A 143,313-nucleotide genomic window follows, 5' to 3' on the forward strand; every position below is an offset into this window, starting at 1 on the left:
CGAACCCGGGCCGCCAGCAGCAGAGCGCGTGCACTCAACCGCTAAGCCACAAGGCCGACCCACCTCTTGTAAATTTGGATAAGCTACTGGCTCTGGCTATCAGTACTGTACCAGTGCCTCCTGATTTGCCTGTCTCTCTGCCCTACTCCAAGCAGTGAAAGTAGTGATTTCATTTCCCAGATTACTTCTTTTGTTGCATTAAAAAAAAAAACTCTGAATAAATATCTGGTGTTTGTTCAAAATAGTCAAAGCCAACTTCAGTAATGAAATCACGGTTATTTTGTCACCATTTTAAGAGACAGTAAATAAGAGTTAAAAACAATGACATTTAAATCAAAAAACATTTGTAATTTGTGCACTTTTCCTTCATAAAATCAGTTATATTTATAAAACAAGTAAATCTATTTTAATCGTTGAGCTATTTGATTTCTAAAAATGAAACATCTTTAGAAAGAGGAAATTATTTCAATAAAAGAAACATAAAAATTCACATAAACTATAAAGACTGGGCTTCCTCTAGTATGACACTTTGCAAATAATCATTATTATAACAATGGCAGGTAATAATTATCTAGCGGTGGTTAGGTGCCAGGTACTGTTCCAAGTGCTTTATATATATATTTAATCCCGAATATTAATGAGCCGTTTTAAGTGGCCTGCAGTCAATCTAAAATAACTACCATTATGAAGGAACTGGCGCTAGTCAGTTCCCTTTTTAGTAATGACATACTGGGGCAGAAATCAAGTACTGAAAAAATAAGAGTATGCGTCAAATACTAAGTTTTTAAGTGTCGCGATCCAAATTACACGATAATCTAAATTTAATTCTATAAAACTTCAAGTCCAAACTACAAATATGTGGGGGTTTTGGGGGCATTTAACCATCTCTAATTTGTATCAGTCTTTTTTTTTAGTTTTACGTACTCTACCTTTAACTATTCATACACCCGCACCACACATAAAAAAGCGCAGGGCGTGAGAGAGAAAAGAATGCGTATTGATGGCAAAAAGTAAGAATTCTAAAAGAGGGGAAAGGAAAAATGTATGTCGATGTTTTCAAAGTACCAATCCAAGTTCCCAAAAGGCTGTTTTACAGCTCCAACGGAACCCCCAAGTTCCCTCAGCACCCGAACGTTGCAAGAATTTTAAAAGCACCAGCAAAGCACTGAGCACAGTGCCCGGCACTACGCGCCTGCACACACACTACTCTCTGCAGGCCTCGCTCGGAAGAGGAATAAGAAGCGACGAGAATTTAGACGAAAAACAAACAAAACCGGTTTCTGGAAAGAGGCCACCATGCCCCGGGCGGGCGAACGCTCCACATCGAGAATTCGGCGCTTGCTTTCTGCGGGAAGCGTAACCTCAGCCACGCCTTGAGCCTGAGGAGGGCGCTTCTGCTCCCGCCCGCCGCACGCACGCCTTACCGGAGCGCCGCGCCCCGCAGCCCGCACGCCCACAGCTCGCTAACGGTTGGCCGAGGCGTCCGAAGGCTCATCGCACGCCTCACCTAGCCGCCGCCCCGCCCCGACCTGACCAGTGTCGGAAATGGCGCACCGGAAGGCGGCGCGCCGGAAGTGGCGTCACCGGGAGCGACGCCTTCTCATCCCGCCAGCCGGGGACGTCCGGTTTAACTTCTACGGTAGTGAGGGAGGTGTTGGAATTCTCGGGCGGCGCGGACAGAGAGCTGCCTCGTGTGGTTTCGGGAGGCGCCACGGCTTGCGCTGGCTGCCGGTCACCTCTCCAGGGGCGGGCGGGTCCCTAGGGTGCCTGCCCGCCTGGGTTATAGTCAGGCCCGGGGCAAGCCGGCCACGTTTGTTTCCCTGACCCCCTCGGGCAGTGTAGGGAGCTTAGCGGCGCCCCCCGGGAGGCGGAAGCCGAACCCCTCGGAGCTCCCGGAGGACCGGAGTTGCCAGGTCGCAGATCCATTGCACAGGGTAGTCAGCCCTCCATGGGGGCGCGCCGCGGTCTCTGCCCGTCAGTACCCCACCACTACTCTCTTTAGCAGCCCCACGTTCTTGTGCTTGTTTCCTTCTCCTTATCACCAACCCTTGCCCAGGTAAGAGGCCCGCCCACAAGGGACATTTTGCTACACGTGAAGCTTTTTAAAATGTCAGATTTATTAAGGTACAATTTAAATACAGTAAAGTACAACTGGATGAGATGTGACAAATGCATACAGTCTTGGAACCATCACCATAGTCTATTTTTATCACCCCCCAAAAGTTTCATCAGGCCCCTTTGCAGCCAGTCTCCTTCCCCCAGGCACACACAAGGTAATGATAAGTTACCTGCTGGATGCAGGGAGTTCTCAAGTCCAGTAACTAGAACTCAGTCCAGGTACAACAAAATCATTTAATCCACCAAACACAAAATACACTGGGAAAAAGGACTATAATAAAGTAATTCTCAGTATGTAGCATGCCAGTTTGTGTCCCTGTTTTAAACCGTCTATTTCACAACTGCTGTGCCTTGCACTTTCTTGGTTGAATCCAACATCCATGGAATTTTAGCGGCCATCATCCTTTAAAGGATTAAGTCTCAAACAAGGCTACTTATACTGGAGGAGTTATTTTTGCATTAACATACTCCTTGGGCCGTATCAGATCTACTAAAACTTCCAAGGTTCTTGTAAAAGGTTCCCTAGGCTAAAGAAACACTGCCCTGTAACAATGCTAGTCATAAAACCCACACAACTTTGAGTACATTAAGCTGCTGAAAAGTGTTAGTTTTTGCTAACAAACATGACAGAATAATGAAATACATAACGATTTGTTCTACTCTCCTCTGTTCATTTCTTGACCTCAAATTAGAATACCAAAATAAGTTTGGCAAATGAATCCCCCAAAATACCTCATCACCTACTGTATTTGGAATACTTTTAATTATTATGTCTAACATATTTATATCAGGCTGCTCTAGACTGAAAAAAATAAACACATTTACATTCCAGGGTAGCTTTAGCTGTGAATTCCCTAGGATACTTGCAACAGTCGTTGTCTAAATGAAGGCACTGTCCTGTGATGTTTAAAATTCAAATAACTTTTATTTAAATTGAAAACAATTCTTAAAACTGCATTTAGAGTCACAACCCTTTTGTTATAAAAATCACAAGGAGTATTTCTAGGTAAGGCAGAAGTCTTTCTAGGTTAACAAGACCAGATTTGACTTTGGACTTTATTCTTTAAAAAATTGTAGAGAATGGAGAAAAAAATAGGTTATATACAGAAAACATTATCTACATATGTACTCAGAGGTACAAATTTGGTGACAGAAGACACTTAAGTACATGGTGGCATCTCAGAAGCAGTTCTCCAAGAGCTTAGTTTTATTTTCTTATCTTTTAAGAATGCCTAAGATGCATCTTCATCTTCAATCTTGGGAGCCAAGTAGTACTTTAAATGTCCCATATCAGCAATTTTATACTCTACAACTGAAAGAAGACAAAAACATAGTTCATTAATGAGAAGTACCACATATACTACCTACAAAACAAGATTCAACAAATTTATCTTACCAAGGGGTACATCTGCAGACATACTGAGTGTTACTGTAGGAGAGAGTGGAGTGGCTTTTGTGAAGAAGTTCAGGTACCTCAGTGCAAAAGTTAGCTGAACTGGCTCATTCATTTCTATGGTAACCTAAGGGAGAAAACAAGATTCATCATATTGAAAAATGTCAAGCAAGTTGCAACCCATTAGTTTATGATATATATTTAAAAACAAATTTAGAGAGCTTCTTTTTATGGAAATATTTTCTAATAAATAAATCAACTAATAAATGAAAAAGGAATTAAATATATTAATATATTACAACTCTGCAAACCCTAATGACTTAATGAATGTAGACAATGCTTATTATAGCTGCTAAAATCACAAAAAGATATCCAGATACTTCATGCCTTCTACTGGAGGTATATACCACTGTCTATCAAGTGTTCTTGCTCTCCCACCCCCAAACAAACAGAACACCCTGAATATCATCAAGCCTCTAAAGCTATGGCTACCAGTTTATAGGAAATACGAGGTAGAGGAACATATTAATTGACACAAGGGTACAATCGGCAAAATCCAGACTCTGGCAAACTCGATGACAAATGACCTAGTTTCTTCAACAAATAAAACTGTAATAGACAAGGGAAAAAAGAAATTGGAGAGAACCAATGGGATGAAGAAAATTTAAGGGGCATACCAACCAACTGCAATGTACGGACCTTATTAAAATTTTGATTCAAACTGTTCTGAAATAACTAAGGAAATAGGAACACTGATAAATTCCTTAATATTGAATAATTTCCTTAGATGTGTAAAGTTTAATGTTTATACTTGACATAATATTAAAATATTTATGGAAGAACTAATATTTGAGATTTAAAAACGAAGTTGGCAGGGGAGTGAAATGTAATTTAGGAGACAAAAGTCACAATTAGCCTCTGGGCTTTTGTTATTAATATTTTTTTAAAACATCTTTATTTAAATGGAGTTTTACCTTCATTTAAACTGAGGGTTGGGGGCCGACCCCGTGGCTTAGCGGTTAAGTGCGCGTGCTCCGCTACTGGCGGCCTGGGTTCGGATCCCGGGCGCGCACGGATGCACCACTTGTCCGGCCATGCTGAGGCGGCATCCCACATACAGCAACTAGAAGGATGTGCAACTATGACATACAACTATCTACTGGGGCTTTGGGGAGAAAAAGGGAAAAAAAGGAGAATTGGCAATGGATGTTAGCTCAGGGCCGGTCTTCCTCAGCAAAAAGAGGAGGATTGGCATAGATGTTAGCTCAGGGCTGATTTTCCTCACAAAAAAATAAATAAATAAATAAAATAAACTGAGGGTTGACTACTCATGCAAGGGACAAGAAAATAATATCTAATATTTACTATAAACTTACAATATGCCAGATGCTGTGTTAAGCACTTTGAATGTTACCATATTTAATCCTGATAATCCTGTGAGGATAGGACCTTTAATTGTCCTTGATTTACAGAGAGTTAACTGATGTTCATAGGCTGGCAAGTATAAGTTTTATTTTAGTACAGTTACCAAATACTAGTTTATAAATACTCCAAGGATCTAAAAAAAGGACTTGATTACAGGAAAAGTCTAATTTAAGGATATTTAGGAATTAGCGTGTGCTTTATTTTTTTGGTTAAATGAGGGTTCTCTAGGCCCCCTTTTGGGCCTACCACAAAGAAAGTTAGTATGAGGATTACATACCCCATAACAGCTAGATTATTACCCTGAACAAGATCCTTCTGGTGAACGGCTGTCCTATGCTCAATTATTTGCTAAAAGCAGAGTAAATACCTCCAGAAAGCTAAAGGTTAGAGACACCTAGTTTCCCAATCCTGTCCATAGAGTATGTGTGGGTTTGACACACGAACCCATTGTTCTGTGGTTTATAAAGAAAGCACTGACTTTGCATTCCCTTCTCACAAATTATAAATTAAACGGCACTTATAAATCACCTGCAGATTTCAACACTATCTTTTAGTTCTCACAAATTAGTTACTCAGAAATGCAGTTGTCTATTTTTCTTTAGAGTTTTCTTTAATTTTAGCAATTACACCTTGTTCTAGACTGAATGTTTGTGTCCTCCCCCCAAATTCATGTTAACATAGAATCTCCAGTGTCACGGTATTTAGAGATGAGACCTTTGGGAGGTACTTAGGGTCATGAGGGTGGAGCCCTTACAAATGGGATTAGTACCCTTATAAAAGAGACCCCAGAGAGCTCCCTTGCCCCTTCCACCAGTGAGAAGGCTGCCATCTGTGGACCAAGAAGCAGGTCCTCATCAGACATAGAATCTGCCAGCTTCCCAGCCTCCAGGACTGTGAGAAATAAATTTCCATTGTTTATAAGCCACCAGTCTATGGTATTTTGTCATAGCAGCACAGACTAAGACATAACCTAATGTTAAGCCGTGTTACAATTCTCTTCCAAGTATTTTCTGTTTACTTAAAAACTACTTACAGCTTCCTCCTCTTTATCAACATTACTTGTTTGTGACAACTTAATATTTCCATTTCCAAGTTCTCCACTTGCAGAAAATTTCACTCCATCTTTTGCACAGGAAATTACAACAGCATCTCCAATATGACTGAGATCTCGGCATATACGTGCAAATTCGCCAGAAGGCATCTTCACTACACAGCTATACTCTTGTTCCTATAGAACAAAAAAAAGTTGCTGGAAATTAAAGATTTGTCACCCTCACTTTCTGAAGAATCAGCATCTAAACAAGAACTCAGGGGGCCAGCCCAGTGGCTGAGTGATTCAAGTTCCGCACGCTCGGCTTCAGCAGCCCAGTTTTGTGGGTTCGGATTCGGAGCATGGACCTATACCACTTGTCAGCCATGCTGTGGCAGGTGACCCACATATAAAAAATGGAGAAAGAATGGCACAGATGTTAGCTCAGGGCTAATCTTCCTCAAGCAAAAAAAAGAGGAGGATTGGCAGCGGATGTTAGCTCAGGGTGAGTCTTCCTCAGCAAAAAACTCAAAAACAAACAAACCAAGAACTCAGAATTTAAGATTTTCTGATTTTGAAAAATATCACTCATTGTGCAATTCCCTAACACAATCTAACCACTCAAAAAATAAATGCAGATATAAATACATATGTTATAAGAAAACAAATAAGAAGTTAAACCTTTGACACTAAATGCACTGTCCAGGGAACTAGAGCCTCCCTGTAATAACCCTCCAGGGCTAAATCAAGAGGACATTAGAGAACGGCATACAAACTGCAAACAATGATGGTGCAAGCAGGCCTACCTGCCTCCCAAAACAAAACAAGAGAATATGATATTAGATATTTTATTTATTTTTTTGTGAGGAAGATCATCCGTGAGCTAACATCTATCACCAATCCTCCTCTTTTTTGCTGAGGAAGATTGGCCCTGGTCTAACATCCATGCCCATCTTCCTCTACTTTATACGGGATGCTGCCACAGCATGGCTTGACAAGCGGTGCGTCAGTGCGTGCCTGGGATCCGAACCCTGGGCTGCCGCGGCGGAGCACTCGCACTTAACTGCTATGCCACCGAGCCGGCCCACTGATATTAGGTATTTTAAACATCCCAACACCTCTTCTCTCCTTTGACATTGATAAACCTAGTCTTAACAAAAACCAAGCATTCTAAGGGGAAAAAAACATGCATGGAGGTTAATGCAAATATGCACACTTGGCAGCAACGAATTCAACAAATGATCCATTTTAGAGTACTGTAGTATAATAAAATGACAAATGTGTCAGTCTAAATACTAAAACCCCACTTTGGAACATGCATCAGCAGATATATAGAAAAAGTTCTATTAGGAAGTAGGCTTTAAAATTATTATATTAACATGTGTAACTATCATGGCTATGTACAGTACACTCAATCAGAAACTTTGAGGGGCTGGCCCCGTGGCCTAGTGGTTAAGTTTGGCATGCTCCACTTCAGTGGCTGGGGTTTGTGGGTTCAGATCCCGGGCATGGAGCTACACCACTGTCAGCCATGCTGTGGCGGCAACCCACATACAAAATAGAGGAAGATCAGCACAGATGTTAGCTCAGCTACCATCTTCCTCAAGCCAAAAAAAAAAAGAAGAAGACTGGAAGATTGGAAACAGATGTTACCTGAGGGCAAATCTTCCTCAGGAAGAAAAAAAAACAAACAAAAAAACTTCGATACTCACTGGAATCCCAAGTTGTTCAACATCTAAATCCATCAACTTCATTTCATAGTCTGAAACCTTTTCTTGATCTACCAAAAGAAAGCAAATGTTGAAGAAAAGCATGTAAGTTTATAACTATAATGTAAATTTTACAAGCATCATAAACATCATCTTAAATTTCTCACAGCTTTGAGAAATACTGACACATTTTAATTTTCTCTAGCATAACTCAGTAGAAGAGTATGACTTACTTGGAGCTTCAAATACTAGTGCCAAGGTGTCTGCATTATCTTCAGCCCTTAGGGTAATGATGTCTTCATTGCCAGCACATTTTAGTATTTTGGACATACTAGAACGCAGAAGACACAGGGTTTAAAATCGACACCATCTTCTCAAGATCATTAGATTTCTAAGCAATTAAAACAAGGAATTACCATTTTTACCCATTAGGCTGTCTGATGAATTCGAGAGTGAGGTAAATGTACTGCAGGAGGATGTAGAAACCGTTCCAGCCCTTTTGAAATGCAATTTGGCAGTATTTGCACTTAAACTAAAAAGCCCACACCGTACCACCAGCAGTTTCATTTCTGGATATAAATAAAAGAGCAATATTTTCTGAATTGCAAATCTCTTTTAGTGGGTGAAGTAAATTATTGGGCCGCGATGACCATTATAAACGATCTAATTAATACACCTATTAAAACACACTGCATGTAGCATGGGTAAATATTTCTCATAAGCTTTTTACAACTTAAATATGTGTATGTGCTAGACAGTGACCAAAAGTTGAAAGCCACTGCCCTGGAGAAATCTTTCCTCAAATCCAAGACCTTGGGTGCTCACTGCAACTTTGTAATAATAAGAGACCAGCAACAACCTATTGTCCCTAAGTAAGGAGACAGGCCTAGAGATCGTTATAAAGCGGTTAAAGTCAGCCGGGACCAAGGTTTCTCATCCAAGGCCCCCGGCACCCAATGACCAAAGAGCTCTGGAACAGTCTTTTCCTGGCACCGCAGAGAAGCCCGTCATTTTCCCGCCACCACCGCTTTGTGACTTTGGCGCGGAAAGAGCCGGTTCGCGCGGCCGCCAGCGCGGGCTTTCGGAACCGCGCGCTGCGCTGGGTCCCGCCCCCCAGCACAGCAGCCCAATGACAAAGCACAGATGGCCCACGCCGGCCAATGAGGACCCGGCTCGGAGGCGCTCCCGCCAAGAGCTGGGGTCGCGGGGAGCAGGACCGGCTCCCCGCCGCCCTGCGGCTCACCTGGTGAGGTTCACGCCCATGGCCAGGTTGCGGTCGCAGCGGTACGTGTCGAAGCCCTCCGAGCGCAGGGTGAGCTGCACCAAGGAGACGTGGGACGAGTCCATGCTCTGCAGGTTCACGCCGCTCGAGCTGATGTCCCAGCAGGCCTCGTTGATAAGGTCCTTAAGAGCCTCCAGCACCTTCTTCAGGATGGAGCCCTGGACCAGGCGCGCCTCGAACATGGTGGCGGAGTCGCAACGAAGCGGCTACAGTCAAAGGAAAGGAGGAAGGTGTAGCCGGCTTAGGCTTCACAGAATGAAAGCAAGCGAGCGCACGCAGCGGCAAAAGCCCGAGAGGGTGGAGAATCACACGCCTGCCCCGCCTGCGACCGTTTAACACCGCCGCGTCTGCGAACGCGCGCTCTCTGCCCCTGCGCCCCTTGCCGAGGCGTCACCACGCTGCCCGCCCACCGTCTGGGTGGAGAGACTCCGGGGCCAGTCGCGTGCCTCCTCCGCTCAAAGCCCGCCCACCCCGAACATCCATTGGAGGATGAGGGGGTGGAGGCGGGAACCCAGCGCCTCCCCGGGCCAAGAGGCGGGGTCAGGCAGGACTCCCCGCCTTTTTGTCCTGTTCCGGAGTCTGGACGCTGGACGAGTCCGGGCATAGTGAGGGCCAGGCCCGGGCCAGGAGTTGTTGAGCGTCAGCTTTATGGTGCCTCCTCAACCTCTGGCTTTGGGAATAAAGAGTTTCCAGTCACGCAAGTGAAAGTGAAACACAAATCCAGCCTACCGGGAGGAAAACCCGCCTGTAGCCTGAAGAGAACAGCTGCTTTAAATGTGCATTTTATTATTGCTATTATAGAAGTCACGCGCTCCTAAAAGTCCAACGATAAAGAGGTGTACAGTTATGATAAAGTTATGATAAAGTTAAGCCACATACCCCCCCAAGCTCATACCATGCAATCGGTGCTTTTATACTGCTTTCTAACCTTTTTTTCTGTACAAATACATATTTTTAAAAACAAAAATGGGTTCATCCTGTTAACACTTCTGCAATGTACTTAATAAAGTATGTTTTATGCCACGTTCATCTGTTTTGTATCAGTATCTTTTTAAAAGATGGCATAATATCCTATGTATGTAACCTAATTTACGGATTTCTTGTAATTACGAATACCTTTGGGCACTTAGGTGATTGTTCTGAGCTCAACTCCTTGAAGTAGTATTGCTGGGTTGAAGATCATACATATTAAATTTTGGTAAGTGTTACTAAATTGACAGCTAAAATATTGCAGTTTATGTTCCAGCCAAGACTGTGAGCATACTCATTTCCCCTTATTTTCCTAACTATAGATATTAGCAATCTCATTTTTAAATTTGTGCTCATTTGTGTGAAAATTTCAATTTGCATATTAAAAATTGTTACAGGTTGGACCTCTCATATATTTCTTGACTATTGCATGCTTATACTTTTTCTATTGAACTTTTTCCTATTGATTAAAAGGAGCACTTTATATATTATATTAATCATTTCCATATTATATATATCCCCTTGTTGTTTCTCTTTTGCTTTGATTACAGCATTTCCTTTTAGTTGCGGTTGATATCTTATCTTGGTCTGTAGAATTCTTTAGTTTTTCTACCATATATCTAGGATTTGGTTTTATTTATCCTGTTCAGGGAATTTTGTGTTCCTGAATAAGAAGATTCATGTATTTCATCATGTCTAGAATATTCTCAACCATTATGGCTTCAAATATTGCCTTTCCTCAGTCTTTCCCTCCCTCTGGCATTGCTATTAGATGTGTCTATTTCATTTAATTGAAGATACCTTCAATTGCTGTTGTTTGTTTTTTTGCTACTGAGTTGTATGAGTTCTTTATATGTTTTGGATATTAGCCCCTTATCAGATATATGATTTGCAATTATTTCCTCCCATTCAGTAGGTTGCCTTTTCATTTTGTTGATGATTTCCCATTTGTAAATTTTGATACTAGCACTTTCTTGCTGTATGTGTGATCAGTTATCCTTTTGCATACATCTATATATCAAAATATAACAGCTTCATCTTTTTGTGAGTATTTTCCTTTCTTAGGTCTTTTAGAGTCTCCATTCCTTTGCAAAACATGGAATGTGTTCATTTCTCCAGTGAGGAACATTCGCTTCACTAATAACAAAGGTATACTCTGCTACTCTGTTTCTGTGCTTTTTGCTTAGATAATGAAATTTTGGTTTAATGCTAAGTCAAAGTGTAGTAGATTTGAAGACATTTTAAATGGCAATTAAACTCCACCCATGTGGTACCCACAATGCACATGATCAATTGAAATGAGGGCATATGAATGGCTATGACCTGTGGTCAGAGAAGGCCTCTCCAAGGAGGTAGCATTTTACCAGAGAAGCTAGCTATTTGGAGAGTGGAAGAAAGAGTATTCTAGGCTGAAAGACTAGTATGTTTTAAAAGGACAGCATGCTTAGAAGGGGTTAAGATAGTAGTTTTAGATTTCAAAGATTTTGAGGGGATATGTTTAATTGAGATATAATTGGCATATAATAGAACTCAAAGATTGGTGTGTCTGGGGCCGGCCTGGTGGCGCAAGTGGTTAAGTGCGGGTGCTCCGCTGTGGCGGCCCAGGGTTCGTGGGCCCGGATCCCCGGTGCGCACCGTCGCACTGCTTGTCGAGCCATGCTGTGGCGGCGTCCCATATAAAGTGGAGGAAGATGGGCACGGATGTTTAGCCCAGGGCCAGTCTTCCTCTGCAAAAAAAGAGGAGGATTGGTGGGCTCGCCCGTGGCTTAGTGGTTAAGCGCACGTGCTCCATTACTGGCGGCCCCGGTCGATCCTGGGCACACACCTACGCACCGCTTCTCCGGCCATGCTGAGGCCGCGTCCCACATACAGCAACTAGAAGGATGTGCAACTACGACATACAACTATCTACTGGGGCTTTGGGGGAAAAAAGGAGGAAGATTGGCAATAGATGTTAGCTCAGAGCCAGTCTTCCTCAGCAAAAAGAGGAGGATTGGCATGGATGTTAGCTCAGGGCTGATCTTCCTCATAAAAAAAAAAAAAAAGGGGGGGGGCCGGCCCGGTGGCGCAAGCGGTTAAGTGCGCGCGCTCCGCTGCAGCGGCCCAGGGTTCGCTGGTTCGGATCCCGGGAGCGCACCGACACACTGCTTGGCAAGCCATGCTGTGGTGGCGTCCCATATAAAAGTGGAGGAAGATGGGCACAGATGTTAGCCCAGGGCCATCTTCCTCAGCAAAAAAAGAGGAGGAATGGCGGATGTTAGCACAGGGCTGATCTCCTCACAAAAAAAAAAAAAAAAAAAAAAGATTGGTGCGTCTGGAACACCATTGAACAATAGGAAGAGTGGTGCAAGATGAGGTTGCAAAGAGAGGCAGGGGTGAAGTCTCATAGGACTTTGCAAGCCCTCTAAATGCAAGGGAAAGTTATCCAAAGAAGGTCTTTGATGTGATCTAATTTGTTTTAAGAGATCACTTTAACATCTGGTAAAGGTACTATTCCAATCAGTGAGAGAAAGAATGAATTAGGTAATTATGATGAAACAGTTGGTAAAACTTCTAGGAAAGAATAAAGCTATAGATTCTTCCTAATAACTGTTCACTGAAATAAATTTCAGATAGATTAAAGAATTAAAATTCAAATAAATGTAAACCCAGTAAGAAATGGAAAAGTATTTTGGTAAATATTTATGACATCTTTCTGTGAACATCTAAACATAAAAAGAAAAACCTGTCAAACATAAAGAATGACATACATAAGTTTTAAAACTTTGGTATGCTTAAGAGAGCTGTGTTGGTTAGTACACTTTATTTTTTTTATAAATTCTAATCATTAGTTACTATTTTTTATTTATTTATTTTCCCCCCAAAGCCCCAGTAGATAGTTGTATGTCATAGTTGCACATCCTTCTAGTTGCTGTATGTGGGATGCGGCCTCACATGGCCGGAGAAGCGGTGCGTCGGTGCGCACCCGGGGTCCGAACCCGGGCCACCAGCATTGGAGTGCGAGCACTTAACCGCTAAGCCACGGGGCCAGCCCAGATAGTACACTTTAAATTTTCATGACAGAGAACCCAATTCAAACTGATGAAGAGAAAAGGAAAATTTATACATCTCAACAAAAGCCAGAGGTATCTGGCTTCCAGTGTCCAAGGCCCAGTCTTAGTAAATGTATGAAAAAATGGTTAGCCATATATTTGTGTGTGTGTGTGTGAGGAAGATCAGCCCTGAGCTAACATCCACGCCAATCCTCCCCTTTTTGCTGAGGAAGATTGGCCCTGGGCTAACATCCGTGCTCATCTTTCTCTACTTTATATGGGACGCTGCCACAGCATGGCCCGACAATCAGTGCGTCGGTGTGCGCCCGGGATCCGAACCCAGGCCACCAGCAGCGGAGTGCGTGCACTTAACGGCTACGCCACGGGGCTGGCCCTGGTTAGCTGTATTAATAGGCAAAGAAATATAAATTAAAGGGAGATAGAATTTTAACATACTGTATAATAAAAATTGTGTTAACACCCATTTATTAGGAAGGATTCAAAGAAGTGGGCGCTTTCATGCATTGAAGATGGGAGTACAAATTCGTGTGACTTTTCTAGTGGTAATTTGGAAATGTGTATGGAAAGCCTTAGAATTTTGTTTATTCTTTGACACAGAAGTTCAATCTCTAGACTTTTTTTCTAAAGAAGTAACCAGAGATACTCACTAAGATGAAGCATGTTTAAGAATGTTTCTTATAGAATTATTAACAATTCTCCTGAAATTGGAAATAACCTTGAGGTCTAAAAATATGGTCTTTGTAAGGTAAATTATGGTAAATCTGTAAGATGGAATACTATATAGCCTTTCAAATACTGTTCTCAAAGGGCACTTAATGATAAAGAGAAAAGTCATGTTATGAAACAGTATAAACAATAGTATTCCAATTTTCTAAAATTGTTATATCTGGGTGTAAGTGCACAGAAAATAGAAATAAAAGGCAAGAATATAAATATTAACAGTAATTATCTGTGGCTGATGATACCACAAATCATTTAAATATTTTTCATTATACTTTTCTGCATTTCCCACACTTTCTTCATCAAACATGTATTGATCAGAAAATGTTAATGAAGGTTGGGAGAGAAAAATGCTGTAAACGATTTTATACAATTTCTGGCAAATTTCTTTACAAGGTGATATCATGTATTAGAGTGATTCTCAATCCTGGTTGCACATTACACTCACCTGGGGAGCTTAACAACAACAACTAAAGCCTATTTCCTCTAGGCTCCATCTCCAGAGATTCTTATTTAGTTGGTCTAGGGTGGGCCCTCCATTAGTATGTTTTAGAAGCTCCCCAGGTAATTCCAGTGAATAATCAGGACTGAGTAGTACTGTCTCAGCACGTGTGATCAATAGATGCATATTTGTGCTTAAAGCCACCTGCGCCCCCATGTAGACTATTGGTTTGAAAAAGTAAGACCTATAGTTTATCAGAGAGGTGACTGACATTATAGTTTAGATGGACTGTCTAATAATCTAATAGGTCTATTAGTCTGAGAGAGTACAGATTTTGTATTTCTGAAGCTTTAAGAAGTTTGACAATTCTGCATAGCCCATTCTCGAGTCCATTTTGCATGTCATCTCATTAAACTGAATACGAAGTTTTAGCTGAGAACACTTGTCAAACTAAGAAGTAGAAAGGCAACATGAAGGGCAAGATAAAAAGCAGATAAAGCCTGTTTTTGTTTATTGACAATTTTTTTTTTTAAGGAAGATGGCCCTGAGCTAACATCTGTTGCCAATCTTCCTCCTTTTTTTTTCCCTCCCCAAAGCTCCAGTAGATGGTTGTATGTCATAGTTGTACATCCTTCTAGTTGCTCTATGTGGGATGCTGCCTCAGCATGGCTTGATGAGCGGTGCATAGGTCTGCACCCAGGATCCAAACTGTTGCCGCCGAAGTGGAGCGTGCGAACCTAACTGCTATGCCACCAGGCTGGCCCCTTGAGAGTTCTTTAAAGAATTTATTGTTTAAAGAATTGTTTACTGACAACTCTTCCCCTCAAAGAGAGGAAAAACACTATTCAGGGAACTAAAGAATTGTCACTTGTACCAATGCAGTTTTCAAATATCAAGAAGTGGGGAGATTTTTTTTTTTTTGTGCTGAGGAAGATTCGCCCTGAGCTAACATCTGTTGCCAATCTTTCTCTTTTTGCTTAAGGAAGATTTGCCCTAAGCTAACATCTGTGCCAATCTTCCTCTGTTTTGTATGTGGATCGCTGCCACAGCATGGCTGCCGAGGAGTGGCGCAGGTCCATGCCCGGGAACCGAACCCTGGCCACTGAAGCGGAGTGTGCCAAACGTAACCACTAGGCCATGGGGCCAGCCCCTGGGGAGGTGTTTTTATTATAGAATGATAATAATTATAGCAACAGCTGCCCACTTATACTGAGCTCACAGTCAGCCTGCACATTCTGAGGAACTAACAATCTCAAGCTAGTTACTTCTACTAACCAAATAACATCTGAAAACAATGGAACTGACCAATGAAAAGAAATCACTATACGCAAGACATGCCACAAGCCTGGAAGAAATGAACCTAGAGGAAAGAGCTAATACGAGGAATAGAAGAGAAAAATCAGGGATAGAGGAGGAGGTGTGAGGTGATGTAAAGGAACAAAATTCTTCTTTGGGCTGGAGGTGGGGGGAGATTTTTACTTTTAATTTCTTTCTACAATTGAGGGAGGCACTCTAAAGCTGACCTAAAGTCCTGTTAGCATGACTTCCAGAGGTCTGAGTACCTGATTTCTATTCTCTGTAACACTGACTTCAGGAATGGACTCGGTCTGAGCTCAGTTAGCCTGGGAGGGCTGAGTGTGATGGGTAAGAAGTTTGTTCAGGCCAAATTGGAGGGGGTTATCTACTCTAGAAATAATGCTGTACATTCTGAAACTCTGATCTAGGTACACTGCTTCTCCAGCCTCCTTTATAGTAGGCTGGGTTTGAAAGGGAACATCTGAGCTTCTGGAAGGACTGATGCGATGCTTACTCAGATGTGACCATTCACAATTATGTTCCCTAAAGGTGAGGATCTGGATACTAACACCTCCACCTGTCTCAGAGGATGACCTTGTGGCTCCCTCTGTGTTGATGTCCTTCTGTGTCCTTTAGATAATAGAGCTTGCTTAATTTACCCAAGAGTTGTTTGGTCTTTAGATCAAGAGGTGACCACAGAGATTAGTCAAAATGGTGGTCACACAGTCCTTGACAGATTAAAAGATTTTTAAAATTAACATCAGCATGTTATTTACTTTTATAAATAGCATTAAAAGATAAAATAAAAAACAAAAACAAAGCTTTCTCTAAATAAATTATGGTCTGAAGGGAGTGGTCTGTATCTCCAAAAAAACCCCGCAAGGATTTGTGCAATGTCGGTAATAGGAAACATAGCATTCCCTGAGTTCAGTGTTCCTCCACATCTTTTTTTACTGTCACTTTGAAGCACTGTTACAGGAACTTGGGAATATAGGACATACAGAAATCAAGAAAATATAATGTCCTTCTCAGAATTCTCACTCCTTTCCCAGAAACCCACAGCTCAGGTCAAAATTGCTAATAGGAAACTGCAAGTCCTATGTGTGCAAGTTTCTCTCCTTGTTAAATTACAATATGTTTAAGGGAAGGGACCTCGTTTTATACTTGTTTTACATCACTTACAAGGCAGCGAATAGGAACCGCTAAAGGTAATGCTTGAGCACACGGGTATTAATAATATATTTAGGAAGGCAGGCAGTATGTACAGTGGTTAGTGTGAACTGGTAACTGATTTGTGTTCTAATTGTTAGTGGGCACTTTCTAGCCGTGAGATCTTGGGTAAATCATTTTCCTTTAGGAGAAAATTTAAACCAATTTAATAATTAGGATGTGTCAAGTACATAAGGGATCCGGCTGTGAACAAAGCAGGCAGCGTGCCTGTCCGAAAAGGGTCTTTCAACAGTCCAGAAGACAGAAAAGAAATCTGAAAAACTGCGGAAGATCTTGTCTGTAAAATTAAAATCATATCCACTTCCAAACGTTGTGCGGATTAAACGAGCTAAATTAAAGCGATTACTTAGTTCAGTGCCTAGCACATAAATAACGTTCAACTAGTACTAGAGACAGCTTGGCAAAGCAACGCAGACTTAAGTTTGGCGGGGGGGGGGGGTGAGGCGGGGGGGGGTGGGCACTTCCTTATCACGTGATCCCCTCCTCTTACACAGGCGGGCTCCCCAAGCCTTTCCACTCAGGACCTAACAAGCGTCTACTTATATGTGTGAGGGAAGAGCCCTGGCTACGGTGGACGCGAAGCCGAGAGCAGCAAACACTAGGCGAGCCAGAGACTCGGAGTTACCGCGTCCGGCTCCCGGCAGCCCAAGACCCAGCGCCTGCCATCCCCGGGAAGGCCCGAGCTCCCATTGGCTAGTCTCCCTCGGAAACGCACGCCTTTCCCCGCCCCGTCACGCTGCTGTCCAATGCACGCCTCTCCGCTTCGCTCCGCCCCGCCCTCACTGCCCGCCTCCCTGGCAGATTCGCGCCATTGGTGCATCTCCGGGGCCGTGATGGCGGCGGTGCGCGTGCGCGCTCGCTCCGGGGCCCTCCTCCGGAGAGAAGCGGCCAGCGGGCCTGGGACGGGCCAGACTGACTGCGCCCCGCCACAGTAAAAGGGCGGTGGCGGCGCTGGGCGGGGCCGAGCTCCAGGGCTGGCAGCGGGGCTGCGGTGGGGCCTGCGAGCCGCTCAGGCGTGGCGGGGCCGGCCGAGCGGAGTCCGCGCGCGTCCCCGCTGAGCTGCCCGCTCCGGCGGCTGCGCTGCTCGCCCGCGGCGACGTCGCGCCGGTGTCTCCAGCATGACGGAGCTGAGGCAGAGGGCCGCCCGCGAGCCGGACGGTCCGCCCGAGGACAAGGTAGCGGCGGCGTCGGGGTGGGCGCGGCCGGGGCGGCGGCGGCTCCCGGAGATGCGCGGGGGGCGCGCGCAGAGGGGTCGTCTCGCCTTCTGACCCTTTGTCTCGGCAGACAGTGGCACCCGGGCTGGGCAGCGCGGAGGGTCCTCGGGTGCGGGGCCCCCGGGAAGCGCGCGTCAGGGGTCAGCAGGTAGGGGTCCCGGGGACACGGCTCTGGGTGCAGTTGGGGTTGGTATCTCTGGGGCGTAGGAAGGAGGGCGCGGGGGGTTGCTCACGGCCGCCTGCCTCGCAGTGCTGGTTGGGGGTCCCCTTCCAGTCCCCCACTTCCCTGAGGCTTTCTTCGGTGTGAGGACGTCGAGACCCCGTAAAGCCTTCTCTGGCAGGCGACTCTTTTGAGCCCAACTTAGGGTCTCCGCTCACCTCTAAAATGTTATTTTTTTGGTGGGGGCCATGGGAGACAAGGCCATTGGATTTGCCTCTTAGGCGATTTAAATCCCTTCGTGAAAGTTAGATCTGTTCGCTTTAAGCAGAGTAGTTTAAGTCACACAGTCAGCAGGTATTGGAAGGATACTCCCAATAGATGGGCTTCAAGTGTGGGCATTGATGGGGTAGAGGAGGAGGATAAAAAAGAGGCCATCTTGGCGGGGATGCAGCTTGTTGGGGGGTGAGGGATGAGGGGAGTAGATTCCTTTCCTTGACGTGAGAGGTTTGTGTGGGGGAGTTGAGGAAGGTGGAGAGTGGCTGTAGGGTTGGGACTTCGTGGTAGTATTTTGAGCCTCGAGTTAGCAGTGATCAGGAGCAGTGTATTTGGTAAATTGATCTGGCAGAGTGTGTAGAATGGACTGAGGGGGCCTGGACCAAAATGAGACTGGTTAACTCGGGGATTACCAAAGGCTGACCTGCAGATGTTTTCTTTGGTCCTCATGTTGCTTTAAAAACCAGAAGATTTCTCCTAACAGTCTCAATTTCTTACCTATCTTGGATAATTGGAAGATCTGCCATCATATTCCCACCTGATAACATTTGGCTGGAGCTGAGGAATAGCTGTTCCCACCAATCTCTGTTGCGGTACACCAGGCCCACAGCACCCACTTATGTAGCTTGCAGGTTTCGATAACTGGAGGAAAGGGACATTAGGGGAGACACCAGGAAGGAAGAAAGCACAAGATTTGGTGACAGGGTGTTAACAGAGCAGTTATACTAGGAGGAATGTTTTGGGTGGAAGATAATGGGGTTTTAAACAACCTTTTTGTTGTTGCTATTGGCAGTGGGATCATCCAAGAACTCTCCATATTGAGTTTTAGAATATATTTTGGAGAAAATTTAGGGCTTTGGTGCAAGTTTAGAAGTTGCTTGCAGAGCTAAGGTACTTTGAAATCTCTAGTCTTCCCGTTAAAGATCCTGGTGGGGCCTGCAAGAGCTCTGTCTCCACCCTACATACACTAGTTGGTGAATATTCAGGTGTTTGGAGGCTGTGGAGCTCTGTTTACGGGTGACAGATCAGACTTGATGTTAATGGGACTTTGTGGGCCTAGAAGGTGTTAGAAGAGGGAGAAAAAAGAAGGCATGATAACTAGTGGGCTATGTTTTTGAAGAGCTAACTATTAGTAATAAGTAGACATACTGGTCAAAATAAAACCACACAAACCCCATGGGATTATAGATGAAACAGAAAATTTCTACTCTTCCTACCCAACTCATTGCATCCATCTCCCAGAGAAAAAGTGCTAGTTGATTCTTCAATCCTTTCTCATCCCATGTTTTAGATAGGGAGGGCATGAGGAGCTGTCCAGCTAAAGGTGCCTTAATTTTTTACAGCTACACTTAAACTGCTTATACAGTGACAGACTGTCTGGGGTTGCGAAGTCCGCTAAGTGTGTGTTGCTCCCTAAAACATAGTAGCTACTGCATTCTGCTAAAAGCCTGATCTAGTCCGTTAGCACAGAACAAGGCAATCAGTCCGTCACCCCATCACTCAGTATTTCTGAGTTATCATGTATGGGATTTTTAATAATAAAGATACGTTTTAAGAACTGTGAAATGCTTTATTTGCCTTTGATGAGTGTATATAGTACAGCTTTTTAAAATCTTGATTTATTCTATTTCGTAGTTTGGAAAAACCTCCTTCCATGATTCTGACTTTGTGGATATTCTTGTGTTAGAACTTAAGAAAATTAGAAATAATAAAACATATCTTATTAGGGAAATGAATTGTGAAATGAGAACTTATTTCATAGTAGAAGAATTGAGAAAACAATATCAGCTCAATTCATTAAAAGAACTGGAACAAATTTGAAAGATTCTTTAAAATGTTACAGTTGCTTAACTGCTGTTGCAAAATTGTCTTGTAAATAAGCAGATAATCATTAGTTTCAAAATAATCTGGAGAATGTGTTTGTTATGAAGGTCAGAAGGTATTTTGTTATATTTAGCATCCTAGAATGGAATTTTCAAAGCCAGTTGCTAATAAAGGAAATGTTTTCCTCTGAGAACCGTGCTTATAATTTTAAAGTCCCAAAGCACAGTATTATTGCCAAACTAAGAAACGTGGAATTTAAGCTTTGGGAATGAACCTCTTCCTGCCCAACCATGTGTTTCCAATGGAGCTTAGGAAAGAAAAGGATGAAACATGGCCCAAGAGATTGGCATCTTAAAATTTATGATTGGGTTGGCATTTCAGGAGAGTTTGTCTTGGAGGTTAGAGTGAAGGTTTTGGGATTTTCTGCTGTACTTAGATGCTGGAGTGCTATTTAAATTAGACCTTTACTCATTTCAAGGCTTCTTTTCTAGATGGATAAAACCAGTATGGGGAGGGTCAGCCCCCTGGCTTGGCGGTTAAGTGCGTGCGCTCCGATACTGGCGGCCCGGGTTCAGAACCCCGGGCGCGCACCGACGCGCCGCTTCTCCGGCCATGCTGAGGCCGCGTCCCACGTACAGCAACTAGAAGGATGTGCAGCTATGACGTACAACTATCTACTGGGGCTTTGGGGGAAAAAAAATAAATAAATAAAAAATTAAAAAATAGTATGGGGAAGAAATAGTGACATCATTTAGAAAGGGGAGTTTAAATTTTAACTGAAGACAGTAGTTAAGAGCAGAGGCTGAAGAGTCAGCTAGATCCATCTTGAGCCTGGGTCTGCCACTTATCAGCTGTGTAATTTTGAGCTAATCACTTGTATAAAAGCCTGTTAGTCCATCTTTAAAATGGAGGTGATAAAATAGCATATACTTCAGAGAAGATTTATGTGGATTAAATGAGTATGCATGTTACTTAGGTAGGGCAGGAACTGTCTCATTGTAATGATGTGTTAGCTTTTGTCATTTCTGGTTGAAATATAGTTTTATAGGAAAAACTTTAGTATTCACCTTCCACTCTAGGAAGATGATTAAATCTTCAAGTTACAAGTGTTTAGAGTCATCTTTTCCTGTTCATCACCTTTTAAGGAAAGTGTTATGGGCAGGGCTTGGCCTTCTGGGACCTGTCTTTTCAGTTCATTTTCTTGCTGAATTTTTCAGTGGTAAGAATCACAGTCAAGCTTTAGCTGTAGAAGGAGCATTGCTGTGTGCAGCTATCTTCCCTTCATAGCACTAGTTGTAATATATTTTAGGACAGGGGTGAATAATTAAAAATGGTTTTCTGATAGACTTTTAAGAGTGAACTACTGAAAAAAAAATCTTATTTTAAGAGCTAGAACTACTTCAGATGTAGAAAAAATGCTTTATTTCTTTCAAAAAATTTTTTTTACATTGAGAAACACTTTGGGTATTGAAAAATCAGTAAACCATAACTATGGTTCTCAGACTTAAATAAGGAGAAAAGGCAAAAGATTGATTTGTCATATAATCCACCATTTTAAGTTTCTTCTTTAGGTTGATCAAACAGTATAATTTTATTTTAAAAACTCAATTACTTCCCAATTTATGACTACTTAAAATTAATTTTTTTAAAAAGCTAATTTTGTTTCAAATGTTTTGTGTTTGCACAAATTTGTGATATTCATTAGAAGAATTTATATCTTTTAAAAATGTTAAATTGCTCTCATCAGATGTTAGAACTAGAAGGCATCTTAGAGGTCATTATTTGGGGCAGCCTGGTGGTGTAGTGGTTGAGTTCGTGTGCTCCCCTTCGGCAGCCTGGGGTTCTCGGGTTCGGATCCCAGGTGTGGACCTACACAGTGCTCATCAAGCCATGCTATGGCAGGTGTCCCACATATCAAGTAGAGGAAGATGGGCACAGATGTTGGCCCAGGGCCCATCTTCCTCAGCAAAGAGAGGAGGATTGGCAACAGATATTAGCTCAGGGCTAATCTTCCTCACCAAAAAAAAAAAAAAAAAAAAAAAAAAAGAGGTTATTATTTTATACAAGAGTATACCATAGCCCAAAGAGTTTCTTACTCATTCAGGGTCACACAGCTGGTTAGATGCAGAATGGTTAATAGTATGAAGATTTTCTAATTCCTGTTTTTTCTCTCATGTTGCATAATGCTGCCTTCAAGGGTACAGAATTAATTTACAGACTTTACAAGCTCTGCATTGATTGACTTTAATAGAAAAAAATGCCCAAATATCACCTATTTTTCTTATGTGGCTACAAAAATCAGAAAAATAGCAAAATAAATCTTTCCAAATGTCAAATATATTAAAAAAGTAAATTCTCAGATAGTAAATGTGGAGATTCTGAGGAAAAAAATTTTTTTGGTAGAAAAAGTTGATTAGGGTCAGTTTTCCCAGTTATTGGGTGACTAGTGATTTATACATTTTAAGCCCATCCCTGGGAGCAGCCGCTTGAGTATCCTTGAAAGGAACTCCCAGCATGGTGCGGGCTCCTCACTCTGAGCTGCTTGTCAGGCCGCTTGGAATAAATGCTTTCCAGCTGATGACTCACTATCAGAACTGTTTGTTCTAGCAATAATCATTCATTCAATATTCATCACACCTTCTCCTTAGAACATTCACTGTTCCAGTGTCTGCTGTATACAGTCTCTGTTAGCTCTGAGAGAGGGCTGATATCTGTGTTCATGAGGAAAGTGTCCAGGATTTTATACCAATTTCGGCTCTAAATCCATTCTTTCTCTGCTGACTTAAGAAATCATATAGCTTTGAATGCATCTGGGAAACTTTTGAAATGAATCTTGTAACTAGTTTCACAGGGCAGATAATCATCCTTTAAACTGTTTGAAAAATTGTGAGCATCAACATTTCTGATTTGTGCATTCTCCCATGTTTTCTAGGATCCACATAGGTGGAGTATATTGAACCTGTTAATGGTCCAGTGGGCGTGCAGAGTAACTCTCCTGCACACAGCTTCTTAACCTCTTCCCTGTGCTGTGACAGCCTCCCCAGCCTTCCTGACTGGCGCTGGAGGCTGCCGGGGTGAGAAAGCACAGCCTTGCACAGACGCTGCCACTGGTTTGGAAAAGAGATCGAAGGACCCTGTCTTTTGACTATTAATTTTGCCAGGGTCTTGTTGGAGGAATCCTAATTTGTTCCTGCCATTGGGCAGAGTTCTTGCTTTCCAAGCTTTGTCACGTGATGGTCGCCTGGTTGGTGGTGCGGCACCAGCGAGGGCCAACCTGGGCCACATTAGGCAGCTCGCCCTGCCAGTCCCTGATCTTTGTTCTCATGCTGATTGCCTCAGCAGTCGGTATGGCATAGGGCCCACTTAGTTGAGTGACCTTTTAAAGAAAGTTAAACTTTATTATGTTATTTTGTCTGGGCAATGCGTGGTTCAGAATTTGAAAGGTGCAAAAGGTACACTGTGAACACCTCCTTCCCACCTCCCTAGTTCTCCTCAGAGGCAGCCCCTGGTGCCAGGTTGTGGTGCTTATGAGTACTTGCTGTCCATGGGGAAGGACCTGAGCTCTCCTTCCCAAATCAGATGTTCTTTTGATTTGTTGCCCTTTGGCAGCAGCTCCTTTGTGTTAGGGTCACCACAGGGGTTCCTTTGAAGACTTTGCTGCGTTTTTGAAAGCCCTTGAGACTTGGGATTTAGTGGCAACATTCTGCGCTCTTGGGTCTCTGACATCGAGAGGATGTCTGTCATTGGCCCTGGATCCCTCAGTGGGCGACTGTCAGAGCCTCGTCCCCACAGTCTGTGTCCTGCTAGTCCTGTGGCTTCGTGGCTTCGTGGTCTGCAGGACATTCCTAGGTGCATGTCCCTAGTCAACGCAAACTTACTTTGTCTTAGATCTGACTTTTCTCCTTCTGGACATTGACACTCCTTCTTCTGTCTCCTGTGCAAGTAGAATCAAGTCTCTGAGTTGCTCCTGCTTGACATCCATTGGTCCCTGTGTCTCTGTTCCCTCACCGAGTCCAGGTTACAGGTTCTAACCAGGTGTTACCTCAATTCCTTATCTGTTGCTTTTGCATATTTCACATAGTTGGGGAATTGATGCCTGCACTGTTGTAAACACTTCTAATTGAGCTTTCTCCCTTCAGAATTTGCTCTCAGCCCCTTCTAGTATCTGTCCTTTTTATCTTCTAACAGCTCTGAAACCACCTTATGACTTATGAACAGAAAAAAAAAACCCCAAACAATTCCAGCCCCTTTTTCATGTCTCTTGAATTTGGTCCTTTATAGCCTTCTCTTCTAACCAGCCCCTCCTCCTGCTTGGTGCCTCTGTGACATGGGTCTTGGCTCTTGCTATTTTCAACCCCTGAAATGTGCTCATTTTCTGTTACCCTTCTCCCCTCCTCTACCTATTTAAATCCTGTTTTCTCAAAATCCATTTTAGATCTTCCCCATCTCAATACTGTTTCATCAGGCATGGATTTATTGTAGAAATCACAGAAATGTGTACATATGAGAATGAAATCCATCTACAATCCCATTTCAGAGAAACAGCCATTGTTCAGATGCATAGCTTTCCCAGGTGTTTTGCTACACATGGCTGTAATAGTAGTTACCATGAGTGATCTGATAGCTTGTCTTCTTAAGCTGCCAGAAGCATTTTCCTGCATCATAAGGTTCTTTTTTTTTTATTTTTTGTTTATTGCAGTAACATTGGTTTATACCATTGTATAAATTTCAGGTGTACATCATTATACTTCTATTTCTGCATAGATTACATCATGTTCACCACCCAAATACTTTTTCCTGCATCGTAAGGTTCTTTACAGATAGTATTTCAAACTTTTTTTAATGAAAGAAACAGATGAAGGGGCTGGCCCCGTGGCATAGTGGTTAAGTGCGCGTGCTCCGCTGCTGGCGGCCCGGGTTTGGATCCCGGGCGCGCACCGATGCACTGCTTGTCAGGCCATGCTGTGGCGGTGTCCCACATAAAGTGGAGGAAGATGGGCACAGATGTTAGCCCAGGGCCAGTCTTCCTCAGCAAAAAAAGAGGAGGATTGGCAGATGTTAGCACAGGGCTGATCTTCCTCACAAAAAACAAAAAAAAAGAAACAGATGAAAATAAAAGGTATTCATTGTAGAAGCACCAAAAAGAAAAGAAATCACCTTAGTCCTGCCACTCAGAGATAACCACTCTTAACCACTGTTTTGGTGTGTATCCTTTCTTTTTATACACACTGCACATTCCTGCACTATGGGTATTATTGTTTTATAACTCATTTTTTACTTAAGAATATGTCTGAAACATTGTTCAGGTTTTTAAACATTTTAACCCAGTGTTTTTAATGGCTGTATGTCATTTCATTGTGTGGTTATATTGAACCAGGCCTTTAAGTTGTTTTAAACTTTTTGCTGTTGTAAGCAAGCTGCAGAAAATACCCTTGTTAAAAAAAAAAAACTTTCTCCATGTGCATGATATCCTTAGATAAGTTCTATGTTTAGAACTGCCTACTCAATCAGGGATGTATGTTATTTAAACTTTTGATACAAATAATATATTTTCTTCCCACAGTAAATTTGTAGCCACCATAACTGCATGAGTGTTTGACCTTGTGGTCTCTTCTACCCCCAAAGGAATACTGAGTACATGGTTACTTGTTTCTTGATATTTGGAGAGGCATTATAGCCTAGTGGTTACAAACAGACTCTGGAGTTGGAGTGTCTGGTTTATAGCTTGGTTCCATGAATAATTTGCTTCAATTTTCTCATCTAAACAGTGGGGCTTAGAATGGGGTAGTTCTGAGGCATTATCATGCCTTTTTTTTTTGTGAGGAAGATCAGCCCTGAGCTAACATCCATGCCAATCCTCCTCTTTTTGCTGAGGAAGACCGGCCCTGAGCTAACATCTATTGCCAATCCTCCTCCTTTTTTTCCACCCCCTTTCTCCCCAAAGCCCCAGTAGATAGTTGTACGTCATAGTTGCACATCCCTCTAGTTGCTGTATGTGGAACGCTGCCTCAGTGTGGCTGGACAAGCGGTGCGTCGGTGCGCGCCTGGGATCTGAACCCAGGCCTCCAGTAGCAGAGCGCGTGCACTTAACCGCTAAGCCTTGGGGCCGGTCCCTATCATGCCTTTCTTATATGAACTGTACCTTAGAGTAACCGAATAATTGATTAGGAGAAGTTTTTCTTTATAGAGTAAATAGAATAGGGGTGATAGAATCAGAATATTAACATTTTCAGCCCCCATTGGATTAACAGAACAAGGCAGTAACCATCAGTGCTGCTATCATCACAGAGACAACCGGATATTGTGTACCTTCTGATAGAAGTATACAACACTACTGATGGAGGAATCTTGTCCAAAAATGATACCTGAGCCTGATCAAGACTCTAGTTCTAAGTGCTAGTTTACAGGAAATTCGAGGGACAGAAGAACAGATTGAGAAACAGCACTGGACAAATGACCTGATTACTTTAGAAAATGAATGGCAAGGAGACATAGCCCCCACCCATAAAAATAAAGAGGGAAGAGACAGGAGCGATAGAGATAGATACGGAGAGTAAAACCTTCAGGTTAAAAGACTTAAGGCCTGTTAATGATTTCTGGACCTTAGTTGGATTCTGATTCAGTCAAACTGCTGTAAAGAGAAAAAGATTGAAATTATTGGGTAGATTTGAATATTGGATATGTAATATAAGAGAATTATTAATTTTTTTTAGGTGTGATAATGGTATAGTGATGTTTAAAAATCCTTGTTAAAAAAAGCACTAACTATAAAGGAAAGAATTGATAAATTGAGCTGCATTAAAATTAAGAACTTTTGTTTATTGAACTATTGAGAGAGTAAAAAGGAAGGCCACACACAATAAGATATTTATGAAAAATATATCTGACACAGGACTCATATCCAGAGTCTATAAAGAATTCCTACAAAATGAATATATAAAAAAGACAAGTCAATAGAAAAATGGGCATTTCAAATGGTCAATAAATATATGAAAATTTGCCCAACATCGTTAGTCATCAGGGAAGCGCAAATTAAAACCCACAGTAAGATGCCACTATATACCCACCAGAATGGCTAAAATTAAAAAGACTGAAAATACTAAGGGTTGGCAAGTATGTGGAGCAAATAGAACTTTCATATGCTGCTTGTGGGAGTATAAGTTGGTACAGTCACTTTGGAAAACTGTTTGGCAATATTTACTGAAGATAAATATACACAAACCTTATGATCTAGTAGTTGTACTTCTAAGCGATTACTCAATAGAAATCTCTACATATGTTCACTACAAGACAAGTTCTAGAATATCGAAAGCAGTGTTCTTTGTGGTAGCCCCAAACTGCAAACAACCCAAATTATGAATAATGCTTCTGTGAACATGAGGGTACAAATGTCTGTTGGAGTCTCTGCTTTCAATTATTTTGGGCATATACCCCTAAGTGGGATTGTTGGATCATATGATAATTCTATGTTTAGCTTTTTAGGGGAACCGCTATACTTACGTGTTCTTGTATTTTAGAAATTTCTTAGTTTTAATTTCTAATAATGGCAAGTATGGATAGATATAACCTACATAAACAACTATTGAGGTCCTCAGTAATTAAGAGTGTAAAGAGGTCCTGAGATTAAAAAAATTCAAGAACTGCTGCTTTAATGAACTGTATTACTCACCAAGGAAGAGAAGAGTTGAAGCAGTCATTGTTAATGGGTGTGGATGAGGTGAGTGATGAGTAGGGTGACACTTGTTTGCTCTCCAGTGTCCCAGTTTGGAGGACACATTATATGTTCACCCTAGTGATGGGGTCTATATCAGGTGGCTTGTCAGACTTGGTAACCTTGTCACCTTTGTTTTGGTGGTATTGTAGAGCTTCCTGAACTGGCAAGCTTTCCTCTTCCCATGGACCACGGTGGACCATGTTTTAGAATGAAAAACTGCAGAATGAAGCTTTGTTAATGTTCCTGATTGATACCTTAAAAATTTCTTTGTGTGGTCCTATAAGATATCAGGCCATTTTTTAAAAGAAAACTTCTCATCATATCTTCACCAAGCGTGTGTTGCCAACACGACTCTCAAAATACCAGTATCTTTGGAGGCCATACATCCTTTTTGAAATTCGACTAATGATTTGAAATTTGTGTAATGATTCTGATCTTCTCCCAGTGTTGTTTGAAATGTAACTCAAAAATTTCCCTATGCATTGTTTTGTTAAAAATGGTTATGGCTTTTTGAGACATAAATATACATTTTTTTCCTATATGAACATTGATTGAAAATGTCGTGTTGAGGATCCTGTGCGTTCTTTGAAGTTTGTGTATTAACAATCCATGTATATCTTCCCGGGAAAACGTTATCTGGGGAAAGTTTGCAGAGTGTGCTTGCTTGATTCAGTCTTCTCCTCTTCTGGCTTGCAGAACACATCGCTTCCTCCCAAGGCAGGCAGCACAAAGCCTCATCCAGTCCCTAGTCATCGTGTGCGGCTCAGAGTTCTGCATTGCAGTTTGATGTCCAGTAGTCTCCTCATTGGGTTTGGTGACCATGCACTAAAGGGTTATCTGTCATCCCTCTCCCTCCAAGTACAATTGTGGAAGAGGGACAGGATGAAGCGGGGCAGGGTAACCTAAATAAGCTGTCCCATTCAGACAAGGAAAGAATAGGGGAGATACACAGCAGTGTCTTGGCTCACCTCTCTCCTGACTGGGAATTTGACTGAGACCTCTAAGCATAGATGGGGCCTGTTGCCTGAAGGCTTCATTTTAGGTTGAATGGGTGGGGAACAGAACCCCCTAACTCTCATCTACCATCCCATATGTCAGATCTCAGTCCAGAGCTTCTCCAGGGTTTCAGAGGGCAGAGGGCTCCTACTTTTCCTGAAGTCTCCCTGAAGTATACACTCTTGGCTGCGTTTTATGTTTTATTTCATCTATTTTAGTTCTCAGTCTACTTTGTCATCCAGAAATTTGTTGAAATCTCATATCCACTGATGATCCTTGTTCTCTGTTATTTCTGTCTAAGACCATGGTTTCATTCTTTTTTTTTTTTTTAAAGACAATCTTTCTCTCTCTCTTTTTTTTTTAAATAATTTTATTTATTTATTTATTTTTTCCCCCAAAGCCCCAGTAGATAGCCGTATGTCATAGCTGGACATCCTTCTAGTTGCTGTATGTGGGACATGGCCTCAGCACGGCCAGAGAAGCTGTGCGTCGGTGCGCGCCCGGGATCCAAACCCGGGCCGCCAGCAGCGGAGTGTGCGCACCCAACCGCTAAGCCACGGAGCCGGCCCCCATGGTTTCATTCTTTACTGTACTCTTTGACATTTATTTCAGTGGGATATTGAGGTCAAAAGGCATTGGCTCTGTCTGCCTTCTTCAACAGGAAGTTTTGAGTTTTGAGAGACTGAGCTGATCTTACAACATTAGAAACAGGTAGTTGCAACACTTCTGTTGTGTTTTGTGTGTGTGGTGAAGTATAAACATGGTTCCTCTTGGTTGATGACACCTGTGAATTCTGGGCTTCTGCTCTTGACATTAAGAAGGGCAAGAGCTGACGACTGACCCTAGAAAGTGCCTGTGTTTGGTTGGAGTTGGCTGATGGAGCAGAGGAGACTGGAAAGGAGACCAGTGAAAGAGTCAGGAGAGTGTGGTTTGCGACCAAAGCCTGAAAGAACCAGTTTTTGAGAAGAAAGAAAAGGTCAGGTCAAGTACCACGGAGAAGTCAAGTAGAATGAGAAGTAGACATGGTTTTATCCTGGCCACATTATTTCCCACAATGGCCCCAAAATCATTTTAGGGAAGGTGATATCTCAGAAGGTGCTGGGACCTTAGTTTTTTTGAACCGTAAACCTTTGTACATACATTTGCCATTTTATGGATTTTGCTAAGCTCTTACGATATTTTTTAGCCTCTGTTACCTTATGAAATAACTAGCACTGTGTGTTTTGTAACCCATGTCTTTAAACATTACAGCAAAATCTCAGACTTTTATACCAAAAAGTAGTCCCTGCCCTGTTTAACTGCAAGTTAACTGAAAACCAAAAATGATAGTGGCTTAAATGAGATAAAATTATGTATATCTCCCTCACATAAAAGCAGTCTGGAGGCTGGCATTCCAGCAGCTTCACAGTGTCAAGGATTCAGTTTCCTTCTCTCTTGCTGTTCTACCATCCTGAGTGTGTGACTTCCACCTCTAGTACAGGATGGCTGCTGGAATTCCAGCCATCACATCCATATTTCAGAAAGCAGGAGGAAGGGAAGGAGAAAGAAGAGGATTGCCCCTTTCCTGTAAGGACACTTCCTAGAAACTGCTCTCACTATTTCTGCTTACATCCCATTGGCCAGAACTCTGTCACATGTCCTTGCCTGGCTGCAAGGGAAACTGGGAAATGTCCCTTCTAGGTGGCCATGTGATTGGCTAAGTTTCAGGGTTCCTGTTACAGTGGAAGAAAAGGAGAATCGATGTTGGGACAACCAGTGATCTCTGAGCACTTCCAAAGGCCTGAAGATGTGTATTACAAATTGGCAGGAGATCTACGAAGCAATGAAGAAGAAAAGCTGTGGGAAGAAGAGGGTGGAGAGTAGATGAGACCGGTTTTGGTGGCTGAGGGTCTCCTCCATTGGTGGCAGGGAGCTGAGTCACTGACAGCGAGGCAAAGAGAAAAGGGGGACTGTGTTGCAGGTTGGGGGATGGGAAGGAAGGGCCAGGAGTCAAGCACAGGCAGCTGCCTGCTCCTCAGTGGGGGAACTCGCAAGGCCTTGAGGATCTTTTGGTGTGTGGTACCTAGATCCACACACACATCCCAGGAGCTCCCAGGTACGTCCAGCACCACTTTTCTAAAAGTAGAGGAATAACCAGGCCCTCAGTTCCCTGTCCCTCATCATCTAATTTCTGTCTTTTGATGTATCTATAGGACAGAGCAGTAGTTGCTACCAACAATGATGATCTTGAATTCTTACGAAATTGTATGGAAATGACCTGTTGAAGATAGCCAGAAATGGTGCTGCTTTAACAAGATGACTATGGATAAAAGTTATCATCGCACATGCACCCACTTCCTGCCATTGCAACAGAAGTATATGTTCCCTGGATGTTGGAGCTTGCTAGATGTGGCACGGGTCCTGGCAGGGCTGGCATTGAGACCCAGGTGTCGTGCTGGCTGAAGAGCCTAATGAGGACACCATGGTTAGGCTCTTATTAGCACCATGTGGCAGTTCTCTTCGTAGAAACGAGTCAGTTATTAATACATGCAGTCTGCAAAATAATAATAGACAGTCTTCTAAATAAGAGGTCCTTGGTGGAAAAATAACTAAAGGGTAAGGTTTGGGAAATAGCCCCATTATGTTACATGTAGAAACAGGTCCCGGGATACTGCCAGCTAGCTGGAGTTCTGATTACCTCTGGCTCTTTTTTTCCATGGGTTTAACTCCAAAGGCATAAATCATAAGTCTTCTCTATTCCCTTCCACTGTAGGTTTATAGTGTCCCATCCTTTTTTTTTTTTTTAATTTTTATTTATTTATTTATTTTCCCCCCAGAGCCCCAGTAGATAGTTGTATGTCATAGCTGCACATCCTTCTAGTTGCTGTATGTGGGATGCTGCCTCAGGATGGCCGGACAAGCGGTGCGTCGGTGCGTGCCCGGGATCCGAACCCAGGCCGCCAGCAGCGGAGCGCGCGCACTTAACCGCTAAGGCCATGGAGCCGGCCCCTATAGTGTCCCATCCTGCTTTGAGTGTGAGGGTGCTCGTGGAAGCCCAGGGACCTCCTTCATTGCTGATCTTTGGCTACTTTGAATAGAGTCTCTCGCTACAGTCCAGTCTGTGCTGTGCTTGGGCTGGTATCTATCCCTGTAGATTTGGGAGAGTAAGAGCCACATGAGCTTTGTTTTCTCACAGGAATGTCAGCCAAACATCCAGTTTTCTCTTGAACAGTTGCCATTTCCGTCTCTTATGTGTTCCACAGAATTCTGAGAATTTTCAATTTGCACATAGTGGTCTGTTCAAAAGGTGCCACTGGAAAGTAACTATTTTGAGAACTTCTGACAAAAACCATTTCTTCCAGAGATATCAGCCTTTCCTAGGGCTGACAAGTGACATCTCATCGTTCTGGAGGATCTCGCTTGAGTCCTGGGAGCTGTGGGTAGACATCTCGTGTCCTAGATCTCAGGGAAGAATTGTTTCGATGATTGGGTTAGGTGTCCTAACATATGACTTACATTTCTCATTGGTCTTAGAATATCCAAAACACTAGAGTGAGCCACTATTTGAAGTTGAAGAAACAAAGACTTTTAGTGTCCAGAGGATCAAAAAGGGGAAGGGAAACCAGGATGGTTTGAGATTTTTCAGAGCCCTTCCTTTTCAGGGAAATTTGGCCCAGGACTTCCAGCCTTCATCGACTGCTAATCTCTCTTAGCTTAGATGAGTTCAGTGTAGGTAATGTGGTGTGGAAGCCGACCCTGGGTACTGGTTCTTTTGGTTGCTTTGAAGAATCTCGTATTGCCTCATGTAGTCATGTGTGTGACTCTAGGGCTTGCTCAAAATTGTGAGGTATTTAGCACTGCCTGAGGAGGGGTGGAGGATGGGGCTTGGTGGGGGTGGTGACGTTTGAGCTGGAGGAGCAGGAATGTGCCTGGAAGGATGGACAGAGATGAGACAGGGGTCCCGATGCGAAGGCCTTGAGGGCCATGCCAGAGAGTTTAGGGGGAAGCCAGAAAAGGTGCTGGCACAGAGGAGTGAGAGGCTTAGATATGTCCATTTTGTACTTTTCTAAATTATGGAAGCAATACTTGTTTGGTGAAAATGTGGAGGTGACAGGAATGTAAAAAAATTTAAATTACCTTTAATTTTATTACCCAGAATATAATTGCTGTTAACATTTTCATCATGTCCTGCTAATCTTTTTCTGTGGTTTTAAAATGGCTGCTTGGTATTCCTCCGTATCTTTGTTAAATAGATCATACAGAATCTTCTTTTTTTGGACATATAGGTTGTTTCCTCTTATAAATAATGCTGTGATGAATATCCTCGTATAAGTTGTGTTTCTCTAGATATTCACTTAGAGTATTTTTCTCAACAGGCTAGATCAGAGGAGATTTGAACCATTTAAAGTCTCTTAATACATATTTTCAAATTGCCTTTCAGAAAGGTGGTACTAGTTTACATTCCATGAATACTGTATGAGTGTACTGGTTTTCTCCAATCCTGGTCCACAGTGAATATTCTTTTCATCTTTTCATTCAATCTGATGTGAGAAAAATGGTTTTTCATGGCCATTTTATTTTTTATGTCATTGATTATTAGCGAGGTTAAATAAGTCTACAGGTTATTTGTATTTGGCAAATTGTCTTTTTTGCTGATTTTTTCTATTGGCATGTTTACATATTTCTTATTTGTAAGAGTTTTCTTTTTAATAGTTAAAGAAGTTGAAAGATCTAAACTGATATTGTTCTTAAAGGATTTTCAAAAACAATCATCCATTTTTCACAGACGTGCTGCTGTGGTAGCCTAGGGGGGATTTGGGGCAGGGGAGCTACTCAGCAGGGCTGTGATGTTATTACAAGACCTGACCATGCAGTGACCAGCTGACCACTTGTATATGTTTCTAGAGGTGGGCTTGCTGGATTATCAGAAGTATTGGCTCCTATTTTATAGAGATGAGCAAAAATTCAAGTTAGAATGAGAACCCAAGTAGGCTGAATCTGAGTTCCATGCTCTTTGCCATAGTCATTCTGCCTCCCTGGCATCCTGATCTCGCCGGTCATTTTTCTTCCATGGTTTGGGCAAAGATCCGCTAACACAGGAGGACCTGTGAGCGTCTCAGGGTCAGTTAGCCAACAGGGCCATGGGGGTGGGGGAGCCTTTGCCTCACTCTGCGCTGTCTTGGAGAGAGGAGGCCGTGACGGTGGCCACTGAGTTTCTTGGTGCCTGCAAGCTGGAACCAGGGGCATCTCGGCGCAGACCCCGCAGGCTGCAAGCAGGATGGGGGCTACACCCATGTGAGGCCTGTGTGGCAAGGAGCCCTTTTCCCCTGAGGCCCAGCTCAGCCCCAGCCTCCTATGTGGAACCTTCTTGACTCCTGCACCCTCTCTTCTCTAGGCTTCGGTGGAAATTGACTGTCCAAGTCCTGGTTAGCTGCTGTCTCCTTAGCAGGTGAAGTCTCTGGAGTTGGGCTCCTTGTCTTGGATTTCTGTAGCTCCCACGCGATTCAGTTAAGGCATGATGATCTATCATGGGGTTTCTGGCAGGGTGGCAAAACTGACTGTCCCAGGGAGCACAAAGTAGGCAGAGCTCAAAGGCACAGCTCTCCTGCTGACTTGATAATAAACTCCTGCTCGCTGTCAGTTGGCTGTTTGTAGCCCATAAGGTTGTCAGGAGGTTGAGTGATGCTAAGTCAGCTGTGAAGATTAGCAACTGGCCGGGCAGTGAGAACCAGGCCTCTGGTTTCAGGAGGAATTTGTTGAGCTTAGTGATTAATGTTGTGGAGCAAAAAGAAAATACTGGCATGTCAGTATATTTACTGTTAGTGTTGAAGTACCATGCTGACGTTAACATATATGCTTAGTGTCAATCTCAGTATTTTGTTAAAAAGTGTTTAGAATTTATGAAATGAAAAAGTAAGACTAAGTGGTTCAGATGTACGAAGTTTGAACACACTACAGAATATCAAGTAAAAACTTAAATTCATAAAATTTTAAATGCTAAACATAAAAATTACTCTTCCTATATTGGTAGTAGATAAAGTAAAATTTACATTTTATTCAAAATTAACATTTGCTAAAATGTACTAAATTAAAAATTAAAACTTACTAAAATTTAAAATGCAGTACTCTTTTAAAATATACATCAGTGGTGACATTGATTTAAGCATAGCATTTTTGTTTATTTTTCACCCTGTGCTGAAAAACTGACTCTGGGAGTAGGGAAATGATGAGACCACTGAACTGTAGCTCTTTTCCTCTTCATCTTTCATCTCCAAATGATCCCACCTCTTGTTTGATGACTTTGAGAATTTTTTTTGGCACAGACTGCAGCCTTCTAATTGCTAGGGTGCTGTGGTTTTGGTTCAAAGACAGCATTTCCTGTTTGTCTTGGTGTTCTTTAGTCTCGTCATTAGTTTGGAAATTCTTTGAATTGGCGTAAGAATTAGTCTTCAGGCAGAAGTTTTGCTTTGTTGGTTGATTTTCTTCCTCTTCCTGAGGATTATGGAGAGAAAGAAAAAGGCTTCTAAATGGGAATATGTAAATGTGGGTAAGTCTCAAGTGTAAATGGGGCGATGGGAGAAGCACGTCATTTAGAATGCATTGTACCACGCAGGCGCCATGTTTTAATGTTTTAGTTTTTCATCTGTAAAAGGTCACCAGTGCTGTGTCTCCCTCTTATTCCTGCCCCCACATAACAACCAGCATTTGTGTGATAATTTAGTTTGTACTGTATTTCTCTGCATTGCTTCAGGGCCTTTCAGGCTTTTTTGGACCTTGAGCCACAGGAATAAATACATTTTACACTATGTCCCAATACAAGCTTGCATGTATATATCACTTTGAAACAAAAGTTTCATGAAGCAGGACTTTTACCATCTGGGATAGATTCAGAAGTTTCTGTTCTGTTTTGATTCTTATTCTACTTTTTATGTAAACTTTTTATTGAAGTGTAACATACGTAAAGAAATATATCTCTATCATAATTATACAGTGGGATGATTTTTCATAAAGTAAGCACATCCCTGTAGCCAGCCCCCAGGTCAAACAAAACATTACCTGGGAAGCTCCCTCGTGATCTCTTCTAATCACTGCCTTCTCTCAGGATAGCCACTTGCCTGAGTTCTGGCACCATATTTTATTTTATTTTTTGCTAGTTGTGATCCACTGAATTGATTTTAAAACCCAGTAGGTCTCTGGGCCAGCCCTGTTGGCCTAGTGGTTAAGATCAGCATGCTTGGCTTCAGCGGACTGGGTTTGGTTCCCGGGCGTGGACCCACACCACTCATCTGTCAGTGGCCATACTGTTGCAGCAGCTCACATTAAAAAAAAAAAAAAAAAAAAAAAGGAAGATTGGCAACACATGTTAGCTCAGGGCAAATCTTCCTCAGCAAAAAAAAAAACCAGGCGCTTTCAACCCACAGTTTGAAAAACATTGCCTTATCTTATTCTGTCTCCCCAATACCCTTGAGATAGGAATTGTTTCTATTTTTTAGATGAAAAGGCTGAGGCCCAGTTGGTGATGTGATTTCTCCCAAGATCACACGGCTAGTACTTGCGCCACCTTCCCCATGCCTGTGAGGTCCTTTTCTCCCTGAGATGGAGTGACTTGCTGCTTTGGAAAGTCAGTTGCAGCCTTTTATGTTTTATGTCTAGTTTATCACTCCCTCTTGTGTTTACAGGATTGATATTCATTATTCATATAGCTTTAGTGAATTCCGCTGTTACCATTCTTAAGTACCGAGAATGTTTTTGTGAATATGAGTTGTGTACAGTTGCTCACTGCTTTGGAGGTTGTGTGGTTTGGAGGCTTTCATGGCAATCATCCTCTTTCTCCCCCGAGTAGGATGAACCTCTGCGGGGGCATGGAAGGCATGCAGGTGTGACAAATGACTTGGACTGGGTGTGCATCGCTCCCCACGCTCACCCCGCAAAGCGCTGTGCTGACTTGCATTTCCTTCCCTGCCTGTAGGCTTTGCCCGTGGATAGATTTCTTCCCGCCCCATGTCTCTCTCAGGCTGCAGAGTACCTGCAGGACCCAAGTGCTGAGCTGTCCTGCAATCAAGAGATTGTTGCTCCTAGCGAGGGCCTCTCCAAGTAAATGTTCTGAGAAAGCTGGGGCCAGTGTCCCACAGTCCACGCCCAGAAATCCTTGACTGGGCGCTGAGCCCGAGAACGCTCTTGGGCTGTGAACTGTTCACTGGCTCTGTCCATTCTTAGCTCAGGCCTAGTTCTAAGAGCCTTGGCCTGCTGAGTTCTCTACCCTCAATGGAATTCTCTGGGAGAGTCTGCTTGGAAACACCCTCAAGGTGGATATACACATAGCAAGTGGCCTGAGAGTGAGGGAAGATAAACTCTAGGAGTCAAACTCCAGCACTAAAGCACAGCGTCTGTGTTATTGGGGCAGACATCTTCCTCACTGCTTAGCTCGTGAGGCCTGAGCATGCAGAAGAGCAGTGGAAATTCAAGATGTTAACAACAGGACAATAGGCCCAAAATGGAGTTGCTTATGCTAAGCCCTGCGGCACCAAACTGATGCTTGATTACAGCGATGGCTCTCCCAGAATGAAATCTTAAACTAGTCAGCCAGGAGTCTCCTGATCAGCGCTAGTCAGGTAATCTGCCTGATAGACTCCTCTCATCCCCTAAAGGAAAATAGCCTTGCAGAAACCAATCTGCTTTTTTTTGCCTAGTGTAACTTCCTTGTTCCTGCTTTCTTCTGCCTATAAAAGTCTTTCATTTGGTACAATTCCTCTGAGCTCCTTTCTGTCTGCTAGATTGGATGCTGCCTGGTTCATGAATCATTGAATAAAACCAATAAGATCTTTAAAATTTACTCAGTTGAACTTTGTTTTATAACAAAAGAAACGTAGGATAATATCTTGTTAAAGTGTCCTTGTTGCAGAGGTGCATAGTAATCTTTGGGTAGAAGATTTGCTACCCCAAACGTTTAAAAGAAGCCATTTTTTATTGATGAAGCAGCTAAGTTTTGGTTATCTAGAAATTTCACTATGGATTAGCAGGTTTGTCGTTAATGCCAGATAACTGAGGTGTTTGAGTTTATTCGATTCAGCAAACCTCAACCCTCAGCTGAGACGGATTTGGGTAGAGACAACAACCAGCTTATTCAGCGTGAAGACTGAGTGGCCATAACTGTTGGATTTGTTATTGAGATGGTGAGTAATTTCTTTTTTGGTTGATGCATCTGTCTGTCTTTGCTTGGAGCAGAATCCAATTTGGCAGTGTAGGGGAGGAAGAGATTTCGTCTATCCACTCTAGGTCCTTCTGGCTGGGCTACAAATTAAATTGACATGAGACAGAATAACGGGAGAAAATCAAGCAGAGCTTTATAACATGTATACATGGGAGAGACCCAGGAAAACTGAGCAACTCGCCAGAATGGCTGAAGCTGCCGGTTTAAATATCATCTTCAGCTAAAGACAAAGGAGGATGTTGGGGGTAGTGGTTTGGGACTTCAAATGAGGGGAAGGGAATTCACCTGGAAATGGAAAAGCAAATGTTAGGTAGATAAGAATGGGCTTAGCAAGGACCCTCACAATCCGAGGCAGAGTTATCTATGGTGATGGCCTGTCCTGGGGACAGGGCTTTTATCTTAAATTCTTTTAGGCAGTTAGGGGGAAGCTCAAAGTTTCTCTCAGTCTTTTGTTCTATCAAGGCAAAGAGACACATTTTGGGGTGGCCAATTTTGATCCCCCACAGCAGGGAGCTCAGCTTCTGGAAGTCCAAGATGCAAGAGGCAGGTATTTCCTTTTTGCAAGAATGCTGGAGGAGAAAGCGGTCAGCAGCTGCTTGAAATTTTCTTCTCCTTCTACTATCTACCTCTATTTTCCTGGATGTTTGAAGGCTTGTCTTTATGACATTCTGAGGAAGAGTTTCACATTCCTTCCGCTTATGGAACCTGCAAATCCATGTAAACGTGGTGAGATGGGGACATTTTGTGCAAAGTGGCTGGCTATTGTGGTGTGATATTTATGCCTGCCATTTTAACCTACAGACTCAGAAGTGGAGAACTCCTTAACTTGTCTTAATTCCTTAGCTTGTCTTCTTCCCTCCCTTCCTCCCTTTGTGAAGAAGCATTCATTGAGGATCTTCTATACGCCAGTCATTGTTGTAGGCCAGGGACTATAGCAGTGAATAAAATCCCTTCCACGTGGAGTTTATGTTCCAGTGTGGGAGACAGACAAATGTGTAATAATTTCAGGTGGTAGTGATGTTACGAAGAAGAATAAAGCAGGTGTTTCTTAATATGAGGGTAGCATTTGAAGTGTTAGCGTGGGAAGGGGGCTTCCAGTTGGCAGTCCAGCTGGCTCAAAGGACAGATGTGTTTTGACTGCCTGAAACATTTCCCATTATTCAAGGGAAATAAGTGAAATGTGCACAGATATACACATTCTATAGGGCAGGATGGAATCATTTAGGGCTCTAAAAGGTTTCACTGTGTCTACTTATTCCATTATTCCTGGCAACACATTAGTTGCTGTCCGGAAATACAGCTCATTACCACTCTGGGTTTTCATAGCCACTCTGGTGCCTCCTGGGGGCTCCGCTCCCCCTCAGTCATTTTCACCTTTGGGAAGGGCTGAAAATGCAGCCTTTTAGTCATTAGTTGCATTTGAATAACTGTAGCTGTAGGCTGTCTTCCCCACACAAATGCTGGCACCCATTTTTCTAGGCCTTGTAGATAAAGGTTGATGAATTTGATTAAAATTCAGTGAGTTTTAAAAAACTCTCATTGGGCTTTCACCAGATTCAAGGCAAGGAGCTCTCAAGGTAAACGAAGATGAATAGGGTAGTCTTTACTTTTGACAAGCTTGAAATCGAAATTAGATTTTAGAAAATGCCCTCTTACCATAAATACAGAGCACAGCAAATGGTGGTGGTGGGGGAGGGTACCTGTGAAGTGCTGTGGGAACTTTATTGGAAGAGAGATAAAGTTGGTGAGCAGGATGGGGTATTAGTTGCCTGGGGCTGTTCTAACAAATTGTCACAAACTGGTGGCTTAAAACAACAGAAAATTACTCTCTCACAGTTTTGGAGGCAGGAAGGCTGAAGTCAAGGTGTTGGCAGGACTGCCCTCCTTTCAGAGGCTCTAGGGGAGAATCCGTGCCTCCCCTTGTTCCAGCTTCTGGTGGTTTGACATTCCGTGACTTGTGGCTGCGGGGTCTTGCTGCTGTCTTCACGTCTCTCTCTTCTGTCTTCGTGTTGCCTTCTCTGAGTGTCTGTGTCAGATCTCCCTCTGTCTAGCTCTTATAAGGATAAAGATAAATGTGATTACGATTATCCCAACTGGATAATCCAGAATAAACTCCTCATTTTAAGATCGTTAACTTAATCACATCTTTGCCGTATAAGGTAATATATACTCTTTTGCCATGTGATGTAATAGTCACAGATTCCTAGGAAGTCAGTTTATTTTGAGGTGGGAGCTTTTTTTTTTCCTGTCTACTATAGATGGGAATCAGGGAAGACTTTCCCTGAGGAGGCTTAGTGCTTCTAAGATGGGACTTGAGGGAAGAACAGGGAGGAGAAAAGCCTAGGAGCCAAGGGGGAGAAGAGGGAAGGGTGGATGTAATCAGGGCCAGTGGTTCTGCTTGGTTGGAGTGTGTGGTGTGTGCAGGGTGTGGAGGACCTGCAGTGGGAGGCAGTTTGTCTTTAATTTACTAGACAAAACGGGAGGGAGGAGGAGTGTAACCCAAGCTGTGCTTTATGAAGATTAATCTGGGAGTGTGTGGGGAGTAAGTTAGAGAAGGGAGGAATTAGTGGAGAAACCAATTGGGAGGCTAGTGTAGTAGAGAAGGGTTGACGTGCACACTTCAGCAAGGCAGTGAGAATGGGAATAAGGAGAGACCCTGTAGTGACAGGATCACACAGTGTGAGAACTGATGAGGTGTAGGGCCGGGGATTTGGAGACAGTGGTGAGGATCAGTGTTCCCCATGGAACACATCTCAGGTAGATTAGGGTGTTGAAGGAAAACAGGAGGAAGAGCTAGTGTGGGTGGGAAAGGAGGTGATTAGTTTTGGACCTGTTGAGTTTGAGGTGCTAGTTGGACATCAAAGTGTCTTGCTGGCAGGTTGAAATGTAGTGCTGTAGCTTGGGGGGGGGGGACATAACTAATGTTATAGAAGGTGAGTCCATAGAAGAGAGGCTGATGGTAGTGGATCACTCAACTAAGGGTGCAGTGTAGAAATAACAACCTTGGGGAGCACTGGCATTTAGGAAGTGTGCAGACGAAGAATAGAGAAGATGTGACTGGACAGGAAGAAAACTAAGACTGTTTTAGTTGTAAATGCAGGAAGCCGCTCAAACTTGATTAAAAGAGAAAAAGGAATCCATTAGCTCATGTAATTTAAAGAGCAAGAGAAGTCTAGCTTCAGGCCTAGTTTAATCTAGTCACTAAGCCTTGGTCTCCTTCCATCTCTTGGATCTCCTTCATGTTGGCTTCATTTCTAGGCTTCACATGGTAGTGAGATGTTGTCCAGTAGGTACAAGTCCCGTGGGTTAAGGTCATGCCTTCTTCCTGGGCGCTCCAGAAGAAGTATAGAGAATTGCTCTGACGGGGTCGTGTGTTCACCTCTGACCTGGTGGTTGTGGTCAAGGGAGTACAGTTCTCTCACTAATTAGGTCTAAATTACCTGCCTACACCTGGTGGGGGAGGAGGAGAGGATTACCCAAAGCCGATTAAGGCACTTTTATCACAGAAAAGGGAACTGAAGCTGGGTAGTAAAACACTAAATGTCTAGTACATCAGGATTGATCCAGCCCAGCAGTGTCACCAAGGATGCAGTCCCAGAGGCAGTAGATTGATAGCTGACATGATAACTGACACACGTCAGCTGTTTTCACGCTTTATGTAGCTAAAACCCAGTATAGCCATAGTTTTGTATTCTGCCTTTTTCATGTTGCTACGTGGTGTTTGTAGTTGTCTTGTTAATAGCTGCACAGAAAATTGATTTACCATAATTTACCTAATAATTTTCCCTGGTTAGGGATATAAACCTGTTTCTGCCTTTTTAGCACTGCAGTGATGCATGTTCATTTCCCAAGTGACCCCAGGTTCAGCCCCTCTGGTTTCTTCAGCTGTTTCTGTTAAATAAGGTCTTGCTCCTTTTGTGTCTCCTGTTTTAACCACTGTTCTGGCCATATTTGCCCCTAGGTAAGGTCCGACCAGTGCCAACTAGAGCAGGACCATACTTGTGTTAATACAGCCTAAGATTTGTTAAAAGACAAAATTCAACTAAGTAAAATTCAAGGATCTTATTGGCTTTATTCAGTGATTCATGAATTGGGCAGCATCTAATTTAACAGGTAGAAAGGACCTCTGAGGAACTGTATGAAATGAAAGACTTTTATAGGCAGAAGGGAGCAGGAACAAGGAGGTTTTGTAGATTGCTTATTGCAGGTTACTTTTCTTTAGGGGATGGCAAGCGTCTGTCAGGCAGATCACCTAACTAGTGCTGATCAGGTGACTCCTGACTGACTGGTTTAATATTCCATTTCGGGGAGAGCCAAAACTGTTATTAAATCAAGTCTTGGTTGGTGACATGGGGCTTAGCATAAGTGACTCCATTTTGGGCATGTTGTCTTGTTTTGAACAGATCATGTTAGTTTTTTGTTATTCAAACTGAACTATGATTGTCAACTAAAGTCCTTAAGTATTTATGTGTGTATGTTACTGTTAAGCTGTGTCTCCCTTAATTTTGCTTCTGAGCTGGTAGTTAAAATCTTGTGTTAATTGCAGTCTAATTTTATATCTGTATAACTGGCCCATCTTTCTAGCACATTGATTTTTTTTGTGTTTATTTTTCTGTGTTTATCTTTGTGAGCTTTGTGTCACCTGCATGTTTTATTAGTGAGCCATGAGTAGCTTCATCTAAGTCGTTGATGATAGAGGTGAATAGGAAGCACAACAGGACTTGGGTGTGTGGTGTGATTACAACTGTTATCCCCCCCCCAAAACATGTATACATAGAAAAAGACTAGCATGAACTATACCAGAATGTTAACTATTTTGAGTAGTGGGACCATAGGAGGTTTTAAAGATGCATATCCCAGTTGTCTTTAAGGAATATGTATTATTTTAAGAAAAATACCAGATGAGGGTAGACCAGATGAGGGTAGAGCCATATGAATTTCCCCTAGTGCCCTCCTTCAAAGTTGATGTAATAAATTTCAGGCATTGGTAAGTGCTATAAAGAAAAGAAAGCTTTCTAAGGGGAAAGAGAATGATGGAGATGGAATTGGGCCATTCTTTTAAGTAGGGTGGTCAGAAAAGCCCTCTTTGAGGAGAGGATGTCTGAGTAGAGACTGAGCGAGGTGGCTGGTTGAGCAGTGAGAATATTCCTGAGTCAGGAGTGAGCTCAGTGTATTGCAGGACAGCAGAAAGAGCACTGTGGCTGTGGGTCCGTCCTCCCTGGAGACCACTAAGGTGTGGAGAATCGGGGGAGAGGTAAGCTGGGACCTGGTAAGTCATCCTAAGGTGGTGAGAGATCACTAAAGGGTTTTAAATGGGGGAGATGCGTAAACTGATAGACATTTTAGAAAGATCGCTGGCTGTTTGTGAGGAGATGGCAGGTGGAAGGAGCAATTAGGAGACCATTGCAGGTGAGAGATGATGGTGGCTGGGATGAGCCTAGTGATTGAGAAGATAGATTGGCTTAAACCATTCTCTGTCCTCCCCCCACTCTGCTTTCAGGTGTTGGCATCATCCTACAGCTTCTGTAGAGCTGCAGGCTAGTGCTGGTAGCTCCACCTGTTCCCTTTCTCCTCAGGCTCATGGGGGAAAGAGAGCTCAAGTCTTTCCCCACATCCGTCTGACTAGATACCGGAGCTCTAATTTGATTGGACTATCTTAGGCCAAATGCCTACTCCAGACGGTCATGGTGCCCATGGGCTTAGGCTGGGGTTTAATGCCTGTTTGTGAAACTGTCACTGTGGAGAGGGGATGGGGTTAAAATAATTAGCCTGTGTGGGCTCCTCCGCGCCATGGAGGAGGAGTGGAATGGATTTTAGGAGGGAGTCAGCTGCAGTGTCAAGTACCTGGGGGAAGATGAGGAGAGAGGAATTAAGTATGACTCCCACATTTCGGGCTTATGCGGGATGTAGATTGTGGTGCTATCAACTGGCCAGCTAGGCAAGACTTTAGGATCAACAGTTTTGTGGGCAGCATCAGAAGTTCTGTTTAGATATGTTATATTTGAGATGCCTGTGAGAACTTTCTGGTGGAGATGTCAGAAGTAGTTGGAAATAGGGGTCTGACACTGGAGGAGAGGTTAGGGTTGGAGATACAAATGTGGGAGTCATTGCCATGGAATTGGTAACTAAAGCCAAGGGGTTGAGTGGTAATACTTAGGGAGAGAGCATATTGGGTCCAGAATTGAGCCCAGGACCCGTCCAACGTGTTGAGATCAGGTAGAGAGAAAATAGCACAGGAGACTGAGAAAGAGCAACCAGTCAGGTAGAATGAGAACCTGGAAAGAAAGTATGTGTTATGGAAGCTGAGAGAAGAATGTTTCAAGGAGGACATGGTTAACTAGGTATAATATTGCCAAGAAGTACGGTAAGATGACGAGTGGAAAGTCCATCTGATTTGGCAGCATGGAGGCTGTTTTACTTACTTCATGTGTTAGAAATTTTAGATTGATTGTAGTCCCCAGAGCCTGGGGCATTGCACTGCTTTTTATCCTCTGAGGTACTGGATATCTGAAAGTCATTTGCAGTTCAGCTGACCAGGCTCTCCTTTTTTTTTTTTTTTTAAACTTGTTGTTAAAGGAACTTTTCAAACACAAAAGAGAAGAGTTTAATTGATTTGCTGGTACTCATGGTACAGAAGAGTGTGCTAAAACAATCTTTTAATTATTGGTTTTAAAAAAAATCATCTGGTGTCCCAGCAACCTTCAAAGGTGGCTTGTGTGGCTTCTTACAGTTATCATTATGAACTCACAGATTTTCATATACTTGTGTTTAAATTACTTTTAGTTTATGATTTATTTTAATGCTCAGATTGGCCTATTTTTGGTCATTAGGAGTCTTTTCTTTCTTAAATGGCATTCTCATTTCCCTATTTCATCTTTTCCCAGGCATGCTTAATGATTTATCAAAAAAAGAAAAACTGTTTTGCATTGTTGCTCTCATAATTTCTTCGACTAATATGACAATTTTTTTTGTGTGTGTGTGGAAGATCATCCCTGAGCTAACATCTATGCTAATCCTCCTCTTTTTGCTGAGGAAGACCGGCTCTGCGCTAATATCTATTGCCAATCCTCCTTTTTTTCCCCCAAAGCCCCAGTAGATAGTTGTATGTCATAGTTGCACATCCTTCTAGTTGCTGTATGTGGGACGCGGCCTCAGCATGGCCGGAGAAGCGGTGCGTTGGTGCGCGCCCAGGATCCAAACCCAGGCCGCCAATAGCAGAGCACATGCACTTAACTGCTAAGCCACTGGGCTGGCCCTAATATGACAGTTTTACAATCGAGAGCATTAGTTTCTTGTTCCTCAAGGAAGAAATATTAGAATCTGTTTGATTGACACTTGTTTCCATGATTATTGGTTGTGAACCAGGAATACCAAAAAAGTGACAGTATAATTAATATTCCAATACAATACACAGCTCAGGATGCTTGTTCATCTACAGGGCAGGGGAGGTTGGGGCATGAGGCATTGGGGACATCAGCTCTCCTGTTCACTCACCTTGTCTAGTAAAATTTGTAGTAAGCACTGTTGGAGATGGGTGACACTGAGGCAGGTACTGGATGGTGGTTTATGTTAGGGGCTCATCAGATAAGGGAACCCAGCACCTGGTCCTGGTTCCACTTCCTGGCAGAGGTCTGGGGAGCACACTTGAGCCCAGTTTTGAGATTGCAAATGTATTTTTCTTTCCCATCTTTTCTGATCTTTCGGCAATATTTGACAAACTCCCTTCTTTGGAAGAGCCTTATTCCAGTAAAGAGGAAACTTAGAGAAAAATTACTCTTCCAGTAAGGCTGAGGCTCATTTTTCTTTAAATACTAAATAGAGATGCCTGATGATGATAAGAGGACCTATTGGATTCCAGCAGGCCTTCTAATTTTTGGTGTCTTTGCTGTAACCCTGGAGGGCGATGGAAAAACAAGTGATATCATCAGAATAGATAGCATCAGAACATGGTTCAGAACATCTGGACCATGCGCATCCCAAGAGACAGTGGTGATTTTTCCACCTCTGGTAGTCTCTGTCCTGAATTAAATAATGTCTTGTGATGATAGTTGGTACTAGATTAGAGCTGTACACTTGTTCTTTTAGTAAATGGGTGCATTTACTCTTGAGTGAGGCTTTAATGGGGAAGGTAGGGGAGAGTGTTGGGAGAAAGGAGAATTCCTGTTTATTTTATGTTATCCAAGCTCTTGCTTTAATGTATGACATTGGCAGTTTCAGGGAGCTTGGGACCCAATCCAGTGGTGTCTGTCTGAATTAGAAAGCCTTGCATTCAGGCAGGCTTCCTTTTTTCTGAACTCTTTCTCAGACATACCTCTACCACAAATCCTGTGCTTATTTGAACCCTTTTGTATCATTTAGGATACATTTGGCCACAAATGACAGAAAACCCAGAATAACAGTGTCTCTCCAAAATAGAAGCACTTTTCTTTTCCATGTAATAAGCAGTCCAGGGCCCATACTGCTTTGTCTTGTGGAGTCCTCCTCTGTGGGTAGTTTCTGCCTCATGGTCTACTCCTTTCCACTCGTTGCTTAGTCATTCTTTTTTTTTTGTGAGTAAGATCAGCCCTGAGCTAACATCTGCCAATCCTCCTGTTTTTGCTGAGGAAGACTGGCCCTGAGCTAACATCTGTGCCCATCTTCCTCCACTTGATATGGGACGCCGCCACAGCATGGCCTGACAAGCGGTGCCTCAGTGTGCGCCTGGGGTCCGAACCCCGGGCCGCCAGCAGCGCAGTGCAAGCACTTAACTGCTATATGCCACGGGGCTGGCCCCTAGTCATTCTTAATAGGTGGTTTTTCAACTCATAGGCCAAGATGGTTGTTGGAGCTCCAACTAGCCTGTCCATATTCTAGTCAGCAGGAAGAAAGAATGGTAAAATTGCACACAACGCTTCTGCTAACATCTCATCGGCCAGAATTGGAAAATGTAGTCTTGGTTCTAAGCCCAGATGAAAATCAGGGCTTCTGTTACAATGTCTAAGAAAGAAGAAGAGATGGACAGTGGGGCAACTGGCTTCAACCCTGGAATGCCTCATATAGTCCTCTTAAGAGTGCAGAAAATGTTGAATTGATGAACTAAGCTCTGTGTTGCCCAGCTTTCTGCCAATCTGGTAAATCCTGGATCCTCTCTGAATGATGGGCTGTGGCTGCTTATGCAGATGTCGTGAGACCTACTTACTGTCTTCTCTGTTCTAGGCACCATGCCAGATGTTGGGGGTACTGTGGTGAGGAAGTTGACATGGTTCCCCCCTGCTCCCTACAGGTAGGGTCTTTAGGAGGAGACCATACAGTGTGGGGAACACTCTTGGAGAAGGACATGGGGCCACTGGGACACACAGGCAATGGGGGAAGGTTTGGAGAGAAAGAGATCTCTTAGCTGAGATCGAAGGATAAATTAGAATTGGCCAAAAGAGAGATGGGTGTCTGAAAAGACTGTTTTAGGTAGGAACAGAATGAGCAAAAGGTGTAAAGGTGAGAAAGTACAACCTGTTCTGACTGTAGTTCAGAACAGCTGTGAGAGATGAGGCTGGAAGGGGAGACAAGACCCTGATCCCGAAAGGGCTTGTACACCATTTAAAAAAGTTTAGACCTATCCTATAGTTTAGTCTATCCTTTAGACTACCAGAGGTGGGAAAATTGCCTCCATTTAGACCAGGGAGCTCTGGAAGGAGTTCAGGACAGGGAGTGACACGATCGGATTTTCTTTCTGGAAGGTCCTTCTTGGTGCAGTGTAAGGAGTAGAGTGGAGGTAGGAGTGAGTCAAGGCTAGAGGTGAGATGTCTGGTTGGGCTGTTGCAGTTATCCAGAGGAGGGATGATGTTGGCTGGAATTAATGGGAATGAGTAGATGGAGCTGAAAGCCGTTTTGGAGGTCGCGTGAACAGACTTGGTGATAGTTCTAGGGAAGGAGCCCCCAAGAGTGATGGCCACATTTCTCACTTGAGAATTCAGGGGAAAGGGAGTGAGTCTGGTTTTGCACACATGGAGAATTTTGAATGTGTATGGGACATCCGAGGGGAGAGACATCTAGTACGTTTGGATAGATGAGTCTGAAGCTCAAGAAGAGGGAGCGAGAGGCATCAGAGTGAATGAGATTACTCAGGGAGAGTGGGTAGTAGAGGAACAAGAGAGCCTAGGACGAAACCCTGTGGAACCCCCAAAGGACAGGTGAAAGAAGAGGAAGTTGCCAAGGAGAAGGCAGGCTAAAGAAGGCCTGGCGAGAGAGGCGGGAGGATGTGCTCCTTGGAAGCCAAAGGAAGAGTGTTTCTTGATAAAGCTTCAAAAGCTGCTGTGAGGCTGAGTGAAATGAGAACGAGGCATGCCCGTGGGTTTAGTGATTTGGTCGTTGCTGATCCAGGAGAGTGCTTCAGTGGAATGACTGGGCGTGAAAGTGGCTTGCTGTGGCTTGAAGAATGAGGCACAGTCAGCGAGGGGAATGGGATGTCCGCAGCTCTTCCCAAGTGTTCACCTGTGTAGTGGGGAAGAAAGTGCATTGGTTGGATGAGCTGTCAAAAGCTTTTTATTGTTGAGCCTGCTTAAATGGTTGTAAGTAAGGGCCTGTGGTGAGGGGGAGGTGGGAGGACAGAGAGGAGAGAGGGAGATCAATGGAGTGAGGTCTCAGAGCAGGTGGGAGGGAAGGGCATGGCGAGCATGTGGGTGTCGCCCAATGTGCTGTCTTGGGGATGGTTGTCCTTTCAGCAGCAAAGGCCCCTGTGGCCCTTTGTAAATATCGTCTGGAGGTGGAATTGCTCATGGCCAGAGTTAGGTTTTAAAAAGCTGAATCTACTACACACACATATACATGCACCCTTTTTTGTCTTTTTCTGGAGCTCTTTGGTGTGGAGTGCACTTACCTATGGAGGTACTTTAAGGAAGCAGTCCATCTGGAGTGGAGCTGAACACTTTTTCTGTAGATCACATAATTGTTAGGAAGCTTTTGAAGACAGGGTGTGGTCATATTGGAGATGATTCTAAACTTTCAGTGTAGGGTTCCTCCTCCTGTTTGATCCTTTGTTCAGACAATTGACCTTGTCAAACGGGGTTAGTGTTAGAAACAGCTAGAAATATTTTCTTTGCTATTCCTAACACTACACACAGACACACATACATACATATATATTTTTTCTCAGTAGGAACTCAGATGAAAACCTACTTGGCTTTTTCACTGAGAGGAACACGTAGGTCCCTCACACTCTTATTAAGGATAAATCTGTCACTGGTAATTTCTCTCCTGGGGACATGTCTGTAAGTGGGGGAGTCGATTGCCCTGGCAGCTGCTACAGGGCTTGATGAAAAAGATAGCAGGCACCATATTTAGCAGAAAGGTTAGGCTTAGCCTAATGACGTTCCTCTGGGACAAGGTTTGTAATTTGCATCTAAAGCAATGCAAAAAATAGTTTGTGCAATTTACGGAGTCACTCAGTAAAGCAAACTTACGATTCTGAGTACCAGTGGAAAGGACAGAGTTATTGGAAGCGTAACCAGCCAGTGCATTGACCACTACCTTTTAATGAAATTTCCTTGGAAATGAGAAAGAGAAGAAAAGCCTAGTGGTTGGTACCACTTTTCTTTCCCTAGTTTTAAGCTCCTCTGAGGCAAACATGAACTGCATAATGACATTTCTGTCAACTATGGACCACATATACTATGGTGGTCCCATAAGATTAGTACCATAGAGCCTAGGTGTGTAGTAGGCTATACCATCTTGGTTTGTGTAAGTACGCTCTGTGATGTTCGCACAATGACGAAATTGCCTGATGACACATTTCTCAGAATGTATCCATGTTGTTAAGTGACACATGATTGTATTAATATATTTTCTTTGTTAGGTACAAAACTGAGTGGGCATCTGGTAAAGAAATGGGTTGTGGGGTGAGTCGTATCTGCTTGGAGCCTGGTTGGCATAGTGCTAAGTGCTCCTGTCCAGTCAGGCCACAGCCACACTTTTTTTGATCAAGCTCTGACATTGTCACTTGTGGATGTCACTGCAGAGTCTTGAGAAACATTGAGGTCAGAGGTTGGGCCCCTGACACCAACTCGTGACTGAAAGAGAGCCTCAAAAGGATGCTGTCCGGTAAGCTTTTGTAAGCCCAAGTCAGGCCTTCAGGATAAGAGGGAGAGGGAAGACGTAGAGTTTTCCACTTAGAGAATAACAGTGAAAAAGTTCTACAAATGCTGTTCCAGACTGAGCCGAGTCCTTCCCCAGGCCATGAAAATCCAGGCCTTGACCACAAGCAGCTTCTCCTCCCACGCTGTTGCTCCCTCTGGTCTTCCCTCGCTGCCTTCTCTTGCTTCTGTTGAAGGAAGGCTTCTGTGCTGTTCTGAGCCCCAGGTTGGTACTGGGGTTGGCTCCTGGGCAGTTTTGGCAGGAAGAGGGGATGCCTTTCTTGGAAGGCTGGTAGGGGATGCCTTTCTAGCATGAGTTTCTCCAGAATGTCCACAGGTCTTACCTGAGCCCTTGGTACCCAGGACACTGTGTCTCTCACCCTGAGTGCTTTTGCCTTTCCTGATAGGGTCTAAGTGAACCAGAGGCCTTGGAGGGAGCTTTTATTTTTCCTTCCTTTTAAAACAACACTCGTGTTTCCTGTTTGTAGCAGCGTGACAGCTCCTTTGGGAAATGGCTAAGGGACTGTGAGAAGATGGGCAGTGGTTCAGACAGAATCTGAGAGACAGAGTCTGCTCCACTCAATCTCTGTTCTGGGCCCTTGGCTTGAAAAGGAAGGAAGGAAGGAAAGAGCAGGGGATGCCTGGGAGCTGGGCTGAGATGGCTTAAACAGGCAAGACAGCCTCTTCCCTCTGCCCTGTGCTGGTCCCAGAGCTACTAAGCTGGGTCCTCACACTCACCTCCCAGCAGGGAGGGGGCGGGAGTGAACACTAGTCTGATCCTGCTTCAAGGGCCACCGTGGAGGCAGGGACGTGGGTCCTTGCACATGAACTGGAAATCAGAGTGAGTTCTGTCATACTCGCCGTGCAGTCAGGACACTTTGGTCCATAGTGGGTCAGGTGGAATTAATTAGCTCATTAGTTCAACAAATCTTTGGGTGCCTGCTGTATTCCAGGCACTGCTCAGTGCAGTGGGAAACAAGAAGCCCATGGCTGCTGACACACCACCATGTCTGACGTGTATGTAATGTTTTAACCATGTACCACAGCTTGCACAAACTTACTGAGTTATACACAGGTATTGATAGGTCTGTGATAAAGCATGCACAAGAAAGAAAATATGAACGAGATAAATAGAAATAAGTTCTAATATTTCCTCCTACACCTTAGTGGCTTGCGTTGCACGCATTCCACTTCAGAGAGCACTAGCATGTACTGCTGCCTTTGTGTTTCAGACCTCCACCTTCCATGTAGCTTTGGGAAGTGGATCATTTTGAGTTGGGGCTGCCTGTTGCATGAATGGAAGGTGTGAAAGAGGAAGCAAGGCAGGCAGATGCTGAGCTCTCATAATTGGTTAGCACACGGGCCCAGCAAGGCCTGATGACCACCATTCTTTCCCCACTCCACCCTCCTTGGGAAGGGTGCCTTAAGGTTCTCATGCTCCTGTCCTTTATGCTGTGGTCAGGCTCCTGAGGGGTGGCGTGTTGTTATTCAGTCCCTTTATAGTTTTCATAGATGTTGACTTGGGTCATCCCACCAGCCATCAGAGATAAAGGATCCTTTCCCCACTGGAAGACCAGAGAACGGAGGCCTGTGCTGAGTGTGATGAGCATCAGAGCCGGGACCTGGGCTCTGCCTTCCCTGACTGGCTGCTGCCTCCTACTGCAGAAAGTCCTCCTTGACATCTGCCTGTCTCGCCATCCCCTGGAGGAGCAAACCAATGAACAGGCTTGGCACCTCTGACTTTTGGTTCAGCTCCTTCAGACTCGTTCCTTCAGGGAGTTTACTTCATTTCTTAGTTGTTCATCCCAGGCCCCCTGTTGTCTTGGTAACAACAATCACAGTGTCTTTGTGACGGTTCTCTTTTACGACTTTTTGTCTCAGAATACCTCGCTTCACTTCACTGTTCCCTAGCAAGGAAGGAGAGGAGCCTGATAGTGCTGGGCTAAGGTTCATAAAAAGACCTGGAAGGTCCAGAGACTCAGTACAGAGCCAAGCTCCCTGTTCTCCTCTGCAGGGGCTCTGCCTGGGCTCCTTCCTGTCCTTGTGAGTGTCCTTGACAACAGGATGGGTAAGTTAAAAATAACCTTGTGCTGGGCCTTCTGTGTGTGGTGTGAGTGTGAGTGTGTGCGCGCGCATGCGTGCAGGGGTCGTCTTGCGTGCTGTGCTCGAGCTCAGTCCCTGTGGCTTCTAGATGCTCCCAGAGAGCATCTGTGGGAGGCCTCGGTAGGGCCCAGGTGCTTGCATGTTGCAGCCCTACTGTTTAGGGGTCAGATCTAGATAATCTCGCAGCCTCGTCACCTCGTAGGTGTTAATGTTAAAGAATGGAGAGCCATTTTGAATGCCTTGGTCTTCATTCAGTCTAACTGCAGAGGGATAGTCCTGGAGGTGTTGCCGTGTTTGGGAACCTCTTGGGGCTGTGGAATAGGACACAGCCCTGGGTGGGAGTTTGGTTGGATCTCTTCAGGGAACCCCCACAGGTAAAGAGAGCCCTTTCTGGGCCCCTTCTATAAGATGAGAACATCAGAGTACAGAGGCGTTTGGGTGACTTGTCCAGATCCCCCTGGCTCAGCTGCAGCAGAGTAAGGAGCAGGGACCCATCATCAGAAGCTGTGGCTCTTTCCGTCAGATCCTACTGACGAGGCCACCTCGTTAGGTCCATTACTAAAGCCCCCTCTTTGTATCAGCAGTTCCGCAGTAGTTAAGATCCTCTGTTTGGTGGTGTTATCACAGTGGTAAGTTAATTTAGAAATAGCCATCTCCATGAGGGCAGGGGCTGGGTATCTCTTTACCACACCTGGAATTAATTCCTTGCTTCCTCCCTCCATCCTTCCTTCCATCTGTTAGTAAGTATTTTGCTGTGTGCCAGGTGTGGGGATGTCACGAGAACAAGGTGTCATGGTTGCATCTTTAGGGAGCAACAGACAATTTTGAAAATCTCCCCCTAAGTCCTCTTTGTGGTCAGTGCCGAGAAGGTCTGAGTATTAGGAGAGGGAATGACTAGGGTGGGAGTGGGGCTAGAGAAGGCTGGGAGAACATATTCATGACATGAAGTACTTACATCTGGAATGTATGAAAAACTCCCACAAATAATAGAAAGGCAGCCAGAAAATGCTATAGAAAACTGGCCAAGGACTTGACAGACACTTCACAAAAGATATCCAGATGGCCAATAAACATATGAAATGGTGTGCAATTTCATATATCTGTTAGGGAAATTCAAGTTGTTAGTTCAACTTACAAAATATAAGTGTTGCTGTGTATGCACACATAGATAAATGAAATCTTTGAAGATGTGGTGAAACATCCTCCTGCCATTTCTAATTTACTTCATTCTGAATTTCTTACTGAAAAGTAAAATGGTTTCCAAGATGCTTAACTAAAAGGAAATCTAGTGGGATGAACACAGTGAAGTCAGAAGACCTGGGTTAACGCGATTTGGGGCCAGCCACTGAACTTCTCAGAGTCCCTGTCTCCTTGTTTGTGTAAATAGGGATCTTCCTGTCTTCCTTCCCTTCCTCTAGAACTGCTCTAAGGTTCACAATTATGGGAAATGCTCTTAAAACTGTGAAAGACTCCACAAATACAAAGTGTTATTGTTACTCTCTCTACTTCTAAGTGATTTGATTTCTCCTCTACCTCTTCTCACAGCAGCTATTCTAAATTTTCCTGAGAAATAAACACCGAGTAGTAGGATGGTCCCTAGCATTCAGAGCAGCCTGCTCCTTGGTCCTTCGGATCAAGAGCCTGTTGCTGGCATGGCTCTAGTCCCCTCACACTGGCTGGGGAGCAGGGTGAGTTCCTACAGGCATTCCTTACGTGGCTGGGGCCTGGACAGCAGCTCTGTGAGTGATATTGCAGGGTCTGCTAATGCCCAGGCCTGATGACAAGGAAAAGACAGAGACGCACCAGTTCTGGTGAAGCATTGACTCGAGCGAGCAGTACTATGTGGATCCCACGCTTACTGGGGCTGGCCTCCTCACAGAGTGCTGTTGTGAAGTCTGGAAGCAACACTGTGGGCTTTGGGGAGTCCAGTGAGGGGCAATAGCCTGTACACCCAGCTTTCCCTGAGAGGGCCTGGCCAGAGTTACTGGTGGCTCTGAGTGCACAGCATGTTGTGGCAGAGCAGGGACTGCTCCCTGTATGTTTTGGGTGTTGGTTGAAAGGGGTTTTTCAGAGGTGGATGGGTCTTCCTGGTGCCCACAGCCGAACCTTTATAGGCAATAAGCCCGGAATACCTGCAGCAAGGGCAGGGTCAGGAATGAGGCCCTGATGAAATCCAGCCACAGCCCCCTTTTGCATTCTTTGGATGCAGAGCAGGCCCTTTCTTCCTCTTCTGGACTGTTGCCTCCCTGGTTCTCTTGTAAGGCAAGGAGGATTGAGCAGATCACGGCTGGTTCTCATCCTCCCGTGGTGCAGATGCACGCGGGAGAGCTGGCTGCTTGGGCACAAGTCAGAACAGTGTCGGATTGCTGTGAGTCCCATCTCTTCTGTCACCTGACTGTTCCAGGTCCTCAGGCCTGTTTGGGGTCTTTTCCCACAGATCTCCTGTGATAGGCGTGTACAGCAAGCTACTTAGCATTTTTGACCTTTTCTTCTTCTGTTTTTCTGCTGTGTAGGAGTCAGAGTCAGAAGCAAAGGTAGATGGAGAGACCGCATCAGACAGTGAGAGCCGAGCAGAAGCTTCTCCCCCACTAATCCCTGCAGATGATACCCCGGAGGTCCTCAACAGGGCCCTTTCCAGCTTGTCTTCAAGGTAACCTGGCTTAATGATGCAGGTGCTTGTTGGAGGCCTTGCACTGTGTCCAAGTGCCATGGAAGACCCAGAGTCCTCAGAGAGTCTGCGGTCTATTAAAAAGTGTGTGGGGGGGCCGGCCCGGTGGCGCAAGCGGTTGGGTGCGCGCGCTCCGCTGTGGCGGCCCGGGGTTCGCTGGTTCGGATCCCGGGCGTGCACCGACGCACTGCTTTGGCAAGCCATGCTGTGGCGGCATCCCATATAAAGTGGAGGAGGATGGGCACAGATGTTAGCCCAGGGCCGTCTTCCTCGGCAAAAAAAGAGGAGGATTGGCGGATGTTAGCACAGGGCTGATCTCCTCACAAAAAAAAAAAAAAAAGTGTGTGGGGCAGACCTGCCCACTTGCAGTGGCCACAGTCTCCCCTGCCTCTGCCCAGGGCTCCACTGAGTGTCATGTAGGGCTTAACAGCAGCTATGAGCACAGCCTGGAAGGATCCAGCCCTTGAAGGGTGCTCTAGGCTGGGCTGAGAGGCGCAGTCCAAGGGGGAGGAACGTGTGGACAAAAGGCTGGTGGTGGGCAAGGTTGCTGACACAGTCATGAAGAGAAATGGTCCTTGGGGTTTGTGACTAATGAGTGGGCTGCTTCTCACTGAGGAGCCCAACTTGCTAGTTCAAAGTTTAGTTTTCCCTCTCCCACACACATCATTGTGAACATTCCTTAAATTCTTCTGGAAGAATTGAGAAACATCTCAGCTTCGGTGAATCTAGGGTTAAAATTTTGGTCCCTTGAGACTCTGGTCCCTCCAATACCAACTATGTGAGTAGATTAAAAATATAAACTGAAAGACCCCAAAACATTATCTAAAAGTGTTCCTGTGTGTGCCTTCTACACACGTGTCCCTTTGAAAAGCTGTGTTGTGCAGTGGTTGAGGACATGGATTCTGGAGCCAGACTCCTAGGGTTCAAATCCCAGCTTCACCACTACTGTATGACATGTGTGTCCATTTCCTTATCTGTGAAAGCTAGTAGTGTTGAGAGTTGGGTGAATTAGTATATGTAAAGTCCTTGTAAAAGTGCCTGGTGCATATTTGTGATAGGTATAATTATTATTGCTTAATATTCTTATCACCATAATGACGCAGGGGCAGAGCAGTGTAGGATTCTGCTGCAGGAAAAATGTGCATAGTTTTTTCTTCAGGTAGAGATGGCCATAGAAGCCATCCAAGTAGATGGCACTACATTCGCCTTGGGATTTTTTGCCTGATTCCTTCATTAAGACTTAAGCTGGGTGTATTTTTCTGTAGGCCTTGGAGCACCTGCTGAGTTTGCTGTGGGTGAGGCGATGGCTGTAGTGGCCCTGCTCCCACCAGCATGTGACTAGTGCCTCCATCAAAGTGAAGAAGGTGCTCTGGAAAGGATTGACCTCAGGGCTCTTCTCATCCCAGAAAGAGCCATCCCCCTCAGGGTTTGTGCTTCGGTTCTTTCTGGGCTCCTAACGTATTTTCTCCTTCGCCTCCTCTCTAACTTAGATGGAAGAACTGGTGGGTGAGAGGCATCCTGACTTTGGCCATGATTGCATTTTTCTTCGTCATCATTTATCTGGGACCATTGGTTTTAATGATGATTGTAAGTACCCTTTGCATGCTGTTTTAGTTTTGCCTTCGGTTTTTCGCAGGATTGGTCATCTTGAGTACCAGGTGGTGTACTGGTTCTGGGAATCATTTGGGGTCCAGGCTCCTCAGAACATTTCTGCTTTAGAATATCCATGACTTCTCACCTTTCATTAGCCAACTGGAGGGACATTGGTGTAGCCGTTGTAAAGATTTCTCTTCATTTTAACAAGTGACTTTACTGTTTCAACTGTTTGATTAAACGGTGACCCTGGCCATGACTCTGTGTGACTGAATTTTGTATCTTGTTTTCCTGGGGCCTCACTCACAGGCTTAGGACTTTCATTAACCAATCACCATCCACTGTGCTACTCTCAGTCTTCCCACTGTTGTGGACAGGGTCCGGTGACTGACAGGTGACTGCTGAGCAAAGCAATTGGGCTATTTCTATTCAAAGTCAAAAGAGGAAGAGACTGATCAAGTCCTGGGAGGTTCTAGAATAAAAAGTTAATTGAAACTTCAAGAGCGTCTATTTATTGTGAAAAATTGGAACTACTCCTTGTGACACAAAGGGCTATATTGCCATTGTGGGATGGTGTGAGAGAGAAAGGAGGAGGAGAGCAGAATCATCATAGGACTGACACTTTTCTTAAATATAATAGTTTTTCTTGAAGGCCCATGGCCTGTTGGTTTCTGTTTCCAAAGATCGTAAGAATTGGGGAGTTAGCAAGTGTTCTGTTTTTGTCCTGCAGGTGCTGTGTGTTCAGATTAAGTGTTTCCACGAGATTATCACTATTGGCTACAATGTTTACCACTCCTATGACCTGCCCTGGTTCAGGACCCTCAGCTGGTAAGCTCTCTAGCCCCACAGGGACCCTTAACACATTTGGATGATAAGTGTTTGTGGTAGGTATTTACAGTGGTGGGGTGGGGGGAGTGATGGCCACAGACTTGCACAGCACCTTTGAGACCCGAGTATTTCATAGGCCAGACTGTGTGGAGTCTTTAGTCTTCAGGAGTCTTGAGTAGTTACCAGGAGTCTGGAATTCTCCTGAGAAGAAACCAGACTGGCTGCATCTGTGACCACATTTGCCTCAGTATTTGGATTCTTTAGACTTTGCACAATGGCCCCCCTTTTCTAGATGAGCATATTTTTCATATCCCAGCATCCCACGGGATGTCTGGGAGTTGTCAATGCTGGTGTTGCTATCTCTGGAACTTGGTTTCCTCATCCTTAAAACAGATGGTTAAGATGTAGTTGTTTTCAAACTGTGATTTTGGAGCCCTAGCTCCTTGGAGGTGCCTGAGTGGGCAGGAGTACGACTGAATGCGTAGGATCTGGCCTCCTCAGGGAAGCTCGGCTTTCTCCCTCCCCGAGGAAAGGGCTCGGCTGTCTTAAAGCAAAAACCAATCAAAACCGGTAGTGCAGATGATGTCTGGGACCCCTTTCCTGACCTGAAACACTGCTTTATTGGCCATACCGTCCTCAGGCTGTGACGGGCTAGCAGAGCACAGCCCAGTGCTGAGACGGCTTGGGGCAAATATGGACCCTTCTCGCCCTGCGGTGCTGGGACTCAGGGATTAATTCTATGACTCAGTAGACCAGAAAGTAGTGTTTTGGGCCCCAGCAAGCCCCTTGGTCATGGCCAAGGGAGCTGACGTGCTCAGACTTGGGCTGGACACATCTTTCCAGAAGTACTTCCCCATTGCCCAGCAGCATAGGCTGCCTCGTAGTCTCCATGTGGACTTGTGCTTGCCACCTGGGTTAAGATGTAGATGTCTCTTGTGGCTGTTCCATAGCTGGAAAGCAGTGTTTTGAATTTTGTTAACTTAGGATGTCTGAATCCTGACTGTGGTCACTATCCAAAGGAAATGTTTTTCATGTAACAGAAAATAAATCCAATATGGGAGTTCTTGAATTAAACAAAAAAATGAGAGAGAGAAGCTCTCCCCTCTCTTCCCTATCTCAGGATCCTTGTTGAGCGTTGGGAGTGGCGGCTGCGTGCTCCCATTCTTGGAAGCACATCAGAGGCTGCAAAGGACTAGGAGCCATGGCTTCTCCTTTCCCTGAGCTCCAATTGAGGAGAGAGGATATAAACAAGTGAAGGGTTAATGCTAGTGGAAGATTTACATGTCAGAACCACATGTGAAGAAATGGATAAGTGAAGAAGATGCCCTAGGCAGGGAAAAGACAGGTGGCAAAGCCAGAGTAAACGATTTTGATAGGCATGCAAGGTTCCTGTTGGGATGAGTGGAAATAAGACTGGGGAGGCAGGATGCCGTGTGTTTTGGAGGGTTATCTTATGGTTTGAGTGTTCTTACAGGGGCAAACTGTCCCAAGTTTGTGATAAATGGAGTGAATGAAAGCTGCCACAAGGTTCTAGGTAAACTTCTCACGTACGGTGTCACCAGAGAACAGGGAGCCGTGGTCTGCTTGTCTCTCTGAGCTGCCCCCGGGGTCTCAAGGGTTGGGTGGACTGCTGCTCTGGTTCGCTCCTCGGGGTTTTCTGATAGCCTCGCTGTAAAGGAGAGGCTGCGTGTGCTTCCCATAGCAGTGACCTGTCTTCATTTACAGGTACTTCCTACTGTGTGTAAATTATTTCTTCTATGGTGAAACAGTGACGGATTACTTCTTCACTCTGGTCCAGAGAGAGGAGCCTTTGCGGATTCTCAGTAAATACCACCGGTTCATTTCCTTTACTCTCTATCTAATAGGTATGCATTAAGCAGTTCACCTGTTCTTGTGTCTGTCTTGTTTTCATATGTCTGCTGCTGAGTAGGAGTCGGGGGATTTCTTGACTAATGTAAAGTTTTGATGGCGTTTACTCTGACCGTGCAGGGGAGCAGAGCTGATGCCTCTGCCTTTCGTCAGCCGTAGCAGCTCTTTGCTAAGAGAAATGAGGCTGAGGAGCATTGTTAGTGTGGGGACTACAATCTATGCCACCTGTCTTGTGTTCCACCCTCCATTGGAGGACAGCATAGCATGGTCCTGTCCTGACTCTCCTGTTGGCAGAGATTCTGTGGTGTGACCAAAACAAAAACCACCCTGGAACTTATGTATAAAAATAAGTCGCGGGGGCCGGCCCCGTGGCTTAACAGTTAAGTTCGCATGCTCCGCTACTGGCGGCCCGAGTTCGGATCCCAGGCACGCACCGTCGCACCGCTTGTCCAGCCGTGCTGAGGTGGCGTCCCACATACAGCAACTAGAAGGATGTGCAACTATGACATACAACTATCTACTGGGGCTTTGGGGAGAAAAAGGGGAAAAAAAGGAGGAGGATTGGCAATGGATGTTAGCTCAGGGTGGGTCTTCCTCACAAAAAAAAAAAAAAGTCGCCATCTTCAGAGAGTCATTTTAGGAGACTAGGAGACTGCCTTGAAGGACATTGCAGTATGGTGGAAATTTTACTAATTTGGGTTTAAGAAGACTCTTACCTCAGAGAGCTGGGAGCTTAATCTTTCTGAGTCTTAGCTCTTTTGTAATCTGGAACTAAAATTGCCGAGTTACTATGAGGATTAAATCAGATACAGTAAAATTTGACAAACAGTAAAGTGCTGTGTCAATCTAGACTCAGTGAAGACTGTACCCTAGGGCCGGCCCCGCGGCTTAGAGGTTAAGTGCGCACGCTCCGCTGCTGGCCGCCCTGGTTCGGATCCTGGGTGCACACCAACGCACCGCTTTTCCGTCCATGCTGAGGCCGCGTCCCACATGCAGCAACTAGAAGGATGTGCAGCTATGACACAACTATCTACTGGGGCTTTGGGGGGGGGGTGGATAAATAAATCTTTAAAAAAAAAAAAAGACTGTACACTAGTTCTAGTAATGCTATTGTTTTTCATAATTACCTTCAAAGCCAGTTTGAGGCACATGAGAAATTTGTTCTGACTTAAATTTGTCTGACCTATTTTTTATAAGATTGATGGCAATACTTGGCTCTGTGAGTGACACCTGGCTATTAAAATACAAAATCCATGGTCAGGGGCCTGTTGCCATTGAGGATATTCAGAGAGCATGCCTCAGACCCTGAAAGCAGCCCCCACAGAGGGAGGTCAGGGGTCTGGATTGGTGACATGCTCTGTTCTGGGCAGGACTGGTTTTGAGGGGCCCAGCTTGCTTCTGGGTGAAAGTCCCTTTCCTTCCTGGAGAAGCTGGGGCCTGCAGATCTTTTTTTTGACACCATATGGGTCAATGTGAGAGAGATGGTAAGGGTGGCCTTGAGCCCATACCAGGTGGCTCCCCCCCGCCACCAGACCTATTCTCTAGGACAGGGGTACAGGGGCTGGCAGAATTTTTCGTAAAGGTGCAGATAATAAATATTTTAGGCTTTGGGGGCCATAGGTTCTCTGTTGCAACTCCTCAGTTCTGTCCTTGTAGCACAAGAGGAACCCTAGACAGTCTGTAAAGAAAGGGGCATGGCTGTGTTCCACTAAAATTTTATTTATAAAAGCAGGTAGCTGGCCTGACCATTGTTTGCTAGCCCCTGCTCTAGGATCAAAACAATCATCTTTGGTGAACAGGGACCTAAATTAAGTGTAGTCTGCAAGATTTTAAAATATTGCGTTCCTTGGATTGTCTTGAAGGAGTTATTGTTTTCTTCTGACTGCTATCTGAATAACTACTAGTTTTTCTTCCCTGGGCTTTGGAATTGTGCCCTTGTTAACTGCTGCCAGAAAATTAGCCAAAGGACCACTTAGCATGGCTAAAGGAAATGACTAGAATAGAGATAAGTGCAGAATGTGATTCTTTTTGCTCTTTCTCCTCTGCCCTCCTCAAACTAGGATTCTGCATGTTTGTACTGAGTCTGGTCAAGAAGCATTATCGACTCCAGTTCTACATGGTAAGGGAATGTATGTGTGTGTGGGAATTCTTGGCTTAAATGAAGTTCTGCAGAAACTCAACAGACCTCTCATCCTTTCTGTGATAAATTAAAACTTCTGAAATGCAGTCTGTTCTGTATGCATCTAGAACCCAGAGCATGAAGGAAGAGGGCCTATTTAAGTTGGCGGCTCTACATCCACCTACCCAATCACTGTTACTTAATTCACACCCTAAGCAGTCTCTCCTCTAAGACCAGAAGGTGGGCTCCAGGGGAAGCTTCAGGCATTGCCCACAGGTACCCAACTTGCTGCATCACTCCCTCAATTTGAAAACATCCCCTCTCTGAGTACCCCAAGCACTCAATAAATACTTAGTAAAAAAATGAAAAGTACCCAGGCTCTTGGAACACAGAAGGACTCACTCACTGGTGGTCTGTGTGGTCCCTGCTCTTGATGGGAACTGTGGCTGGGGGACAGAGTTACTCCCAGAAGCCTGTTCTGTATCTTTTCACTTCCACTAAGACAGGTACAGAACCAGTTCTTTCCTACCTGTTTCTCAGCAGTTTTCTGTTTGGTATTGATTGTTACTTGAAGTTCCTTTCAAGGTAAACTGATAGATAAAGTGTCTTCTTTTCCTTTGTTTGCAGTTTGGCTGGACCCATGTAACGTTACTGATCGTTGTAACCCAGTCCCATCTTGTCATCCACAACCTGTTTGAAGGAATGATCTGGTGAGTGATGTCAGTGGGGGGGATTTTCCCTTTCATTTTGTGGGTGTTTCTCATGTACAGGGGGCTGAGAACACCTGCCTTACCCTCTAAGGCTGTGGTTCTCACCTTGAGCGACATCAGAATCCCCTGCAGGGCTGGTTACAGCACAGATTGCTGGGCCCCACTACTGAAGTTTCTGCCTCAGGAGATCTGGGGTGGGGCCTGAGGTTTTGAATTTCTAGTACATTCCCAGCTGTGCTGCTGGGCAGGACCTTTGAGAACCACTTTGAGAACCACTGTTCTAGGCTAACAGGTACACGGATATTTAAAGAATCAAAGACAATGCAACTGTGTGGCAACAAATATGAAAATTAGAGGAAGATTTCATGATTTCCTGGCAAAATGTAAACTACTAAAAGTCCTGAAGAAGAAAATTTAAATAGATCAGTAACTACAGAATAACGTTGAAAATTGCGTAAGAATCCGCACCTGGAAAAAGAAGCAACCAGAGATAACAGCTGAGTTTTATCTCCCCTTAATACAAAAGCTGATAGGCGTAGGGAAGGAGAAACAAGAGTGATAATCTGATTTTTTTTAATGATTGTAGATAAACCATTGTAAGTAAACTGTTAGTAAATAGACTCTGACAATGTTTCAAAAGAATGATATACTGTTACTTAGTAGATTTTATTCCAGAAATGCAATGGTTTGAACAGGAAACCTGTCAGCATTGATAGAAGTCAGCAGGCTGACTGAAGAAGCTAGATGATCTTAGTGAAAAAGTGAAGGCATATCCTAGTGTGTATAAGGGATAGGTACTAAAATATTGTGGCTAAGACCCCAGACTGTGCCTCTCTTTGCAGATCTCAGAATGAGGATCCATCTCCTGAGGAATAAATTAGGAAATGTATGTAAAGTGCTTAGAACGGAGACTAGCTCATATAGATGTTAGCCTTAGGCATTATTGTGTTTAAAACAATGATCATGGCCTGGGGAGGCACACAGCTCCTTCCCTTGTTTCAGAATTTTTGTTAGGTGATTCTAAAGAGTGGCTCAGCCTAAGTCCTTATCTTTAGGGCCAGACATACCACTTGGTTCTACAGTGAATCATATTAAAATCTCGAGTTATTGGTTTTCAGACTCAGCCTACAAGACTTAATTATAGTTGCAGAGCAGAGAATATGTACTAGAAGACTCGACGAAGTAATTAATATTGTAGTGGGGTTGGGAGGGTACAGACACTCTAAATCTCTCCCTTAACAGACTGGAAGTCAGAAAATATTGCCTAGAGTTCATGGGCCAGGAAATCGAGATTTATATATATGATGTTAAACCGTAATAAAGGAAATGAAAAAGCAAGTGACTCTCAGAGAGTGGAGCATGAGGAGAGGAGGGAGATGGTCCAGGTGTGGAAACTGCCCCCTTTTTCACAGTGGGGTGAGCAGACCCACAGGGGAGGCAGAGAAGTCTAGCTGTGTGTGTGGTGGTTTTGCTCTCAGTGTGATCCTGGGGAAGGGCAGGGCTCACTAGAGCTAATCATAAACAGTAAAAAAAAAAAAAAAAAACAGTAGGTAAACTATGAAATAGACATAAAATATATCACTTAGAGTTATGAAAGTAACTACTAGAAGAAGAAAAGTCAGCAATGATTAAAAATAGTTATTTTGGAAAGACAAAATCATCCCGTTTGCAACAACATGGTTGGACCTTGAGGGTATTATGTTAAGCGAGATAAGCCAGACAGAGAAAGACCAATACCACATGATCTCACTCATATATGGAAGATAAACAAACACATGGACAAAGAGAACAGATCAGTGGTTACCAGAGGGGAAGGGGGTTGGGAGTAAGCAGAAGCGGTAAAGGGGCATGTATGTATGGTGACGGATAAAAATTAGACTATTGATGGTGAGCACGACGCAGTCTATATAGAAACTGCTAAATAATAATGTACACTTGAAATTTTACAATGTTATAAAACATTGTGACCTCAATTTAAAAAAAAGGTAGTGGGCTGGCCCTGTGGCTTAGCGCTTAAGTGCGCGCTCTCCGCTACTGGCGGCCCGGGTTTGGATCCGGGCGCGCACCGAGGCACCGCTTCTCCGGCCATGCTGAGGCCACATACAGCAACTAGAAGGATGTGCAACTATGGCATACAACTATCTACTGGGGCTTTGCGGGGGGGGAAAAGGAGGAGGATTGGCAATAGATGTTAGCTCAGAGCCGGTCTTCCTCAGCAAAAAGAGGAGGATTAGCACGGATGTTAGCTCAGGGCTGATCTTCCTCACAAAAAAAGAAAAAGTTATTTTGGAGAATGGAGGTAGGGATGGGGGAAACAAAACTGTTTTTTTCTCTCCTTTACAGTTTAAATTTATATCATCATGTGCATATATTACTTTATAATGAAAAAAGAACAAATGCATTTTATAGAATACCACCTCCATTTATTCAGTAGTCATTCAGTAAATGTTTGAATGCCTGCTATGTGCCAGGTACTAGGTATGGCTCATATGATATTTTATTTCCTTTTAACTTATTCCTTAATGGGTAATGAGTACTCTGTGGGTTCTTTTGGTACTGGAATTTATGAATGGCATTGTTTTGTGGACTTCTGAGGCATTGTCACTGTGGTAGAATTGATCCTTACTTGTGTTATTTCCTAGGTTCATTGTCCCCATCTCTTGTGTGATCTGCAATGACATCATGGCCTATATGTTTGGTTTCTTCTTTGGTCGGACCCCACTCATCAAGGTAAATGGGTCATCCCAACATGAACTATCACCATGAGGGAAGGGTGGTGCTGTCAGTATGAGGAGATCAGCTTGGGAGCAGAGAGGAAATCTAGCTGGTGTGTATGTGTTCACGTCATTCTGGAGAAAGGCTGGTGATAAATTAGTTTTAAGAGAAAAGCCGAAGGAAGACATTGACAACTACTTATAGGAAAGAAAGATCTAATAGAGAAAATATTTTTATACACTGTATAGGTAGACTTTTGGGGCTTCGATCTGAATTTGAGTGTTGTCATTTAATTAGTGTCTTGTTTTATAATAGAATTAAATTATTTGAATGACCAATTGCAAGAGAAGGGACACTGAGGGGTATCAGGCAGGGAATAAGGAACCAAGTGTGGGGATCTTTTAGAAGGTGAGGTGATTAACAGTGAGGTTTTTTTCTATAGTAGGAAGATTTTTAACAAGTAATCATTGTTCCCAAAGCTAGAGTTATCAAAATGCGCTTTGCTCAGAACTTGCTTTCTGTCCACAGTTGTCCCCGAAGAAGACTTGGGAAGGCTTCATTGGGGGCTTCTTTGCTACTGTGGTGTTTGGCCTTCTGGTAGGTTGTGGCTCCCGGCTGGGTGGGGGAGTGGACAGAGGCCTCACACCCACCTTCAAAGCCTGTCCAGGGCTAGAGAGCATGTTGCCTGAGGCCAAGGACTCTGTCCTGTTGAATGGTAACCTCGCCCTGCAGAGGGGCACGAGCATGGCACACTCCGTAACTGGCACAGGCAGCGCCCTCTGTCCTTTATCCACCAGCTCTCAAGCAGAGTCTTGGCAGTTGAGGAGCTGGGGCTGTGCACACCTCATACTCCTTTCATGCTGAGGCATGGCGACACTCAGCAGGTGGCATTCTTGTCCAGGCATTTGATATCTCAGGGTCGGGGTGACTGGCACCTGAGAGTGAGAGGTGAGGTGAGATATGCCACTCAGCTCAGATTTTCTCCTTTGTGTGCCCTGCTTGGAGGTGGATGATCTTCCAGCCCTTTCTAGAGCACCATTCCCTGTTCTGACCCTCAGGCCAGTCTCTCCTTTTTCAGCGTTGTCCAGCTGTCCTTCGTTGCTAACTCCCCTACTTTATTGCTCTTCAGCCTTCTTCCTGGCTGTCTGCCTCTCATTCTACCACTCCCCCAGCCTGCCTCCAGTCAGCGCTAAGTTTATAGATCCCAAGAAAAATGGACCATAGCTCCCCTAAATGGGGAGAAACTTCTTGTAGCTCTTTGCTCAAATTCCTTCAGGTCTTTCCTACATTTATTCAGGACCTGGGTATTTGGGCAAGTGTGTGTGAGACCTCAGTGGGCTATGAACCTCCCCCCCCCCCCCCCCCCCGCCAAATTCAGGTGAAATACACGTGTGTTGAAACCTAAACTTCTGATTTAGTGCATAGGAATGTGGTCAAACCAGGTGTCTGCTACCCAGGCAGGATGGCTGGAAGTTGTCTCCCTTGCCCGTCTCTCTGTTCTTCATTCTCAGCTGTCCTATGTGATGTCTGGGTACAGATGCTTTGTCTGCCCCGTGGAGTACAACAATGACACCAACAGCTTCACTGTGGACTGTGAGCCCTCGTACCTGTTTCGCCTGCAGGAGTACAACATTCCTGGGGTGATCCAGTCGCTCCTTGGCTGGGTATGTGCCACTCACATGGGGTGAACTGTCCGTGGTTGGATAGTGACTACAAAGAGAGAGCCCCCTCTTCACCACTACCTTCCTCCCTCCCCAATGATGTTATTTGCCTTTTTCACTTTTTTTTTTTTTAATTTTTTTTATAGAAGACCCTCATCAGTGGAGAGGGCTTCTTTTTTTTTTTTTTGTGAGGAAGATCAGCCCTGAGCTAACATCCATGCTAATCCTCCTCTTTTTGCTGAGGAAGACTGGCTCTGAGCTAACATCTATTGCCAATCCTCCTCCTTTTTTTTCCCCCCAAAGCCCCCATGGATAGTTATATGTCGTAGTTGTACATCCTTCTAGTTGCTGTATGTGGGATGCGGCCTCAACATGGCCGGAGATGTGGTGCCTCGGTGCGCGCCTGGGATCCGGGCCCGGGCCGCCAGTAGCGGAGCGCGCGCGCCGTTAACCGATAAGCCACCGGGCCGGCCCTGCCTTTTTCATTTTATTGACATTTGCCACAATGGTGCAAAAGCAGTGGTGGGTAAACCTGTTGGCACCTTAGCATGCGTGAAGACAGTGGCACCAAAGTGGACTGAGTCATTGGATTCTTCATGCCACACACTTACAGTAAAAATAAGCCAGTTCCTCTTGAGTATCTTTGATAAAACAGTAAAATTATTTTTATTGAATCTTGACTCTTGAGTACACACCTTTGTAATACTCTGTACCAAAATGGAAAGTATGCATAAAATGCTTCTGCTAAATACTGAAGTCCAGTGCTTTCCTAAAAGCAGAACATGTGTACACTTGTTTTAGTTTTGAGCTGGACTATCTGCTTTTTTATAGGAACATAATGTTTACTTGAAAAGAACTGACAAACTATAGTTTTTCAGACTGGGATATTCGGCAGACGTTTTTCTTGAAAATGAACAAAGTGAGCCTGTCACTTCAGGGAAAACAACTGACAGTAACTGTTACCAATGAGAAAATTTGACTTTCAAGTGAAAATTAGAGTTTTGGAAATCGTATACCTGCCACTGTGAGCTTGATAGCTTCCTAATACCTACATGCTTTTCTGGTGAGATTGATGGTGATTTTAACATATGATGTTTTGACATGGTATTGTGAAATGTGTCTATTTGGAAGATTTACATGACTCATTGAACCAGTATTTTCGAAATGGCCAATGCATGGTGTTGCACAGTCATGCTTGGGTAAAAGATCCATTCAAAGTGCAAGATAGACTGATGGGTTTTAATATAAGAGTACAGAAAGTTTATTGGTGGGATTTCAGATTCCATATTGCACCAGATTTTTAAGAAATTACCACTTGTCAAGTTCTGGTGTGTGTCAAAGAAGAATACCCACAATTCTCTGAAGAGACAGTACTAAGATATTCTTCCTTTTTTCAATGACGTATCTGTGTAAAGCTGGAGTTTCTTCATAGACTTCAACTAAAGCAACATATCACAACAGACTGAATGCAGAATATCTTAATGTCTTCTCTTAAGCCAGACATTAGAGATTTACAAAATAAAAAATCCAGTCTTCTTACCTATTTGGTTTTTTGGGGAAAATATAGTTAGTTTCATAAAGAGCTATTTTTGTTAACAAGTAATGACGCTGGCTTGTAGGCATCTTGACCTTTACTTCATTTGTTCTTTTCAGAAAACAGTCCGGATGTACCCCTTCCAGATTCACAGCATTGCCCTCTCCACCTTTGCCTCGCTCATCGGCCCCTTTGGAGGATTCTTCGCAAGTGGATTCAAACGAGCCTTTAAAATCAAAGTAGGAAAACCCTATTCTTTGTTCTTCTCGTTGTCTCCCAGCCAGGTGCCTCTTCACTCATCTCCTGTCTTCTTCCTCCTGTCCTGCCCCGTCAGCCACCACCTGCTTCAAAATACCGGGCTATAAACCATGACTATTAGTGTGTGCTCTTCTTCCATGCAGAGAATTTAGGCAGGTTAAATGAAAATACAATGTTTTCAAGAAAATTCAGTAGTTGGATTTTCAGTTTATTTGTTAATATATCTTGTATCTTTCTTCCAAAGAAGCATTTTGTAGTTTAGTAAGATTGTGTCCTATTATAGCCTCATCATTTGAACCACTGCTTACTTCTCACTTTCTGTTGCCCTCAGCTACTCAGGATAGTAGCTGGACCTGAGGTGGGACCACAGGCCAGGGTTTGATCTTGGCTGAGCCCAGGCTCACCAGTCCCTCCCCTGCCTCTAACAGGACTTTGCCAACACCATTCCTGGCCATGGAGGCATCATGGATCGCTTTGACTGCCAGTATCTGATGGCCACCTTTGTCAATGTGTACATCGCCAGTTTTATCAGGTACAGTGCCATTCCATCTGAACATAGTAGGTGGATTTTTAAGTATGGTGAAAATCTAGAATTTTAGCTTCATCTCAGTTTGAGTATAAAGCATCCCAAATATGAAAGCAGTTTTCAGTTGCTACTATTTATGGATTCTGTGAGGCTCCCCCCACCCTCTGTTAGTAGAGAATCCAGAGAGGGGGAGCAGCCACTTGGATAATCAGGCCCTAGAAGTTGCTGGGCCCCCCGCTCAGTGCTGTTTCTGCATTGTTCTTTCCAGGGGCCCGAATCCGAGCAAGCTGATTCAGCAGTTCCTGACCTTGCGGCCAGATCAGCAGCTCCACATCTTCAACACGCTTAAGTCTCACCTAACCGACAAGGGGATGCTGATGGCCGCCACGGAGGATGAATAGGGGCCACGCAGGGTCGGGAGAGCAGGAGCAGGACCGAGCGAGGGGCAGGGCTCCAAGGCAAGCCCAGCTGTGTGACGTAGACGATGACAAGGCTTCAACTCACTGTCTTTTTTTTTTTTTTTTTTGTAGAGTGTTTTTTATTTGTGAGTTAAAAAGAAATCTGTATATACAGTCTGTGTGCTTATGATTTGGGTTGTGAGTAAACTATAGCTTTGAGTTGGAAAGAAGTCACAGAGGTAAAACCATGGTGTTTTTTAAACAAAAGGTTTTGACAACCGAGAAGACAGTGTTGCCCAGCTCGGGAACATCTGCTTGGCGCTTCTAGCTGCAATCAGTTGAACTGTTTCTGGGCTCGAGCAGAGAGTGGACATACATCTGTGGCCGACAGTTCAGGGGACCCCTGCCGTGTTGGTAGCTGCCCCCGAGCAGGGAACAGGAGCATGGCTTGGATGTCTTTGCTGCTGGAGAGCTATCACCTGGGCTTCTCAATAGTCCCTGGCTTGGAGCTGCAGGAGGGTTGCCTTCTCCAGGCCGGAAGGATGAAGGCTTAGTAATCAGATAAGCATTCTCTCCACACACAATCCTGCGGAGCATGAGCTCTGCTTTCTGATATGGGTTCACCTTACTTCATCACACACTGAAAGAAGGTTTCAGCTTTTATTTTCTTCAGAAAGCACGAAAAATTATTTATAATAGTCTGGGGAAAAAAAAACCACACTGTAATATTTCAGGTGTGTGCAGTAGAATGTACTGTAACCGAGCCCTTTCCCACAGGTTTTAGGGTCAGGTGGCTCCTGTAGGGCAGTCCAGCTAACCGTGTCTTTTCGGGGGCGACGCCATTCACCTTTGTGCTGTAGACTTGCTGCTGAATCCTTCCTGGGGGCTTTCCCGTTAGGCAGGGGGCAGAGGGCTTCTGGTTCTTGCACCTTTTGCCTGACCGACCACCCATGTAGCTGCTGTGTTGTATATATATTACTCTTAAGGCAAGTGTGTATCTGTGTGTGTTTTAAAAATCACTTATTTCTTATAGTGATTTCAAGTGTACCATGACTTCACTGAAACCACAAAGTCCTGCTTTAAACTCTGGAAAACCTAACCCGATTAGAGATTTGACTGTTGTGAAGATTAAATGCACACTTTTTATATAATGTGACCAGTTTAAATGTAGTTTGTATTTTACTAGGGGACCTTTTTCTTTTAAACTGTGATTTATTTTTTTCCCTTCCTAGTTACAGGGGTGGACTTTGGGAAGACAAGTTCTTTGTTGGGACAACGAGTAAGGAAGTGCAGGAGAGAGAACTTGGTGCCCAAATGTGTTAAATTATTCTGTGCCACGGTTGTTCCTCTTGCCAAATGAGGGTGTAATGGTTTGCTTTGGCACCTTGGTCTGGTGCTGGTTGCTTTGTTTCTGTTTAAATCAGCCTTCCTGCCTCCCTGAAAGCCCACAGTCAGCCCAGACCACCGGAGCGTCCAGCTCAAGGCAGACCCCTCTCGACGTATCAGCTGACAATCACTGCGTGACCTCCACATGCAGGCAGCATTGAGGCACCCTCCTTCTGAGCTTTTCCTTCCATTTTACACTTGGCTTTTCTTTTTCACGTCCAAGGGCCCCTTAAAAACAAAATGTATTTTTGCACAGGGGTTTCAGTCCTGGCTCTGTGACCCTGGGCAGGGCGCATCGCTCTCTGGGTCCTTACTTTCTGAACTATCTTCTAATTCCAGCATTCCGTGGTTCTGGCTGAGCAAGTTCATGTCATGGGCTGCTGTGGGTGTTGTCATGTCCTGGGCACCCAAAAAGCAGGTGCTTTCAGGCCTTTTCTAAATGCTTGTCCTTATGATGAGTCAGTATCTCAGCAACAGTGGAGGCGATTAGTAACGAATCAGTTTTCTTATTGAAGAGTGAACTTGGTTCCCCAAACCAGGGACAGAAGGGCACCTCATTTGTCTCTGTTGCCCCATTTTGGGCATATGGTGGGGTCCTTGGTTGCTAAGGCCCAGCAGCAGAGAGGCACTCTTGAATAGGGCTGCCTTTGGAATCAGGGAGCCTGGTACATTCCTTTGTGGAAGTGGTCACTGTTGGGGGGTCCTGGGATGCTGGGAAACTGAAGCTGGATGCTCATCAGAGCTGCTAGCAAGAAGGCGAGAGGGTCAGCTTGGGTTTATTTTCTTCTGATTTCCCCACGTGCTTTCTGGTGAAATAAGGAATTTTCTAGTTGAGTAGCCTGGAGAGCAACACCGCCTTGTGTCTATATAGCGCAGTGGTTTTCTTTCTCCCATTTATTGAAGATATTTCACCGTACAGATAAGATTCAAGAGACTGTTTGAACATACACCTGTGCAGATGTTAATGAACAGCATAACTTGCTTCAGATCCATTGTTTTGTGTGTATGAGAAATAAAATGTGACTGAAACTGTGGGCACTCCCTTGTGAATTCAGTTTCTCACTGCCGTGCGTGATTTTGTTTCCCACTTGTTTTTGTATTTGTTAATATTGTGCAGTCCTGATTTAGAGATTTTTGTTGTGTTTTCCAATTTGAATCCTGTACATTCTCACAACAGCCTTCTGAGGTACCTCAGGCGAGAGTCGTGAGCACCTTCCCAGTGAGGAAGCTGAGGGCTGGAGAGGGGAGAGAGCTTCCCCAGGGTCATGTGGTAGAGTCAAGACTGATTCCGTCTTGCACTCCGCCTGCCAGGACAAGGACTAGATCGTCCCCAGCCCCACTTGCCTTTGAGGAAGTGGCACGAGTGTACCTGAAGTTTGCAGAGTTCATTCCCTCAAGCTTAGGAGGCCTGACCTGTGCACCAGGTGAGGGCTTAAGTTGCAGTTAGCTCATAACTGGTGACATGAGGTGATGACCAAGAATGTCACAGAAACCAGGGAGTGTCTGCGGAGGGCTGAGCCTGGGCGTCCTCCCTGTGGGTTCTACTTGGGACACCTGAATCTTTTCCCTTTGTGTGCGCAGGCCACCGCCGTAACTGCGCTCAGCATTGAAAAAGTACACATTTGTGTTTTACTCCTGAAAGCGAAACCCTCTAAGGCAGCCTGGGCCTTATTTATGTGTATTATTTCTTGCCTGTTTCATATTCTGAGCATTTTAGTAGCTGTAGTATAACTATATTTAAAACGTATTTACTCTTAGTGTTGTAGAATTCTATAATGTATGTTTGAAGCTAGTGTCTCTCAAGGGGCAAATTATAACTTTTAACCTTCACAGGTGGACTTGGAAACCCTTTTTATGGTATTTATTTTTTCCTACTGGGCTTCTTATCCTGTAGCTTGACTTATATTATGCAAGAAGATTCCAAAAATATATTTTAAGCGAGACTAAAACAGACCCCGTGGTTTGAGTCTAAGTTAGTTGCTGAGTTGGCTGGAGGCTGATTTGAATGGATCCTTGAGTTCAGATCTTCAAACTGTCACTGAGTCCCCAGCAGGCTCAGGAGCATCCCCACTGTTGACATGGGTGGGCGGGGGAGGATGTGAATGGCTCAGGGCAAAGAGCGGCACTGTTGGAAAACTTCAGCAGTGGCCTTGCTCCGTAAGAAGCCCGCCCGAGTCGGTTTCCAAGGGAGTAGATTTTCATTACTCGAGCAAATGTGATAGGTCATTGCTGAAACCTCTTTCTGTGTCGCTAATGCCTTAGGCATTATTGCCTTTTGTCTTTTGGAGTATCTCCCATCTGTGCCCACCTTGTGATCATGTGCTGAGAAAAGGGTGGAGTGGAGTAGGCAAGGGCAACATCACTTAGACCCAGGGTTCCTGTTCTTCCATAGTCAGGGAGGGGAGGAAAGGTGAAGAAGAGGATGTCCAGGTGGCTGTTGGAGATATGTCATGAGACAGTGAACCGTGAGCAGACGCTGCTTGTCTGCAGCAGGGCTCCAAAAGAGCAGCTGGAACAAACCATCAGCTCCCTGAAGAGAGGGCCTGATTCTTGGGCAGAGCCTTGTTATCTGTCCTTGTCTTGGCCAAAACAGACTTCCTTTTCCCTTGATAACCCTCCACACCATTGCCCCAGCTTCCAGATTTAAAAGCTCCCACTTCCTGACTTGGTTTCCCTTGTTGAGTGGGTGCATGACCTACACAGGGTGCTGGGGTTTGGACCAATGGTGATGAAAGAGCCTAATTTAAAGGCTTCTTCTAGGCTGACCTCCTCTGCTCATCCACATCCCCTACAGAAGGTGGGCCCCATTCTCAGGAACAGTCCAGCTGCTGACTGCCTGTGTCATTTGAAAGTGGCCCCATCTTTCTGTTCCTCCCAGCACTGCCTCCCCACCCCCTTTTCAGGTTGACCAGCAGTGACCTTACTCCCCTGGGCTCTCAGGTGGGTCGAGGCTGTTGTTCTTAGCCAGGGCTGCCTCTTGATTGAGTAAGGCTTTTACTGTTTGCATGTTTTCAAAGGCAAAGAGATCTCAGCTGCGAGGGCAGTTTGGGAGCTACACTTTGGATGCTAGAGTGTTGGGGTTTTTAGAAGATGTGGATGATGTATGATAATAGAGGGACAGAATATGTGACATCAAGGATTTTAATGGCCAGTGGGTTTCAAATCCCTTGGCTGTTTGAAAACCCTGTCCCCTCTCCCACCCTCTCACCAAATGCCTAACTGCTGAGGCTCCATTTCGTTTTATTGTTGAGCCAATAAGTTACCAGCAGTGTGTTATTTAATAATAATTGCAATAATAGTAATAGTGCTTAATATGTGCCAGGCACAGTGCTAAGGGTTGACATACATTATTTCTTTTAATCCAGAAAACAACCTTTGATTTGGTATCATCTCCATTTTGTAGATGAGGAAACTGAGGCACCATGACAGGCCAAGCACTGAAGTTAAGAAGATAGATGTTGGGCTCAAGTAACCTGAGGTCTGGGCAGGTTACCAGGTGCAACTCGGGCTCAGTTGGGTCTGGTAACAGCACCTCCCCAGTGGGATTGTTGAGGGTTTTATGAGATAATGCATGCGAGCAGTTAGCACGGTGCCTGGCACATAGTTAGTTTGGTTGAACTCAGCTGGTGTTTTGAACCCAAGTTGGTGTAGTGTCAGAGACTGGGTTCTTAGCCACCACACTGCCACCCGCCCTGCACACAGCCTGGGGTTCAAGGTCTAGAAGGTGACCACACTGTCCTGAGAGAAGCAGTCCAACCTTAATACCCGCCTACAGCATCAGGGTGGTTTGAGCTTCATTGAGGCCAGGCTGACAGAAGGAAAGAGAACATTAGGATGTCCCGAGATTCTCCATTCTTAGAGGGAATGGTTTGCCTGAGGTCTTGCCCACTTCCTGCCGCCCCTGGTCTAGACTTTCCATGGTGAAGGGGGCCCTTTCCTCTTGCCCACTGGTGCCTCCACTCTGTGGGCAGTGAGGGCCTGTCTGTGACTCGCTCTGGAACTCCAGTTCCCCCTCTGGCCAAGGGCTGTGCTCTGGGCACACAGCTCAGGAACCTGCAGCAGTTCGCTGTACGAGTGGACATCTCAGCGGCCAAGAAGAATGGAAGAGAAACCTCTGTAGCAGATTATTATACAGACGGAAAGCCTAAGAGCTCTTCCCACACCCTGACAACGTAACAAGGTGGGGGACTTGTGTTTCATGCTTTCTTAAAAGTATTAACAGGATAGAAGCAGAGGAGCACTGGAGGAAAGATGACGTGGGTTGTTTCTGTTGGATTCTAGGTGAGGAAAGGGTCACATGGGTGATTCATGAAGGACGGGAGAACAGGCACAGGACTGAGTGAGAAATGTTTCTGTTTTCCAAGTGGAGACGGGGGTGTGTGTGTGTGAAGTGGAGGGTTCTTCACTTTGAAGGAATTGTGTTGAGAGAGAGGATCCGTGAAACTCTCAAGCCAATGGAATCATGATAACTTAGAACTACCGGCTTGACCTGGACTGTTTCCTGGGTGTTAATGGGAGTGATGACCAGACCCAAGGCCCATTGTATTTAAATAACGGTCTCTCCCCTTCAGTTAATGAATGAGTGATTTACAGCAGGATCAGGAGCATGTGGCGGTGGAGCTGCTGTAACGGACGGGTCCTGGGCTTGTCCTCTCGCCCTCCTGGACTCCGCGTTTGCCAGGCGTGGCTCTTCCTCCCTCATTGTTGCATCTAACGGACCCAGACAGCTTTTTAACTGTAGAGAAAAAGGCTCCAAACTGAGGGCAAGGGCCTCTGGGCATTGGGCTGAAAATGCCCTTTCAGTGCTCTCCCAGGCGTTGGGCAGGGCCTAGCCCTTTGGAGCTTCCCAAGGGCTTTCCCTGTATGTAGTGCCCAGAGGGTTTAGCCACCTGGTGATTGTGTCCGGAGAGATTGTGTTTGCTGATGTCACATTGCTGTCTTGGCTGCTGGAACACCTGTTTCTCACCTCCGTCAGGTTCATGTACTGGTTTGCTGGCTTTGTGCGAAGGAACAGCAGACTAGAAAGGGATTAAGAAGGTTTTCTAGTGGGCAGAATGTGCACACATATAAGGGTGTCCTTTGTGTGCTGTTTCTTTTAAATCCTCCACAGAGCAGCTGGTGGCTGTCTTCTTTCACACTGACTGGGTGTCTGGGGCCCGATGACAAGAGGGGAAGAGCTGAGCGGACGTCAGGGTCAAGAAAACCAAAGGACTCGGAGCCAAGAGGACAAGGCGAGGGCAGGATGCAGCGATTTCTTGTTGTCCAACCAGAGGACTGTTGGGAAGCCGCGGGGGCAGCAGCAGGAGGAACACGGGGGAGGGAGGAGTAGCTGGAGTGCCAGTGCCAGGAGGCCTGTAGCTGGGGGCAGACTCACAGGCCAGCCTGTGTCTCGTGGCTGTCAGGACCAGCTTCTGAGCCCATCAGGGAGATTCCAAGTTCATGGATTGTGAATCGTCTTCTAGACTCCATGCTGATACCAACTTTTAATTTTTATTGATGTTTAATACTTTCCAAAACAGGAGGGGAAGACCAAAGGGACAGTAGGCCCCTCTATTGAAGATTCTTGGGAACCGTGGTGGTGGTGTGTGAGTCGGGCAGTGTGGACCTCCTCCTCAATTCTGTCTGCTCTGAGGGTCTATTTAACGGGAAAGTTTCCCAAACATAGAAATGGTCTCACTGCCCCCATTGGGGAGTGCCAGGCGTCACATGTAGCCCATCATTGCCACTGTCTGTGCCGCCCAGAAGTCAGCCCTGTGTTTGCCCTGCCCCCTCTGTGGCAGGGGCAGACCCCCCCTGGCCCAGGTCAGTTTCTCTGCTCTCCCTTTGTGTGGATGGACACAGTGGGATTCAGTACAGTCATGTGCCACATAACGACATTTCAGACAGACCGTATGTACAACGGTGGTCCCATGAAATAAGTACCATAGAGCCTAGGTGTGTAGAAGGCTATCCCATCTGGGTTTGTGTAAGTACACGCTATGACGTTTGCACAATGATGAAATCGCCTAACGACACATTTCTCAGAATGTATCGCATGACTAGTCTCGCTCTGATAAGCTGGGTGTTGATATTCGGTTTTCCCGCCCTCAGACACGGCTGACCTTGGGGCAGCTGTTGGGTGTGTGTGGAGCCCCTGTGACAGTCCTTAGGGCCTCCCCAGATAGGTGTGTGCCTGTACACTACTGCTGTGCCCTTTACCCGGCTTGGCATTTCGCTAAATTCATGTGTTTTTGCCACAGCTGACCTTTCTCTGTGCATTGTCTGATCAGTCTTGAGCAATACATGTAGATTCTTCTTCAATGCAGTGTCAGAACATGATGTACTGTACATTGGAAAGTATTCACCTTATTTATATACCTGAATGTTCCTACTACACAAATAAACATCTATTAAATTGTAGATCCCGTGTGGTTTTGATGGGGAGTGCTCATTGGTGTGAGATGTGGGGGTGGGTTGTGTGGAACCAGCGTCACTTCCCAGGATGCTGCTAACCACTCCCTGCTCCTAGAGGCACCCTCTGCCCTTGGCCTTCGCAGCCTGCTCTCCCCACCTTCTTCCTGCTTTGTTGGCTGCTCCTCCTCAGCTGCCTTTCCCTGGCCTGGCCCATAGATGGTGGCACTCTGCCCATGGCTCTCTTGCCCCCACTGAATTCTCTCCTGAGTGTCCTCATCACTGTCAGGGCTCCAATTACCACATGATTCCCAATCCATGTCCCTAACCACGTGGGCCTGGGAGGCCTCTTGATGTGGACTTTGCGTGGCCAAATCCAAACCCTGGCTGTTTTCCTGCACCTGCCCCAGTGCAGTGTTCTGTAACCGAGGCCTGTCTGTTCTACCTTCTAAATATACTGCAGATTCGTTCCGACTGCCTGCCGGCCCTGCCACTGGGCCACCTCTGCTCATCCACTCTTTACACTAGAGCTGGGGGGAGCTTTCTCTGCTTGGAACCCTTCAGTCTCTTCCCATGACCTTAGGTCAAACTTCAGACTTGTTAATGAGGTTCCCCAGGCCATCCAGTGAGTCTGACCCCCACACTGGGCCTGCCCTCTCACAGCCACACTGGGTGCGTGTCCCTTCTTTGTCCCAGGCGCTCTCGTTTCCTGGCCTTTGCACGTGCGGATTCCTCTGCCCACTTTCTCTCCCTGGCTCTCCTCAGCCTGCCTAACTCCTACTTTTACCTTATGGTTGTGACGTGGTTGAAACCTTGTTTATGACTCGTTTTACAGTTTCTGTGAGAACTCCACTCAGTCTCACATGCCCCTACTTAATCGCCTCAGGCTGGGAGTGAAGGAATTTACCTCAGGAGGTGATCCATGACTTTAATCTGCCTACGTGTTCCCTGAGGCAAACTTTACCTTGGAATGCAAGGACACATCTCATTCATCCACCCCCATGCCCTAATCTTTGAGGCTAACCAGACCACCTAATACTTTTTCCTTTGCCGTTTCTTTAGAATAGTAAAATAGCTAAAATTGTATATAGTGGCCCCGCACAGACACTTGCACTGCAGCTCTTTACTGCCCATGCATCCTGTCCCCATGCTGAACACAAAATAAAGGTGCACGAATGAACGAACGGCTCATGTCTGAAAATTCTTTTTCGACTTGCGACTCAGCAGCCCCACATGAGTCGCATCAGCAGCACCTGCTCCGGGAGGGAGGCCTGTGTGCTCCCCACCCCAGGACTCTGCTTCCTGGCAAGGCCATGGGCCCTGGTGGGAGGGTGGAGGACGCCCCCAGTCTGAAGCCCTGGAAGCCAGTGGGCCAGCCCCACCTGGGCAAATGCCTCAGGCCAGTGAGACCTCTAGCTTGTTTGCCTTTTGGACAGGGGCCTCTGCCTTTCTCCCCCACAGGGGTCCTAGTGGTGGGACTCTTGGAATGAATTGCTTCCCAACACTTCAGGTGCAAAAACTACTGTATTTACTTACTTTCCTAAGTCCAACAGAACTGACTCCACACCACTGGTTTCCAAGGTGGATGAAACCCAGCATTAGTTGTTTTCCCTGGCTACCCTGCTCCCTTTTGTTGTACCAGGAGCCAAGGGCTCGCGTGGTGCTGGAGAAGTGGTGTGGGCCCCTGGTCTCCAGTCCATCTGCTGAAGGTTCTCATCATCCAGGCCGGTGATGTCCAGCCACACACTCTCAGGAGGCCCTGGTCAGTGGGATCAGGGCCCACCTACCCTGGGTCCCCATGCAGCTATCTGCATCTGGCGTCCTTCCAGCTTAGAGCCCCAGCACTCGGGCCTTGACGATCTCCCTGCATTCAGCAAATGCTTGTGGAGTGCCTGGTCTGTGCTCGGCCCCATCTGGACACTGGGGATGCAGCGACAAATCAAGCCGGCGAAGTCCTTGTCCTTGTGGCTCTCACTTTAGGAAAGGGTGGCAAACACTTGAAAAAGGTAGCATATTAGATGAAGAAAAATGTAGTCAGGAGAGGGGAACCAGAAACACTGGGGAGAGGTTGCAATTTTAAACAGGTGGTCAGGGAAGGCCTTATTGCCAAGGTGATGTTTGGGCAAAAGGACACACACCTGAGAATGTGGGGAAGGTGTTCCAGGCAAGTGCACAGCAAGTGCAAAGATGCCTGTGTCTTTGAGGAAGCTTGATGGTGAGTGGGAAGGGGGTCCGTGGTGGGAAATGAGGTCTCAGAGACAGCAGGTAGTTAGCAGGGTCAAGGCCATTGGCTTTTACTCTGAGTAAGATGAGAAGCTGTTGGAGGGTTTAGAGCCAAGGAGTGACTTGATCTGATGTTTGTTTTCAAAGCGTCACCCGGCTGCTGTGCTAAGGCTAGATTCCAGAGGCGCAATGGCAGAGGCAGGGAGATCAGAGAGGAGGGAGCTGCAACAATCCAGATGAAAGGATCGTGGCTCAGTGTGGGCGGTGCGGTGAGAAATGGTAGATCATCAGAATTGGCTGAAGGATTCTATATGGCGTGGGAGAGAAAAAGAGGAGTCAAGGACTGCCCTGACATTGTTGGCCTGGGCAACTGGAAGAATGGCGCTGCCATTTTTCTGAGCTGAAGAAGGCTGTGGGAGGACAGATTTGGGGTGGGAGGTGGAACAGAGAGGGAAGATCAAGAGTTTGCTCTTGGATACAGTTGGTCTGACATGCCTGTGAAATATACACATGGGGATGACCAGTCCAGAGGAGTGGTCAGGGTGTGGGTATTATTCTGCACCAAGAGCCAGGAGACTGGATGAGATCATTGACAGAGAAGAGTTGAGGTCCACGGCTGAGGCTTCCGTCGTTCTGGACTTGGGGATTTGCTTCTTTTTGGCTAGGACTACTCAGTGGGACAACCTCTTCAATGAGACTGGCTTTCCTTCCTCAGGGAGCCTCAGACAATCCAGCTCTCCAAAGGCCTGGATGGGGTTTGTCTTCAGGTTGGCCCCACTCCCACCTGACAGCTGAAGCAGCTGCTAACTTCCTCCTGGGTAAGGGGGCTGGAATTCTAGAGGCCTGGGTGCTCTTTCTTCAGAGAGGAAGGGCACCATTACCTTTCTGGTCTCTTGGGCGAAGGTGGGGGAGGGAAACAAAGCAGGAGTGACTTCTATATTTGGTTATTCAGAGGACAGGTAGCTTGGGTAGAAAGCCCCAGAGAATGGACCAATGGCCTGGCCGTGACATACTAAATCAAAAACCATTGCCTCTTCATATTTACCAAAGGACATCACCAGTTCCAAAATCTACCAAAACCCAGGGAGATCTCAAATGGAGTAAAACTGCCGCCACTTCCCTTAATGTCTCTTTTCAATTTTAACAAGAAACCTTGGCACATTTTCAGGGTCAAAAGCACGTCCATCAGACAGAGACTAGCTTCAGAGTAAATTCTGATCTCCGTTTGACCAAGAATGGAAGTCATTATTCCTGCAGCAAAGATGGGCCCTCTGATGTTGTCCATGTGGCCCCAATTTCTCTGAGATTCAAAGAGCCTTAGAGGGAGTGCATTCCAAGTCAATGATCCTCAGACTTGGCTGTACATTAGAATCACCCAAGGAATTTAAAAAAAAAATCTCAATGCCCTGGCAGCACCCCAGACCAATTGCATCAGAATCTCTAGGGGGGGTGGGGCCGGCCCGGTGGCTTAGTGGTTAAGTGCGCGCGCTCTGCTGCTGGCGGCCTGGGTTCGGATCCCAGGTGCGCAACGACGCACCACTTCTCTGGCCATGCTGAGGCTGTGTCCCACATACAGCAACTAGAAGGATGTGCAACTATGACATGCAACTATCTACTGGGGCTTTGGGGAAGAAAAAAAAAAAGGAGGATGATTGGTAATAGATGTTAGCTCAGAGCCAGTCTTCCTCAGCAAAAAGAGGAGGATTAGCACGGATGTTAGCTCAGGGCTGATCTCCCTCACAAAAAATAAAAATAAAAAAAAAAAAAGAATCTCTGGAGGTGGGAGTCAGCCATTAGTGTTTTAAAAAATATTCCCTGGGTGATTCCAACGTGCAGCCAAGGTTGAGAACCAGTAGTTGAAACTCCCTCCAGCGAGCGCATCCACGCTCACCCGCAACTCCCCCCTCCGCACCTCACAAGTGGTCACTGCCTTCTGCTGGAGCATCCCCAGTGGGGAGCCACAGGGTGTCCTGGGGTGAGCCTTCTGGTGTAATCACTGGAATGATGTTCCACACCACAAGCCACGGTGTAGAACGACATGTGCCTCCAGTACTTCCACTCAGTGTTCTTCTGTCTTCTTGCATCTCAGACAGTCTGCTTCTCTTTTGCCTGACAAATGTCTATAGTATTTCTCATATGCCCCCAGCTAGGTCCACTCCTTGCCACCCAGCCTTCTCTTCCCAAGGTCTTCATCCTGTTCTCTTCACACTTCCTCACAAGAAATGCCTTCCAGCCCCTTCGCTATGCTGACCTGTGGCTGGACACACACAAGCTTATCCTTTTTGGAGGTCTCTTGTCATTGCCTGTAGTTGTGAATATGTGTATTCATTGGAAGGGTGCACACGGGGTCCTATGGGAAGTGAAGACCCCTAGTAGCTACTGCCCAAGAGGCAGCTTCTTCCTCCTGTTGTCTCAAGGGTCCGTATACCTACTATGGTTGTCGTCATGAAGAAAAGCCAAGGAGGGAGACCCATGGATAATAAATTTACAGTTCCCTACAGACTCCCTCGGTTACCAGAGAACGTCCCAGGAGAGCCATGATGGCTGGCTTCTTGAAAGTGCAATTACTTAACTTTTTATTTGAAATAATTTCAGACTTACAGAAAACTTGTAAGAAGAGTATAAAGAATTCCCTACATACTTCACTCAAATTCCCCAAATGTTAATGTGGGGGAAGAGGTTGAATCTACCTCTGCCCTTTCCCTTAAGGTTCTTATGGCTGGCCAAATAATTAACAAGACAGGTTAGCGGGAGAAAATAATACCACGTTTAATAACATGTATACGTGGGAGAAACCAGGGACACTGAGTTGCTCAACACAATAGCAGAGATTCTCATCTTAAATACCATCTTCAGCTAAAGACAAAGGAGGATGTTGGGGGTGGGTGGTGTTTTGGGATTTCAGAAGGGAAGAAGACAATTTACATGAAGAGGGAAATGTAAATGTTTGTCAGACAATGCTTTACAGGGCCACCTATAGAGAAAGTGGCCAGACAGACAGGAATTATAGTAATCAAGAGTATGTAGATTTAAGTCTTCTTCTTCTGTCCTGATAAGAGTTTTCACAGATAAGGTCATCCCCCCCTCTTCCTACTACACAGAGGGAGACACCTTTACAAATGTAAATATTTGGTAAACAGAACTTTGAAAAGAATGGGCTTAGCAAGGACCCTGCCAGTCTGTCTATACCCAGAGTTAAATTCCTTTAGGCAGTTATTGGGGGAGGTCAAATGTCCGTCAGACAAAATAATCAAAGTAAAGAGAGATATTTCAGGGTGGTCAATTTTGATCTCCCACATTAACATTTTACTAAATTTGTTTAATTTTTCTCTGTCTCTGTACACACACACACGTTTTTTCTGAATTGTTTGAAAGTTGTAGACATGATGTCCCTTTACAGTTATGTAATCTGACTCAAATTTCACCAATTATCCCAGTAATGTCCTACATAACAAAATAATACATATAGTTTTGCCTGATGCCATTTTAGGGGCTCCGCAGTGGCTTTGAGAACCAGAACTACCCTCTCTGCACCGCCCCCCCCCCATCCCTCATCAGATGGAATCTCTCAGCCTGCTGTGTGCTGGAAGCCTAGGTAACACGTGGTACCAGGTACTGCAGGGCAGTGCTGTTATGTGCCCAGCAGAGGGCAGCAGTGGGTCATAAGCGAGACGCAGGGCTCTGGAGTGAGTCATGTCTGGGTGGAATCCTGGCCCAGCGGTCATTAGCTTTGTGACCTTGAACAAAACACTCAACTGCTCAGCCTCCTCCTGTATAAAATGGGGATGATTTTTTTTTATTGAGGTATAATCGACATACCACATTATATGAGTTTCAGGTGTACAACATAATGATTCGCTATTTGTATATCTTGTGAAACGATCACCACAATAAGTCTAGTTAACATCTGTCACCACATATAGTTACAGAATTATTTTTTCTTATGATGAGAACTTTTAAGATCTACTCTCTTAGAAATTTTCAAATATACAATATAGTATTATTAACTATAGTCATCATTCTGTACATTACATCCCCATGACTCATTTATTTTATAGCTGAGAGTTTGTATCTTTTGATCCCCTTCGCCCCTTTCGCCTACCCCTCACCCCAACTCTTGCAACACCAATCTGTTCTCTGTATCTATGAGCTTGGTTGTTTTTTTTAGATTCCACATACAAATGAGATCATATAGTATTTGTCTCTGTCTGACTTCATTTAGCATCATACACTCAAGGTTCATCTAAAATGTGGATAATTGAGAAGATAAACAAAGCACTTGTCCAGCACCTACTAATCACTCAGAAACTCTTCCTTGTAATATTACCCCTTGCTCTAAGAGTGAATTTCTAGGGGATGCAGGGGAAGGAGCTGGCACTGATGCTGCAGTGAAGGCAGGGGCAGGGCTGGCCATTGAGGCTGCGTCACAGAGAAGGAAGGGTGAAGTTGGGAATGAAGGGGTGGGAAACTGAAGTTATAACTGCGGTTGTTTGCTTACCTTGGACACCCCAAGGCCAGTGGGAACTAAACTTCACACTGGAATGCCCGCTGAGCATTTCACAGCGTTGTGCAGATTCTCCCCTCCACAGCCATCCTTAGCAAATCCATGAAGGAGGAATGGTTTGTCTTCTTTTCTCTTTTGGTTGGGAGGGTGCCTGAGTTCAACTCCTGACTCTGTCGTTTACTGGCTGTGTGACTTTGTGGCTTTGGGCAAGTTATTTAGCCTCTCTGTGCTTCAGTTTCCTCATCTGTAAAGTGGGAATAATAACAGTGCCCACCCATGGTATTGTTGTAAGGATTAAATGAGTTAGTATTGTAAAGAGCTTAGATTGGCTTCTGGCACACAAGAAGTTTTCATAAATATGAGCTATTATTATTTCAGTGTCCCCACCTTTTCTTCCTCATCTGTGTGTTTGGCCTTTTCATATGATCCCCAAGATGGTCCCATTGCGGGTGGGGGAGTTAGTCTTGGGTCTGGACCTCCCTATCCAGAACATATCTGTTGTACATAAGCAGCTGCTCACACTGACCTCTCTGTAGCCACCAGTCAACCTGGTGGAACTTTCATCTGACCAAGGGCTCTCTACCTGTCCAATATCTATTGCTACAAACATACCAGAAAGCAAGGGAGATATAAAAAACAATAGGGTCATGACAAAATGCCTCAGAGCCAAAAAGAAGAGGCTCCCAAAGATGGGACATTTTGAACATCAATAAGAATAATAACTGCAATTGATTGAAACAGATCAAGTATGTTTAAATACATGAAATCATAATGATACTTAAAAAACTCAGTTGATCACTACTGGAGGATGCTAGTAAACCAAATCTATTTCTTTTCCTTTTTTTTTTTTTTTTTTTTGCTGAGGAAAATTCACCCTGAGCTAACATCTGTTGCCAATCTTCCTCTATTTTGTATGTGGGTCACCGCCACAGCATAGCTGCCAACAAGTGGTGTAGGTCTGCACCCAGGAACCGAACCAGGCTGCCAAAGTGGAGCGCACCAAACTTAACCACTTGGCCGTGGAGCCAGCCCCCAAATCTATTCCTAAAACTCGTAAACAAAGAGGAAGAATCAAGCATTTACCCTGCCTTTTCTAAAGAAACTGTACCTTGGTATTATACTTGTTGCATAAAGATGAACCAACTAGCAACCTCGGTAGTAATTTAAAAACTGGTAAATAAAGTGAAAGAATTAAGAGCAGGGAAACAGATCTACACATATATGGTCACTTGACTTATGACAAAGGTGATGGTGCCTTGGGGAATGGTTGGTTTTTCAATCAACGTGCTGCATCAGTTGGATATCCATGTGAAAAAATTACTGTACGCCTTACCAAAAAAATCAATTCCAGGTGGATTGTAGGTCTAAATGTGAAAGGTAAAACAATAAAGCTTTTGAAGAAAACATAGGAGACCACCTTCATGACTTGGAGTAGGCAAAGATTTCTTGAACAGGACACAAAAGGGCTAACTATAAAAGACAACATTGGTAAATTAGACTAAAAGGCTACTGTGTTAGTTACCTTGAGGGATGTAATGATAGCAAAACCTGGTTCTAGTCCTAATGAAGTTTATAGTTAAGGCTGCCTATTGTTTTCTTTTTCTTCCTTTTTTTAAAAGAGCTTTTAAAGCTGGCTGTAGGCTCTCCCTGGGTGGTGGGCTCCCTTCTCAGTCGCCCTGCTGTTATCTTCCTGAGTGTCCTCAGAAAGCCTGTCTCCCTGCTGAATAATCGATATTTCTCCTTTTCCTGGTCTACATCAGCCTCAATTAGGAGAGGAGGTTTGGTGGTTGAGGAATAGGGACGGGGTGGGAGAGGAAAAACTGGTCTCCTCTGCATCACTGACAACCGATTTCTGTTGTCAAGTGTTAAGGTTGTGAACTTGTCAATCGGTGATGATTAAGATTCTGCGGGGGTCCGGTGGGGATGAGAGGGGTGGTGGTGCCTGGGAACGTAACCAGAGGCATTTAGGGAGTAGAAAAGTCGCTGTACAGAGCCTCAGCCTAATCACCCACTGGGCTCAGAGATAGTTCCTTCCCTTCCTTTCCTTCCCCTCTCACCTCCTCTCCCTTCATTTATACTGTAGGCCTTGGGCCTCAAGTGTTGAAAGGAGTCAGAAAAAAATAAGAGGCCTAGGATTATTCTTTCAATTGTTCACCAAAAAAATACGCAAGGACAAATAAATCATTCGCTGCCCTTGTTAGTATGAGAGATCAACACTTAAAATGGACCATTACAACACTGTATGTAAGGATTGTTAGTAGCTAATCATCAATGACATTTATGAAAGCTTTCCATGGATCAAGTGTTGTGCCTGACACTTTGTTTGCATCATTTCCTTTAATCCTCATAACATCCCTGTGAGCTAAACATTATTCTACCTATTTTATAGAGTATGAAATTGAGGCTCATAAGGATTTAGTCACTTGGTCAAGTATGTTGTCAAGGATCCCAAGACAATCCTATTTACAGGTCCTGGCCCCTCAATCAGATGCCACTTAGCAATAACTCTTTCTTGCTTTGTTATCAAACTGTCTCCCAAATTATTTAAAGCCTGACGCCTTAATTAAAAATCTAACTGATGGCACCTGATCATAAAGTGGCAGAGTGCTGATGCCATGTTGGAAAGAGTGTGATTAATTTTTAGCCACATATTTAAAAAGGAGTGATGGCGTCTACTTACATCTCAGGACAGCACTCGCTTGATGCGCAGCCTCTCCAGGAAGGGTTAGGGTTATAGCTAGCTGGCCCCAAATACAGAAAACTCAATGGTTATCTTTCTGGAGTGGCCTAAGGCACAGGATACAAACTTGTCCATGCCACAACCATTGCACTTGCTGAGACACACCCGTGGAAGTCTGTCTTCCCATGACAAAAGATGGAAGGACCCGGTTTCTTCAGGAATGTTCAGAATATCAGAAAAACTGTCTGCTTTTTCTGTGTTCAACATGTACTATGCCCTGCCTGGAGTGGGGAAAAATAGAAACTCCTAACTTTATTCTTTTCCTCCTTCTTGTTTCCCATTAGTTCTCAGGAGGGTGAGAGGGGGCATTAACCTTCTCGAGCTTAACTTTTCATCTTAGGCTGAATTTCCTTTAGGTTCTAAGGGGATCTGACTGCATGCAGTTTATTTGGGAGGTGGTTCTTTAAAGCTAGAAGGGGATGAGGAAGTTTGAGACAGAGAAGGAAAGAAACCCAACACCTGGCATGCTAAAGAGTGAGTACCTCTGACAAGTTAAGATGTATATTGTAAGCCCTAGAGCAATTGATAAGAAAATAACTAAAAAATATAGTGAAAAAATAATTAAAGGAATTATGATGTTACATTAGAAAATATTTACATAATATAAAAGAAAGCAGGAAAGGAGGAACAGGATAAAAAAGATATGAGATGTATAGGAAAAAAGTAAAATGGCAAATGTAAATCTATCTATATCAATAATAACATTAAATGTGGACGGATTAGAAAATTTAATAAAAAGGCAGCAGCTGTCAGGGTGGATTGAAAAAACATGATCCAACTATATGCTGTCTACAGGAGACAAACTTTAGATTCAAAGATACAAATGGATTGAAAGGAAAAGGATGGGAAAAGATATATCATGCAAACAGCAACAGCCCTAAGAAAATTGGAGTGGTGATATTAATATCACTCAAAATAGACTTCAAGATAAAAAATGTTAAATAAAGGGGACCATTTTATAATGACAAAAGACTCAGTGCATCAGGGTATAGCAAAGATAATATATGTTCACCTAACAACAGAGCCCCCAAATACATAAAGCAATAACTGATGGAATTGAAGGGAGGAGTAGACAATTGAACAATAACATTTGGAGACTTCAATACTCCACTTTCAGTAATGGATAGAACAACTAGGCAGAAGACCAACAAGGAAACAGAAGACTTGAACAACGCTATAAACCAACCAGACCTAACAGACATGTATATTCCACCCAGCAATAGCAGAGTACCATCCTTTTCAACTACACTCAGAACATGCTCCAGGTAGACCAGGTACTAGGGATAAAATGAGCCTCAGTAAATTTAAAAGGATTGAAGTCATACAGAGTATGTTCTCCAACCACAATATAACAGAAGGAAATTTGAGAAGTTCACAAATATGTGAGAATTAAATGACACACTTCTAAATAACCAATCTGTTATTTGGAGAAGAAGTCACAAGGAAAATTAGAAAATACTTTGAGATGAATGAAAATGAAAACATGACGTACCAAAATGTGTGGGATGAAGCTAAAGCAGTGCTTAGAGGAAAATTTATAGCTGTAAATGCTTACATTAAAAAAGAATTCCACCTTAAGGTACTAGAAAAAGAAGAGCAAACTAAAGCAAAAACAAGGAAGGAATTAAGAACGATTAGAAAGGTAATTAATGAAATAGAGAATAGAAGGGCAATGGAGAAAATCAATAACCTAAACGTTTGGTTCTTTGAAAAGATCAACAAAATTGACAAACCTTTAGCTAGAGTGACCAAGAAAAAGGAGAGAAGACTCAAACTCCTAACATCAGGTGTGAAAGAGGGGACATCACTACTAACTTTACTGAAATAAAAAGGACTATAAAAGAAAATTATGAATAACTGTATGCTAGCAAATTGAATAAATGAAATGCACAAATTCCTAGAAAGAGACAAACTACCAAAACTGACTCCAGAATCAGACATGGCCAGGTAAGAGGCTACTGCAGTAATCCAGGTGGGGGTGCTGATGGCAGCTTGGACCAGGGTGGTCGAGCTGGAAAGGGAGAGGCGTGGGATCCTTGGGATATATTTTAGAGGTGGGACCAATGGAGCTGCTGATGAATTGAGTGCAGGGTGGTGAGGGAAAGGAATCAAGAACAAGTCTTAGACATGAGCCTTGCCCAACAGGTAGACAGGGTGCCATTGTTTCCTCATAGGAATCTCACTCTTTAGTATAGGACAGAGGCTGTTATGGAGACAGGGAGAGATAGGGAGTGGGAACATAACTGGGCAAAGGTTGTGGAGGATGTTTCAGAGGGAAAACATCTGAAACATCTCTCCCTTTCCCTCTACCCACTTTGGAAATCAAAACTCCTCATGGTCAAGTTTTATTCCTCTGGGGGTTGATTACACTGACTGAGGCTGATTGCTTTGCTGAGTTTGTTTCTGTTGTCTTTGTTTTGACAGTCTCTCTCTTTCTGGCATTTGGTGGGTGTCAGCGTAATTAGGTTTGTAGAAATAACACTAGTTCTTATTCTGCCCACTGAGTGGGACTGATTTGAATGTGATTTGCATATGTTCAATTCCTCTGTGAAAATTACTTCCTGTCTACACTGGAGTCTGAATAACCAGACTTGAAGACTTGAAGGAAGAATCAACTAATCCTTTAAGCAACTGCTTTAGGTTGGTCTTCTCCAGAAGCAGACCCCGAGACAAGGAGTTTATTTGGAAATGAGCTCAGGAGAAGCCTGCAGTGGCATGAGGAGAAGAGACAGAGAAGCGTGTATTAATGAGCAGGTTGCAGCTGGGGGCACCTGGGGCTTAATCCCCCTGCAGAAACTTGGGAGACTATGAAGAGCACATTCCTCAGAGTTGTCACCACCGAGAGGTGAGGAAGTTCCTCTAACCTGCTTTGTCACTGGCTGAGGAGAGCTTCTGGGGGCACTGAATCCTCCAACACATCCCACCAGTGGGCTGAGGACATTCCTGCAGCCAGAGGGAGCTCTCAGGCGATGAGTCACAGCACTTGCTATAGGAAGCCGTTGAGTGTGCGCAGGAATGGTGAGGGCCAAGGGGATGTGGGTGGGGCACTGACATTATTTGCTGCAACAGCCTTTAGGGAAGACATGGGCTGCTGGACCCGAGGCACGACTGGGAGGGCACGCAGACAGCCTTGACGTAAAGGATGCCATTGCTGCCTGTGGCAGTTCATGGTTTGAAAGCCTCACAATAACTTACAAACAACAGCAAAAGAATTTCCATGATAATTTAAGCTCCAAAATATTCCACTAATTCCTGATATTTCATTCAATTATTCTGTCGTTTTAAATAGCTTGTACCTAGCCCATGCAACCCCGGCAGAGGGTATGGGCTGGGGGTGGCAATCTTTTCTAGGAATTCATGCGTAAGGTATCTGGATAATTGGCTGGCTTTAATTTATTGATATCTGGCTGATGTGGGCTCAGCCTGCCAAGTACTATGGTGCAGATTGAGTGCTACACAAGGGCGCCAGATGATAGGTGCTGAAATACAGAACAGCTACGTTCATCAAGTCCTGCGTCCTGCAAGGAGCCCCTTCTGAGGATGTATCTTTTTCTAATTTGCACGATGTTGCCATGGGAGTTAATGGAAGCACTAAATAGGAAAAGTGAATTTAGATTTATATCCACAGTATGTCATTAGGGCGACCGTCAGGTATAATAAAGGCCGTTCATTGGCATTCAGTGTGGACATGATGATGAGTCACGGTTAGTTCTGGGAGCTGCCACAATTCTTCCCACATCAGTCCAAATACACACTGGCCCTTTTGAGGACACTTAACTGTTAACCTGAGAAGGATAAAGTGGGAAGTCACACCAGTTGTCTTTAAGAACATCTACTTCAAAATAGCAATAGCAAGCACCAAACAACCGCTCACCCCCACTCTACAAATAAGGGCAGAAGGAAACACAGGGGCCTACCAGTTCGGCCACAGAAAGTCCACATTTTTAACGAGCTTTGGGAGGTGCATGGAAGTAAACAAGACGATGCCGACTTCAGAGCCCCCTGCAATTCAATATCCAGTGACAAGAGTGGGTTAGTTGACCTCAAATCATGTAATAGGAAAGTTGCAATCTGAACTCAGCTTTGGGCAACTTATGGGAATGGACCCTCCTTGGGGAAATCAGTGCAAGTTCAAAGATGGTCTTTGCCACAAGAAAAGGAACTAGGAGGAAGAAGTGAGGCGCTGGCTGAGTTACTGGACACCACCCTGGCCTCTCGAGCCCCCAGGCAGTGTCACAGGCACTCACACAGGCAGTGTCCATGTCCAGCTCTCTTCTTGTCATTTAGGTTTTTATGACATGGCTGTTTATAACATCACTTCTGGCAGAAATGATGCCCTTTTCATCTGATCTCTTCTCAACCCGTGCTATGACCTTGGAATGAGCCACTGTCATCTCACACCTAGATTATGGTGCCACCTTCCTAACTGGTCTCTCTTCTACTGTCCCTGTCCCTGTCTTCAGTCTACTATCAACAGCTGCCAGAGTGACCCAGCTCACTCAGATCCTGTCTCTCATCAGCCCAGAACCCTACAGGGGCTCTTATCTCCCCCAGTAAAAGCCAGAGTTCTTACAATGCCTGTGTGATCTGGCTTCACTTCCTCCTCATGTCCCCTTCATTCACTCTGTACCAACCACGCTGACCTCCTGGAATAGCATGCTTTTCCAAGCATGTCCCACCTCAGGGCCTTTGCACATGCTGTTCCTGTCAGCGCCACCTAAGCAGCTGAAATAAATACAGCCAATGGTTAACATATGTTAGCATAAGGGAAGCCATCTTATAGAGGGGAGCCATGTTGGAACTGTAAATGACCCTGATCACCAGACACCCCCTTTACTTGTCAGCAATACTTTCGTTTGCACGTAGCCTAGATAAGTAAGCACCTGCTTGTGAGAAATATGCATGCTCTGCTATTTTCGTAGCCTTGGCTTATACATAAACCTCCCTATTGCGATAAGGTGATAACTTTGTTCTCTAAGTTTTCTCTTGTTCTCTAAGTTTTCTCTCTTTCTGGGAAAGAGCCCTATGCTGGTATCCATCACTGGTGACAGGAAAAAGGGATGATCTGGTGTCTCAAGGACTGCTACACCAGATGGTCAACATTCCGAGACCCCCCCCTTTTTTCAGCCCATTTGCCTTATATAACTGCTTCAATATTTTGTAGTTATAAGATGGTTCTTTAGGACATTAGTCTGCCATCTTCCCCCTTGTTAGCAAGCTGTAATAAAAAACCCTTTTTCTCCCACCACCTCGCCTCTGGACTGTTGGCTCATCTTTGCGGCGAGCAGAAGACCCCTTTTGGCAGTGACATTCCCTCCTCCTGGGTTGCCCTAACCCCAGATGTCTGCACGGCTCCTTCACCTCCTTCAAGTCTTTACTCAGATGGCTCCTTCTTGGCTGGCTTTGTCCGGCTACCCATCTAACAGTGCACACGCCTACACCCCAGTCACTCCTCGCCCTGTCCTGCTTTATTTTTTTCCTTAGTACCTGTCTCTATCTAACATACTACTTATCTTACTTATTTCTTTGTTTGTTGTCTCTCTCTCCCTCTCGAAGGTACGATTCCTGAGGGCAAGGATTTTGCCTGCTTTGTTCACTGTTGTGTCCCCATCACTTAGAGCAGCGCCTGGGCCACAGTTGTTGCCCTTCAAATACACATTAAATGAATACATGTGAAGAATGGGAACCTAGAATTGCCCATTCTATGAGTTTATCAGCGGCCATCCTAAGTGGCCATTGGGATCGCCTCCCTCTTGGATTCCCAGATGCATGGAAGGTTAGATGTTTTGGTCTCCTGCCTAATTTCCTGCCTCTATCTGGCTGTGTGGACAAAAGAGGCCGTGAAATCTTCTGGGCTACGGTTTCCTGTAAAGGAATGGGTTTGAACTGGATGATGTGAGACTTCTAATGCCTAAATTTAGTCTCCTAAATCTTAGATTTTTAAAAAAATTTTCACCTTCATGTGGCCAATCTTCAACCAGACTATATTATCAGGGTAATTAAGGGCTCCCTTTGGTGAGTCCCTCTCTCAGCTGTTTGCTGCAGACACTGGAGGGGAGGAAGACAATTCCTCTACCCGTTAGGTCCTTCTGGCTGGGCTACAAATTAAATTGACATGAGACAGAATAACAGGAGAAAATCAAGCAAAGCTTTATAACATGTATACATGGGAGAGACCCAGGAAAACTGAGCAACTCGCCAGAATGGCTGAAGCTGCCCATTTAAATATCATCTTCAGCTAAAGACAAGGAGGGTGTTGGCGGTAGTGGTTTGGGACTTCAAAGGGGAGGAAGGCAATTCACCTGGAAATGGAAAAGCAAATGTTCGGTAGATAGAACTTTGATAAGAATGGCCTTAGCAAGGACCCTCCCAGTCTACAAATACCCAGAGTTATCTATGTGATGGCCTGTCCTGGGGACAGGCCTTTTATCTTAAATTCTTTTAGGCAGTTAGGGGAAAGGTCAAAGTTTCCTTCAGAATCTTTTGTTCTTAAAAGTAATCAAGCCAAGGGGCTGGCCCTGTGTCGGCCCAGCGGTTAAGTTCATGTGTTCCGATGCAGCGGCCCGGGGTTCGCTGGCTGGGATCCTGGGTGTGGACCTACTCATGGCTCATCAAGCCATGCTGAGGTGCTGTCCCACATGGAGCAACTAGCAGGATGTGCAACTGTGACATACAACTATCTGCTGGGGCTTTGGGGAGAAAAAGGGAAAAAAGGAGGAAGGTTGGCAACGGATGTTAGCTCAGGGCCAATCTTCCTCATAAAACAAAAAACAACCAAGCCAAAGCAAAGAGACACATTTTGGGGTGGCCAAATCTGATCCCCCAGAACACCATCAGTGACCAGCCTAACTCTTGACACTCACCATTCCAGGACACGCTGACTGCATTCCGCTGCAACCTCCTGCACCTTTCTGCCTGAGGGTTTTCTCCCACAGTAATGGAGGCTGGAAGCTCTGGGGAGGAAGCATCCCTGGCAGTGGCCCTCAGCCAGTGACGCATGAGCACTGGTGGATAAATAACCCAGCCTGTTGCCCCTCTGGTGGGCTAACTCTGAGCCATGTTCTGAACTGTCTCCCAGCATGATTGAGCCTGGTTGCCCACAGTAATGTCCTGCTCATTACCACTTCCTGCCATCCCTATATCCCTCACCCTACTCCCCTGACCAGTGTCTTCTGGGGTCACCTCCCTAATAACCTGCCTGCACTCAACTCCTTGTCTCAGGGTCAGCTTCTGGGGAACCCCCCTAAGACGCTGCTCCCTGACTTCTGCTCAGTCACCCACTGCACCTGCTGCCTCAGGGGAACTGAGCATCTCACCATTTCCTCCATGGCCCCCCTTTCTCTGGCATGATTGCAGTACTGACCCCATCCTCACACAATCTCTATTCTTTCTTTTCCAGGCCCCAGCAGGCAACTTCCAAGTTATTATGCAGAGTGATTTAGCTGTTCTTTATCCTCTCCTCTCTCACCTAAGCTACGCCCCTGGGGATCTTGACCTTCTCTACCAACCCCACCTATCAAGACGCTTGGCTAAGTAAAATAATAGGTCTCCCCCTGCATGTTTTTCTTTAAATTTCCAAAAAATATATTTTCCTTATTACATCTGACACTGTGAGAAAAAGTGAGCTCGAGGTGTACTAGGAAGACTGAAAACCACAGCTGCAGAGTGCTGGTCATTCACAGAGCATTTGGGGTAAGACATACTCTGCGTTGGCCAGAGGAATGACAAGCAGAGATACAGACAAGTTGCACAGGAAAATAACATTCCTTCTTCCTGGAATCTCTCTACAAGAGAAAGGATGAGGACTCTGGATCTTATTATTTTAAAAATTGACATATAGCATCAAATTGTCAATCAGCTGCAAGCATACACTTGAACATATAATTATTCTTAAACATCTAGCATACATATGTCAGCCTCCATGTCCTTAACTAGGCCAGCAGCATGGACAGACTATTGTGGAATGCTGAATTGCCTGCCTGTTGGTAAGGTGGATTTGACAATAAATAACGCATTCCACAAGCCCACGCAACATCATGCTCTATGGAGCTTTGAGAGATGCAATGTGCTACCCTCACTCCGTGCTCTTCAAGCATTTATAATTAACTCAAGGACCGCAGGCCCCTGTGCAGAGTTGAGGGAGAAGGTGTGCAGAGGGAGCACAAGCCAGAGAGGTCTTTGCCTTCCTTCTCACTCCTCATCTCCATTTGGCCACCCAGACCAACTCTTTGCCTCAAAGAGGAGGAAAAATAAAACCCCAAAACTCAACTAACTATAAGTCTGTCCATTTAAACATCCAACCCTGGGATCCAGCCAGGTGATCAAAGTGTGACCATATGATGGAAATTTGAGGCCCTTACAGTCATGTTCTAAAGAACATTGACTTACAGGGGTAAATGCTCACAATAGATTGCAGACTGCAAAGCAGAATGTACAGGAGGTCCTGATTTTGATAAATTGTATAGGCAGACATAAATACATTCGTAAATTACTCCCATAGACATGACAGATGCTTGTATTACGCACATATGTAAATTACTTATGTATATAAATCATACACACAAAAACACGGGGAGAGTAGACATGAACATATTCATAATGGGGACGTTGGGAGGAGGGGTGATTTGGAGCTTTTGGAAAGATGCTATTTGTGTGTTTTCAGTGTTTTACATTGACCAAACATTTTTTGGAAATAGAAAACTGTATCAAGAAAATTAATAATGTCTTTCCTCCTGTATCCATGAGTATTGACACACATAGTTTGAGAAAAACTCCTCTTTCTCCCAGCTGCCTCTCTTTCAACCTCAGACGCAGCTCTTTTCATCCATACTAACATACTTCACCTCAGCTGCGGGTGCTGATCAAAGGGTGGGTGCTGTTAAAAGGTCAGCTCAGGGGCCAGCCTCGTGGCTTAGCGGTTAAGTGCACGCGCTCCGCTACTGGCGGCCGGCGTTCGGATCCCGGGCGCACACCGATGCACCACTTGTCTGGCCATGCTGAGGCTGTGTCCCACATACAGCAACTAGAAGGATGTGCAACTGTGACATACAACTATCTACTGGGGCTTTGGGGAGAAAAAGGGGTAAAAAAAAAAAAAAAGGAGGAGGATTGGCAATAGATGTTAGCTCAGGGCTGGTCTTCCTCACACAGGAAAAAAAAGGTCAGCTCACTTGAGGCCTAGGCTCCTCACTCTGAGCCTCTATCCCCGTAAAGAAACAGCAATGTGCCCCGTAAGCCCTGTCAGACCACATCGCTGACCACGGTTGTGGTGGACCTTGCTCTTCACCGTCCTGTGTATCAGCTTAGACAGTGGGGAAACTGCTTTCACTTCAGAGACAGCCCCAGTTAACTACACCATTGCCCTGCTCTACCACAGAGATGGAGCCACCTAATGGTCCAACAAGGGCTCAGCCAGTTTTCACAATGACCTTGTTACATTGAGAGATCACTTGTTTTAATGTCAGAAAAATCTGGATTTAAGTCTCAGGTTAGATTCTCAGGCCTATGTGCTATGTGGCTTTGAGCAAGTTACTTAATGTCTCTGAGCTTTACTTTACCCATCTATAAAATAGGATCCATGAGGGCCGGCCCCGTGGCTTAGCGGTTAAGTGCGTGCGCTCCGCTACTGGCGCCCGGGTACGGATCCCGGGCGCGCACTGACACACCGCTTCTCCGGCCGTGCTGAGGCCGCGTCCCACATACAGCAACTAGAAGGATGTGCAGCTATGACATACAACTATCTACTGGGGCTTTGGGGGTAAAAAAAAAAAAAAGGAGGAGGATTGGCAATAGATGTTAGCTCAGAACTGGTCTTCCTCAGCAAAAAGAGGAGGATTGGCATGGATGCTAGCTCAGGGCTGATCTTCCTCACACACACACACACAAAAATAGGATCCATGAGAGCGCTGTTGTGAAGATTAAGAAAGTCCGTAGCCCTGTCCCTAACATCTGGTGGTCACTCAACACATGATGGTCATTATTTAGATCTACTTCTGTCACTTACTAGTTTTCGACCTTGGGCTGCAACTCTATCTTGCTGAGCCTCAAGTTTTTCATTTATAGAATAAAAACAACAACAACAAAACAACCAAAGTTGCCTGGGTGACCCAGATGAGACTGAGGTGAGGTTTAAGTAAGGTAAAAGTGAGAAATGGTTAACCAAGACCAATGGGAAGAGCCCAGTATTTGGTCCTGGAGAGGCAGCAGAAAGAAGATTAATGAATCACTCTCTGTGGATTGATTGCAAAAGTAACTCCAATTCTTTCTCCTTGTATCCACGCCCCTTGGCAATGTGACTTTGTAGCTCCCCCCATCAAGAGGTGGAGTTTATTTCTCACACCTTAAATTGGGTTTGGCCATATGACTTGCTTTGCATTGCAAACAGAAGCTTGAAAAGTGCTTGCACGATGAAGCTTGCTCTTGGGAACCCTGTGACCACCACTACGTGAATGAGCTTACTGAAGGATGAGCAACACATGCTCTGATAAAGGTCCCTTTATCGTCTCTGCCAACAGCCAGTCATCCGGCAGACATTCAAGTGAGATCATCGACCATGAGCTGACTGCAATGCACCAGGGAGCCCAGCCAACACTGTGTTGAGCAGCCATCCCCGCTAGCCCAGCCCATCTATCACACACAACATTCCTCCATGTCTACAAGTGAAAGCAGTCTCTGAATTATTGCCCTTATTAGTTACCAATCTACAGTTTAAAACTTTTTCATTCTTGTTCCATGTGTGTTTGAAAGCAAATGGTATAGTTCCAGGGGCAGACGAGGTGTTTGTTGGGTATTTATAGACTGGCTGGATAGGCGCATTGATGGATGCTGTAGGTCAAGGCAGGATACGAGGCTGGAGGGTGTCGGTTCTCATGAAGAATAGTTAGAACAGGCTTTCTCAACCCCAGCACTACTCACATTTTGGTCCAGATAATTCTGTTGAAACCTGCAAACATTTAGCCATTGATGATTAAGTAGGTAGGAACTAAAGTTTTTTTCCTTTTTGCAGTTACTGATTGTAGCTTTTAGTTGTTCCCCCGTCGATTGTTAACTGGGTTCTTTAGGCAATATGCTATCTGACTCCCACTAGGTTCCTATAGATAACATCTCCTTGAAGCCTAGGTCACTATGGTAACGGATGTTTGAGCTGTTTTTCAGGAATTAGAGCCCCTTGTCCACTTCGGGCTGGTTGAGACCACCAACCTACCAACTGGGCCTGTGCAGATGTCCGATAAGCGACATTTTGATGTCAAGAGGCTAAAAACTCCACCCTTGGATCACGCCAACCCCACCATTTTGTGAACATGCGTCCTATGAAGAGGCATGAAGTCTGACTACGCTTGTGCAGATCATCAATTACCTCACCTCTCCTCACCTCCAATCATCTATCTCCACATTTCAGACCACCTTGCCCCCTACCCAATAAATATCCCTGAGTCCCCATTATCGGGGAGGCAGATTTGAGACTTGTTCTCCCGTTTCCATACTTGGCTGCCTTGTGATTAAACCCTCTCTCTGCTGCAATCTCGTCGTCTCGTGTTTGGCTTTCCAGGCAGCGGCAAAAATAAACCTGGTTCGCTAACACTGTTATGTGTGTGAGGTGCTGTCCTGTGCATTGTAGGATATTTGGCAGCACCTCTGGCCTCTATACACCAGATACTGGTAGCAATTCCCCTGTTCCCCACAGTGTGACGAAAAATAATGTCTCCTCACATTGTCAGATGTCCCCTGGGGAGCAAAATCACCCCCCACAAATCACCACTGAGTTAAGGCAGAAGACTGAGCAGCTGTGGAGGTTACATCTGGGTAATGGTGGAGCAGCTGCCTCAGACAGAGGGCTGTATTCAAGGACCCATGAACAGGACTGAGAGGTCAGGAAGGCTGGCTGATGCTCTGCGGCTGAATGCCAGAGTCATTGAGACGCTGGCCCTAATCATGCTCTGAAGGGCAAAATGAGAATTGAATGATCTAGTTTGTGATACACATCTCCCCCTTCTCTCCTGTCTCCTCTGGAGCCTGCCACGCCACCTCTTCATTGGTATTTCCATCAGTCAATGGACAGAAGAAATAAGACTGAAGAAACTCTGGGGAGCCAACATTGTTATTTGCTTTTAGGGTCTGGGGAGGAGAGAGGAAAGGAATTGAAATTGCCTCTGTGGGAATTTCAGTCTCCTCAGCCCTTTGTTCCCATTATGGAAAAGGTAACTAAGAATTAGCTTTATTTCCATAAACAGTGACATGTGCCCAAATCTACAGTAGTTCCTTACCAAAAAGCAACTAATTGCCAATTGCTTAGAAGAAGATGGTAAAATCAGAGCACTATATGTTTTTCCCCACACAACATAGCAGAAATCAATAGCTATTTGAGTACTTCTCCATAATTATCCAACCATCAGTAAGTCTCTGGGTAAGACTGTGTTGTTATAAAGCCTTCGTCCATCAATGATGTTTTAATATCCCCCGACACCATTATGGAGTAAAGATGCTCTGTAGACAGAAGACAATGAGCACGCCTGGTCTAATAGCTTTTCTCTCCCACTGTTATTCAAACCACCCTAATGCAGGAGTTCTCACATTTGTAATTCTTAGCAAAACAAAGTCTGCTTCCTGGCTGTATAAACCATGCTGATACGGGTGTGGGAAATACACTAATGAGATGCCTGAATGTAAGTATGTTTCCACAGACACAGAGTGTCAGATGAGTTTGTTTCTGTTGGTGGCCTCTGGACATTGGGAATAATGAAACACTATGGCCAGTGTTTTCTAGCACGGTTGGGAGATGAGATTTCCAGGCTAACCAAACACCCTGGCCTTTGGCAAGCTAATGAATATAGGTGACTGTATTAGTTTACCATAACAATATACCACAGACTGAGTGGTTTAAACAACAGAAATTTATTTTTTCACAGTTTTATAGGCTAGAAGTCCAAGATCCAGTGTCAGCAGGGTCAATTTATTCTGAGGCCTCTCTCCTTGGCTTGTAGATGGCTGTCTTTTCCCTGTGTCTTCATATAGCCTCCCCTCTGTGTGTGTCTGTGTCCTAATCTCCTCTTCTTATAAGGACACCAGTCATATTGGATTAAGGCCCACCCAATGACCTCATTCAACATTAATTATCTCTTTATAGACCCTATTTCCAAATACAGTCACATTCTGAGGTACTGGGGGTTAGGACTTCAATACGTGAGTTTCGTGGGGTGGGAGGAGACACAATTCAGCCCAGAGCAGTGACTATAGCCAGGCACACATCCTTTCTCTTCTGTACACTCATTGCCAACTGTACAGAATGCCAGATCTCCTTTATCAGCCAGTGTACTCATCTCTCAGCTGTTGTGAGTGTTGGCAAGTAATGGCTCACAGTTGCCCCCTTCTGTGCAGAATTTTCCTTGTTCAGGAGCTTCCTTGCTCGAGAAGTTATGCCCCCTCTCTGGCAGCCCACAGCTAATGACTGACTGATATGTGGGCACAAGGGGCCAGCCCCCTTGCCTTAAGGTGGGACCAACTCTGTGGTGCATTTCACGCTCCAGAGCTCCCCTGGACCAGGCTGATGCTAGACTCCAGAGGAGACCACATCCTTGCTCAGTTCCTTCCCCTGCCCCCTCCTGCTGCTCTTACCCACCTTCTCCTAAGAGTCACTCTCAATAAATCATGTCCACCGAAATCCTGTCTCAGCCTCTGCTTTTAAGGGACTTACCTTGAGACTGTGAATTTCAAAGAAATCACTCAAATACACTTAACAAGAACACTCTTCAGAAGATAATTCAGTTGTTCTTTGATGATTCAGAAGATACCCCCTGACTGTGTAGGGTCACTGGACTTTTATTATGAACATCAATTATTTCTACAGGTAGGAGGAAATATCCTTGAACAGAGCACTCCTGTGGCTAGAGGATGTGATTACACATTTTGATTTAACAGTAGCCAGAACCCAGCCTGTCTGGGTCCAAATGAAGCCAAATCTGACCGCAGAGCCAGAAGTCAGAATGATCTCTTTAGCTGACATCATCCGAACCGACAGTCACAAGGCATAGCCACTGGGCTCTCACAGGTATAGCTTCCTGCTCTGACAGCATTTCACATGGTTCATCTCATTTATAGACACATAGGACATTAGAGCTGAAAGCGTCCATAGTCATTCCTCCAACAACTATTTAGAGCTCTGTGATGGGTTGAATTGTGTCCCCCAAAAGATATGTTGAAGTCCTAACCCCTGGAACCTCAGCAGACGACGTTACTAGGAAATAGGGTCTTTGCAGATGTAATTAGGATGAGGTCAGCTGGAGTGGCGTGGGCTCTAATCCAAAGCTTGATACTTTCTCATTGTTTTGTTTTTGAAGTCATGGGAAATCTGATTCAGAACTTGACAAAATTTCATTGAACTTAGTGACAAGTACTTAGAAAGCCTCTTTTGATATCTCCTATTTAAGGGTAAAAGACGAAAAGCTACACGCCATTGTGTAAAACACTGTCTCATCCTACTGGAATAAAAACGATTGAAAGAATGATTGTTTCTATGTGGAAACAATACAGTAGCAAAATTAAAGTGCAGTCCTTGGTCAGAAAGTGTGTGGAAGACACCTAGGAAATATTTCTGGAGATTTGGAAAATAGTAAAACAAATTACACAGGTGGGAAGTTTCCAATACACTTTGATAAAAGTACAGCTATTTGTTCCTAATGTCTCTCCGTTTATCCTTGTTAGACTCTGTCAGTAAGAAAATGCAAGAGCTAGTTTTTAATGATCCATGAAAATAAAGATGAACTAGATAATAGTCTCAACAGTAAGGACTTTTTGAATAAAGCTGGTGTTTGATGGAAAGTAAAAATAAAAAACTTATAGCCACCAAGAATCATCTACTTTGACTTGAGAAGGGAACAGAAAAGATTTGGGGGTGAGGAGATCGAGCATCTCATAAAAAAATGCATCTGCCATTGTTTCAGAGGCTAGATGTTACAGCAAAGAGGTGGAAACCCGAAATGGTCTGTTGATGTAGCTAGTGGAATAAGGACATTTTTGAAAGGATGAGCATGAAAATCATTTGGCTACACAGGAGTTAACTGGTTATCAGGTGGCAAATTTTGTAAAAGAGCCTCTAACTTAAAGATAAATCACACCGTTTTCCTTTAAAAGAAGACAAAAGTTTAAAATTTGGGAGACTCTTCTGGGAAGGCAAGTGACTATGAACAGAATTGACAAGTGACAGCAGAGGGCTCAGCTTGGCAGAAAGCCAAGAAACAAACATGGATGGGTAATCAATAAGATTCTCTTATTTCATGGATGGGGAAGGAAGTTTGCATAGTCAGAATTCATCGTGAAGAGATTAGGAACATCGAGCCACGCAGAGGTGTAAACTCGTGCACTAAATCTTCTCCCAGAGCTACACAGTGTCAGATGACAATATCTGACTGAGTGAGGATTCCATCAGACCTTCTGGAAGCCTAACTGTCTCTCTGGATCCAGACTTATATAGTAAGCTCTGCACTAGAGCCAGGAGCACCTCATCACTCTCAGAGTTTATGATATGCAGTATTATTACAGGTCCCGGTACCCTCAGCCATGAACACTGCCTTCTGTGTCCCCTCTGCCCCTGGAGGCTAACACAGTCTTGTTCAGACACATTCTTGAACTTAGCGCTGTCCAGCTGTTTATGGATTAAGAGGGACTTGAGAGACCTAACAACCAAGTGCAATATGTGGGTTCTTGTGTGGATCTTGGCTCAAATGGACCAACTGCAAAAGATATTCTGGCGACAATTGGGGAAATTTGAACATGGATTGGGTACTAGACGATATAAAGGAATTATGGTCCATTTTGTTAGGTATGATAATGGTATAGTGGTTATATAGGAAAAAGTCATATTTTTAGAGATGCATATGAAAGTGTTATGAGGTAAAATGACATTGTCTTTAATTTATTATAAATACTTTGGCAAAAAGTTACATGAAGCAAATCTGGCAAAATGTTGAGAACAGTTAAGTCCAGGTAATGGGTATAATGCAGAAGATTACACCATTTTTTCCTACTCTTCTGTATGTATGAAAATGTTCATAATAAAGACTTTTATAATAAATAAAAATTAATAAACAAACACAATCTCTACCATCAAGGTAAAAATTATGTTTCAGCATTGAGGAAGAAAGCAAATATTTTTTTGGAATAAAATATATGGAGAGAACATTGTGAAAGTTTCCATTGTTATATTATTTTATTGATAAAAGAAACACAAGTGGGTTATCTACCAACTTTCCTCCTGCTGTACTTAAAAAAAGTTTGGGAGGGGCCGGCCCTGTGGCTTAGCGGTTAAGTGCACGTGCTCCACTACTGGCGGCCCGGGTTCGGATCCCGGGCGCGCACCAAAGCACCGCTTGTCTGGCTTTGCTGAGGCCGCGTCCCACATACAGCAACTAGAAGGATGTGCAACTATGACATACAACTATCTACTGGTGCTTTGGGGAGAAAAAAGGAGGAGGATTGGCAATAGATGTTAGCTCAGAGCCAGTCTTCCTCGGCAAAAAGAGGAGGATTAGCATGGATGTTAGCTCAGTGCTGATCTTCCTCACACACAAAAAAAAAAAAGTTTGCGAAAAACAAAGAACAATCTGAAAAGGAAATTAGGAAAATAATTCCATTTACAATAGCATTAAAAAGAATAAAATACTTAGGAATAACCCTAACCAAGGAAATGAAAGATTTCTATGCTGAAAACTATAAAACATTATTGAAAGAAATTAAATAAGACAGAAATAAATGGAAAAGAGATCTTGTGTTCATGGATTGGAAGACTTGATATTGTTACGACGTCAATACTATCCAATGCAATCTACAGATTCAGTGCAATCCCTAGCAAAATCCCAGAGGCACTTTTCATAGAAATAGAAAAATTCACCCTAAATTCATATAGAATCTCAAGGGACCCCCAATAGCCAAAAGAATTTTGAAAAAGAAGAAAGTTGGAAGACTCACACTTCTTGATTTCAAAACATATTATAGAGCTACAGTAATCAAAACAGTGTGGTACTGACATAAAGACAGATGGCTAGAACAATGGAATAGCATAGAGAGCCCAGAAATAAACCCTTGTCTATATGGTCAAATGATGTTTGACAAGGATGTCAAGACCTTGGGGAAAGGACAGAATCTTCAACAAATAGTGCTGGGAAAACTGGATATCCATATGCAAAAGAATGAAGTTGGACCCTTATCTTATACAAATAAAAAATTAACTCAAAATTGATTAAAGACCTAAACTTAAAACCTAAAATTATAAAACTTCCTAGAAGAAAACATAGAGGAAAAGCTCATTACATTGGACTTTGCAATGATTTCTTGGATATGATACCAAAAGCATAGGCAACAAAAACAAAAATAGACAAATGAGGCTACATCAAACTTAAAAACTTTCATGCATCAAAGGACACAATCGATAGGGTGAAAAGGCAACCAGTGGAATGGAGAAAATATCTGCAAATCATATATCTGAAAAGGGGTTAAAATTCAGACTATACAAAGAACACAAAACTTAACAACAAAAATTCAAATAATTAAAAAATGGGAAAAGGACTTGAATAGATATTTCTCTAAAGATGATATAGAAACGGCCAGCAAGCATATTATTATTATTTTTTTAGGATCTATTTCTTTTTTTTTTTTTTTGCCCATCTTCCTCTACTTTATATGTGGGATGCCTGCCACAGCATGGCTTGATAAGTGGTGCATATGTCTGCGCCTGGGGTCCAAACCCGCGAACCCTGGGCCACTGAAGCAGAGCACGTGAACTTCACCACTAACACGACTAGGCCGGCCCCCAACAAGCATATTAAAAGATCCTCAACATCACTAATTATCAGAGAAATGTAAATAAAAACCATAATAAGATATCACCTCACACTCATTAGGATAGCTACTATAAAAAACAACAACAACAAAAGAAAATAAGTGTTGGTGAGGATGTGGAGAAATTAGAACCCTAGTGCACTGTCGGTGGGATTGTAAACTGGTGCAACTGCTATGGAAAACAGTACAAAATTTCTTCCAAAAATTAAAAACAAAACTAACATAGGATCCATCAATCCCACTTCTGAGTATATATCCAAAAGAATTGAAATCAGAATCTTAAAGAGATATTAGCACGCCTATGTTCATAGCAGCACTATTCACAATATCTAAGAGATAAAAGCAACCCAAATGTCAATCAACAGTTGAATGAATAAACAAAATGTGGTATAAACATACAATGGAATATTATTCAGCCTTGAAAAGGAAGGAAATCCTGACACATGCTACAACATGAATGAACCTTGCAGACTTACGCTAAGTGAAATAAGCAAGTGACAAAAAGACAAGTATTGTATGATTTCACTTATATGAGATATCTAAAGTAGTAAAATTCATAGAGAGAGAAAGTAGAATGGTGGTTATCAGGGGCAGGGGAGAGAGGGGAAAAGAGGAGTTGTTTAATGAGTATAGAGTTTGATATTGGCAAGATGAAAAAGTTCTGGAGATCTGTTCACAACAATGGAATATTTAACACTACTGAACTGTATGCTTAAAAATAATTAAGATGGTAAATTTTATGTTTTGTGTTTTTTACCACAATGAAAAACGAGGGGGAGGGAAACCTTAGGAACAGAATTGTTGAGCTGTTTAAAAGCTTCCAAATGAATTATTTCCGTAGGTTTCGAATCGAAACACTGTTAAATAGATAAGAATACAGCACACTCTGATTTGTCTGCAAGAACATCAGGGAACATAGTGATTTACTTGCCAAGTGTCAACAAGAATCTTTGCAAAATTAGTGGTGGAAGAGAGAGTAAAATGAATAACGAGATTTAGGAGAGCACATCCAATAATGTCCTTACCACATTTACTTTTTGTCAGAAGTCTTCTTCAGTTATGACAGTAATCAAAAGCAAGTGTTGAAAGAAACAAACCTTCAAGTTGTATTATCACAAAATGTTAAATCAATATTTAAAAAAAATTAAAGTAGATTGAAGTATGTTTAATTCAAAATACCAATAATAAACATATAGTAATGCTATCTTAATAAGAACTATTCCTTATAATAAACTATTGATCTATTAATGAATAAATTTATTAAAAAAATTAAATATTTATTTCATATTTAGTTCATCCTTTTAAAATTTCCTTTGCAACTCAAGTAATTTTACTGATGGGGTGCTTGTATAACAAATTTGGGGTCATTGCTGTAGAGTTCAGGAGATTTTTTTTTTTTTTTTGTGAGGAAGATTAGCCCTGAGCTAATGTCTGTTGCCAATTCTCCCCTTTTTGTTGAGGAAGACTGGCCCAGGGCTAACATCTGTGCCCATCTTCCTCTACTTTATATGTGGGACGCCGCCACAGCATGGCTTGATAAGCAATGTGTAGGTCCATGCCTGGGACCCGAACCTGAGAACCCCGGGGCCGCCAAAGCAGAGCACGCGAATTTAACCTCTACGCTACCACGCCAGCCCAGGAGTTTCTTCGCACCCACAAACCTTGGAGAATCCTGTCCAATCTCTGCCAGGAATTCTGAGCCAGATGTAAGAGGAAGAGGCTGTGGTAGAAAGGGAGGGAAGAAGGAAGGAGGGATGAGAGGAATCAAGGAGGAAAGAGAAAGACTTTTGTTCTGATATGATTTTCAATTTTTTCCAATCATCAAGAACAATACTGTATAGTAGAGCTTTCTGTGGTGCAGGAAACACTCTATATCTGTGCTGATATAGTAGCCACTGGCCGCATGTAGCTACTGAGCACTTGAAACGTGGCTAGTGGGACTGAGGAAATGAATTTTAAATTATGTTTAATTTAAACTAGGTAAAATTTAAATAGCCACATGTGGCTAATGGTTACTGTATTGTCAGTGCAGCACTAGAAAGAAACCACAGCCAAACTTGCCTAAATGTCTAGTGACAGAGGGAAAATACGAAATGTCCGAGCCTAGCAATGAACTACGCATGCGCCAACATGAACAAGTAAGTTGGTCCAGGGATGTAGAGATGGTATAATCTGAAGGACGTAGGTGGCTGAGTTATACCAAAGCGGCCTCACATTTCTTTTCAACCTTGATAGAAGATTTGTAATTTCTATTTGTTGCAGAATGAAAATGTAAGTTATGTTTCACAATTTACCTGCCTACAAAAAGGTGTATGCAACATAGTTTTTGTCAGTTTTATCATATTTCATAGTTTCAAATTACTTTTCCCTTGGGAAGTTGCAGGCAGGGGCATGTGCACCCCTCTTCCTTTATCCCGTACTCTAGGCTTATTATTTCATCAGTGCCAATTGGACAGCTTCAGTCTTTTCCTCCTCCGGGCTGTACATGGCCACTAGATTTCAAGTTCTCTCCTCCTTTGTTAAGCCCCCTCCTTCAAAATATGTCTCCTCAAATGCTGACATTTGTTAACAGCAGGCAAAGTTTTTTGTTTCCCAATTAGAGATAAAAGCCTTATGATAGAAATACTACCTGACATAATACAAGAAACTCATACGTGCTAAAGAAAAAAATCAATCAGTGAATTGAAGAGACCTTCATCTCCTTCTCTATGAGGGAGAGGGTAACTGAAGATGGGAAACCATTGGTTCCATAAAGAAAGGGGTACAGATGGCAAAAGCTTTTTTGAAAGTATATTGTGGGGATAAAGAAAGAACTATATTTTTAGGCATCATCATTGCTTTGCCTTGGGCCAAATAGGAAGAACAAATTGAAATCAGTGGTTGGGATGCTTGAAGCTCTGGGTTGTGGAATTTAGAATGACAAGTGGTGACTTGTCTCTATAGGGACATTGTAAGTTCTGGGAGGACAGGGACCAACGACAGCATACTTCCCACCTGCTCTTTGGTAGCCTCCAGCATGGTGCCAAGTGCATGGGGTATAAGTGTCTGTTGGAAAAGTGAAAGTATAACTTTTGAAAACCTATTTAAATCCTGGAGCACTGTCTAAATAGCAAGAGTTTTCTTTTCCCCTTGAACAAGTGGATGTGAAGATTAACTAATTAAAGACCTCCCGAGCATGATGTTTCCTCCCAGCCTTTGCTCCTCACTGATGAGAACTTAGACTGAGGAGCTCTTCTTGAAGTCCTACAGTGGCAGCTGATTACTAATGAAAATCAGTGCGAACTATATGAACACTTTGGAAATTAAGATAAGGAGGCTTTCCATGTAAACTCAGAATTTTTACTTGTCAGAGCAAGACATTACAGGAAAAGTGATAAAATTTTATTGAAAGATATTAAGGAATATCTAAATAAATGCCAAGAATCGCCATGTTTATGACTAGAGAGATGCAATACCACAAAGGTGTCGGTTTTCCCAGAATCGAGCTATAATACAATGTAATTCCAGAAAAAATTCCAAAAAAAGTTATCCTGGAGCCCAACAAACTGATTTGAAAATTTATATGGAAGAGTAAAGAGCCAAGAATAGCCAAGACACTCTTGACAGAGAAGAACAAGGTAGTGGTGAGGTCCTGCTTTACTAGGTATCAAGACTTCTTAAAAGGTTGGAGTCCCTAAGGCACATGATATTGCCACAAGGAGAGAAAACCAACTGATGGCACACAATAGAAGGACCAGAAACAGAAGCACGGGTCTGTTTCTGTAAGGAAACTGAAGATGTGTCATTGGGGGCCTCTGCAAGAAGAGGAAGGGATGGGTTGGTTGATAAATGGCTCCGTGATCCCATAATAGACTTCGTGCTCTATGCTTTTAGTTCCACTCACCCATCACCCCGGACGAGCACTGCTTTTTTCTCTTTTGTCTCATTCACAAACTTGTCATCACTGAGAGTGTCTTATTCCCCCTCTTTGCATCACCTAACACAATGTCCAGCACATAGAAGAGTCTCCTCAAGATTCAGTTCCATCTTTTATGAAAATGTAGCATCTAGTCCATGGAGTCACTGTGAGAATTAAAAGAGAGAATTTAAGTGAATCTGCTAGAGCCGTGTTTTGTACAGAACGAGCACCCCAAAATGGTCATCATCATAGTTAATGTTTATTGAGTCCTACTATGTGCCAGGCACTGCACCAAGCTCTTCATAAGAATTATCCCAGTGTAATCTTTGCAGCAATCCCATGAGCCATGGGGAAAGTGAGGTACTGAGAGGTTAGGTACTTTGTCCAAGGCCATATACTAGAAGATGGGAATCGAGGCTTTAGACCTAAGCAGTCTGGCTTCCATTGGCGCTCTGGTGTAATCTTAACCACTACATTATACTATGCTTCATACTAGTGCCTTAGTTTTGTACAAAGGACCACAACAAATATTTGTGGCACGCACGAGCACGTGAGTGATCCAGAGTCCTCAACAAAATGTTGAGAAGCAGGAAAATGTGTGACAAATTTTTGAGATTTTCATTTTATTTAATATTGAAAGAGCCCTGGTTAGCTGGATGTGTAACAAGTGTGATCCACCTCATCTCCAAGTGTGCAGGAGAAAGAAGGTGTTAAGGAATGACAACACTCCCCACCCCACCTCCAGTCCCCGGTGAGACAAGGCAGGCACCTGCAATTCCTGGCCATCGTGCTATATGGAGCAGGTGTGTCCCTGGCCTGCCTGGGGGCCCTGTGGGAATGTTGGGCTGAGCAGGGAGGCTGGATGGAGATGGGGCTGCCTGAGCCCATGACAGCTTGGGACTCCCATTCTGAAATTATGCCTAAACCACCATGAGAGGTCACTGTACACCCATCAGAATGCTTAAAATAAATTGTGATAACACTAAATTTTCTGGTAAGGATTCAGAAAAATTAGATCACTCAGACATTGCTGTTGGGAATGTAAAATGGTATAGCCACTCTGGAAAACAGTTTGGCAGTTTCTTATAATGTAAATATGCAACTACCATATGACCTAACAAATGTGCTCCTCAGCATTTATCTCAGAGAAATGAAAACAGGTTCACTCAAGAACCTGTACATGAATGTTCATAGCAACTTTATTTGTAACAGTCCAACACTGGAAACAACTCAGATGGGTGTTTCCTTCAATGAGTGAATGGTTAAACAAGCCATGGTGCATCGATACCATGGAATACTACTGAGCACTACAAAGGGATAACAACTGATACATGTAACAACCTGGGTGGATCTCCAGAGAATTATGCCAAGTGAAAAAAACCAGTCCTAAAAAGTTACACACTGTATAATTCCATTTATATAACATTCTTATATATGTTAGGACAAAATTATAGAAGTGGAGAACAGATCAGTGGCTGCCAGGGATTAAGAAGGGGTGAGGATGGGAAGGAAGTGGGTGTGGCTATAAAAGCGCAACATGAGGGATCCTTGTGATGATGGAAATGTTCTGTATGTTGACTGTATCAATGTTAATAACTGTTTGCGATGTTTTACTACGGTTTTGCAAAATGTTGTGATTGGGGTAAACAGGACAAAGGGTATATTGGATCTATCTCTATTATTTCTTGCAACTGCATGCGAATCTTACAATGATCTCAACATAAAAAGGTAATTAAAAAGAAAAGAAGGGCCAGGCCCCGTGGCTTAGTGGTTAAGTGCGTGTGCTCCGCTACTGGCAGCCCGGGTTCGGATCCTGGGCGCACACCGACGCACCGCTTCTCTGCCCATGCTGAGGCCGCGTTCCACATACAGCAACTAGAAGGATGTGCAACTATGACATACAGCTATGTACTGGGGCTTTGGGGTAAAAAAAGGAGGAGGGTTGGCAATAGATGTTAGCTCAGAGCCGGTCTTCCTCAGCAAAAAGAGGAGGATTAGCATGGATGTTAGCTCAGGGCTGATCTTCCTCACACAAAAAAAAAAAAAAAAAAGAAAAGAAGACCCGTCATCTTTTTATAAAATATTTTATCTTCATATTTAATTTCTTTAAACCTATACATAATTTTACATAAATGCACAGAGTTTACTCAGATGTGGTCTTTTTTCTTTCTTCTTTTTAACTTGCTTCTTTTTAACTTCTTCCTTCTCAGGTTTTTTTCCACATTACCCCCCATCCTTAACTGTTGTTAACAGCCTTCTACGGAAAAAAGGAACCATAGACACATTTAGTAGATAAATGATAGATTGTGAAAAATATCAGTAATGTAGATGACAGAGTTAATATTGTTAATATTCAAAGAGGTCTTACAAATTCACAAGGAAAAGATCAACCACTCAACAAAAAAAAATGGGCAAATATTTGAAGAGATGATTCACAGAAGAGCAAATTCAAATGGTCAACTTACATGTGACAAGATGCTCAAACTCACCAGCAGCTGGGGAAATGCAAATTAAAGTAATAGGTATCACCTTATACCCATCAGACTGGAAAAAATCATCACTGGCAGGGATGTGAGGGCAAAAGGCACCTTCACTTGTTGCTGTGGAAATGTGAATTCTAAACAGCAATCTGGCAACATCTACATATTACAGTTAAAAAATATGTATAGTCTTTAAAAATTCATTGAGCCATGCACTTAAGAATTGTGCACTTTACGGAAATATATCTACCTTTGCCCCAGTAATGCCCTCCTAGAAATCCATCTCACGAACTAAAACCACTAGTCTGTACAAAAGGCCATTGGTACAGAAATGTTTATGACAACACTGTATGTTGTGCCATAATAAACCAGGAATAAGAAAGTGCCCACAAATGGAGGTATGCTTGAATATGGTATAATTACATCATGGAATATTGTGCAGCCATTTAAAGAGTGTACCAGAGTTACATAGATGACTTGGAGGTATTTTCCCAAGTATTGTTGAGTGAGAAAAGCTGGATGTAGAAAAGCATGTATAATATGATCCCATTTTTATAAAATCATTGCAGAGGAACCCTGTATATATGAATATGTGTCTGTTTGTATATGTATAGTCATGTATATGTTCTTGAATTTCTTTTCTCACAATCATTATTTTTATTTTTTTTAAAGATTTTATTTATTTATTTATTTTCACCCCAAAGCCCCCAGTAGATAGTTGTATGTCATAGCTGCACATCCTTCTAGTTGCTGTATGTGGGACGCGTCCTCAGCATGGCCGGAGAAGCGGTGTGTCGGTGTGCGCCCGGGATCCGAACCGGGGCTGCCAGCACCGGAGTGCGCGCACTTAACTGCTAAGCCACGGGGCCGGCCACACAATCATTATTTTTAAAGTTGAGAGGGTTATCAAGTTGAAGATTTATCTGAACTTGCTCCCACTTCTCATACTGTGCATATACACACCCAACTCCCTTTGGGGAGCTGGTGAATTAGCCTTACTCATCTGTCAGTGAACTTTCCAGGCTTTTGGGATTCATGAGTCAGGGGAGCTTCCTTGGCAGCAGATGGATGTCTGTGTTAACACTGCCACTTTCTAGTTCGTCACATGCAGCAGTATCAGTGACTTAATGTCTCCCACACACAGCAGAGGACTCTGGAATGGAATCAGGTTGCTAAATTGCCTACTGTGCACTCTCTCCCCATGGCATCTGTTTTCACTGTCTCCTTATGGAGCCGTCCCCTTTCCCAACTCCACTTACAATACATTCAGTTTCTATTTAAAGTTGTTTTCAAACTTTTTGGAATGTTCTGGGGTAATAATGTAATTGTGATATCTAAAGTCCATTGAGTCTGGTGCATGGTAAGTGTTCTATAAATGTTAACCCCTGAGTGGCAGTTGGAAGACGAAGGATGGAGGAGAGGAAGAAAGGGGGAGTGAGGCCAGAGGGTGGAACCAGCTGTTGTGGAAGGAGATGCTTCCTGCCCCTTCCCACAGACCCCTCTGGCTTAAGGTGCCCTTCTGACATTGATTCTTATGCAGTAGCCTGAGTATGGAGGCCAACTTTCTCCTTCCTTTAGGGAGGAGACATTTAACGTCAGAAAACATTTTTAAAAATTGTAATTACATTAAAAAATTAATTCAAAAATTGTTACAAAATTAATGATAATACCACTCCACGCCTATCAGAATGGCCCAAATCCAGAACAGTGACAACACCAAATGCTGGTGAGAATGTGGAGCAACAGGAACTCTCATGCATTGCTGGTGGGAATGCAAAATGGTGCAGCCACTTTGAAAAACAGTTTGGTGGTTTCTTACAAAATTAAACACACTGTTACCGTAGGATCCAGCAATTGTGCTCCTTGGTATTTACCCAAAGGAGTTGAAAACTTATGTCTACAAAAAAATCTACACATGGATGTTTATAGCAATTTACCATTCATAATTATCAAAATGTAGGAGCAACCAAGATATTCTTCAGTGGGTGAACGGATAAACTGTGGTGCATCCAGACGATGGAATATTACTCAGTACTAAAAAGATATGAACAATCAAGTCATGAAAAGACATGGAGGAACCTTAAATGCATATTAATGAGTGAAAGAAGCTAATCTAAAAAGGCTATGTACTGTATGATTCCAACTATATGATATTCTGGAAAAGGCAAAACTATGGAGACAGAAAAAGATCAGTGGTTGCCAGGGGTTGGGAGGAGAGAGAGATGAATAAGTAGAGCACAGAGGATTTTTAGGGCCGTGAATCTATTCTGTATGATACTGTAATGGTGGATACATGTCATTATACATTTGTCCAAACCCATAGAACGTACAACACCAAGCATAAACCTTAATGTAAACTATGGACTTTGAGTGATAATGATGTGTCAATGTAGGGTCATCATTTGTAACAAATGTACCACTCTGGTGAGGGATGTTGATAATGGCCGAGGCTATTCATGAGCGGCGGCAGGAGGTATATGGGAATTCGTTGTCTTTTCTGCTCGGTTTTGCTGTGAACCTAAAACCACAGAACTGAGAATTGCAAAATTGCAATTTCCTTTGTTTTCTGAGAATGAACTTAGTCATCTTGAGCCTCTGCAGCAGGCACTGTTGATGGCCCCCACAAATCCCTTCATCATTCATTGTTCCAGTACAGGCTAACCCTATGGCTTCCTGCTGCACCTACTTCCCTGGGGGCTTTCTTTGGCCGCTCCTGATGGATAGGGCAGGCTGGAGGACCAGGGAGTGGATTGGGGAGCAGACTCAACCAATGACTGACCCAGCTTCCTCGTTCCCATTAATGGTGGTGAGAACTCCAGGGGTGCTCCACGCAGCCTCCCAGATGTCTTTGGGGTTGAGCCCAGTTGCCCACAGCAGTCATCTTCTCAATACACTCTTTATGGGCTGCCTTCCCTTCTCTGTCTCACTTCCTCACTCCTTTACCAGCATTTTCTGAGACCATTTCCCAAATAAGCCACTTGCACTTAAATCTTTGCCTCAGGGTCTGCTTCTGGGGTGGCCCAAACCAAGACAGCCCCCCTTTCCAACTGAATACATAAAACTTAATCCAGTCATTTTCAGGCAAATGTAGTTACTTGAAGATTTTTTTTGTCATTTCAGATTTCCACTCAGTCAATTCAGGATTCCCTCCTCCACCCATACCGCAACCCATCCCAAGATTCTCCTAATGTGTGCCTTTAGGTGCCTGGGGTTGGCAGGGATGGGAGTCGGGGAGAGCTTATGTGGTATCACAGAGCTGTCCAGGGCAGCGAGGGTGGGATGTCCACCTGTGTGGGCTGGGCACGGGTCATAGGTACGATGGAAGGAAAAGTGACAGGGGAGGTCTTGTTTATATCTTGGAATTACTGTCCCACCATATGCCTACACAGGGAGTGGCTGCCTTTAGCTATCTAAAGGCTGTGCATAGGGCGAGGTCCTGAAAACATTGTGAAAGACCTGGTATGAATAAACACCCTAAGATTGGAATTTTGGATTAAACCACTGGTTTGTTTTTGGAAACAGAGCTGAACCCCATCATGTAAAGCTTCCAGGTGCTCTTTTAACAAGCTGGCTTTAAAAGTTTCCCTCTCTAGCCCCCGCTGCCCACCCCCCTAATATAACCCCTTTTGTGGTTGAATGGGCTGAGCACTGGAACGCTGTTTGTGAGAGATTTCCCAAAGCCACTTCAGATGGAAACATGAAGTGCAGAGTCAGACCTTGAAAAGTTACTTTCTTCCAGACAGAGGAATTCACAGGTGAGTCTTGTAGGTAAAATGTGTCCCCTATGACTTACTCAGTTTTGCTTTGAACATTCTATTTATGTCTCCCTGTGCACACGTATAGGAGGAATGGAGTTGCCATATGTATCATATATTATATTCATGTATAGTATATTACATATTAATTTATACTATATATTTATATAAAATACTTTGATATATAATATTTATATATTTATGATATGTATTATATATGTCTATTTCTCCCTTCCAAGTTATTTTTTCTAATTATTGTTTTTGTCTCTGTCCATGGCTTTCCTCAGATGTTTGGTTGTCTGCTTACCTTGAAGTCCTGTTCATTAAAATCAATAGCAAGCTTTGTGACCATGAGTGACACATGTTGACCTTTGGGTCGCACTGTAGACTGATCTGGCTGGGCCATTTTGTCAGGGGAACTCCATGTCAGTATCTTTAGGTCTTTCCTCTTTGGATTGGGCCAATTACAAGAGAAGAAAAGTTATCCAGCCCCAAAGATACAACCCTGGCTACCAGAATTCAAGGAACAAGAGGAGGAAGAGGGTTGGGGTGTCAACATTCAGGAAGTAGACAGATTTTTGCTTATTTTCCAGTTTTCAATATGGTACATCCTGTCCTCAGCTGTGTCTGGTGTTTCCACTTTGTTCTCTCCAGGGAAAAATCCTTCAGCCTTTGGACAGTATGGAGGAGGAAGACCTGGGTGTCTATTTGCTTTGTGACGAGACTCTCAACCTCATTCCTCTTCAGCATCACTCTCAGTCCTGCCCCCAATAATGCCTGAAACTTTTGAGGTTGAGCAATCTGAGAAGCAGGTTGCTTCTCAGATTTCCCCACTGCTGACTTTGGAGTCCACTTTCTTGTGTCCACTAACTCGGTTACTACACATCCTTCTGTTACCCAGTTCCAAAATGGGGTGGCTGTCATTTCCTCTCCAGCTGTCTTCATTTTCAGGGTTTATGCTTTTTAAAAAGGCTTTTTGTTGTTGTTTTTTGGGTAGGGTTTGGGGAGGGTTAGGAGATAACCCCAACTTACTTCTTCTTACCAGGTTCTTAAAATTGTCAATCTGGGAGTTGGCAATGGCCATAGTGTGGTTCCCCACCTCACAGAGCACTGGTTCTCAGTCCTGGTTGGCCCTTCAGAACCACCTTTGGAGCTTATCGAAACATACAGACACCCAGGCCTGCTGCCAGAGGTTCAGATTTCAAGCCTGGAGTGGGGCTCGGGAACCTGTATTTTTTTTTTTTTTTTTTGCTGAGGAAGATTAGCCCTGAGCTAACAGCTGTTTCCAATCTTCCTCGTTTTTATTTTTTGCTTGAGGGAGAATAGCCCTGAGCTAACATCTTTTTCCAATCTTCTTCATTTTTATTTTTTGCTTGAGGGAGAATAGCCCTGAGTTAACATCTGTTCCAATCTTCCTCTACTTTATATGTAGGTCTCCGCCACAGCGTGGCTGATGAGTGGTGTAAGTCCGCGTCTGGGATCTGAACCTGTGAACCCGGGCTGCCGAAGCGGAATGTGCTGAACTTAACCACTATGCCATGAGGCCAGCCTTGGGGACCTGTATTTTTAACATGTTCTATAAGTGTTGTTTGAAGACCATTGCAGTAGAGAAACTCCCTGCACAACTTCCTGACAGATGGTCAACCAGGTCTTAGTTCACACCTGTATGGGCAGGCTGTGCAAATAATTAGATGATTCTGAATATGAGGAAGTGATTTAATATGCATAACTCAAATCTGTATCCCAGGGAAACTTCTGTCATTGTTTGCGGTTCTACTCCTTGAGATTATACCCCACATGCATGGTTACTGCTCATATGATTAGCCTTCAAATATTGAAGGCAAATACTATTCACTTTTTCTCCCTTTGGCCTCCTCTTTTCTTGGGTGAACTCTCCTACTCCTTCCTAGAGCACAGCTTTCAGACTCTTCACCATCCTATGTAGCTACTTATGGCAACCAACTCCAGTTTATCAGCATCCTTCGTGGAAACATGGTGTTCCAAGTGGAACCCAATATTCTGAGTGTGTGAACTTCTGAGCATAGGGTGGTTTTCACGTCCCTAGAGTCAGACCTTACATAAATTAAAGTGGCCATTGATTATACTGTTTTGTTTCATTTTTAAAGCCCATTATTCCTGATGGTTCAGTTTGGTCTTAGAATTAGATACCCTCTCCCAGTAAGATCTTCCATTTAGATTCCTTAAGTCAAGGCTCCCACTGCTACACTCGGTAATGGATTCTCTAACACTGTGTTGAACGAATAAATAGGTGGATGCATGTGTGAGTGAATGAATGGATTTTAACAGAATGTTGAAGGGGATTTACCTGATGTCATGGAATTTTGGTGAGGCCTTAAAGATGAGGATAGTAGGTGAAATTTACCCTCACTTTCCAGAGAGAGGTACTAGAATGGACCATGCAAGATGTGTTTACCCTCATCCCAAAGAGAGGTGCTAAACATACCTATGCCAGACTTACTAGAAAATATTAGAACAAGTTCAATGGCCATCAACCCTCTTTCCTCCCTCTAGTCTTTATAAGAAGACTATCTATTTGAAATGATTATTGGGGAGTCACTGGGAAAGGAGAGCTCAGCCTAGTGGGAGCTGCTGTGGTGTTTCCTCTTTTCTCTCCATGGTTTTCCACACCCTCCTCACCCGGCCTCTTGCTTCCTCACTGGTGACCTACCGAGATGCAGAATCCTGTAGCCCCATCTTGGTGTAGCCATGGGGAAGGAGGGAGGTGAGAGTTCTTGGGAGAACCCGGACCTTGGGGACTTATGTGAAACAGGGACTGGAGCCCACGTCTCACCAGCTCATGCTAAAGGTGGAATGTTAGTTGGCACTGCCTCTGATGGCAGGGTGAGGAGCGAGGGGATCAGCAGGCAGATGGCACTCCCTGCATTTGAGGAAGCGAGAGTGGGTGAATGGGTACTACGGACATCACCAGCTTTAAGCGGTCTTGATGGGAGCTCGGCCAAGAGCTGAGGGGATTCCAGCAGGAAGAGGGCTTGGGATGAACTGGTTGGACAAGAATCAGAAAGGAGGAGGCACACAGGTTATGCAGAGAGTACATTGTCCACATCAAAGAACTATACAGTATGGAGGCTCGTGTATAGATACTTCCAAAGGACACAAACATGCACCCCACCAGGTTCAAGATTGAGAGCCTGCCATGTACAGAAGACCTGTACAGCCAAGAGACAACCACTAACAGCACTGGCTAAGTAAATCGATGCTTCCCCATTTTCTCTAATTCCTCCTTCGCCTGCTTTGTCCCACTGGAGGGAGGAAGTGAAGGAAGGGCAAAACAGCTGACAGCCCCGTTCCTCATTGCAAGCCCTTGAGCCACAGTTTAGGTAGGAGCTGCAAGGAGAATTGATGCTTGGAATTGCATATGAGATTGGAGTTTTGATTTGGACTAGACTGGACTTAGCTTTTCAACAGCTAAATGAATCAGTATCAAAATGAGACTATTCTTGTTACTAAAAGTGATTGATTTGCCTGAGATGTTTTCTAGGGGTAAAGACCGAGCAATTTTGAAGGAAAATGGATAAGTGAAGGTGATTCCTGTATGGACCTCAACAAGCTCAGCATATTTAATATTGAATGAATAAATGGGTTCAGGATTGGCGATAAAGGATTCCTGTCATTGTGCACTCCAAATCCCAGAGAGCTGCTAGTTTCTTGGGTTCCTGAGATCCTTGTTATCAGATCTTCCATTCATTCATTCATTCATTCATTCATGCAACTTTTAGTTGGCTTCTTACTTTGTGCCAGCACTGAGATAGGCCCTAGGGGGCCTAAATGAGTGAGCCGGACCCCTGACATCCAGGAGCTTGCCTTGTTCTTGGAGGAGGAGGGGATTCCACTGAGCCCTGAACGATGGCTCAGGCCTGGGTTGGGAGAGAAGAGGGGGTGTCAGTTCAAGATAGGGGCGCTGTCTCTTGGAGATTGGGCTTCCTAACACCTTGCTCTGGCCCTGGTTTGCTCATTCATTCATTCATTCAAGAAATATGTGTGGAGCATCTACCTACTTTTAGAGTAATCTGCTTGCCATCTTTCTTAGAGGGGCATCCTTGATGGGTAGATCTTTCAGCATGACAAGTCTATTTCTCACTCTGGGAGAAATTCAGGTAGCAAAGATGTTGTGTGCCTTAAATGTTTTGGAATCTGTATTTTCTGACTATTACTTCTCTCACTTGCCCAGTCTTGCTGCCTAGTGCTCTGTTGACTTCAGACTAGAACTAAATCTAGAAAACAGGACAGATTCAATTCGCTGGAGTCAGAGCATTGAGGGCCTGAGCGTCCTCAGGGAAGCATGAAAGGGTCTGTGGCAGTTATAGTGTTCCTGCCCCCCATCCGAACCTTGGGGAATAGGGTTACCAGATAGAGTTGCAATATTTGGACATATTTCAAAACATTATTCATTGTTTGTCTGAAATTCAAAGTTAACCAGGCATCCTGTATTTTAATATGATAATCTATCAGCCCTACATGAGAAGGGCTCTCTCTAGCCCAAGAAAGACCATGAGACTCTTCTCTCAGGTTTTCAAGAGCTTCTTCCTGTACAAATTTTCTCCTCACCCCAGCAGGTTGGGCCCAGCTAGACCTTGCTGTTAATTTAACAGCTAGCCCTCATGGAGAGGTGGGAGTGTGGATGGCCCAATGTGAAGACCTTAGACTGGGGACAAGGAGACCTGAGTTCTAGACCATAGTCTGCCACCAACAGGTTCAGTGACCTTGCACAGGACAGTTGCCTCTCTGGGCCTGATTTCCCTACTCAGAAAATGAGAGACTGGGGGTTCTATAGACCATTCAAGCATCACACATGGATATAACTTCAGAGCGCAACCAGGACAGGAGCCTTTGGTCATTTGTCCACTCTGTATCCAGTCAGGGCTCTGGGTGTGTGTGTGTGTGTTTGTGTTGAGGGATGGATGAGAGATCCCTAGATAGTGCAAGAAATGGCCTAAGTGTTAACTGCCATGTTTTATCCATATTTTAGTGTGGAGAAAACTCCTGTGGTGACAGTGACAGCAGTGGCTGAGGAAGAGTTAGAGGCCCTGCCCCCATTTCTGTCTCAGTTCACCTCTCTCTGAATGACCTGTCCCCATCCCTCCTCTCTTCCTGGAGAAAACAAAAGTTCTTTCTTCTGTTCCTGGAATACAGCAGGCTGGCAAAAGGGAACAAAGACACAATGGCAGGCCGTTGAGTTGAGCTTGAAAAAGCCCAGCCACAGGGTGGCTCCTGCCAGAGCTGCCTGGGACTCAGGTGGCCCCATCTGGGAGGCTGCTCCGCACAGCCCTGGCTATTCATTCATTCAGTCTTGTTCTGAAACATATGATAAAGAGGAGGGGCAGGTTATACAGAATCTAAGGGGAAGCCAGAAAAATGACTGGAGTAAGAGGGGAGAAAAGTGCATCCCCTCAAATGATGCCTTTGTCCCTCACTCTAGGCTCATGGACATTTGGCAGGACAGAGAGAGAACTAACTGAGAGGGGGTGGACAAAGCTCATGCCTGGGCTGGAAAACAAACCAGAGCATCCTCAGAGCTGCCTGGAGGGACAGAGCGATGGCATCAAGAAGGTTGAGATGTCTGTCGCCTTGAAGTAGAACACTATTAGCTCTTGGTTTTAGGAGAGGAACTGGTGTGTGTCGTGGATACTGTTCTTGTGCTGCACAAGTCCCTGGAGGTCCCTTTTGTCCACTTTCCTGTGTGCATCCCCCAGGTGCTGTGTGTCTTGCTGTGAATGCTGGCACCTGTGCCTTTTGGAAGATTGACTTGGGTGGTGGAGCTGCTTGTCCAAAAGAGAGCTAGAGGGGCGTGGGAGTTCCGTGCCCTTCCCCAGACTCTGCCCTTCCTAGCCAAGGACAGGTCCCCAAGGTGGACAAGATCTGAGGTGAAACATATGCTCCAGAGCTCCCCAGGGCATCAGGCTGAGCCTGGGGCCCCACCTGAAATGACCCCCTATCTGCCTTCTTCCCCATTCACTTCCTGCTTCCCCCACTGTCTTTACTGGTTTCTCCTTAATTAATTGTCTAATTCATTAAAGAACTTGTTATTTCTTATTTGACCACTTACACCTGACCTCTGCTTTCAGGGTCAGATTCTGATCTGATTACGACAGTGTTTGAACCCCAGGAGGACATTTTGGTTAACACCCCAGGTTCTCAGGAAGGAAGAGAACCAGGGGTACATCAGCTTCAATCAGCCCTGGCCCAGAAGCAGTAGTGTCATTTAGAAAGGACCCCAGAGGCTGGCCCGGTGGCGCAAGCGGTTAAGTGCGAGCGCTCCGCTGCTGCGGCCCGGGGCTCGCTGGTTCAGATCCCAGGCGTGCACAGATGCACCCCTTGTCAAGCCATGCTGTGGCGGCGTCCCATATAAAGTGGAGGAAGATGGGCATGGATGTTAGCCCAGGGCCAGTCTTCCCCAGCAAAAAGAGGAGGATTGGCAGATGTTAGCTCAGGGCCGATCTTCCTCACACACACACACACACAAAAAAATCATTAAAAAAAAAAAAAAAAAAGAAAGGACCTCAGAGCTCTCATGGGGGGAGAGGGTGGATGCCAGGAGCAGGGCTCCTAGAGGTCTGCATCACAATCTCCTGTGTTTGTGTCTTCACTCGGGGATCTCTGAAGTGATTTATACAACAGAATCTTAATTTACTGGTCAAGAGCGTGTGATCTAGACTCAGACGGATCCGGGCTCCTGTCCCACTTCTGACCCTCACTAGCAGCGTGACCTGGGGCAAGTTACTCAACCTCTCCGAGCCTTGGTTTCTTTATCTATAAAATGAGACTAATAGTGGTTCATACCTGAAAGGGTAGTTGAAGGGTTAAATGAGCTAAAGTATGTGCCTGCCTGCTGGTGGTGAGTATGTTGGTTCTGGTCCCTGAGTCTCAGTGTTAACATAAAATAGAAGCCCACACCCTCTGTTTTACCAAGATGTCGTTCCAAGGTGGGACATGCCAACTGCTAAATAATGCAGCCATCCCAGGATTTTTGCAAGAGTTGTTATGGCAACCATATTTTTAAAAGGGACTAAGTTGGCAAAGAACATGAAATTGGGACTAGGTGATAACAAAAAGTGATAGAGGACATAAATAAACCTAGACAGAAAGGAGAGGAAGGAACTAAGAATATGAGACGCAGATGGGAAAACACAGACTAAGTCAGGGCAGGATAACCACATGTGTCCACGTGGGGGTTGGGAATCTGTCCTTGGTCTGGACAGAATGAAGGGTGTGAACTTGGAGTGGACACTGTTGCACGATCTGTAGCCCTCCTTGTCAGGGTTGCCTGAGCCATTCAGCTCCTTGTTGGGCACTCCCTGGAAGGAGAGGAGAGACCATCTCCCTTCACTGTCCCAGGCAAGTGGACCAAAGGGTCGTGGCTTGAGCTTTTAGTCCTGTGGTCTTCCTCCCTTTTGCTTCTGTCCCACCTCCCTGCGTCTCCGCTGGGATCTCTCTGGCCGGAGACATGCCCTCCCTGTCCTCTCTCCATAAGTTCCCAGTAACTCCTGGCATCAAAGAAGTGCCAAGGATCTCTCACCCCCCCAGGAATGGCAGAAAGTCAGAGTCATGGTCTCATTTGTAGCTGGGTAGCTGGAATAGCTTTGCGGGAGCCATTATGCCTTGGCTACTGCTGGGTGGACACTTGGCGAAGGACTTAAGAGAAACTCCCCTGCCAAGAGGCCAGGAGAGCCTAAGTCTGGGTGTGATAGAGCTGAAGCTATCATGGCTGCAGGAGAAATGAAGTGCCTGACATGAGAGGTGTAGGCTGTTAGTACTGTTTGCCCACCCCGTGGATTCATTCTCTGCCCTTCTCTGTCCTGCTCTGTGTTCGGAGAGTGACCCTATAGATAGCATTTTTTGAACTCACATACCAGCTGGATTCTGGTTGGGTCTGATGAATGGGAGGCACCTGAGACTGGAGGGCAGCAGGAGAGAGAGGTCAAGGTATACTATCCCTGTCTCCTGCTTTGACAGTGGCTCCATTCCTCCAGAAGTGGCCCCTCCATAGTGGCTCCTGTGTCACCATTTCCTTCCCTTGCTCTCCAGTCCTAAGGGTGGTAAAGCTGCCCTCTGCTGCTGGTCTCTGGGAGCCCAGTCACCTCTTATTGCTTCCCTTAGCCCCAACCATATCTCTGTAAATAGCCCCTTCATAAAGTCTTTTCATTTGAACCAGCTGAGTTGAATTTATTTCCTACAAAGACCATGAATGGCACAGAGAGAAAGAGTAAAAGGCACCAAGGATCCTAATTTGGGTTGGATTGATTTTCTGAGGCAGCAGGGGTGCAGGTTAGAGGAGGGAAGAAGGTGGAATAAACCTAGGAGGTATGGGGGCAGGACCCAGGAATCAAGCCCAATAGTAGAGCTGGGTCACGTGTGTCTAAATTACAGGTCATTGTTACTAGTCTGTGCTGGTGCTGAAGCCTGGAAGATATCCTCTGTAAGGTGAGGAGGCAGGGGTCTTTGGGCAGTGGAAATATTCACATTGGGGGCAAAGTTGCATCTTTACTCCAGGGAATCCTTCTGTATCCAGCAGGGCTCAGTCCCCATGGGATAGGAAGCCCAGAGCTGGGCATGAGACCAGAACCAGCCAACAGGCTGAATCAGGAGAGAGAGCCGGTTCCACCAAAGAAACTGGAGTAGGTAATATGCATGAAGGCAGGGAGGTTGAGGGTTACTCGCATGGTCTTAGAGGAGCCTGAGTAGGGATGAGACCAGGGGCAGGCAGGAATGGACACAAATCAGCTGGTGATAAATGTATGATGGCAGAATCATAGCTCACAAGTTATACAGCTTTGGCTGGCTCTTTAGTGCTGTTAGGGGAAGGAAAGGATTATTACAATAAAGGCACCTGAAAGCAGTGTCTCTGGCATAGGAAGGATCATTGCAGAATATGTTTGGGAAGTGAGTTGCTGGCATGTTATGCATAGTAGAGGAATTCTGTTGTAATAAATGATATTTGACTGGACTTGGGTAGAGTCATCCCTGGGCCAGCCTCTCAGCCTCTGGGACTCGTGTTATGGGAGTTTCTCTTCAGTCCTTCATGACGTAGCCACCTGGCATTAGCCAGGGCATCATGGTTTCCATCTCTACCTCTGCTCCCTTTGCTGCTGGTAACCCAGGATTACCTGGACACCATATTCCCCCCACCCCCAGATGTTGCTGCCTCTCTCCAGGCATTAGCACAGGGCTGAAGGGGGGCAGGCCACAGTTCCTTTTCTGTCCTGTCCCCATATCCCTTTCAGCGCCTCCACAATAGAGGTGCTAGGAGGTAGGTAGGAAGTATAAACTTTCAGTAAAAAAACTCAAGTGTGTAAAAGTCTCACTTTATTTCTCTATAACTGAGATTAAATTCTCTCTTGAGCCTTGATTTCCACATTTTGAAGAAAAGTTGATTTTGCCAATTCCCATACATACATGTATCTGGGGCTTTATATTCTATTTCATAGGTCTATTTGTCTATCACTTCCCTGAATACCTCACTCTTTTAATTACTCTGGCTTTGTAATAAATATTGCTCTCTGGTAGAGTAAGTCCTTTCTTCAAAAAGGTGCCTCGGGGCCGGCCCGGTGGCGCAAGCGGTTAAGTGCACGCAATCCGCTGCGGCGGCCCAGGGTTCGCTGGTTCGGATCCTGGGCGCGCACCAACGCACTGTTTGGTAAGCCATGCTGTGGCGGCGTCCCATATAAAGTAGAGGAAGATAGGCACAGATGTTAGCCCAGGGCCGTCTTCCTCAGCAAAAAAAGAGGAGGATTGGCGGATGTTAGCTCAGGGCTGATCGCCTCACAAAAAAAAAAAAAAAAAAAAAAAATAGGTGCCTTGATTTGAATTTTGGGATAAGCTTGTCAAGTTCGCTATTGATTTTTGTTTCTGGATCTTGCAGCCAACTACTTTGCTATAGTCTCTTATCAGTTCTATTAGTTTTTACTAGATTCTTGTGGACTTTCTGTGTAGACAATCATATTATCTGCAAGTAATGACAATGGCATTCTTTTCTAATCCTTATAATGCTTTTTCCTTGTCTTGTTATGCTGACTTCTAGTATAGGTTGAATGGAAGGGATGAGAGCAGACATTTGTATCTTGTTCTTGCTTTAAAAGGGAGAACAAACGTCTCTTTAATTCTCATGTGGGACCCCCCCACTCACTTTGTAGAAACTTCATTGTCTACCCCAAAGATGTGCCTCACCCAGGATCTGCCCCTCTCCCCCTGGCATACTGTCCCTGGTGCTGAAGAACTCCATCTATGAGAATGCCCTGGGGGCTCCAGAAGGGCAGTGAGGGGTGGCTTTTGACATTCCAGGTCCCACAGCACAGCCCAGGATGAGCCCTTCCTTCTAGATCTTCTCCTCATCTGCATATTTTGCAGGCACACCTCTTCATCCTTCACGTTTTCCAGTGAGCGGCTGTTGAATCAAGTGGACAGGCATGTGACTGTATTTCTCTCTTTCTCCCTCCATCCTTCCCTCACTCCTCTTTCTTTCTCTCTCCAAGGATGAAGGATAATTGTCAGAGACAGTTAAAACCCACAAAGAGGCAGAATAACATTTTCCTTCATGCCCCATTATTTTTAAAACCACGTCTTCTCAGTGGAATTAAACTTCACATTTTTATGTGGAAGATCAATGCCTCCTTTTTTTGTCTCAATCTCCTTCAGACTGTGCACTTGGGTCCACTGGGAGTAAGAAACAGCACTACCTCTTAATAACTGCTCCCTCAGCTCTGCAAAGACTGACTTTGAAAAGCTTTGAAATTACCACATAAAGCCTCAACTAAAGTGTTAGCCAAGGGCTACCCTCCTTTCCTCTCTGGGATGGGGAGTCTGTGTGGTTTTCTTCTTCCTGTTCCACAGTGACACCACAGAATAGATGAGCTGTAGCTTTCAAGTTCAGTTTTGTTTTGTTTTTCAATTGGGGAAAAAAGACTGCTCGCGTAGACATGTGGTCCCCGGAAAGCGTGGGCTGCAGTTTGGTTAAATGTGTGTGTTCCCATCACAGACCTTTGTTTCCAAGGGGTTTCAATTTATATCAAAGTGACAGACTTGTGTGGGAAGGAAGAGCAGCAGGCATGTTGTAAGAAATGGCAATTTTGACCAATTCAAATCTTGGACTCTATGGTTTTATTTCCTTAGCACCTCAAGTTATGTCTTGTGACAAACAAGGTTTGAACTCAGGAGATCACAGTCGATTCACACTATTATTCACAGTAGTTATGCTCTATAAAGTCTCCGCGAACAATGAATTAGGGAATATTGAACCACTGCTCCTAAGGGAATTACAGGGCTAGGTTCCTGCGAGCCTGTGGTCACAAAATTTTTTATCAACTGATCAATACATAACCTTGTTTCATGTGCGTTTCTGTTTAAAGATACCTTATTTAATATATACTGTTGATTCATTAACACTGAATGAATTAACACGGCCAACAGGACTCCAACACCTGCCTGAATGAAGCTTACCTAACACATGTATTTCCTCTTTCTTCTTGTGCTTAGGAGGATTAGACAGCCCTTCAGTTGTTATTTAAACAGTGAAACCACCAACAAAAAGCATAACAATATTTTAAAAAGTGGCACTAAATAGAATGTGGAAAGGACACTTCTTTACAGTATAAGAACTGAAACAAGAAGGCAGAGCTTGTTCAACCTCAGCTGGCAACGTGTACTTTGGGCAACTCAAATTTTTCTCTGCTCTGTGCATGTCTGCAAATGACCATGAAAGTGCCATGAGTATTGATTTTGGGGTTACAAATAAATTTTAGTGCATAAGAGAATTCACAAATACAGAATCCAAGAATAATGAGGATTGACAGTATCTAGAAAAGAGGCTGTCCGTTAAAAAACATTTGTTTCTTAAAAATACTCTGTAAACTTATTCTTTGAACAACTCCTGGATGAAGGTAGGTGCCTTGTGCTCCCCACAGCTACTCACAAGGGAGCCCCAATGACAACTCGCGTTTCACTTTGCCCATTGATCTCACTCCTACATCAAGGACTTCCAGGTGGGGCAGAGGTGGGGGATTTAACCATCTTTAAATGATGAAGTGAAATGATGTAGAGGTTTAAACACGCTTCCTCATGCCAAGCGTGTTTCACAGAACCTGGCAACCAAGAAGGTTGTGATACTCGTGCCTTCTTATTTCCTGTCATTTGCCCCTATTTGATTTTACCTCTTCTTTCTTCTCTTAAAAAAGCTGCCAAGATGGTAAGAGGATAGTTGGGAATGGGGAGGGTGTGGGTGAACCACTCTGGCTTAAGAATTCCTAAATTTCCCAGGAGGAGTCATCCTGGATTTTTTGCATAAGAGCAGGTCCTGTGAAGGCTATGGATGCAAGTACTTGGCTTCCGACCCGTTTTCTGACATCTTCATGGCCTGAGAGGTCTGACAAGTGTGTCCAGGTGGGAACTCAGCCACTTAGTTCTGTTTTGATTTCAGTCTAATGCAGGATTTTCCCACAGGCCTTTAACCTCTTTCTGTGGCAAATAACTCCCACACCCTGTTGACCTGCAAATCAGAGACAGAGATGGAGCCATTGCCGGCTGAGGAGCTGAGCACATCAGTGCTGTTCCTTGGAGCTGAGTTTGCTGTCTGACCACCTGGACTCTACCTGTTCCTCCATTTATTGCTCCCCCTAGACTTGACTCTTATCCTTCCTTGACTGGCAATATTGCCCTGTCCCTTTCTGGACCACCTGTTATGTGCCTTCCAGGTCCTATGGCTGTCCTCACTGATGGTAAGACAGGAGGGTAAATATCCACTCAGAGGCACATGGTTTGGGGAGGACCACAGTGATTCCAGGTTGTTCATCCTCAAAGATACCAATGGAATTGGTACCTGGATGTATTAGTTTCCTATTGCTGCTGTAACAAATCAACATAAACTTAGTGGCTTAAAATAATACAAATTTATTCTCTTGCAATTCTGGTGATCAGAAGTCCAAAATGAGTTTACGAGGCTAAAATTAGGGTTGTGTTCCTTCTGGAGACTCCAGGGGAGAATTTGTTTTGTTACTTTTTTCAGCTTTTAGAAGGTGTCTGCATTCCTTGGCTGTGGCTCCTTCCTCCATCTTCAAAGCACATCATTCCAACCTCTGCTTTTGTCATCACATCACCTTTTTCTGACTTCTCCTTCTTGCCTTCCTCTTAAGAAGAATCCTTGTGATTACATTGGGCTCACCCCAGATAATGTAGGATTATCTCCTCATCTCAAGGTGCTTAACTTAATCACACAAGCAAAGTTCCTTTTGCCATAAGATGACATATTGACAGGTCCTGGGGATTAGGGTATGGACATACATGGGGGGTCGTTATTCGGTCTACTGCACTGGGGAATAGAAGGCTCACTCAGAGCCACTTCAGTGGGTTTTTAAACCCAAGATTAAGAGATGTTTTTAGCTAAAATCCTGCTTGGAGCAAGAAGTCAGGCTCAGGTAGGGTAATCTGAGAACCAGAAACACCAGCACCATGTGTTTTTTTTTTTTTTTAAAGATTTTATTTATTTATTTTTTCCCCCAAAGCCCCAGCAGATAGTTGTATGTCATAGCTGCATCCTTCTAGTTGCTGTATGTGGGACGCGGCCTCAGCATGGCCGGAGAAGCGGTGCGTCGGTACATGCCCGGGATCCGAACCCCGGCCGCCAGCAGCGGAGCGCATGCACTTAACCGCTAAGCCACCGGGCCGGCCCGCACCATGTGTTTTTATGATGCTATAATGAAAATAACCTTGGAGTGGAAGCTGGGGTTGCCCCTTCACTAAATGATGCTCAGAGATCTGGAAAGCAGTGGTCTAATTATAACACAAAAATACTGTAGTGAAACAGTGTGGCTGTGGATGGTGATGCTTTCCTGGGTCTGCTATGGACCTCCCAATTTTCTGCTTCTTTCCCTTGATGCTCCCACAACTCTGTAGACTGTGATGATAATGAGGAGGAGGAGGAGAACTAATTCCCAGAGTTTATCTGCAGCTGCCTCTACATGACGCAATGACCATTTGCTGAAATAAAATAAAAACACAGGATTTCAGCATACTCTGGGTAAGCCAAACCTTGCTTGAAGCTGATGTTGCTCAAACAACTCGAATGATGAGGAAATCATCCAAATGTTTGTTGTTCACTCCATATCCCCTTAGGGGTCCAGACCTTTAATAATCTTGCTTTCTCTAGGTTCAGTCAAGTAGTGAATAGAATCTTTAGATGACACAGATCCTTTAATCAATATTCTTTCAACTAGCTACGAATCTACTTAATCAAAATATTACCTAGTCTATATTTCTCCATCTTCCCACAAGACTCCCTTGAGAGAAGGTATCAAAAGTTTAACTGAAATCTAGAAAAGATAAAGCCTTGACACTCACGAATGACTCAACCTAGAACTCAGATCTTTGGGAATCCCCAATTATATGACCAGCGCTATGGCGTATAATTTCTTCCATCAAATGTAATTTTTCTCACAGGCTGAAGCATTTGCTGAAAGAGTTATGAATCACTTCTTCTTGTCTCTGTATAAAGCTTATATTCAATTCATTTGTGCCATGGATTGGAAGAAGAAAATATGTCATTATATTCTTTACATTTATCTGAACTTCTGTACTCTGGCTAAGAACTATCATTTTCTAGGAGGATCTTTAACTTCTCACCTAATAACATCTTCGCTTCTTTCTTCACTTTCAACACTAGCACCAACTTCCGTTACCAGAAAGCCATTGGCTTTCTTTTAGGTGGCATTTTTTTTTTTATACTAAGAAATGTGGTCTTTTATCATTTCATGAGAGCAACTGGATATATGATGTTGAGTAAAGAACAAGAAAGCCCCATTAAAATGGGGCTGCCATATGGTTGGCTAGGCCTAGTTATTGGTGTGCAAGATGGAAGCTTCCCCCTCCCAAAATTACAACTGATCACATCATGAATCTTTGTGGTTGTTCATGAATAAAGTCACAAATATCAAAGCTGCCAACATCAAGGGCTATCATGTGTTATATCAACTATATTTTCCGGCACTGTCCATGTTGAAGACATGCTAGCTTCTGCTTATTGTTTTGAATGCTATTCTAGAAGGTCTGAATCTGGATCTTGTGTGACAATTTCCATTCCAATCATGTGTTTCCAGTGTAACAGCTTCTCTTCCTCTTTTCTCCCCAATCTAGTCCCCAATCTTCTCCTGCCTCTTCATCATTGTTATACGTGTAATGTTGGCTGACGCTACATTTGGATGTACAGGGAAAACATAGTTTCTTGACTTTTTTTTTTTGTTTTAAAATATAAATTTTATTTTATTTATTTTTTTTAAATTTTTTGTTTATTGTAGTAACATTGGTTTATAACATTGTAAAAATTTCAGGTGTACATCATTGTACTTCTATTTCTGCATAGATTACATCATGTTCACCACCAAAATACTAATTACAACCCATCACCACACACATGTACCGAATTATCCCTTTCACCCTCCTCCCTCCCCCCTTCCCCTCTGGTAACCACCAATCCAATCTCTGTCCCTATGTGTTTGTTTATTGTTGTTATTATCTACTACTTAATGAAGGAAATCATACGGTATTTGACTTTCTCCCTCTGACTTATTTCACTTTGCATTATACCCTCAATGTCCATCCATGTTGTCACAAATGGCTGGATTTCATCGTTTCTTATGGTTGAGTAGTATTCCATTGTGTATATCTACCACATCTTCTTTATCCATTCATCCCTTGATGGGCACTTAGGTTGCTTCCAAGTCTTGGCTATTGTGAATAACGCTGCAATGAACACAGGGGTGCATGTACCTTTACAAATTGGTGTTTTCAAGTTCTTTGGATAAATACCCAACAGTGGAATAGCTGGATCATATGGTAGTTCTATCCTTGATTTTTTGAGGAATCTCCATACTGTTTTCCATAGTGGCTGCACCAGTTTGTACTCCCACCAGCAGTGTATGAGAGTTCCCTTCTCTCCACATCCTCTCCAACACATGTTGTTTCCTGTCTTGTTAATTATAGCCATTCTGACGGGCGTGAGGTGATATCTCATTGTAGTTTTGATTTGCATTTCCCTGATAGTTAGTGATTTTGAACATCTTTTCATGTGTCTGTTGGCCATCTGTATATCTTCTTTGGAGAAATGTCTGTTCAGGTCTTTTGCCCATTTTTTAATTGGGTTGGTAGTTTTTTTGTTGTCGAGATGCATGAGTTCTTTATATATTTTGGAGATTAAGCCCTTATCAGAAGTATGGTTTGCAAATATCTTCTCCCAATTGTTAGGTTGTCTTTTCGTTTTGTTGATGGTTTCCTTTGCTGTGCAGAAGCTTTTTAGTTTGATGTAGTTTGACTTTTCTATTATTGACCAAAGCTTCCTCAGCCCCCATCTCATTGGGAGTTGGAAAAGCAAACTTAAACTCAGCTATTAATGACATATAGTCTTTTTGAACTTAAGTAGACTCCCTTCAGTTTAAATCACCCACTTTCAGAAAAATAAAGTCTTTTGGATTTCAGTCCCCGCCCCCTACTCCTTCCCAATATGATGGAGCTTCCATGACCTCAGGTTGGAGGCGGGCAGAAGGAACACTCAGATCAGGTGCTGTTGTATGGATTCTGGATCCTTGCTGGCCTGCTGTAGGATGGATTGCTGAGGAATAATGGGTCCCATCTTGTCTTTCAGAGTCTGTGGTCCTGGCCACTTGTTCTTGATTGCAAAGGCCCCACACATAATGGCCTCTTTGACCCAACCCCAGGCTTCTGTCCACCCATTTGTGACCTCAACTGGAGCACATAGGAATTTATAGATCCCTGCATTTTACTGCTTGCTGTGGGGCGTCAAGGCACTACCTCAGACTCCTCTATCTTGCAGCCTCCTCTACTGCTGTTGCACATCTCTCTGGGCCATATTCAGGGCTCCTCTTAGAGCTCTGGGGCCTCCCCCACTGATCTTGGGCAAACATTTCATTGGTGCCTCCCTGCCCCATGATCTTAGGCTTCCCTGTACCTTAGATGCTTCTATTGCATCCATACCTCCACCACCTAGATTTAGCCTCTGAAAGAGAAAGCTAGGACAAATGCATCTGGTCTTCAACTAACTTCTGTTTCTTTCTTTCCACCACCATTGGGACTGGAAGGAGTGGGCTCTGTTTTCCTCTTCCTCTATGGAAGGGACTTCCTCTACATCATAGTCTCCTTCCTGAGGGTCATTACACTTCCTGTCTCAAGCTTAACGGTGGAAGGGCATCCTCTATACTATGGAAGAAATTCTGTGATTTGAGCTGGCCAGGTACTATTGGGATTCCAAATGACCAGAGACTTGGGATCACAGAAAATAAAAATACTCTGGTTTGATAATTCCAAAATATTATATCCATTACACATGACACAATGTTCTGGATTCATCCAGGATAAATTCTGTTCCCACAATTAATCATTCTAAAAATAACAGCTAATGTCTATTGACTGCTTATGATGTGCTAGGCATTTTTCTAAGATATATATTTAATCCACATAAAATCCTATGAGGCAAGTACTATTATTATTCCCATTTTACAAATGAGAAATAAGGCCTGGATAAGCGGTAAGGTATCTTTCCAAAGTCACATGGTTAAGTAAACATTACTATTTGAATCTGATTCTGTCTGATTGTGCATCCCAGGCTCATTCAGTCCACCCCCATCCCCGGGCTCTTTCTTCAGTCTGCTGCCTGAGTCTGTTCTCCCCTTAAACACTCTGCATTCTATGTGCCCATCAAACCAAACTATGCCTCTTCCGCTTAGATTCCATCTCCTTTCCCCTCTTCTATGTCTTTGCTCACTCTGTTCCCTTTGCCTGGGATACCCTTTCCCCACCATTCCCCATCTTCCAGGGCTCTGCCTAATTCCCTCTCTACCCCAAACTTTCTCTGATCCCCACGGCTGGAAGGAACCTGTCTTTTAAATTCTCTCCATTTTTGTGCTTACAGTGTCTCTCCAGTATCTCAACTTCAATATAGAATTAATCTTGTATTATTTCAAGAGTCACTTTCAGATTCAGGCTTGCTTCCTCATGATCTTTGTCCCTCCACAGCAGCCAGCATAGAGACTGAGTGGTTGGAAAACCCTTTTCTGCACACACTGGACCATCCCTGTGGCAGATTTCAGTCAAAGAATTAGGTTGGGAACTTGCCTAGGAGCTGGATCCGGAGCTGGGAACCTAAGGTCAGCATTAAATGAGATTCCGGAGACAACCTCTTCCATCTCAGCCTGTGACTCATACAGGGAAATCCAGTACAAGGAGTCAACAAAGGGATGCAAGGACCTTGTGTCTACACGGCCTTCTGTTCCAAGGGCTGACCTCCCGGCTTCTCGGAGGCAACCCCCTTGCCTACTTTCCTGTTCAGTGATTAACTTATTCTCTCTGAGTTCCAATGAATCCCTCACCTCTCACCAATTTGTTATATCTGAAAAAAGTGCCAAACGCTTTTTTTCACACTAGTTTCTTTTGGAAAAATTGCCCTGTTTTTGGAGCTCTTTGAGCATCCATAAAGTAGTAAGTGGTTCAGGCAACTGCAGGAGGTGATGTGTGGCCTGGTTGGCATACCTCAGGAGAGAGGCAGACCTGGAGACTGGAAGGCATCTGGCTCCTGGGAGGCACGAAGAATGACCGCTGCTTGGGGTTACCCAGTAGGAACTTGTGTGAAAATCACACACTTTGTCTTGGGTGGCCCCCAACTTGCTTTGTCTTTGAACGTGAGCAAGGCTTCTTCCACCACCTGCTTTTCCTGGGGCCTAAGGTCGCCTCTCATCACAATCTGCTTCCCCACATGGCTCTAGCTTTCCTCCCAAATAGCTCCGTGTACATTCAAGGCAAATGTGTTCAGACCTCCCCCAGTGGCAGCATTTCTCTTACTAGGGGAAAACAAAGGCAGGAGCAGTGGAGCGGCCCTGGTGTAATTCTCTCTGGTTTCTCTGGAATCCTGGAGTCTGGATCATGAATTCACTTGGATGGGACTCACTCTTGGCTTGCCAGAGGAAGGGAAGGCGTCTTTTGTGCAGCTTAAGATTCTCAGGGGAGGTCAGAAACCAACTTAAATGGCTCTATAAGCAGTTTTAGTGTGGGCCCCCTCCTTTGGACTCAGGAGGGCAGTTATTAAGTGCAGTTCACTGGACCAGAGTGGGACCTTGGGCAATGTTTCGGCCGTGGCAAGTGTTAGCTGTGTTCTTAAGCAGGTCATTTCCTCATTTGGAATTCAGATCTCCTTGCCTAAGAAAGGAGTGAGTTGAATTACGTTTTTAAAAGGCCTTTTCCTGCTCTGGCATCCTATTGGGTGTGTGTCTTCTTGAGCCCACAAGAGAGATAATGGTTAAATTGAGGAGATATGTTTCAAAGCCATCATTTTCCCCTAGAAATAAAACTTGCTTTAAGTTTTCTAATCACCTCCCACATGTCACATTTTCCTTCATAAGTCTAGAATTGGTTATTATGCCTGAAGGGCCAAAATCCATCTTTTGATTTCTTCAATTTGCGAACTTATTTTAGATGTTGGATGCTGAAAGAAAAATCTCTAATAGCTTACTCACGAAGTGATCTTTTCTCTTATTCTGGCCGAGGAAATGGATCTGTTTTGCCAAATGTGATTAAAATTTCAGTATATAACAATATGTGCAAATTTTTACATATCTTATCACATTAAAAGTATCTTAAGCTTACCATTAACTAGTCTTGAGAGGAAAAGGGTGAACACTAGTGCAATTAATTTATTACCTTAACACCAGTTAGACGAATGAACAGTCTCCATGCAAACAGTAGTTTTCATTAAACAAATGAGAAGATTTTAAAATGAATAGGGTAACATAGGCGTGGAGTAGTGGTTCTTTGCATATTTGCATGCGTGGATACACTCCTGGGCTGTAAGCTTGAGGGATGTAACCAAGATGAGGCTGGTTGCTGGTATGAGCTGCCCCTGTTCTAAAAATGCCTTCAGCAAGTTCCTTCTGATTCAGTGTTGAACTGTTTAGATGGCTATTACTTCATTTATATCTACATACGCTAACATATACAAAAGATTAGTAGAAAAAAATGCCTGACCACTGTGGTTAAGATTCCATATGTTAATTATTTCATTTGATAACAACATGACACTTTTATTCACTAGAAAATCACAAATACACACTAATATTTACAAAAGTCATTTCAGTTAAATTTAAATGAAGGGAGGATGGTACATTTTAGGATAAAAAGGAAAAAGGGGCTGAATTCTTTTGACGGACACAACTGGTACACAGTCTACTCTTAAAGACTCTTCTAATTAGAAGAAGAGTCAGGATGGGGGTAATAAATAAAAATAGTTATTATTATATTTGTAAAAATGCAGATAACCCCAAATACTTACTTGCTTGGCTTTAGAATGCATTGTGTAATTTTGTAAAATCAGAATTTACAAACATTTGGCTTAGGCTAATATTAAAGTGAGTTTTCATTTTCTGAGGGTACAATGATTGGGCTGAAAGTGAGCCTGCTGGGTGGTGACGGAAGAAAATGTTGGTTGAAACTTCACTGTTGGATAAACAAACCAACAATTACTTAAAAACACACACAAGCAAACAATTAAATAATCTCTTCTCCACAGAAAAGTAGGAGTTGTCCAAATGTGAGTCATTTGGGTCAATCCCAAACCAGGTACCATGTGTATGGTCTCTGCTTCAAAATGAATCAGGAAGAAATGAGGACAGATATGCACAATCACCACGGATGTACACTAATACGAACAGATGTATGCAGGCCTGGGGTGTGCTGTTTGTTTGGCAACATGCGGGGAAGACTGTCAGTACTTCTAGGACCACAGGGATGCTGAAAGTCGGGGCGTGGGGAGAGGGTGGTGATCACTGAGACTCTAGGTTATATCTTCCTGATATAACCCAGGACAGGGATTCCTTTTTTGTGCCAGTATAGATGGGCTGGCTGCACTGTGAAGAGTTCAGGGGGCTCTGGTCCAAAGAATAGGAATGAAAAAGTGGGAGTGTTTTTCCAGAATAAGAGACAGTGGATGGGGTTTACCTTGTCCAAAGTGTTCAATATCACTTATCCATTGTTACCACTTATATAGTTAAAAGCACTTTCATAAACTATGACCTCAATGGGCTCTCCCAATAGTCCTGTAAAGTAGGCAGAGAAGATATTTTCATCATCCCTATTCCACTGAAGCAAAACTGAGACGCAGAGGGAGTAAACATCTAGGTCACATGAATCTGAGAGTTAGGACTTAAACCCAGGTCTTTGGATTCCAAGTAGAGCTCACCTTTGCAAAAGAGGGCATGTTCTAGAAAAGTGGTCCAGGACTTAGCAAAATGGCCACACAGATTATGTTCATTGCCATTGGCAAGCTCCACCCCTTTCCCTCTCCCCTTCCTCCCTGACACTAGAGCCCCTGAAATCCTTTACATTAAAGTGTCAGGAACTGGATGTGTTCCTCATTTCAGGATTGTCTGTCTTCACCCAAAAGAATGGTGAGCTTTCAAGCATCAGTGGAAAAGAGATTTTTTGGTTCTTTCCTTTGAAATTGCACTGTTATAGATAACCAATGACCTGGTATGAAAAAAAATTCTTTTCTGGCAGCCAGAATCCTAGAGAATGTCCTAGGGAGGTAGTAGGAGCTGGGTGGGAAAGCGCAATGTGATGGCATGAACTCTCTTCCCATGAGGCTGTAAACCCTACACTCTGATGAACTTATGCCTACTATTCCATCCTGTCTAAGTGCCTTATTCTATGGCCTTTTGCCATCCCTGCACTGACAAGATATAGAATGAGGGAAGATGAGGAATGAGTCCAGATACCATTTGTGGCTTCTGTCTGACCATCTAGATATCTGGATACAGCTTGGTGACTCTCACAGCTTCCACCATTTTGTTTTGTTATTTAATGTTTTTGCACACAGTAGGTCATTAATAAATGTCAGCTCCTGTTGCCCTTGTTTAACCTCATTGGTGTGGCTTGCACACAGTAGGTGTTGAGCAGATATCAGTAAATGTTAGCTGCTGCGGTTTGCGTCTAGTCTCATTGCGTGTTATGACCAAGAAGCATCCAGCTCCTTGAGGGCAGTGAGGTGTGAAGACAGTCGCCCTTTCCCTGTGGAGCCTGTGAACTTGGTTATTGGTGAATTGTGCTCTGAGTACTGGCTTTTGGATTTTCAGTTGTGAAACACCAGTGGGTCACTTCAGCCTGATACAGTCCACCTCTTCTGTGGCCGGCATGCCGCTGGTTTTGAGGTCGAGGTCGGCGCTGGACTTGCTCCCGTGGTGGGAGGGACGCCAGTGGAGCAGCATCATCTTCTTGAAGTACTTCATGCTGTTGTTCTTGACAGTCACGAAGCAAATGGTGTTGATCATGCTGTTGCTCATGGCGATGCACTCGACGACGTAGAAGGCGGTGAGGTAGTGCTTCTCCTTCACGAACACAGTGGGGAAGAAGTCGCGCACGATGGCGAAGCCGTAGAACGGCGCCCAGCACAGCACGTAGGCCGTGAGAATGCCCATGAGCACCAGGACCGTCTTCCGGCGGCAGCGCAGCCGCTTCCGGATCTGCTCCGTCTGGACACCAGGGACCGCCTTGAACCACAGCTCCCGCGAGATCCTGGCGTAGCACAGGGTCATGGTGACCACAGGGACCACGAACTCGATGCTGAAGATGAAGAGGGAGTAAGACTTATAGTAGAGCTGCTGGTCCACGGGCCAGATCTGACCGCAGAAGATCTTTTCCTGGCTTTTGACGATAAAGAGGACAGTTTCTGTTGCGAAGTAGGCTGACGGGATGGCGATGAGAATGGACACCGTCCAGACCAAAGCGATCAGGAAGGAGGCCGTTTGATAATTCATCCGTGGTTTCAAGGGGTGAACGATAGCGAGATACCTGGTGGGGGAAGGAAGCCATCAATAATAATGGTGTGTGCTGGGAAACATTATCAGTTTTTAACTAACCCCAAACACACACAAAAGCAGACAAAATGGCAGGAGTCCCCATGTACCTATTACCTAGCTTCAACAAGCTTCATCTTATTTTAGCGACATCATTTGGCATCTGGAGTAATGGAGTGGTTTAGTGGAAACAGCACAGGCTTTGGGTCAAACAAATGGAATAAATCCCAGGTTTTCCCCTCACTGGCTTTGGGGTCTGGAGTGAATCACTCTCTCTGAGATTCGTTTCATTCAATGCAGCAGGGGATAAAATGACACCTACCTTGCAGGGCTGCTGTGAACATTAGATATGATTTTATAAAATGCTTGGCATGTAGTAAGTGTTCAATAAATACATGTGGCCTATTATTATGAGTCCTACTGATACCACCTTGGCTTTCAATATTGCCCTTCTGCCTAAGAACTAATAATACTTTCAAAACTCTTCATTCCAAATAGCTCCTGGTTTAGAGGTGAAAGAAGGGCTGTGGATCTCAAAGAGAGGTGGGGGCCTTTCTCAGGGCAGTGGACTAGGGCTTTCTCTCTCCTCCCTGCAGGTGTCATCCTGTATTACAGAGCAGGAGAGCAGGGGTGGGCCTGGGGTGGAACCTAAGGAATCTAATGAGAAGTAAATGACTTGCCCAAGCTCACTTGGTGTAGGGACCAGAATCCAGGCTCCTGATACAAAGCTTTTACACCCACCTCTCTGGGCTATCTCAAGCTCAGATGAGAAGGTGTGTGAAGTCGCCTTGACACCATAAAGCACCACACAGCATAAGGCTTTTCTCCTGCTCTTTCCAATGAGCAACGCTGCCTGGGAAAGAGGTTGGAGTCCTTTGTGGGAAATGAGCTCATTTGTGAAGGCTGAATACCTACTTTCCAGAGAGACCTAATGACACTTATACTTTGGTGCCCTGGAATCATTTCTGTGTACTTAATAAGGGGAGGGGAAGAGGTGGTAGGAGAAGGTGGAGGAAGGGAAGAGGCATGAGGGGCAGAGAAGAAACAATTCAACCCTGGAAATGTACACGTATGCCACACTTGGATCTTGAGTCAAGTTGTGACCAAAAAGCAGGAAGCTGTCTGTTGAAAATCCTAATCAACTTACCTTTCCTTTGTAACCAGACCCTTTGGTCACCTTTCCAAGTTTCTGACTCAACCAAGAAGGCTTTCTGCCATATTATTTCTGCCTGTCCCCAGCAATATTTCTGTCATAAGGTTGTTTTATCTTCTCTTGCCTGCTCCCCTGCCCAATGGCGGCTCTGACCTGTAGAATTCAATTAGGAAATCCCATGGCATCACGGCTCTCCCCAGCTTGCAGCTTTCTGAACATCTGAGATGTGGTTGGATCCTATCCCAACCATTGGCTGCACCCCAGCTGGATGTATTAATATGAGCAGTGGTTGCTGGACTTCTTCACCCATCCATGGGACCCAGCCTTAACAAGTTAATCTGCATGACTTGCCTGGGTGGCACAAAGCTCACAGGGCTGGAGAGTGGGGCAAATGGGCTGGCCCATGCTTGACTGGAGCAGGGACATCCCACAATTACTGTCTCTCTGTGATGGCTGAGTGTATTAGCTTCCTGTTGCTGCTGTAACAAATTATCACCAATTTAGTGGCTTAAACTTCACAAATTTATTATCTTACAGTTTTGGAGGTCAGAAGTGTGACATGGTTTTCACTGGGCTAAAATCAAGGTATTGGTAGGGCATGTTCCTTTTTGGAGGCTCTGAGAGTAGAATCTTTTCTTTTTCCCCCCTTTTCTAGGGCTGCCTGCATTCCTTGGCTCATGGCCCCCTTCTGTGTTCAAAGCCATCAATGACCAGTCAAGCCTTTCTTACATCTCATCACTCTGACACTCTGACATTGACTCTTCTGCCTCCTTCTTCCACATTTAAGGACTTTTGTGATAACATTGTGCCCACCCAGATAATCCAGTATAATTTCTCTAAGATCAGCTAATTAGCAACCTTAATTCCATCTGCTACCTTAATTCCCCTGTGGCATGTAACATAACACATTCATAGGTTCTGGGGATTAGAATGTAGATATCTTGGGAGGGGGGCATTATTCTGCTTACCATACTGAGTCCAAAGTCCCTAGATAATGCAGAACTCTTTCAGGACTTAATAGCTTTCTCTCTCAATCTGGTTCCAGCATGAAAAGTAGCTCAATAACCAATGCCAAAAAGAATTTCCACATTTCTGCTTACTCTGTTGTTAACACTCAAATTCTAATTTCTTTTCATCTAATAACATCTTCCTCATTCTGTAGCATGTTCCAAAATTCAGAGTTGTCATCAAATAAATCAGAAAAAACAATATTCAGAAGACTTGGATTCCAGCTGTGCCTGTGAATCCAAGCTGTGCACTGGATAAATCACTTATGCTCCTGGGACTTAGTTTCTTCATTTGTGAAATGGGGATAATAATAACTTTACCGACACCCTGTCAGGCTTTTTGTCAGGTTCTGAGAAGGTAAATGTACATAAAGCATGTAGGAAGCTATAGTACTTTGTTTAAACTGATCATTTCCCATAACTCATTCATTGGCTAGAGGGTCATTGCTTGGATGTATTTCTGAGGTCAATACTCTCCTTCTAGGGTTTCTATGACTTGAAACAACATCTCTTCCAGGCCCTCTGCACATGAACCTTGCTCTTCTTCTGGCTATGGCATCCAGAAATGGCAGTAGGTAGCCCTTCTGATATTTTTACATAGTAGGAGAAGCATATTTTACCAAGGGATAAACTGAACTGCACAGGGAGGTCTCTGCTTCTCCCACCCTGCCTGTGTCAGGGTGCACACGCCTATCTACTTCTGAGTACGAAGTAGTCCCCGTGCCCACAGAGAAAAGCCCAGTTATCCAATATCAGTGTCATCAGGGCAAAAGCGAGTTTGGTCATCCATCTTTCTTATCATCTTGCCTTATTTTTCAATGAGTTTAGAACCTGAGTGAGAAAGGGAGCTGCTGTTTGTTAGGCTCCTACATTGTAAAGCCTGAAATTCCATGGGCTGCCTTGACATCTTTGAACTTCACAGGGCCCCGAACGCCTAGCCGTGAGTTCCTCTGTTTTCCCCAGATACACCCATCCACCCAGTGAGAAAGGCTTTCTGTCCTGCTCGTTCCTTTATCAGCTAGACCAGCTGCACTCCCAATCCTCAACCTAATGGGTTTCACCTTCCTGCCAGTTGGCAAAATTATTCAAACAAGCCAATCACCTCCTCTATGGGAGTCAAGGGTCACCCCATCCTCTTGTCATTATGAAGCCCACCTCCCACAGCCCCTGCTGGTTCATTCTATTCCTGAGTGCAACTCCCATGTGGCCCTGCATGGTGTACAGTGTCCTTCTTCCCTGGGCTGTCAGTATATGGGTCTAATTAACTGCTGTCGGTCTCATCTGCCCAGTGTCAGGTGTTGTGCATTTGGTCATCTTGTACTATTTAGGGCGAGAGAATCCTGCCTTCGGCAATGGCATAAATAGGAGGTGGTCGGAATAGCACACTTGAATTTCAACATCTTCATGAAGCATTCCCAGACTACGTCAGTAACATAATGATCACGTCTTCCTTCAAGTTACTCTTATCACTTAATCTAGTTTTTGTTGGAAGAAAAGCTTTTTGAGGGCAAAGACTGTATCTTCTACTTTATGTTTCCATATACACAGGTTGGGCACACAGAAGGATCAGCAGCATCTGTGGCTTTACGAGGTTGTAGCAGACACTGCTGGTGCCCCTCTCATATCCCTTTGCTCTTATCACTTCAGTGCACACCTGTCCACTCTCAGCTGCCAACACCTGCACTTATTTGTCTGAAGGCCTTCTCTGGCTTCTAGAGTCCTCTTGGACCTGCACAGCATTTTCAGAGTAGCCCTCACCAATGACTTGTGAGAGCAGGTGTATAAATACCCCAGCTCCCTCCCACCTCCCACTCCTGGATGAATACTGAGGTCTGATCTACATCTGCTCCAAGCATTCCTCAGCAGAAATGAGCTCTAGTTGCCCACAGTGGAGACTTGCTCAGTAACACACCCATATTGACTGCCTTCCTTTGCCTGCCTCAATTCCCAGCCCCATAGGTGCTCCCTGGCTGCTACTTGCACATGAATCCTTGTCTCAGAGTCTATTTTGGGAGTAAACCAAATTAAGACACAGGTATAAGGCTCTGTGCTAGCCACTGTGAAGACAGAAAGATAGAAGACATGGTTATTGTGCTTAAAATATAATATCCTTTGGAAAAGACTATCTGTATCTCCATACATAGCATGAGATTGGAAAGATAGGTTGGCATCAGATTGTAAAGGCTCTGTGATACTAGATTCAGGATTTGGCATGTATTCTGTAGGTACTGGAACTTTTAGAGGTTTTGTAAGCAATGGAATATTTTAGGAAGACTCATCAATGGGTGATACTCTGATGCTTAATATGGATGAGTATGGATTTCAGGGGACAGTCAGGAGCCTCTGAGGGGGTGAAGAGACACGTTAGAGGAGCATTATAATGGCCCAGCCATGACTTGCCAAGAGATGAGGTTGGAGGGACAACTGCCACGATTTGGTGGAGGGCTGAACACAAAGGGTGGGTGGGTGGTGGTGGAACAGGGAGAAAGGCAAAGAATGATGGTGATTTTTCCTGCTTGGGTCCCTGGAAGAATGGTGGAACTGCTGATGGAGCTGGGAAGCTGATGGGGGCAGAGCTGGTTTGGAGTGAAAAGGAACCACCCATTGTTACCTGTTGAAACAGGATGGTTGCTTCCTAAGAAACTCTTGTGTTATCAAAAAAACCCCTACACTATAAAGACAAAGGTTTCAACGGGACAAAGGGGATGAGAACAGTGATGACTCTCACTTGAGTGAGCACCAGAATCACTCAGGGAATTGGATAAAAATGCAGGGATTCTTGGGACCTAGCCCAAGGGAGTCTCATTCCGTAGGGCTGGGGTGGGGCCCAGAAATCTGACTTTGTATCATTTCTCCTGGGGAATTTTGTGCAGTTGGTTGATAGGTACATTTCATAAACACTGGTTTCAGGTCTTGAGAGCCTCAGAGTTGTAATAACAAAATTTCTTTTCCTGCAGGAATTATGTTATTAAAAGGAAGATGCCTCTTATACCTGTATGTGTATTTTATTATCATAAATGAAAAATAATCAACTGGTTGATTAAAAAGGACAACAAACCTAAATAGCACTGAGAACAAGGGAAAAATGGAAGAGTTGAAAGGAGACAAAAGGGAAAAGAGATGATTAAAAAACACCTCATCAAAATGAGTTTCAGCACAGCTCACAATGGTGGACCAGGAGGATGTGACACCAATTTCCTCCCTCAAACTGAGCCACTGGTGGTCTGATGCTGGCCTACCACTGTTTACATAAATAAAACATGTGTCAGATTTGTCATAAGCTGCTATTAGAGATTTTACTTTATAAATTTATAATAGAGCAAGGACTTTCAGAACTTCTCATGTAAATGTATGTAAATGAGCACATGGATGTATGTGAAAAAGGAAAGGCAAGCATGTCCTTCCCTGTTTCCCGCAAACAAGCCCTGCTGTCTTATTTTAAAATCAGCTGTGCAACAAAATCACTAGAAACAAAAGTACATACTGTACAATTCCATTTTTATGAAGTTGAAGAACAGGCAAAACTAAGCCATGATGATAGAAATCAGATGAGTGGTTGCCTGGGGTGGAGGACTGGTAAGGGGCCCAAGGAAGTTTTCCAGGTGATGGAAATGTTCTGTATCTTGATCTGGGTAGTGGTTACAGGAAAACTTGGCACATGCTGTCTTGGCTGGAACCTGCCCTGGTTAACTCTCACGTGGCTTCTAAATAGTGCTCCCTGATCTTACTGCTTTTGCCTTTGTGTTTGATGCCACTCACGGTCATATGAAATGCCTATATCTGAAACAGATGTAGTATTTGGGGGCATGGCCCAGAGCTGGGGGGCTCAGGAGCCTGACTCTTGCCCATATTTGGAAGCACATGAGCCACAACTGGAGAAACCAGATCTCCTCTTGCCCTGAGACAGATCAGCAAGCATTCAAATCTGGAGGAATGCCAACCTGCCAGAGCTC

General features: G+C 44.3%; 4 protein-coding genes across 8 annotated transcripts in view; 1 reads left to right on the forward strand and 3 right to left on the reverse strand.

The window, feature by feature from the left end:
• TMEM230 (transmembrane protein 230) overlaps nucleotides 1–1,538 on the reverse strand; it is a 9,485-nt gene extending 7,947 nt beyond the window's left edge. Inside the window, exon 1 of one of the 3 annotated variants that reach the window (XM_058563166.1) lies at nucleotides 1,425–1,538. Coding sequence is in view for 1 of the 3 variants with exons in the window: in XM_058563164.1 (XP_058419147.1) it covers nucleotides 1,275–1,298 (24 nt within the window). In the remaining 2 variants the exon portion in view is untranslated. Of the gene's footprint in view, nucleotides 1–929; nucleotides 1,058–1,274; nucleotides 1,383–1,424 lie in introns of those variants that run through there. The other 2 variants (XM_058563164.1, XM_058563167.1) reach the window with 2 other exon arrangements.
• A 1,485-nt stretch (nucleotides 1,539–3,023) lies between these two features.
• PCNA (proliferating cell nuclear antigen) lies at nucleotides 3,024–9,307 on the reverse strand. The gene is made up of 6 exons (XM_058563163.1): nucleotides 8,919–9,307; nucleotides 7,909–8,006; nucleotides 7,679–7,746; nucleotides 5,970–6,164; nucleotides 3,515–3,638; nucleotides 3,024–3,430 (listed from the first exon to the last, which is right to left on the reverse strand). The coding sequence occupies exons 1-6, from the start codon at nucleotides 9,137–9,139 to the stop codon at nucleotides 3,351–3,353; spliced, it is 786 nt and encodes a 261-aa protein (XP_058419146.1). The 5' UTR covers nucleotides 9,140–9,307; the 3' UTR covers nucleotides 3,024–3,350.
• An 8,226-nt stretch (nucleotides 9,308–17,533) lies between these two features.
• CDS2 (CDP-diacylglycerol synthase 2) lies at nucleotides 17,534–71,548 on the forward strand. 3 transcript variants are annotated; one of them, XM_058563161.1, is made up of 13 exons: nucleotides 17,534–17,842; nucleotides 54,759–54,895; nucleotides 56,404–56,500; nucleotides 57,237–57,334; nucleotides 59,060–59,199; nucleotides 61,264–61,322; nucleotides 61,950–62,032; nucleotides 64,675–64,762; nucleotides 65,276–65,344; nucleotides 66,259–66,411; nucleotides 68,062–68,181; nucleotides 68,629–68,732; nucleotides 68,995–71,548. In XM_058563161.1, the coding sequence occupies exons 1-13, from the start codon at nucleotides 17,786–17,788 to the stop codon at nucleotides 69,125–69,127; spliced, it is 1,338 nt and encodes a 445-aa protein (XP_058419144.1). In that variant the 5' UTR covers nucleotides 17,534–17,785; the 3' UTR covers nucleotides 69,128–71,548. The 3 variants fall into 3 exon arrangements, with proteins under 3 accessions (XP_058419144.1, XP_058419145.1, XP_058419143.1); XM_058563162.1 differs by lacking the exon at nucleotides 17,534–17,842 and adding an exon at nucleotides 37,898–38,000; XM_058563160.1 differs by lacking the exon at nucleotides 17,534–17,842 and adding an exon at nucleotides 53,820–53,933.
• Nucleotides 71,549–134,029: 62,481 nt separating this feature from the next.
• The window catches only part of PROKR2 (prokineticin receptor 2), a 9,812-nt gene continuing 528 nt past the window's right edge, over nucleotides 134,030–143,313 (reverse strand). Inside the window, exon 2 of the mRNA XM_058563168.1 lies at nucleotides 134,030–137,195. Within this exon, the coding sequence (XP_058419151.1) occupies nucleotides 136,499–137,195 (697 nt within the window). The 3' untranslated portion in view covers nucleotides 134,030–136,498. The remainder of the gene's footprint in view (nucleotides 137,196–143,313) is intronic.

The sequence above is a fragment of the Diceros bicornis genome, chromosome 19 (assembly GCF_020826845.1).
Source record: "Diceros bicornis minor isolate mBicDic1 chromosome 19, mDicBic1.mat.cur, whole genome shotgun sequence".
In the NCBI taxonomy this organism is placed as follows: domain Eukaryota; kingdom Metazoa; phylum Chordata; class Mammalia; order Perissodactyla; family Rhinocerotidae; genus Diceros; species Diceros bicornis.

Excerpts from the sequence above, each read along its gene's own strand:
- PCNA (XM_058563163.1), bottom strand. The coding sequence starts at position 9,139 with ATGTTCGAGGCGCGCCTGGTCCAGGGCTCCATCCTGAAGAAGGTGCTG. Across the intron at positions 8,007-8,918 it reads ATGGGCGTGAACCTCACCAG|TATGTCCAAAATACTAAAAT; the intron begins GTGAGCCGCAGG and ends TCTGCGTTCTAG. Across the intron at positions 6,165-7,678 it reads TTGAACAACTTGGGATTCCA|GAACAAGAGTATAGCTGTGT; the intron begins GTGAGTATCGAA and ends TTTGTTCTATAG.
- CDS2 (XM_058563160.1), top strand. The coding sequence starts at position 53,835 with ATGGTCCCTAGCATTCAGAGCAGCCTGCTCCTTGGTCCTTCGGATCAA. Across the intron at positions 59,200-61,263 it reads CTTTACTCTCTATCTAATAG|GATTCTGCATGTTTGTACTG; the intron begins GTATGCATTAAG and ends TCCTCAAACTAG. Across the intron at positions 68,182-68,628 it reads AACGAGCCTTTAAAATCAAA|GACTTTGCCAACACCATTCC; the intron begins GTAGGAAAACCC and ends TGCCTCTAACAG.